The 144,179-nt window shown below is 42.9% G+C and overlaps 3 protein-coding genes across 8 annotated transcripts; 2 read left to right on the top strand and 1 right to left on the bottom strand.

Moving 5' to 3' along the window:
• The first annotated feature begins 6,765 nt into the window (after positions 1–6,765).
• LOC128843460 (A-kinase anchor protein 17B-like) lies at positions 6,766–36,411 on the top strand. 2 transcript variants are annotated; one of them, XM_054040319.1, is made up of 5 exons: positions 6,766–7,607; positions 15,388–16,168; positions 19,952–20,082; positions 21,757–21,994; positions 25,582–36,411. In XM_054040319.1, exons 2-5 carry the CDS (start codon positions 15,401–15,403, stop codon positions 27,109–27,111), a joined length of 2,667 nt encoding a protein of 888 aa, XP_053896294.1. In that variant the 5' UTR covers positions 6,766–7,607; positions 15,388–15,400; the 3' UTR covers positions 27,112–36,411. The 2 variants fall into 2 exon arrangements, with proteins under 2 accessions (XP_053896294.1, XP_053896295.1); XM_054040320.1 differs by lacking the exon at positions 6,766–7,607 and adding an exon at positions 14,377–14,738.
• On the bottom strand, positions 36,124–46,034 carry PGRMC1 (progesterone receptor membrane component 1). The gene is made up of 3 exons (XM_054040321.1): positions 45,661–46,034; positions 42,622–42,777; positions 36,124–39,093 (listed from the first exon to the last, which is right to left on the bottom strand). The coding sequence occupies exons 1-3, from the start codon at positions 45,962–45,964 to the stop codon at positions 38,990–38,992; spliced, it is 564 nt and encodes a 187-aa protein (XP_053896296.1). The 5' UTR covers positions 45,965–46,034; the 3' UTR covers positions 36,124–38,989.
• Positions 46,035–54,904: 8,870 nt separating this feature from the next.
• On the top strand, positions 54,905–143,973 carry KIAA1210 (KIAA1210 ortholog). Of its 5 annotated transcripts, none has more exons than XM_054040235.1 (12): positions 54,905–55,046; positions 105,531–105,607; positions 113,140–113,308; positions 118,926–119,055; positions 122,911–123,069; positions 126,398–126,463; positions 131,760–131,969; positions 133,796–133,892; positions 135,057–136,634; positions 137,338–137,489; positions 138,385–138,490; positions 141,743–143,973. In XM_054040235.1, the coding sequence occupies exons 2-12, from the start codon at positions 105,541–105,543 to the stop codon at positions 141,916–141,918; spliced, it is 2,910 nt and encodes a 969-aa protein (XP_053896210.1). In that variant the 5' UTR covers positions 54,905–55,046; positions 105,531–105,540; the 3' UTR covers positions 141,919–143,973. The 5 variants fall into 5 exon arrangements, with proteins under 5 accessions (XP_053896210.1, XP_053896211.1, XP_053896209.1 ...); XM_054040236.1 differs by lacking the exon at positions 54,905–55,046 and adding an exon at positions 79,424–79,538; XM_054040234.1 differs by lacking the exon at positions 54,905–55,046 and adding an exon at positions 79,424–79,609 and having other exon boundaries at positions 141,746–143,973.
• Positions 143,974–144,179: the final 206 nt, after the last annotated feature.

Below are 144,179 nucleotides of genomic sequence, written 5' to 3'. Positions count from 1 at the left end.
CTGGAGTCTGTGATGTTGTGATTTCATTAGGTGACAGTGAAAACAGACGCAATCTTTGAAAACAAAAATTCTTTCTATTTAGGAGTCGCTTTCCACAGGAGGTGCTCAAGAGACCTACATGTGAAGTTTCACAAGATGCCTGTGAGTGGGCAGAGGCAGGGCCGACAGGAAACCCAAATCTCTGTCTGGCCCTATCTCTAGGTGCAGGATAGAATAGCTCTAAACTTACAGCAGCCCTAAACTTTTCAGTGGGCTGTGATCCCCTCGGAGTCATACATTAGCTGAGGATAGCTGGAATGCATCACGCTTCCTACCCCTACATCAGAGGCTGTGAAGTGGGAGGCATCACAGCTGGCTCAGGGTACCCACATGGCTCCTGAATATTCCCACTCCCCTGACATCTTGGCTCACTATTATTATTCCTACTGAGGTATAGAAGAGTTTAACGACTTTCCTATGCTCATGCAAGAGATCTATCACTGGGCAGGAAACAGAACCCCAGTCTCCGAATGCCTTTTTCTATGCCTTATTTACCAAGCTACCTTTCCTCAGGCTGGGTCTACACTACCCGCCTGAATCGGCGGGTAGAAATCGACCTCTCGGGGATCGATTTATCGCGTCCCATCGGGACACGACAATCGATCCCCGAATCGACACTCTTACTCCACCAGCGAAGGTGGGAGTAAGCGCTGTCGACGGGAAGCCGCAGAGGTCGATTTTGCCGCCGTCCTCACAGCGGGGTAAGTCAGCTGTGATACGTCGAATTCAGCTACGCTATTCACGTAGCTGAATTTGCGTATCTTAAATCGACCCCCCCCCCCCCCCCGTAGTGTAGATGTAGCCTCAGTAAGAGCTATTAACAGAGCCTGCTGGCACTGTCATTTGCAAAAGAGACTTTAAAAAAAACAAGAATCTTCTTAGACAAGTGTCTCTAATAACAACACCTCATGTTAGAATTTACATTACTGATACAAATTCTCAGTTTAGCTCAGGAATTATGTTGTTATCAAGAAGAATAAGAATGATTGTAGCATTCTGGAGTTTAAATGCAAATAATCATGTTTCTTTGTGTTAGACAGATTAGATTTGTAAAGACTAATCTTTCTACAGCCACTTCCTTTCTACTTTCTATGTTTAATATAGAGCTGGATCAAGAGAGAAGGATTTTCCCATAGCAAAACTCACCTACCTTTATACCAAAATAATTCTGAGGGTGATCTTGTTGTAGATTCAATCTGAATCCTTTGTGGTACAATCAGCATAGAAAGCCCGCCCAAGTGAATATTTCAATCACTAAAATTCAGTATCTGATTCCTGATTCCCTCACGGAGTATTTTTAATTGCACTAATAGTTTGTCTGAAACTCTATCAGTGCATCTAACCAGACGGTGGCAGTATTCATTTCAAAATTCAATTGCTTCTGGAAATAAAACTATTTGTTATAGGTGTCCTGCTTCCCACTCATAATCACTAAAATCAATATCTATTTGGCAAGGAAGTTTAAGCCAATCCAGAAGTCAGTAGAATGTAAAGTGCTAGAGTCAAATTGACAGTCAGGATCACCTCAAATAAGCAAGGTCTCCAATGCCATTATTTATAGGCCATCCTTAACTAGGCCATTGATTTTTGCTGAGTGGCCAGGTAGTACAAGTTTCACTGTGCTTTCAAAATTTAACAAAATTGTTGGGAAACACAGAAGAAAGAGGCATTCTGACATCAAAAACCAGGAGGCTGGAGCTTGGGTGCTTTGTGTAGTGTGCACAACATCAAGATGGGAGGATAGTACCATAATTCAGAATGATCATTTTAAATTTAATGATAGTAATTCTTAGCATATATACAGCGCATTACAACTTCAGAGCATGTAGATCTGTGTCCCAGATTCATGGCCTCTCAGAATTGAAGCCTTTCTCACCCACAACCTTGTCCTTCCTCCAAGCTCCTACTATAGGCTTCAGCCCAGATTTTTAAAGGCATTTAGGCACCTAAAGATGCAGATAGGTACCTCATGGGATTTTCAAAAGCTCCCCGGGGCTGAACTCACTGAAATCAAGAGGAGTTATGTGCTTAGGTGCTTTTGAAAATTCTACTAGTCGCCTATCTACATTTTTAGGCACCTAAATGCTTTTAAAAATCTGGTCCCTCTGCTTCTTCATCTTTCTCTGCTGCCTTTCCCCTAACCTTCTACAGAAGGTGTAGGCCTTGTGTACATGCACAAGTTGCATCTCTTCAACTTACATTGATTTTAAACCAATTTAGTTAAACTGGTGCAAACCCCTGTGTAGACACTCTTATTTTCATTTAACAGTGGTTTATTGGGTTTTAAACTGTTCCTAATTAATTTAAGCTAAACTAAAAGAAGACTGGACCTAAACTGAAGTAGGTGTGTCTACAAGGGCTTCTGCACTAGTTTAACTAAATTGATTTAAAATCACACCTTAAATTAAACTGGTGTGATTTTCTCATGTAGAATCTCATCTTTTACATTTTTAGGAGCATAGGAATTATCAAACTGGAACAGCTCTGAGGTCCATCTAGTCTAGTGCCCTGTCTCTAACAGTGCCCAATATTATACACTTAAGAGGAAAGTGTAAGAACCCTGAAATAGGCAGATATAAAATAATCTGACCCCCATATTAGGTCTCATCCTGATCTCTAGTAGTCAGATATTGGCTTAAACCAGAGGTAATCAATTATTTTTTGTCAAGGTCCAAATTTCTTGATCAAAGTCCAGACTCCAGAGAAAATAATAAAATAATAAGTAAATAAAAAGATGTCAGGGTCTGTTCAAAAGCGTAGGGCGGTTGAGATTTGGCCCACAGACCACCCATTGACTACATGGATTAAACCCTGAAGTTAAATATCCCTTTCAAAATTATAGGCAATGATTATATGGGGATAACAAGAATATTGAGTTATATGTTCAATCCCTTTCTGAATCCTACTAAATTCTCAACCTCAACAATTTCCTGTGGCAGTGAGTTTTGCACTCTTATTATGCATTGTGTGAAAAAGTATTTTCTTTTATCAGTGTTGAATTTGCCACTTTTAAATTTCATTGATTGGCCCCTTGTTCTCATGAGACTGCTGCCAGAGTACCTCCCTCTGCCATTCCAGTAGGTCCATGTCTACCTTTGCCAGAGTAGCTATGTCTTCCAATTATGGTAGTTCATTCACCATCATCAGAATAACTTTGCCATCCTGCTTCCGCAATATGACTGGCCCTGGGAGGAAGTACATCCTGCAACTGCAAGGAGACTGCAATTCCCAGTAGCCTACTCAGTGGAACATGTGGCTTAAAATTGATGTAGTTTTCATGAAATTACATGTGTGAGAGCCTGTTCTGATGTTTGCAGGGGGCTCTGTGTGAACGTGCCCAGCCCTGTCAAGCTCTGGGAGAGGTGATCTTTAATATCACTTTTTTTTGGCATGGATTTCTTTGTGCTAAACGAGTCTGAACTTTTATGTCAAGCACCACTCTAGAAAAATATATTCTCAGCCACAGTATGCTCCTATAATAGTGGACCCATTGATCTGTAGACAAGAAAAGTACAGGTATTAGTGGCAAAGAGTTCAGTTGTGTTAAAGGCAAAATAATCGGGATTTAAACCTCTATTTACTATTGGTTGATTAATTATTACAGAATCATTGCTGTAGCAGTGAGAGAAAAAGTAAAACTGTTACACCCTACACGAAACCACCAGAGTCTGAAAGGCTAATCTTAGCATCATTTTCTTATCTCTTTATCTCCTTCTCACACTGTAGTCTCTGGATTTGTAAACAATATTTTTGCAGAGTGGCAAAAACCATTTTCTTTCTTCATTGGTCAAAACATCAGAACTTCTTGGATTGTTGCACTGTGTCCAGAGAAGCAGCAGGTTCTGAACCAATTTATTTAAATGAAAAAAAACCCATACATCTGCAACGTATTATCAAGTTCCAGCCTTCCAATGTTTTTGGAATACTATAAAATATGAAGGAAAAATTCTGAACATGAAGCTTGGAAATTCTGGCCTTGAAATTTAACTTGTTTTAACATCAAAATGTAAATAATTATTTTTTTGCACTTTTCATTGCACAATACATTCCCCTAAGAAGTCTTGCATATAATAGCGAGACCTGTGACTACAGAGAAATAGTATCTCCCATTAGGGGTGGGAGGAAAACAAGAATGTTTGCAACTATTAACTATCCATATCATATATTTTAATGATTGGGTTTTGAAGGGCAGAAGAAATATAGAAGAAAACAGTCTTCAGCATCCATTCAAAGGCTCTACTAAACTTACTTGGCTCATTGACTTTTAAAAGATAAACAAAACAGTACTGGAAAATTTGGGGAATACTTTAAACTGTTCATTTAAGTCTAGAAGGAGGCATCTATTAGAGGTGGTCCTTTGTGCAGGTTTCACTGTATAGTACTTTCTGTATGAGTACAGAGAGGTAGCATGTTTTACCTGAGTATATCTGTAACTTGCATTCACTAGTGCCTAAAAAATAAGTGAGATAAAGAAAGCATATATTAATCCTTGCATATACATTGTTTAGACTAAACCACTGTATTCTTTGGAGAGGGATGTGATTAAATGTCTTTGTCACAAGGAAAAAGATTATTGATTTCACAGTGAAACCCTGTAATCCTGTAACTGAGCATTCACAAAGAACATATTTTTTTTGTCCTTTACAAGAAATGTACTTGATATTCATAGAGTGAAGAACAAATGAAAGAAGATCACCTGAGCAGGAATGGGACAGGAACAGAGGAGGTGGTGGGTAGCGTTTAACTGCAAAGTACATTGCAGGAGAAGAGCAACAAACTAAGAATGGGTAGATGTGATCGGACCTGAAAAATCAATTATTTCCTTTTATTTTTACAACAGGGTAAGCCTGTGAACAATTTAACACTGGTAAGAACGATTATACTGCTCCTTTTCACTTCTACAGCACCTTCTGGTTGAAGAGCTCAACACATTTGAAAAAAACATAAAGGAAATTAGCCTCCCGAGGTAGGAAATGATTATCTTTTAGAGATGAGGAAATCAAGGCACACAGCTCCAACTTCGACCCTAACTTGCATCCCTCTGGGATACACAAACCAGGCCAGAATGGGACCCATGGGCAATGACGGACATCACTGGAGAGATGAATCGGGCCTTCCCTCACTTGCCCAAGGCCCCCCACGAAACCTAGGGCACAGTCACAGGCCAGAAAGGCCATTAGCTCAGGCCAGGGAATTTGTTCCATCTCACTACGGGGGCTGCGCAAAGCCCGACCCCGGCGGGTCTCCATGGTTCCCGCTGCTTCTCGCGCCTGACCACCCTGGGCCCCTTGTTTCCCTGGCGGCAGCCCGGCCCGGCCCGGCGCGGGGCTCCTTCTCCCCCCCTTTCCTGGGGACACCGGAGCCCCCCGGTTAGTGGCGGACGGGGGGGGCAGGAGCGAGCTCCCCGCTCCGGCCCGCGGCCCCGCTCGGCGGCTGGCTCCGGCGTGCGCCGCGCTCCGCCCCGAGCGGGGGGCGAACCCGGAAGTGCAGGTGGCCGATGGGGGCAGGCGGAGCGGCGGCCTGAGGGGTAAGAGCGACCGCTCCGGGGGCACCGGGCCGCCGCTTCCCGCCCGACCCGACCCGACCCGAGCGCGGCGCGGCTGGGCCCGGTGGGGCGGGGCCGCTAATTGTGGCAAGCGCTGGGCTGGGAGCTACTGGGGGCTGGGGGCGGGCTGGGGGCGAAAGGGGGGCAGGGAGCTGGCTGGGGGCGGGGTGGGGTTAAGGTGGGCTGGGGGACAGGGAGCTGGCTGGGGGTGGGTTGGAGTGAAGGGGGGCTGGGGGCAGTGGGCGGGCTGGGGGCGAAAGGGGGTCAGGGAGCGGGCTGGGGGCGGGGTGGGGTTAAGGGGGGCTGCGGGACAGGGAGCTGGCTGGGGGCGGGTTGGAGTGAAGGGGGGCTGGGGGCAGTGGGCGGGCTGGAGGTGAAAGGGGGTCAGGGAGCGGGCTGGGGGCGGGGTGGGGTTAAGGGGGGCTGCGGGACAGGGAGCTGGCTGGGGGCAGGTTGGAGTGAAGGGGGGCTGGGGGCAGTGGGCGGGCTGGGGGTGAAAGGGGGGCAGGGAGCTGGCTGGGGGTGGGGTGGGGTTAAGGGGGGCTGGGGGACAGGGAGCTGGCTGGGGGTGGGTTGGAGTGAAGGGGGGCTGGGGGCAGTGGGCGGGCTGGGGGCGAAAGGGGGGCAGGGAGCTGGCTGGGGGCGGGGTGGGGTTAAGGTGGGCTGGGGGACAGGGAGCTGGCTGGGGGCGGGTTGGAGTGAAGGGGGGCTGGGGGCAGTGGGCGGGCTGGGGGCGAAAGGGGGTCAAGGAGTGGGCTGGGGGCGGGGTGGGGTTAAGGTGGGCTGGGGGACAGGGAGCGGGCTGGGGGCGGGTTGGAGTGAAGGGGGGCTGGGGGCAGTGGGCGGGCTGGGGGCGAAAGGGGGTCAGGGAGCTGGCTGGGGGCGGGGTGGGGTTAAGGGGGGCTGGGGGACAGGGAGCTGGCTGGGGGCAGGTTGGAGTGAAGGGGGGCTGGGGGCAGTGGGCGGGCTGGAGGTGAAAGGGGGTCAGGGAGCTGGCTGGGGGCGGGGTGGGGTTAAGGGGGGCTGGGGGACAGGGAGCTGGCTGGGGGCGGGTTGGAGTGAAGGGGGGCTGGGGGCAGTGGGCGGGCTGGGGGTCAAAGGGGGGCAGGGAGCTGGCTGGGGTGAGGGCCAGGTGCTGTCAGAAGAAGGGTGGGTGGTTGGGGGATGCACCCATCAGGCATTAATGGAGAAAAGGGACTAACTCTGGGAGGGTTAAGGACAGAAACTGCTGAGTCAAAGGTGTGCTTTGAGCTGTGTGGAGCAGGACACATTTCCCAGCCTGGTTAAGTGAACTGGCTGGGGAGCCTTCCTGTGGACAGGCCCCTGGCTGCAGACACCGTTTTCAACTCCATGTGGTGCAGGCATGCTTGGTTAGATCAGCAGCCTTTGAGGACGTGGTGCGGAAATCAATCTCTGTCGCAAGCAGCCCATAGCTACTACCCTGTTTCCCCGAAAATAAGACATCCTCCGAAAATAAGGCCTACTTACAGTTTTGCCTCTCGTTGTAATATAAGGCATCCCCCCGATAATAAGACCTCCCCGATAATAAGGCATCCACCGATAATAAGGCATTTTTCATTTCTGAAAAATAAGACATCCCCTGAAAATAAGACCTAGCGCATCTTTGGGAGCAAAAATTAATATAAGACACTGTCTTATTTTCGGGGAAACAGGGTAACACTTCCAGTGCTGCTAGCACCAGTTCATTCAAAACAGAGCTAGCAGTGGTGGGAAATAGGCCAACAATGTCCCTTGTTTAGACAAGATTTAAAGTAAAAACTCCAAGGAATATAGGGCTGGATCCTGCTCCCACTGACTCAGTGAGAATCCTGCCCATGGCTTCAGGTGGAGTAATAACAGACCCATAAATGGCTGGAAAATGATCCCCTATGCTACTTAACTTTCAATGGTAGTTTGACTCTAGCAGATAATCTCCCTCCTCTGCCCCTTGGCCACTAGCTCAGTGTCTGCTCTGGTGATGATCTCTCAATATGCGTTTGCCTTCAGAAACTGAAAGATGAGGGTAGGTGTCTAGTGGTGAAAGCAGAGGTAGTTCCTATATTCTGTGAGCTATCCTTATGAGTAACCTTTTATTCTTGTTTGCCTAATATCTTTTTTTTTTAATTGAATTGAATTTTCGTGCTTGTGAAATGTTCTGGTGTGATGGCACTAGATTGTGAAACCCACAATTCCTCACAGGCCACGTAGAGCAAGCTGCTTACCAATCTCCCTGTCCAGGAGGGACCACCTATGGGACAAGAAGGGACTTAAGTCTCCATGACCCATTCTATCCCTGATGTCTCTGCTGAGCTTGCTTCTAGGGTGCCGTTTATGGTATTTGTTGTGACACTTGTCTAATAGCTCGTAACTGTGACGATTTAATTAATTTCATATATTACCAACAGTCAGGAGTCTGACTTCTATTCCCTGCTAACCTGAGCTGGATTTGAACAAGTGTCCTGTTGGATCAAAGTATTGTTGTTATCTTGTGACAATTCCAGATAATGGGATCTATTTTTTCTAGGTGATTAAAAAAAATTAATTGCGATTAATTGCTCTGTTAAACAATAATAGAATACCATTTATTTTAATTTTTTAAAATTTTGTTCTACATTTTCAAATATATTGATTTCAATTACAACACAGAATACAAAGTGTACAGTGCTCACTTCATATTTATTTTTGATTTGCACTGTAAAAAAAAAAGTATTTTCAATTCACCTAATACAAGTACTGCAGTGCAGTCTCTTTATCATGAAAGTTGAACTTATAAATGTAGAATTATACACAAAAAACTGCATTCAAAAATAAAACAATGTAAAACTTTAGAGCCTGCAAGTCTACTCAGTCCTACTTCTTGTTCAGCCAATCGCTCAGACAAACAAGTTTGTTTACCTTTGCAGGAGATAATGCTGCCTGCTTCTTGTTTACTGTGTCACCTGAAAGTGAGAACAGGCGTTCGCATGGCACTGTTGTAGTCAGCGTCACAAGATATTTATATGCCAAATGCGCTACAGATTCATATGTCTCTTCATGTTTCAACCACCATTCCAGAGGACATGCGTCCATGCTGAAGACAGGTTCTGCTCAAGAAGAATCCAAAGCAGTTCAGATTGATGCATGTTCATTTTCATTATCTGAGTTACATGCCACCAGCAGAAGGTTGATTGTTCTTTTTTGGTGGTTTGGGTTCTGTAGTTTCTGCATCAGAGTGCTGCTCTTTTAAGACTTCTGAACGCATGCTCCACACCTTGTCCCTCTCAGATTTTGGAAGGTACTTCAGATTCTTAAACCTTGGGCCGAGTGCTGTAGCTATCTTTAGAAATCTCACATTGGTATCTTCTTTGTGTTTTGTCAAATATGCAGTGAAAGTGTTCTTAAAATGAACAACATGTGCTGGGTCATCATCTGAGGCTGCTAAACATGAAATATATGGTAGAATGTGGATAAAACAGAGCAGGGGACATACAATTCTCCCTCAAGGAGTTCAGTCACAAATTTAATTAACGCATTATTTATTAACGAGTGTCATCAGCATGGAACCATGTCCTCTGGAATGGTGGCTGAAGCATGAAGTGGCATACAAATGTTTAGCATATCTGGCATGTAAATACCTTGCAATGCCGGCTACAAAAGTGCCATGTAAATGCCTCTTCTCACTTTCTGGTGACATTGTAAATAAGAAGAGGGCGGCATTATCTCCTGTAAATGTAAACACACTTGTTTGTCTTAGTGATTGGACTTGTAGCCGCTGAAGTTTTACATTTTTTTTTGAGTGCAGTTATGTAACAACAACAAATATAGCTTTTTAAGTTGCACTTTCATGACAAAGACAAATTGCACCACAGTAGTTTTATGAGGTGAATTGAAAAATACTATTTCTTTTGTTTATCATTTTTACACTGCAAATATTTGTAATATTTGATTTCAATTACAACACAGAATATAACATACACCTCTACCCCGATATAACGCTGTCCTTGGGAGCCAAAATATCTTATCGCGTTATAGGTGAAACTGTGTTATATCGAACTTGCTTTCATCTGCCGGAGCATGCAGCCCCGCCCCTCCGGAGCGCTGCTTTACCGTGTTATATCTGAATTTGTGTTATATCGGGTCGCATTATATCGGGGTAGAGGTGTATATGAAAATGTAGAGAAACATCAAAAATATTTAGTGTCAATTGATATTCTATTGTTTAACAGTGCAATTAAAACTGCAATTAGTCACGATTAATTTTTTAATTGGAATTAATTTTTGAGTTAATCGCGTGAGATAACTGTGATTAATCGACAGCCCTCCTTTTTTCCCTATCCAATAATGTCCAACATTAAGTGCCTTTAGTGGAATACTCATCAGTCATGTGGACAGAAGTAATTTTAGCCACTGGTACTGTTTACAGTTATCTAACTTTTCTTAGAGCTACTTGTATGGACTGTCCCTGTTTCTTGAAATTCTGTCATCATTGAGACCTCTTGTCTAAAACAGTTCATCAAATGAATGCTCCTGGCAACTCCAGTGCCCTAGATGAACTCCTTGTGCTGTTGGAGGAGGGAATTATTTTGACTTGTGCCATGACTGCCACTTACTAAATGTAGTTTTCTTGTAGTACCCATCTCCATAGAATCTAAACCATATCTAAAAACATGACTTACTATTAAAAACAACCCCATCAGCTGGGAATCTATATGCACTAGCAACAACCTGGAACGCTTTAGGTATATACTAAAAAAACACATTGAAAGTTGAAGTCATAATCTTTGAGACCCTATTTTTGCCACTCCTTGTGGTCGACTGGCTTTTCCCATTCCTCTTCAGGATTGCACTTTTTAGCAGCTTTCTCAATGGCGTGCTCCAGAATAGGTATTGATTTCTCCCCAGTCATCTCTCAAAAGAGGTCAGAAGGCTCTTTCCTGAATGGACACAAAACAATGACCTTGCTTCACAACAATCTGAAATTCAAACAGTCTCATTAAGAATACAGAGATAAATCAAACTAAAACCAAGGAGACAGCACATGTAACACATCTAGCCCTGTACAAAGCAAGAATTAAGCTCACTAGGTACAATTTGTGCTGCTACAGTGAAATATGTAAGGACTTATATTTCTAGGCTGTGCATCCTTCCGCTCCTTATTGCAAGGGCAGCCTGCGGGTGAGGCAGTTTCTCCCCCTCTCAAGGGCTGCCTTCTTCCTCTTGTCCTTTAAGATTCACGAAGAGACTTAGGTGTTTAAGAATCAGGTATAGGCACCTAAATCCCTGTTTTGGCTCCAGCGTGACCCACAAAATTCCTGCCAAACCCTGTAGGCGCCTAAACTCACTCAGCGCTGAAATTGTCAAGGTAAAAGTTCCCTAGGCACCAAGTTTCTGCTTCTGGGTATCCACTCTGCTGCTTCCTCCTAGGCAGCCAGACTCCTGTCTTCTGCCTAAACCCCACAGTGATTCACAAACCAGAGGAAGATAGGTGACCAAATGCTTAAATCACACTGATTCAGTCGGTGTACTCGGAGGCCTCCTACTGAATCAGATCCTCTTCAGTGGAGGTGGTGCTGCTGCTACCCACCTTATTACTTTGAGCCTAGTGGTTAGAGCACTCACTGGTGATGTGGGAGACTGAGGTTCAATTCCCTCCTCTCTACCGGAGGGGGGGAAAGAACTTGAACAGGGTCTCCCACCTCTCAGAAGAATGCTTGATTCACTGGTCTATGGGATATGCTGATGTGGGCGTTCTCCTGTTGAAGCTATTCCACTGTGGTTAAATAATGAAAGCATGGCTAGGCCAGGGGAAATGGATCTTGCGTCTCCCACCTCCGAGATGGATGCCCTAACCACCAAACTGCAAATTCATTTTCACTCTGTGCCAATGACTGTTTAAGTCAAATAAGCATCAGAATATTCCATAGCTCAGTGGTTAGACCACTCAGAGGTGGGAGCCAGATATATAAAAACCTTATTTTGTGTAGTGTCAGAAAGGGCAACATAACACCACTTAGGTCTTGCTTAGCACTTTTCATCAAAGTACTTTACAAAGGTGAGTAAGTATCATTATTCCCCCCCCCCCATGGATGAAGCAACTTACCCTGCAGCAAAACTAGGAGTAGAACCCAGGTCAACTGAGGTTCAGTGTAGTGCTCTAGCCTCTGGCCCACACTATCTTCCTGCAGCAGTATTTTATAGTTGGTATTGGTGCAGGCTAGGACCCTGATGGAAGAGCCAGGCTTGTTTGTCCATTGGTATATTTGGATGATTATCCAAAAGCGATATAGTTTTTCTATACTACCTAAAAGAAATAGTATTAGACCTGATTTACAGAGGTACTGAGAACTCAACTGCCAGTAAAATAGGCCAATTAGGCCTATTCTAAACTTAAAAGTTTTGCTTGTATAGTTCTATCAGTACACGCTTCTAGTGAAAATGCAGCTTACACCATCAAAAAAGTTTTGATAGCATGGCTTATAGCAGGGGTGGCCAACCTGCGGCTGAGAAGGAGCCAGAATTTACCAATGTACTTTGCCAAAGAGCCACAGTAATACGTCACCAGCCTCCACCCCCATCTGCCGGCAGCTCTCACCAATCAGCGCCTGCTCCCCCCACCCACCGCAATTAGCTGTTTCACGTGCGCAGGAGGCTGGGGGGGGGGAGGGGGGGAGTGGGGGCATGCAAGGCTTGGGGGAAGGGGTGGAATGGGGGCAGGGCCTGGGACAGAGCAGGGGGTTGAGCAGTGAACACCCCCCCACCACATTGGAAAGTTAACATCTATAGCTACAGCCCCCGGAACCAGTGCCTAGGTAAGGAGCCGCATATTAACCTCTGAAGAGCCACATTCAGCTCCGGAGACACAGGTTGGCCACTCCTGGCTCATAGCAATTTAGTGAACAAAATAAGGTGTACTTGCAAAAGCACTTTTATGCCGGTATAGAAATGTCATGGAACACCTCTAATTGACATTGCTGTGCTGTCAGAAGATTCTAGTGTAGACATGGCCTTACTTTTCTAAGGTTTTATTGACCATATTGTTGCAATTTGTGGAAAAACGGCTCATGGTTATGCACTGGACTGTTCTAGATTAGATGGCCAGCTGCACTCCACACCTTAGTCTTGTGGAAATTTACATTTTGTGCCAAGGTGAGATGTAGCAAGACGACAGAAAATAGTAGTTTATCTCAAAGAACATTGGACCAATATAACTGTGAACAGCATCAACAGTGTTTGCTTTTTGAGGTAGTTGTGGTTTACGCAATAAATACCTTGGCTCTTCTAACAAGAATGGGATTCACCCTTACCCGTATAATGTACCAAAACTATATATATTTTTAATTTCAGAGATGAATTCCAATACAGTCAGTTTTGCGTGACAAAGCTTTGGTCACCTCAATAGCAGCAACGCAGTGCTCCAGCCTCTGTTCTAGCGGCTGCTCCATGAGAATACTGATCTTTTTACCTGCAAGATCAGGCCCTCATGCTAACGTTTTCTCTAAGAGAGCACGCAAGACCTGTTTCTTGTTGGTACTCTGATTCACTAGGCCGTTTCTTGCACCGAAGTCCACATCATCTTCAAAATACACACACACTGACTGGAGGCAAAGGGGCATTCCAAGAATAGTGGCTGTATAGAAGTGCTCTGCTCTTTTTTGGGTGTTTTGAATATTGTTTAAACTGGTCAGTCTCTTGAGCCCCTCTGTGTGTATATCTTTCTCTTGGTTTGAGCTGTATCTCTGATAAGATAATAGCTGAGAAAAAAAATGTTTTCCAATTGCAGCAAGACCTATGGACCTGTATATGTGATCAGGTGCTGGCATTTGTTGTAAGGCAGTGTTTCCCAAACTTGGGACGCCGCTTGTGTAGGAAAAGCCCCCTGGCGGGCTGGGCCGGTTTGTTTACCTGCCACATCCACAGGTCCGGCCGATTGTGGCTCCCACTGGCTGCGGTTCGCTGCTCCAGGCCAATGGAAGCTGCTGGAAGCAGTGGCCAGTACGTCCCTTGGTATTGATGCATGATTTCTTCACATTTGCTACATTTACGGACGTCTTAAAATATTGTTCCTCAGAGTCCAATCCAACCTTTCCTGTTTGTATTAACCTCATTCTGAGATCCAAGGTTAATTTTTTATTAACAGTGGCCCCAGTCTTGAGCCCACTGTATTAATGATTTCTACACCAATCCCTTCACTCCAGGCAGTGTTTTGTTGTTAAAGGGTGCTTTTGCATTGTTTCAAGCCTAATCTTCCCAACTGGCTAAGATTGTGTGGTTTATCTGGTAAATTTGGTTGGGTTAAGATTTAGAGCTTGACTAACAGCATTTCTTTCTTGTCATAGATAGGTTCTATCAATATTACATTTCCTAATTTAGGAATATTCTATAAAAATCCATCTGTATATAAATGTCTGGTCTCCGGAATACTCTCATGAATTCAATTAGGATAACATATTTTGTGCTGTTAATATTGATTTCTGGATTCATCCACATGGATGATTTTATATATTTATACAAGCTAAATTGCAAGCATTTAGACAATATGAGATCAATTTTCCCTGTGTGAATAGATTGTATTACAGTGTATTGAGCTGAGAGCTACCTCTAATGGTACAGGTTTTAGACATTTCTTCTCAGTCCTTAACCAGGCATACATTTCACTGGTATTATTTCTTAGCCAATATAAGGTTTGTGTGTTAGTACAAGCATTGTGATATAAGTCATTAGGCAAACAATATCTTTTCCTCATTTCTTGCTTCAGGATATAGTTGTAAAGAGATAATTAGCATTTCCAGTTTTATTTTTAAGATAAATTATAGATTAAAAAAAAGTTTTAGGCTGATTTAGCGGTTGGTTTAACCAGCAGTAAATTAACCTATTTTTTCCCCTTTGTGAGAAGAGAAGATCCAGTTAGATAAGGAAAGAACTAAAGACAAACTAGTTTGTACAAACATGTCAGAACCCTGGCCTTGATGGCATCTCAGTGGAATTCCACAAAGGTTACAAGAACAGTTAACAACCAGTTATTATACATTTATGAATCAGCAGTGAAGGATAATTTATTAGCACGGAGTGTAAGAACTCATCTTATCTCACTGATTCCGATGTTTGAAAAGGCTGCTGAATGATGGATGAACGATCACCTGACTTCCCTAATAAAGATTGCAAAATCCTAGCTGAGGTACTTGCTAAGATATTTCAGTCAAATCTGGTAAAACTTGTCCATTGGAAACAAGGCCATTTCAGAACAGGCTATCCAGCAATTGCATCAGATTGCTCTTAGATTGATTAATTTATACATGGCCATAATACATAGAGCAAATTATTATTTAGTAATTTATCTAACCTAGTACAAGTAATGACTGCATTTTTCTTTTAACTGGAAAAGAATATTGGTGTTAGGAATGTATTTAACTTCATTTTTGTTTGGTTACTGTTTTTAATCCTTCCTGTGCCGTTGGTACACAGATGTGGGAGAATGTGTTCCAGGGGTTTTGTCTTGACTTACTGATCTCTCTTGAGGCTATGACAGCCATGTTGCTGTAGAATGTTGACTCTTGTTTTTATATTAGTTTGATGATAGAAAATCTGGAGTTAGCATCTTTTGATGATACATCTTACTAGGTATATTTATTCAAACACAATTTATTTGCATTATAATTTAAATTATAGACTAGTATAAATGTACAGTATAATTTTTCTTAATTTAATCTGAATGTTAAATGAAATTATATCCCAAGATAGTCACTTAAATTTTGCACTAGAGGATATTTTTACCCTTTTTACTCCATGTCTTTTAGCTTAACATGGTTTTAATTGTTTTTCTAAAGGGTATTGGACACAATGACAATCACTGTAGTGTATGATAACTCTGAAGCTATGGAGCTCTGTGCTTCTCAGCATCTGTATCTTAAACCAGTAGCAAAACTGACAATCAATGTGGTGTTTCCAGAACACACAGAATCTACCCGATCTTTCTCTAAGTGGGAAGTGATGGACAAGCTGAAGAACATGATTTGTCCAGACCAATTCACTACTGTTAGGGTTTCAAAGAGCACTAAGGATTTCATTCGATTTGAGGGAGAGGCAGAAAATAAAAAGTTGATCCTCACCCTTAAGGAAAAACTGCATGGAAAGGTAATAAAACTGAATGGTTTTAAAGATGACTTGAAGGTGATGGCCACCGAGGCACAAGCTGACTTTCCAACTGCACAAGAGTGGGCATCTTACCTGAATAAAAGAGAGATTACGAATGAAGATCTTACTGAGCAAACTGCTGATATTCCTGATTGCATCTATTTTGAAGGTTTGCCATGTAAATGGTTTGCACTAAAGGGCTCAAATAGTGAAAAGCCGAGTGAAGATGTTTTAAGAGTGGTGTTCGAAAGCTTTGGAAAGATTAAGAACATAGATATCCCTATGCTTGATCCTTATAGAGAAGAAATGGTGGGAGGAAATTTAAATAACTTCCTTTTTGGAGGTCTACAGACATTTGAAGCTTTTGTCCAGTATCAAGAGTACACGGCTTTTGTGAAAGCTATGGAGTCACTTAGGGGAATGAAGCTGATGTTTAAAGGGGATGATGGAAAAGCTCTGGCATGTAACATGAAGGTAAGCATCACTGGCTGTATCTTTTGATACTGCCAATGCTATATTTGCCCAAATACACTACCATAAAGACTTCTATAGTAGTCAAATATTAGAAATGGTACAGCAGAAAAGTATAAAATTCCTTGGCCCAACCAAGACTTATCTGCTGAGACTGCCATGAAGATCATTACTGCTATTTGAAATCCTAATTAAAAAAAAAAAGACAAATTGGGAACTTTTTGCTCGCCAGTGTAAACATTTAAGTGATGGATACTTGAGGTGGGAATTTAGACCTGGAGCACTGCTGTTTGGGAGAGGGAATAGATGGATGGTTCTCGCAGCTATTCATCCTCATAGTTCCCCACCTAGCAAATAAAGCTGTGGCTTTTTTGGTGGGCCGTTCTCACTGAGTTAAGGCTCACAGATGAGCCAGCCACAAGGCTGTCTCTTCAGAAGCAGCATTCACTCTGGTTTGTTTGCATCAAGATTTTGGTTTGTATGGATTTGCTGCTTGGTTGACTATTGTTGACCTCTCAATCCAGATTTTAGTGAAGATTTTAATCCTTCAGTATGACTGACCTGGAAAAAGTATTTGCTTGTTGATTTCCTGAAACATTTTTCTCCACTGGTAAAATAAAAGTGAAAAGTTATTAAGTTTATGAATCAATTGAATGAACACTGGAGCTGAGAGGGATGCAGTCAAGGCCTGGAAGAGCTGTTCTGAAGACATTGTTTTCTACATTGGTAAACCCCAAGCAGTGTCAGCAATAGCCTTCCTTTCTGCCTTTTTTACAAAAAATGTTCATAGTTACTTTGAACCTATACTAGCAGGATGTATCCTTGCTTCTCGTGGCACTTTGCTTTGATTAAGGTGGATATAGTGAACAGTTTTGGAGGATGGATTTGTTTGGGGCATACCCTGTGTTATGCTGTGAAAGGAAATTGGAGATCTGCATGCGTACAAAAGTTCATAGCTGCTTAGCAGCGTTCATCTAAAAGTCGGATTTAGTCATTGAGATAAGCCTGGTTCCAAGTATTGTGCTCAGCACAAAGCATGTAAATTATCTATGATTCTTGAATATGTAGCAGTCATTACACAATGGTTTAGAAATCATGCTCCAAATGACTTGGTTTCCCAGCTTGGATCAAGTGCTGTTTGCCTGGATGTTTTCTTTTAATGTGCCCACATTGAGTTAAACAGTTCTCAGCAGACAGCCTCCCCTGCTGTACCAACCAGCCAACTGTAATCCACTGATTGCCTGTAGTTGTGGCTCATACAGTGCACTGAAAATAAGTAAACTCTGGCAATCTGTCAGAGAGAGGGAATTCTACAGCTAGGAACTCTCCACTGAAAATGCCCCAAACTGAACATCTACAAGCTATTAAAGGTGTATTATCACAGTTTATGAGCCTCTAATGGCACAGGGTAAGGTGACATTTGGAGTAATGCTCATAGTAACGTTTGAGAATAGGAGATAGCTATTAGTGTGAATTCTGCAGGTCATATTCCAGTCTGCTCAACTAAAAAGCAGCAGAAAGAAATACTCATGTTTCAAATATAATTGTGCAGAAATAGATTAGAGACTTTCTAAGTTGTATAGGCTGTTTGTATTTTATTTGTATAAATAAGGTGACCCAGTAGATTGACAAGTTTGTGGTCTTTTTTAGGGCTGTTGATTAATTGCAGTTAACTCACATGATTAACTCAAAAAATTAATCATGATTAATTGCAATTTTAATCGCACTGTTAAACAATAGAATACCAATTGACATTTATTAAATATTTTGGATGTTTTTCTATATTTTCATATATTTTGTATTCTGTGTTGTAATTGAAATCAGTGTATATTATTTTTATTCCAAATATTTGCACTGTAAAAATGATAAAAGAAATAGTATTTTTTAATTCACCTCATACAAGTACTGTAGTGCAATCTCTTTGTTGTGAAAGTGCAGTTTACAAATGCACACTTTTTTTGTTACATAACTGCACTCAAAAACAAAACAATGTAAAACTTTAGCGCCTACAAGTCCACTCAGTCCTACTTCTTGTTCGACCAATCGCTTAGACAAGCAAGTTTGTTTACATTTACAGGCGATAATGCTGCACTCTTCTTATTTACATCACCAGAAAATGAGAATAGGCATTTGCATGGCACTTTAGTAGCTGGCATTGCAAGGTATTTATGTGCCACATATGCTAAACATTCGTATGCCACTTCATGCTTCGGCCACCATTCCAGAGGATGTGCATCCATGCTGATGACGCTAGTTAATAAAATAATGCGTTAATTAAATTTGTGACTGAACTCCTTGGGGGAGAATTGTATGTCCCCTGCTCTGTTTTACCCACATTCTGCCATATATTTCATGTTCTAGCAGTCTCGCATGATGACCCAGCACATGTTGTTCATTTTAAGCTCACACTCACTGCAGATTTGATAAAACGCAAAGATGATACCAATGTGAGATTTTTAAAGATAGCTACAGCACTTGATGCAAGGTTTAAGGATCTAAAGTGCCTTCCAAAATCTGAGAGGGACGAGGTGTGGAGCATGCTTTCAGAAGTCTTAAATGAGCAACACTCTGATGCGGAAACTACAGAACCTGAACCACCAAAAAAGAAAATCAACCTTCTGCGTCTGACTCAGATAATGAAAATGAACATGCGTCGGTTGCACTGCTTTGGATTGTTATCGAGCAGAACCAGCAGTGCGAGTAGGCCGGCAACCTATTTATAGTCAGTACAGCGTACCCAAAAAAACACAGCAGCAGGAGAGGGCTGGGGGGCGGGGCTGGAGGTTCTGCTCCTTTCCCCGCTGGGAGGGGCAGCAGCGGGGAAAGGAGCAGAATGCCGGCAGCTCCTCTGGTGGCTCTACTGCTGGCCCCCACCTTCGCTCCCCCCCAGCCCTGTCTCCGGCGCAGCAGGAGGAGGACAGACCCCCCCCCCCCCGCTCCAGGTAACATGGGATGGATGTGGGGAGGGGACAAGGAGAGCGTGGGGGCCCCGGGCAGAGAGGAGTCACATGGAGGGTCACATGGAGAGGTCACGTGCCCCCCTTAGCTGGTGCGTCTCCCCCCTCTCCTCCCCGTACCAGTAAGACATGGATTTTACTTGCACCACTGAGCAGAACACATCATCAGCATGGACGCATGTCCCCTGGAATGGTGGTTGAAGCATGAAGAGACATATGAATCTTTAGTGCATCTGGCATATAAATATCTTGTGATGCCGGCTACAACAGTGCCATGAGAACGCCTGATCTCACTTTCAGATGACAACATAAACAAGAAGTGGGCAGCATTATCTCCTGGACATGTAAACAAACTTGTTTGTCTGAGCGATTGACTGAACAAAAAGTAGGACTGAGTGGACGTGCAGGGTCTAAAATTTTACATTGTTTTAATTTTGAATGCAGTTTTTTTTTTACATAATTCCACATTTGTAAGTTTAAGTTCATGATAAAGAGATTGCACTGAAGTACTTGTATTAGGTGAATTGAAACATACTATTTCTTTTGTTGTTTTACAGTGCCAATACTTGTAATCAAATATAAAGTGAGCACTGTACGCTTTGTATTCTGTGTTGTAATTGAAATCAATATATTTGAAAAGACAGAAAACCAAAACTATTTAAATAAATGGTATTCTATTATTGTTTAACAGTGCAATTAATCACACGATTAATCACAATTTTTTTAATCACACAATTAATTATAATTAATTTTTTAATGACTTGACAGCCCTAGTCTCTTTATAATTCATGAACAATCCTGCCTTCTGATTCGGTTTCTTCTGGAACAGGTGACTTTTGATACAACCAAACATTTCAGCAAAGGAGCTATCAAAAAGAGAAGGCTGGAAAGACAAAAGCTGCAAGAGCTAGAGCAAGAAAGAAAAAGGGAAAAAAAGAGAGAGGAAGAGGAGGCTGCAAGGTGAGAAACTTGTTTTGAATGAGTGTTCTACTTTTTTAAAATTTACTCTCGTGTCTTGCTCCCAACAAAATCTCAAGAGAGGAGCACCCAATACAATACCCCCGAACCTAGATAATGTTAAGGGTTAGATAATGTTAAACTGAAAGCTGAATATTGTCTAATTCATATGGTGTAACAAACAAACAAACAAAAAAAAGCACAATATCGTCAATTGTGTAGATGTCACATAAAGGGAACTAGATTAAGAGAGGAGCAGTAGACCTACGCAGTGTATAGAAAAAGGGGATTGTGATTGGAGAAGTGGTCTGGAGCTGTCTAGACATCTGCTGGATCCTCTCAATTAAAAACACTATGTGCCCTCGTTGCTCCCTCCCTTGTATCTCTCCTCTTACAGATCCAGGATTTGTTTTTCTTTCAATCACTCTAGTAATCTATCAAACTCCATTGAAAAGTTTGTTTTAAACTGCGTGAAGGCCTAAGGAGTCTTTTCTGCAGTGGAACTGTAGCTCAGTAAATAGCTGAGACAAGATCAGCCCAGGAAGATGACAAACCATCCTTCTGGCCATGTTTCCAGTGGCTGAACATAGGGTTACAGAAATGTATTGACTGCTCAAAGATTAAAGGTAAATCTTAGATCAGTTGTATCACTCAAAGTGGTCCTCACCAGATCACTGATGATGTGTGCTGTAGTTGGAAAGGGCAGCAAAACAGCATGTTTTAACAGAGAGGGTAGCTTATGGTCAGTTTGGATATGTGCTTAATCATAGAATCCTAGATATGTAGGGCTGGAAGGGACCTGAGGAAATCTAGGAAGCCTGGTGGCTTGAGATCTTGTTTGTAGTATTATTTCATAATTGCTGTAACAGCACAAAGTAATAATATGCAGCCTAGCTGTGTCCTGAAGTAAAATTAATATACAGTATAGAACACGTGACAAGATTCCACATGCCTCAGTGTTGACTGGAGAGTCCCAGTGCATGAGCGATCCCCCATCATTGCTATCATCTTGAAGGCAGTGTTGTCAGATGTATCGGAACAACTATCACACTGTATTAAGTTCCTACTTCTATAGGGAGCGTTTAGGATCCACCCTATCTGCCACTGGACATTATTCTATGAATATATCCATTGATGTAGGAATGAGAGTCGAAATGCTAAATCTAGCAACATCTCTAAATCTGTCACCAAATTTAATACCCGTATTATTTGAATTTTTCTTTAAAATATTTAATGGTTATACATTGACCTCTAGGAGAGTTTTGCCTGCATACGGAATGCAGGATTAGGTCCAAAAGTTTGTGAACCTTAGTTATTGGTGTTAACTGAAAATGAAGGAGAAGGGGGCAAATCATTCTCTAGCAGTGACCTGGAAGAGACTATAATATGAACAACCTGTATATTCTTTAGCGAGAGAGAGATTATTATTAGAAGAGTCTTAAGAGTACAAGCGAAACTCAAACTGTCCTAAATCTTTGCATCTATTGGATGTATGTTGGTTGTATGCCATTGACTTAAAACCTACCTCGGCACTATGATGTCTTGATTGTAACAGCAAATCGATTCCTAGCATCGAGTCACTTGCTGTTAGCACACTAAAATCCTACTTTTCACCCTCCAGGGGTTAACATGTAAAATGAGTGTCATCTAAATTGTCCCATATTAATAATTACCTAGAAAAAGACGTGATGATGAAAAAATTGCTCGAGAAAGAAAAAGGAAGGCTAAGCTCAAGAGGAGAGAACCCAGGCAGATAGATCGGGATGAGAAACGCCCAAGAAAGCAGCAGAAGGTAACAGCTGAAGAAGAGCAGAGGCCAGAGAATATGCCTGAATGGGAAGAGAGGAAATATCTACTAGCTCAGAGAAGAGTGGAGTCTATAAGGCTGCTTACAGTGCTGTTAAGCCGAGTAAAAGTAAGAATATTTTTTAAAAATATTCTGTTTTAAAGGATGTTTAGTAGAGCTTGAAACATTTACCAGATAGCTGATGGCCAGAGGCTGATGAGAAGAATGACTTGGAGTTGGGGAAATGCTAGCAAGGCCTAATAGCAAACCCCTAGTGTTAATCTATCCCTTCTTCATAGAGTCATAGACTTTAAGGTTAGAAGGTACCATTATGATTGTCTAGTCTGACCTCCTGCACAACACAGGCCACAGAATCTCACTCACCCACTCCCGCAACAAACCCATTGAAGTCCTCAAATCATGGTTTAAAGACTTCAAGGTGCAGAGAATCCTCCAGCAAGTGACCCGTGCCCCACGCTGCAGAGGAAGGTGAAAAAACCCCAGGGCCTCTGCCAATCTGCCCTGGAGGAAAATTCCTTCCCAACCCCAAATATGGCGATCAGCTAAACCCTGAGCATGTGGGCAAGACTCACCAGCCAGACACCCAGGAAAGAATTCTCTGTAGTAACTCAGATCCCACCCCATCCAACATCCCATCACAGGCCATTGGGCATATTTACCTGCTAATAATCAAAGATCAATTTATTGCCAAAATTAGGCTATCCCATTATACCATCCACTCCATAAACTTATCAAGTTTAGTCTTGAAGCCAGATATGTCTTTTGCTCCCACTGCTCCCCTTGGAAAGCTGTTCCAGAACTTCACTCCTCTGATGGTTAGAAACCTTCGTCTAATTTCAAGTCTAAACTTCCTGCTGGCCAGTTTATATCCATTTGTTCTTGTGTCCACATTGGTATTGAGCTTAAATAATTCCTCTCCCTCCCTGGTATTTATCCCTTTGATATATTTATAAAGAGCAATCATATCTCTCCTCAGCCTTCTTTTGGTTAGGCTAAACAAGCCAAGCTCTTTGAGTCTCCTTTCATAAGACAGGTTTTCCAGTCCTCAGATCATCCTAGTAGCCCTTCTCTGTACCTGTTCCAGTTTGAATTCATCCTTCTTAAACATGGGAGACCAGAACTGCACACAGTATTCCAAATGAAGTCTCACCAGTGCCTTGTATAACGGTACTAACACCACCTTATCTCTACTGGAAATACCTCGCCTGATGCATCCCAAGACCGCATTAGCTTTTTTCACGGCCATATCACATTGGCGGCTCATAGTCATCCTGTGATCAACCAATACTCCGAGGTCCTTCTGCTCCTCTGTTACTTCCAACTGATGAGTCCCCAGCTTATAACAAAAATTCTTGTTAGTAATCCCTAAGTGCATGACCTTTCACTTTTCACTATTACATTTCATCCTATTATTATTACTCCAGTTTACAAGGTCATCCAGATCTTCCTGTATGATATCCCAGTCCTTCTCTGTATTGGCAATATGTCCCAGCTTTGTATCATCCACAAACTTTATTAGCACACTCCCACTTTTTGTGCCAAGGTCAGTAATAAAAAGATTAAATAAGATTTGTCCCAAAACCGATCCCTGAGGAACTCCACTCCCTCCAGCCTGACAGTTCACCTTTCATTATGACCCGTTGTAAGCTCCCCTTTAACCAGTTCCTTATCCACCTTTCAATTTTCATATTGATCCCCATCTTTTCCAATTTAACTAATAATTCCTTGTGTGGAACTGTATCAAATGTATTACTGAAATCGAGGTAAATTAGATCCACTGTGTTTCCTTTGTCTAAAAAATCTGTTACCTTCTCAAAGAAGGAGATTAGGTTGGTTTGGCACGATCTACTTTTTGTAAAACCTTGTTGTATTTTGTCCCAATTACCATTGACCTCAATGTCCTTAACTACTTTCTCCTTCACATTTTTTTCCAAGACCTTGCATACTACAGATGTCAAACTGACAGGCCTGTAGTTACCCGGGTCCGTTTTTTTCCCTTTCTTAAAAATAGGAACTATGTTAGCAGTTCTCCAGTCATACGGTATAACCCCGGAGTTTACAGATTCATTTGCATATGAACATAAGGGAAAAGGTGTTGAGATTCTGTCCCTGCTTGAGACTTCATCTTTTGTATCAGTCTCTGTCCAGTAGGTGTCTGGTAAATTGAATCAGTTCCCTGGTTCTCATTACCATGCTGAAAAGAAGAAGGGCTATTTCTATTATAATCCTGCCCCAGCATCCTGTGACATAGTCTCTGCTATTTTTGGGCCCTCTTGTCCCATAAATAGCTCCAGTTATTGCCTCTGCTGCTCAGAGCTCCCCAATAGCAGAGTAAAATTGATATGCATCCTGTAAGTTTCACTGCTGCTGAGGGAATACAGCATATCCAAAGTGAGGCTAACACACCTTTTGTCAGTTTCACTCTGCTGATGCTTTGGGAAAATCAGAGCAGGAGAGGCAGTACTGGAAGTGTTTGTCTACATGCTCACTACGTTGATTTGCATTTGAAGAATTATCTTCTTAGCTACATGGACTAGAAACTTTTAAAAATTAAAGCTTAACTACTGCAGTAATTAAGATAGGCGCCATCACTTGCCAGGGAAAGCTTACTACTGGCCACTGGCAAGTGGATTTTTTCAACCCCTGATGTTTAATATTTCTTACAGTACTTAGGAATCCCCATCACAAGCACTAGCCAGAGACCACACCAGCCAATCTGTGTGAGTTAGTGCTCTTTAAAACTAACTGGCAGCAGAACATTTTACATTTTGCAGAAGGTGGGGGTGTCTTAAACAAACCTTTTTTAAAGGGTGAGGAACTAGACAGAAAAGATTTGGAGAGAGATGTAGGGCCTTTTAATCCCTGGGTGTCATCACCTGTAAAGTTTAATATTAGTTATCATATTTGTAGCTGTTACAAAATAGAGTAATTTAAAGCAGTTTCTCTAATAATTCTTAGATAAGATATTCAGTTTACAAAAGTGCAGCACTTTACTTTAACAGAATTAGTGAAGTTAGTGCAGTGCTATAGTCCAGGGTAGGCAACCTATGGCACATGTGCCGAAGGCGGCACGCGAGCTGATTTTCAGTGGCACTCACATTGCCTGGGTCCTGGCCACCGGTCCGGAGGGCTCTGCATTTTAATTTAATTTTAAATGAAGCTTCTTAAACATTTTACAAACCTTATTTACTTTACATAACAATAGTTTAGTTATATATTATAGACTTATAGCAAGAGACCTTCTAAAAACATTAAAATGTATTACTGGCACTCGAAACCTTAAATTAGAGTGAATAAATTAAGACTTGGCACACCACTTCTGAAAGGTTGCCGGCCTCTGCTATAGTGTAAGTGGGTGACTAAAATGATTTTTGTGGTGGATGCAAATCAGGTAAAAGCAGCAAGGTTAGCTCAATATAGCCAATGACTTTTATTGAAAGGGCAAATATTCTAGCTAATTAAGGACCCAATCCTGTGACACAGTGAATACCCTCAACTTTCACAGGAGAGCTGCAGAACCTTGTATGATCATGGCCTGAATTAGATACAGTAGGTAAATTCGGCCCTCATTTATACCTGACTTGAGCAAAGTTGCATTGCCTGTATGTTAGTTCACAATTTAGTTCGGTATAGTTTCTCTGTACAAATTTTGTCTGTTACATTCACACTGTAATTTTCTCTGATTTTATTTGAAGGATTTTGCACAGTTGACCAGCCAAAAAGTGGAGCCCTTGCTGTACCCTGAAGAGATAAGAAAGGATTGCTTTCCTGAGACGGAGTTCCAAAATGCACAGACAGAGCAGAGAGAATCCCGTTATCTTCTACACAAAGAACTGAAGGATAAGAAAAAATTTAGCTGTCAGTTCTTCCAAACGGATAACACCTCTTTTAGTGAGGAAGAGGTGCCAAGTAATCTACCTGCCTCACCTTGTCATCTTGTGAGAACGATCTTAAATGATCCAACTGCAGCAGCAAGCACTGGTAAATTAACTGGCAGGGATGAGTACAGCTCCCTTGGCTGTGGGTCTTTACAGATTACAGTTACTCAAGACTGCAAGGTTATAGAATCCCTTGAGAGAGAAGACTGTCCTCCTTTGAAGACAGTACACTCTGGAAAAGGGTACTGCAAAAAGCAAAAGATTTATGAAACTGACGAGTTTATACATTATTTATTAAACTATTATCAAACTCCAAGCTACGCACGTGTCTGCCTAGAGCCAAAAAGCACCGTTAGCAAGTCTTGGTGGCAGAGGATAGTGTCTGATAATGGGAATGGCTTTCAGATCCACTTGAAGAACAAATATGGGGGACGCTTTACAGAAGTGAGTTTTGTACAAAACCCCGACAAGGGAAATTGTAGCGGGGATGATAATTATAGATGGGAGATCACGATTCGGAAATCTGAGCCTACAGAGAGTGTGTCAAAAAACAACGCCTATGCTGGAGGGTTTACAACAAAGTTCCAAGTACAGTGGAATGACTCACTTGATATTGCTAATTTACCATATGCTGAATTTAATAATTCTTCTTTTGGAGGCATTAATACTAGTCAGGATAAAAAATCCAAAGACGACAATAACAGAAGAGAAGTTGCCCCAGCATACACACCCTCAGGCTCTGCATACAAATTCAGGGATTTAATGGAAGAGATCAGTAGTGATTCTGAGTATTTTAGTGAGGCAAAGAGAACAGAAAGAAGATATAAAGATGTTTACAGTGATGGCAATAAAACATGGTCCCTCCCAAGAGAGATGGAGAGAAAATTCCTTGTCTGTGTTAAAAACGTAGGTCAAAATTGTCCAGAAAATGAATCCAGCAAATGTAGCTTCTGTTCAAATTCTGCCCCTGGTGGCTTGACAAAGCAGTGTAGACATAAGCTTAAAAAATCACACAAGAGATGCAGTAGTAAATTGAGTCACGAAGGGCGAAAAAGTGAGTGGAAATCCAATGAAGAGGCGATAAATACCCCCAAAAAGAAGAAAAAGAGAAAAAAGCCCTCCCCTGACATTTTACCTGATGAACATGGCTTCTCTGAAATGGAGAGTTGGAGACAGTTGGAATCTCTAAAAAAGATACAGAGAAAATGTAGCAAAATGTTTCACCATAAGATGAAATTCAAAACCCTTCATGTGATGGCAGCAGCATCAAAAGAGGCCATCCATGCTGATGCCTCTCTGCTTCAAAGATCTCACCAAAGGGCCGGTGAGGTGGGGGAAGTGAAATAGAACCAAGACGACACTCCTCAGTTTGACAGGTTTAAGGATTCTGTGCAGAATTATGGTTACTGACACAATCACTCTGGCAGTCAAGCTCACCTAACGGTTGAAAGTAGTTTAGAAGGCGGAGACGCTGATTCCTCTGACCCCTAAAGAGCTTGACAGTCGTTTAGTGCAGCAGCACTCTTTGGGGTGGGAGACTGGACCACAGCACCACGCCTGGTCCCTGGAGGATGCCTGTTTGCATTTGGGTGGCTGTGAGAGTATGCTGTAGCTACACCCCTACGCAGCCAGGTTAGAAACGGTCTGGAGATATCACCTTTGTCTAGGTGCTGCTTCTCCTGGTGGCAGAAGCCACCGTCATTCTTATTTATCCTGACCTGGGAACCTAAGAAATCCTGCCACTGAAGTGGAGCAAGAAGAGGCTCCCAAGGACCTGGGCTAAGGTTTAAATTAATAAAAGGGGAGAGCAAGGGGAGACCAATCAGCTCCCCTCCTTCTCTGGTTGGCCAATGGATGAGAGCCTCTGGAGGAGGGGTCATCCTGCATTCCTCCAGCATCTGCTCCCCACTGCCTTCTGGGGCTGTCCCAATCACAGCCATCAAGTTTCCACCTGTTGAGCTAGGTGAGTTGCAGTCTTCTCATGGCAGTGAAAGATTTGCAAAGAACGATGTAAAAGCTGAAAAGTAGAATCTTTGACCACCTAACTGGATGGCAATGTATCTATCTCGAATACATGCACACTAGCAAATCTATGCCTATCCTGTTATGCTTGTTAAGATTTATTGGGGATAAGCAGTGCACACTCACCAGCTCATCACATTTTGGAAGGAGAATATGTGCAATTCTGAAGATCAGTAAAATAATGTGGTGGCTAAAACTACAGTTCTAGAGACACATTACTGTGGGAAAATTAACTGAGAAAGAACACAGTGTACAGCACAGATGGGGATGAACATACTGTTCAAACTGACTGAGGCACTGTACATTTGGCCTTCTGATCTCCCAACAGGAATGAAATAATTCTCCCTTTTGGCTTTCCCCTTTGAATCTTGATTCAGTCTATTATGCTTTAGCTACATGGCTGCATCACTCCAGCATCTTTTTCTGGGAAAATCTCCTTCAAATAACTTGTTTTTCCGCCTTATCTACAGGAGATGAGAGGAAATTAACACTGAGGAAAGAGATGGATGCAGATGTTGGAGGATGTCCTGTTGAGTTAATTTAGACAAATCCATGCTCTGATGCTGCCTGTGGAGCAGAACCCAAAAGAGAATGCTGAATAGTTGCTAGCTAATGGCAATGGGGTCTTGAAGCTGCTCACAAAAGTCCCCCCACCCCCAAAAGGCCTTTTATATGGGTCTAAGAAGTGAACTGTAAGGTCAGGTCTTTAGTGCAGTGGTTCCCAAACTTGTTCCGCCACTTGTGCAGGGAAAGGCCCTGGCGGTCCAGGCCGGTTTGTGTACCTGCCGCGTCCACAGGTTTGGCCGATTGTGGCTCCCAGTGGCCGCGGTTCGCTGCTCCGGGCCAATGGGAGCTGCTGGAAGCGGTGCGGGCCGAGCCGCCGCTTCCAGCAGCTCCCATTGGCCCGGAGCAGCGAACCGCGGCCAGCCGAACCTGCGGATGCAGCAGATACACAAACTGGCCCGGACTGCCAGGAGCTTTCCCAGCCCAAGCGTCGGAACAAGTTTGGGAACCACTGCTTTAGTGATTATAGGCAGTCTAAAATAGTCTGTTTTGTTTAGACTCCTTTAATGCATGCTGGAGTGGTAGGACAGTGAAACAATCTAGTTAGTACAAGCTACAAAAATAGAATCTGTATGGATTTGGCATTGATATGAAAAAAGACCAAAAAGTTACCCAAGTGCATGACACAAGCTATTGTGAACCAATTGCTGAGAGTTTTGAAGCTTAATGGGTTGAAACCTCTGAGTGACCACCCAGCTAAGTCCAGGGGAGCCATAAAACATTTGCATTCTGTTATCTAGTAATTATTATACAGTTGAATTGATTGTGCATAAAACCACTTATACATAGATGGGATAAATCTTTAAGTAACCATATATTCAGAGTGGCTCCTCAGTCATATTGTTAATATGATGGGATGGCAAGAGGGTGGGGTATGGCAACCTTGCAATTCAGTTGTCAGAAAAAAATAGAAAAAGGAAAAAAAGGTGAAAACTTGCAGTGAGTTTCTAAATTAGAGAAAACACACCCTAGTACATGTTAACCTTCTCCGAGCAGCTACACTGGGAAAGTTCCTCAGCATTCTGTTAAAATTCTAGGAATGAGCCAGAAAACTTGACATTTTCTTGGGCTGATCTAAATCATTACACTGCCACTAGATTTAGCATTCCTGAGATGGTGAGTGAGGATATTCCAAACAAAGCTCTAAATGCTGAACAATGAAAGGGGATTATTTCAGCATGTTGACCATCAGCATGAAAGGTTACCTTCAATACAGGGTGAAAATTGTTTTCAGGATTTCTAAAACGGGCCTTTCTGGAGGCACAAGCACTGAGACAGCTACTTAGTTCAAGGTAGTTTACAGATAATTCCCAGAGAAGACTTCATTTTCAAAATGTTGCTAACTTTTATAAATCTCTGCTGCATGGAGACATAATGTGAAAATGCATACTAGAAGCTTGGACTAATATCTACATATATTCAGTTCTCTCTATTTAGAAGATAGCCACAGCTGCTCTTGGACAAAGTCCCTCATGAAGATGTAGATGGAAATGGAACAGATTCTGGTCTGAATTTAGACCAACATACTTACTGTTTCAAGTTTCATTTTAGTATGTTTTATTTATTACATGTCAAGATACTAAATGTGATGTAGCTCCCTTCATTACATAGCATATCATTCATGTTTGTAACCTCTGCTCTAATAAAGTAGTAGTAAAAATGTTTGCAGTTATCATTCATGTTATGTTGTGTTTCCCACCGCATCGTTCAATAATGGTGACTTCTACAGCCTTCTAAGCCAGGTTTTACCCCCGTCTATTCTTATTGTTAAAAACACGTTCATATGTTGAGTGCCTTTTTCAGGTTCCCAGTAATCAATGACAAATGGTTGCTACTCAAAGTACTGTTATGTATGACACCTTTTTGTTTGAAGACAGCTTCTTGCTGAGAATATTGTCTATATACTTTGGAAAACTTATGCCCCCTGTCTGTCTTGCTTTTTATATAGTTGTAATGAAGACCAACTATTGCAATTGTTTACCATGTAAATATCTCTGTTCCACTATGGTGACATAAGTGTTTTTCCTTGATGCAATATTTACAGCCACAAAAAGCAAACTTTTCTCCCACTGATCCCGAAATGGCTATTTATGTGCATAGGCTTATGCACATTGCATTATATAATTCACACACTTACAGGTAAGGAAGTGACTTTATCTAGAACTGGAACTAAATATTTCTGTAATTTTCTGATGGTTTTGCACCAGGCTGTCATCCCACTTAAAAGCAAATAAATATACTGATTCTTTACTTGCTTCTTGCACCACCTTGATTCATTTACAAACAAGCAAATCCTGAATTTGAAATTTTCAGTTTAGATAATAAAACACAAATAAAGTGAATAAAATGTAATATGTGCACTTTAAAATGAAAAATGCCAATCTGATTGGTTTTACTTCATCATATTAAGATATGAAATAACTTGATATGATTTCAGCAAACTCTTTCCTTAGTAGTTTATAGATTGCATTCTTTAGATCCTACCCCCCCCCCCTTTTTTTTTTTTTAATTAATTTCCTTACCTTTCTTCCCAGACACACACACTACCTGAGCCCCTGTAGTTCCATATTTTGGACTGTTCCGCATGATTTGTGTTTCAGAGGTCAATAGTCATTTACATGGCTTTTGTAAAATAACTACAGAATTTTTTAAGAATTTGCTTGTAAACTTTAAAAAAAAAGTTTGTTGATGTTTTCTGGTTAAACTTGTATATTGATGTTGCTCAGGAATAAGATGTAATGTCTTAATTATGAAAGTTAAAGAATAAAATGTATTTTTATTTGATGTAAATCTCTTAAATGTTAATGTATAATATATTAAACTATGAAAAGTAACTTTCAGGTGGCTAATGATCAGGCATGCACTACAGTTGCTTACATAATTCCATGTAATTCCGTTAGTTATTTGTATTGCATTGGCACCTATCTATGCTAGGACCCCAATCTGTTAGGCGCTGTATAAACACAGAACAAAAAGATGGTCCCTGTCCCCAAAGAGCTTACAACCTCAGTAAGATACTTGCATGAAATGGTTAGAATACTTGAACTTCTGTTATAAAACGGGCATTAAGGACTAGATGCTGAGGGGTTGCCACTCACCATTGGAGTCAGGTGGAGTTTCCGCTATTCAGCACTTCCCTAAGCTGCCTAAAATGTGTTAGCTAGGTCATAACCCAGTTTTAGGCTAATACACCATGTTACACAGTAACTGGCTAGTGGGTTGTGCCTCAGGTGTGCTTAAGGTCAGATCCTGAAGGGTAAATTCAGTGGATATTGTAGATGATCAGGCCCTTTTTAGAAGTGGAAATGAACCAAGTCCATTACATACTTGCCCAACTTGCTTTGAAATAAAGCTAGTCACGTACCAAAACAACCAAATGTGTTTGGTACATAAATAATGTGATCTGGGATAGGGAGTACAATAAACCCGAAGGACAAAAATGCTTAGTGTGATTCTGCCACACACCTGCAAAGCTGTGACTGGAGCACTCAGGGACCAAGCAGACAGCTGCTCTCTACCTGTATTGTAACCTCTTTGCAACAAGGAGCACTCAACTCCTCAGCTGGAGAGCTTCTGTTCAGCTACAGGATAGGTGAGGAGGAGTGAGAGAACCTGTCTTCTGCAAACCCACTCTTGGACAGCTCTACTTGAATTATCAGTTTAAATTTCCAGCAGTTGCTGCATGTTATGGTACAGCAAGGCAGCAGGTGAAATAAACGAGACAATTAAAATTGGTTTTTAAAATGCATTTGGGTGGGTGAGGTAATATTTTTTATTGGATCAACTTTTGTTGGAGAGAGAGACAAGCTTTTGAGCTTACACAGAGCTCTTCTTCATGTCTGGGAAACTAGTGCAGAGTGTCACTGCTAAATCTGTTCCACCTTGTATTTACCTGGAGACAGTTAGTTTCCTAGCCCTGAAGAAGAGCTCTGTGGAAACTCAAAAGCTTGTCACTCTCACCAACAGAAGTTGATCCAGCAGAAGATGTTCTCTCACCTAGTTTGTCTGTCTACTGTCCTAGGACTGACAAAGCTACAACACACCACTGTGTATTTTAAAACCAAGAAATATGATCTAAGAATAGTGTTATTTTTTACTGCATTTCTGCTCTGCTTGAGGAGACATTTCCTTTTAACTTTTGTACTAGCTCTGATATGATGTAACCTGGCTCAAAGATAAGTGAATTTAATCTTTACCTTCATTTTTCCAGGTAAAGTGATCATGTCCCCCTTGTGAGGCGTAGCCTAGGTATTGAACAAAAATGCAAAAGAAAGGAGGACTAGAGGTGTGAAAAAGCACCAAGGCTCCACTTGTTTGAAAAAGGGAAAACTTAGTCATATCTAGGAAGTAAGGTTAACAATGGCTGTGGCATTTGTTCTCATTTAGCACCCCTTTACAAGCCAAAACTTTACATAAATTTCCCCACTTGTATCTAAATGACTAATGTAAGAATGACTGGCAAGATTTCTTTATCAATGATTTAACAGCCACTCTCTGGGTTGGCTCAGGCAGTAGAAAAGAGGGAAGAAATAATCCAGGTCCTTTCCACATAACTGAGTACCATTTGACAAACATTTGCCTTGCATTCAGACTCTGCCACTTTATGTTGATTTAACAAACAAACTGGTATCAAATTGTGCACACAGAGTACAAGAGCATGTGGGGCAAAATGCTGAAGGGTAGCAGGTTACAAATGGAATTCGTAGCACACAGTGTACTGGAAGATCTAGTAAATATAAGGATTCAGATGTAAATCCCCTTTCATTGTATAGATTTTTTTTTAAAATCCAAACAACGCATAAACATGAAGCCTTTCAGCCCCACCTCAGTCTTGTGTGACTGCTTACATAACTTTTCCTGTGACCATTCATTCCTGAAGCATACTTTCTTACATAATTAGAGAACTTAAGGTAATGCCTACTTACAGATAATTAGTTAAGGGGTAGATTCAAAGCCTTTGGAGGTTTATGGCCCTTACAGAGCAGCTGCTAGTGAACCAAGGCTGCTTGGAGAGGAGAGTAGGTAGGTTTTTCTTTTTCCAGAATTCTACACCTCTCTCTATATTATACATGCCCACAGCAATTCTGTCCCTATTCCCCAACAGTTCAGACTAGGGTGATTATTTGGAAAGACTCAACAACTGCTAATCTGCATGATGCTCTGTTAATCTGAAATTTGTTCAATTACCTGGTGTGCTTCTTAGCACTTAGTCACAGTAGCTGGTGATAGTTGGAAAAGGAGATTACGCCACAGCAAATGCAGATATCGTTTGTTTGTCCACTTCCCCTAGCCGTGTTTATCAAGAGAAAACATCAGCCATTTTATGAAGCAATTCTCCCTTCCCTTGCCAAAAATTTAGAACATCACACATTGGCTTTACTAGAAGTGGTACCTGACCCCTACCACATTGTACACTTTCTTCCTTCTGTTGAATTGCCATCATAGTGCATTAGACAGATCAATTCTTACTTAAGCCTGGTCTACACTGGGTGGGGGGGAAGAGGGAGGAGGAAATCGATCTAAGATACGCAACTTCAGCTACGAGAATAGCGTAGCTGAAGTCAACGCATCTTAGATCGACTTACCTCCCGTCCTCACAGTGCGGGATCGACGGCCGTGGCTCCCCTGTCGACTCTGCTTCCGCCTCTCGCCCTGGTGGAGTTCCGAAGTTGACAGGGAGTGCGTTCAGGGAGCGATTTATTGCGTCTAAACAAGACACGATAAATCGATCCCCAATAGATCGATCGTTACCTGCCGATCCCGCGGGTAATGTGGATGTACCCTTAAATAAGTGCTTACTTCCTCAAAGCAATTTACAGAGTGAGGGTAAGTATCATCTCCATTTTATAGACATGACAACTGAAGCACAAGTGTTACATGACTTGTGTAAGGATCTAAAGAGAGTCAATAAGTCAGGTCTCTGGATCCAGTCCTAGACCAAACTACTGTTCACAGACAGTACATTATACTCCTAGGATGCTAGTCACAAAGCTTGTTCTCGTGTAGATCACCATTCAGAAGGTTTTATAATTTTGTTGCAGATCCCCCCCATGCTGGAATTGTGTCCTCAATTCACATGTGCCACATGTAGAATATTTTTCTATATAACATACACAATTTAGGAATATTACTCAAAAGTGTCTTACATGCAGCTACGGGTGGAACTCAAAAGTTCTCCCACCCAAGAAATAATGGAGCAAAGATGGGGAGTTAATTTTGGAAGCGCAACATATTAAAGCCAAAATAATGTTTTTTGCATTTGAACTCTAAAACGGGTGAAGTTCAAATCAAGGAAATCAATAGGCCCAGGGCAGCTTCTGAGCTGGGCAAGCACACACCAATCCTGTCAGCTCTGCCTCAAGTTTATATTAACCAGACAGGCTACAACTGGAAACTCATCTTTACCGGGGAGCCAGGCTGAGATGTTGGCACAGCTGTGAAGAGGCTTGTTAACAGCTGCTGAAAGCCCAGGTCAGGGGAAGATCATTGGTTTGGGGGGTAGGGGATGTACATGTACATTGTGTTTGCAAAGTTCATTCTGATTTTTGGTGGTTTCGTTAAATTATTGCTATTTTCCTTGAGTTTCATATAAAACCTGCCCACCCCTCACTTCTGGGGAAGAGCCCCCCGTGACCATGAAGGTTTTTTAGGGGCTGTCAGGCAATTTTTTAACATTCCAAAACCCACGTTGGGGCAGTGGCCACTGTATTGTATTTGAAAATAGGTTTTTAGTTTTGCTTTAACCTATACACAAGTCAAGTGTATAACCTGCTCTACACTACAGTTAAGTCTACAGAAGCTGCCTTATGTTGACCTAAGTCAGTGTACACACCTACAGCCTTGCTTCCGCCGCTGTAAGTGCCCTACACCAACGCAACTCCACTAGAGGCATAAGTGGAGCCGTGAAATTGACAAGAAAGCCTGGCTCCCCAGCTGGGCTGACCCCCAGGCTCGCCGCTGGGAGCTCTGCTTCCCCCGGGGTCCCGGCTCCCCCGAGGCTCCCAGCTTGGAGCCCGGCTCCCCCTGCAGGCTCTCGATTCCTGCTGGAAGCATGGCAGCCAACTGGACTGTGGGCGCAGATCTCCCTCCTAGAAGTGAGAAACCCCAGCTGGGAGCAGGAAGGCTCCCGGCAGGGATCTGCGTGGAGCTGAGAGCACTGGCTCTCAGCCCCCTACACTGCCCCTCTTCCATTGATGAAAGTGCTCCTGATGAGTGCACGTACCACTGACAGAAGGAGGGTAGGGTGGACATCAGCCACTGCCGTTATTACTAACTTAGGTTGACTAAAGATTGTAGCGTGGACATGCCCTTGGTTTATTAAAATCTTAGCAATGGCATAAGAAGCACATTAGATCACTTGGAAGCAGACTGTTGATCTCATTAAGCTCACTTGAAGGCATCCAAACCTTCAACTTCTATGTTTTTCTTGCTATACACCGTTAATGCTTACTTGAGCCTTTTTGTTGCACAGCTGTAGATCTGCAACAACAAAGCAGGTTTTATAGCCATGCTGGAGTACAATCTTGTCAACTGCACATTCATTAATCAAATGTTCAGATAAAATTAGTATGTTTCAAACCCCATCCAGAGGCATTCAGCTCACACTGGCTAAGGTTGAATATGGAGTGTCCAAAGTGGAGATTGTACCTATTAAGCATTGTCCCTGTTCACATGACAGACTGGAAACAATATATAAATACATACCTGAAATTCAGAATGCTAGGGACTAGAAATTTTCATTTGGTCCCTTTAGATAAAATAAAGAAATACCACCACTATGTAAGAATTTTATTGTCTGCCTGTAACAAGTAAAAGCACTTTTCTGATTTGAGATAAAACCATTAGAAGTAGTCTACAAGGAGTATAAATGGCTTTAAAAAGCAACACAAAGCCCATAACTAGTTTTACATTAGCCTAGCCCCTCCCTACATGGTTCATAGAATAATATTTTAGCAAGCTACCTGTGCAAACAACTGCCCTCTTTGTTTTAAGGCCTAGTGTTACAAAAAGACAAATGCCATCAAAGTGGTTCCCCGAGTATGGATTGAGAACAGTCATTCTGAACAAACAAGGTCTCAGGTATTTTTACACAGTGCACTAGGTAGTGTTTACAAAAGCTGCGGCACCTCATGGAACACTTTCTATTTAAGAACAATTTTGCCTAGTTTAGGGAGTTTCCCTTTTTGTTTGGTGTAAGCAGCTACGCTCTGTCTGCTCCTCTGCCTAAAGTGTCCTGTCTAAGTTTTATAGAACATTGGGCTGTTCTGGCAAACAGGGTCATTAGCAACGAAGGATTTTGCAAGAAGTTTGAGCTCCCACGGAGCCGGTTTTCATTCAAAAATACACTGTAGCAGCAACACACATCAGGCTGCTCGTGATAAAAAAAAAAAACACACAACACACATGGGCACCATGAAAAAAACAGCTAAAAAACCCTACATAATACTTTGCCTTTCTATAGCACTTTCCACCACAGGATTTCTAAGAACTTTGCATGAAAGAACCGAGGCTCAATCCCCTGTGAAGTAGGTATCATCCTCCTTTTACCAATGGAGAAACTGGAGCACATAAAGTTAAAGTGACTTGGCTAAGCCTACAGAGCAAGTCTGACTCTAGATCTGTGCTTAAGCCACCAGACCACTATTAACCTTTCAGTGCAGGAATGTGCCTATTGTAGATTTGCAATGTTGTCTTGAAAGTTTACTGGCCTGTATAAAACCCACTTAACGACCCTTTACCATGGTATTAATGAAGAGTTAAAACATTACTTTTGCTTAAAATATATATATTACATACATACTGCAGGCAAGTGGGCAGGAGTTCTGCAAGGTCGGCCTATTGCAAACTCACATTCAATCTGGTTTAAAACCAACCAAGGTAAAAAAAACATTTAACAAAAGTCAACAACAAAAAAAAAGTGCCTCTCTTGTAGCAGAGGCTTAAGTGAATAGGTAACTTGAAACATGTCCTGAAGGCCAATGAACTCAGATCTGTTGGACTCAGAAGGGAAACAAGCTAAAAAAAAATCAAGGACCTATGCTGACTTGCTTAATTGAATCCAACAGCAGGATCTGACAGAGAGGGAACCATGGAGAACTACAGAGCACGCACAACATTCAAGCAAAAGTGTTTCGATAAGGAATGCATTCCATGAGGGATCAGTGGGTCATTAACTCCTTGAAATTTCCACTAACAATCTGAAATAGTTCTTCAGTGTCCTAACAGTATGTGGACCCTCCTCACTGGGCAAAGACATTCTCAATTCCCGTTTTTGGTATGCGACTTGGTTACTCAGTAAGGAAGAACCTGCTAAAAAACAAGCCTGGACGTGAATTATGAGACAAAGTAACACGCTAAAAAACAATTCTAGAGCCAGCTCTACCCTAGAAACTTGCTGGTACAGTAATGTCAGTTAGGGGTGCCGTGTTTTTTCAAATGACATTTCTATACCAGCAAAAGCATTAGTGTAGATGCAGTTGTACTGGCAATAAAGTGCTTTTGCTGGTATAACTTATTTTGTTCTGGGAACTGGGATGAACTGTACCAGCTTTAGCACTCTTTTGCTGGCATAAGCTGTGTCTACATTAGGAGGTTTGCCAATAAAAAAAAAAAAATTTCATCTAGATTAAATTTTGGGATCAGTCCCTAGAATAGTTTTGCTAAGAGGAAACGGGAATGAACAGTAGTCATAGCTGAGTCATGCCCCTCTCTAGGTGGGAGGTCCAACTTATAATCAATACCAAAACGTTTGTAACATTTCAGATATGCTTTAGAGGTAAACACAACAAAAATCATTAATCCAGTTACGTGGCTGTCAATAAACATGGGGTGTGTCTTCGCTGCCACTGGGTGTATTTCTGTGCCAGGTAGACATATACATGGTAGCTTTGATCAAGCTCGCATGCTAAAATAGCTTGACTGCCATGGCACGGACAGTGATTGAGGCTAGCTACTCAAATACGTACCTAGGATCTTGGATGGGGTTGTACTCGGATGGCAAGCCTGAGCCACTGTGGCCACACTACCTCTCTGAACAAAAAAGAGGATTTTTTTATAAAAGCATTCATGTTCAGTGATTCCCCTATAGGCTTGTGGTAAATCTTTTTAAAATGTCAGTTTTATCTGCCATTAAAATTATTATTTATATAGCACCATAGATAGGTATGCTGCTTTATGGACATGGTCCCTGCCCCATAGAAATTAGAATCTAAAGCCCAGATCCTGCAAGCTCTTCCATTGAGTTCAGTGTAGAATAACTACTCATATATGTAAAGTTACTCTTATGCTTAAGTGTTTGCAGGATTGGGGCCTTAGCCATTAAATAAAAGATTTTTTGATTTCAACCTACTCTGATGGAAGAAAAACAGAAATAACTTCTTAGGACAAAGTTGCAGTTCACTTTTGCACTGTTCTGGTGCTTTTTGTCCTACAGAATGTTAGGTCATGCAGTTTTTATGGAAGAAATTTAATCTTGTTTATGTTACTGGTAAATTTAGATTAAGAATGGTTTTAAAAGCAATCCAATGCACAGCAAGTCTGTACCTTTTCTAACTACTGTTGATGTTACAACTTGTAAAACAGAACTGGAATGTTACAAAGGTCCCTTAAGATACAAAAATATTGTTCCTCACTGCATTCTCTAGTCTCTCTTTTGATCTTTAGCATCTTCTTTTTCTTCTTCATCTGAGTATACGGTGGGTTCCTCTCCTTCCTTCAGCAGTTTGCCAACGTAGTGATACTTAACTGTAAATTGAGAAAAAAAGCACAGAATACAGATCATTCCTTTACCTCGTGCAACCTAATGTTTTCACTAAAGCAGAGACAGTGGTTAACATAGCGTTAACATTAACACCAAGAATCAACAATTCTACATTTGTTTTGCCCATCGACAAAAGTGACTGACTTGCCCAACGATTACTACTGTCGTAACAGGTGGTATTTATGTGAGAAATGGGCAAAATAAATGCAAACCATACAATTCTCCTTTTGCAAAAACCAGGAGTGACAATGTAAAGGCATTCGTGGATACTTTTGTTACCCATGACGTTCTCAATTTCAAGGTCTCACGTTCAAAGGGAGCCAACTATAACAGTGAAGAAATGAAATCCCCACTTTGGGGGTGAGTGGGAAAGAACAACACTCTCCCCCAGTTACACTTGCCTATGCCAGTTCTGAAAGCTAGAATCCTGAGAATGTCAGGAGAACCTTGAAGGGTTTATATTTTCAGAGATTCATGGTGTGAACAGGCACTGGGAAACAGGAAAAATGTTCTTCCCGCCTGCATTAAAGATGGCACTATAGGAATTCTCCCACTGTGCACCCAGACAAGCCTTATTCCTGTTAGATATTTCCTTGTGAATCATTTTAAGTACTGTAGTAAGACATATGCATAAGGAGGAAGGTTATGAAGCACAGCTCTCCAGATCAGCAAAGCCTTTTGGCAAGCGAAGGGAAATCTCTTACTATGCTTCCTTCTATATTATAGTTTAAAATTATGTGAATTTAAAGGCAAATATTTGCATAATCTGCTAGAAGTTTGAGAACTACATTTCAGTTGTTAAAGTACTAACACTTCACTCCTGGACAGACTGATTTAAATGCTGTTTTTTGGTCACACATATGGTAGTGTAATACTGGTGTCTAGGACACACTTATCATAAAACCACCATTCAACCTGACATGATTAATAGCTTTGTTCAAGACAGGATGAGAGTCAAAATAGCAGCTGCGTCTACATGAGGAGGTTTTCCAAAATAGCAAATTAGGAGCGAAAAACTAAGAGCATTATCTGGGGAAATCTTGGCTCTTCATGTTGGGCAACAAATTAAAAAAAAACAAAAAAACACACAACTTTTAATTCCCATTGCACAAAAAATAAATTTCTGTAACTGTTTCTAAAATATTGATTATTTATGACTAGGGGAAGTGATACTGTGGAAAAAGATCCTTGTCTACATTTGCTCCTACATTTTTTTTTTTTTTTTTTTTTTTTTTTTTACTCCAATTAAAGGTTTTTACCCTAAGAGGATTATTTTCTTTTCAACCATTTCTTTTAAAAGGACTTAATTACATTTAGGCACACTGAATAGATTATTTTCACATGTACTCTTTAGAAAGCTCCTTGACAGAAACACAATATACACAACATACAACAGGAACATATGAAAGTTACAGACTTCTTCACAAGTTGATCATGATGAAAATGTCTTGTCTACGTCTGACCCCAGACTGACTGCTTAATGTAAAGTTTGTATAGTTTTCTGGTGTGAAGACCATGCTAACAATGAGCATGTCAGAAACCACAGCTGTGAAAGGACAAGTCGCACTTAAAGTTGTCTGAATGTAGGTATCTTAAGACTTAAGGGTTATATGCCACATTCATTTGTAAGTACCGTTGTTATACCAGTGTAATAGTGGGAACACTGAATCAGTTGAAGTTCTAGACTAAAATTAAGTCTGACGTTCTTGTTTTAACACTGACCACCATGCAGCCAGACTGCTAGTAAACTGTAATGGTCATATTATCTAGACTAAGTGTATATGGAATTTCCATTACATGTTTCTTACTGAAATGCTTGTTATATAAATAACATTTACAGTCTGTTTTATGTAAATGGAGGGAAAAAAAAAAACCACACTTAGAGCTTTTCTGGTCTAGAAACCCAGGTTAAGTGTTGGTGCAGTTAATATTCATCACCAGGAAGGTATTACTGTAGAGGATCGTTACAGAATAATCAAACTCCTGGGTATAAGAAGCTACCTGAGCAGTTTCCAACCTACAAAGTTTCAATTTTTTTTGTTTAAACAAAAACCTGGCTCACAGAGCAGCTATAGCTGGTATATTTACACTGGAAGCCTTTAAAACAAAGAGCTGCAAAACAAAACATAAGAATGGCCATACTGGATCAGACCAAAGGTCCATCTCGCCCAGTATCCTGTCTTCTGACAGTGGCCAGTGCCAGGTGCCCCAGAGGGAATGAACAGAACAGATAATAATCAAGTGACCCATTCCCTGTCACACATTCCCAGCTTCTGGCAAACAGAGGCTAGGGACACCATCCCTGCCCATCCTGGCCTATAGCCATTGATGGACTTATCCTCCATGAACTTCTCTAGTTCTTTTTTGAACCCTGTTATAGTCTCGACCTTCACATCATCATCATCTGGCAAAGGTGGACTGTGAATTGTATATAGAAATACCTCCTTTTGTTTTAAACCTGCTGCCAATTAATTTCATTTGGTGACCCCTAGTTCAAAACAGAAGAGAGAGTATTGCCCAGATTTTTTAGATTATTGTATATTTATATCTAAGCCTGAATAGACAAGAAAAGTGATAGCTGCTTTAAACTTATTTTGTTGGCAAAGTCCCCAGATGTGAGCAAATGGCAGCCTGTCTCCCCTAATTCTGGGACTGCCGTTCCTGAATAATGCTGCATAGTTAATTTGACATATACAGAATTGATTAATTTCACTCAGTATTCAAAGGCGCTTAAATGATTTTTGAAAATGCAACATAGGCTTCTGAAAGTCTCTTAGAAGCTCCTGAAAATTTTACTTCTCCGAATCTTGTTTTGTAAATGCTCAAATAAGAATAGGAGAAACAAGGAGTACCAAGTGGAAAACATCCAGTTTTCCAGAAGTAAGCTTCCTTAATTCTTCAGGATGTTAGAAAAACAGAATGCTCCCATACAATGCCAACTAAATTTACAGGAACACTCTCTATGTGCAACCAGGTTAATTAAGAAGTTAAAAGCAGTTTCATTCCCTGCCAATTTCCCCCCCCCCCCCCCCTAGTTTTATAGTCACATTTTACTATTTGAAAAAGTGGTTTAATCTCTTCTCTTTCTCTGTAAAAAAACAAATCCAAACAAAAAGCTACCACCCAAATGGGGGAAAACTGACATTTTTTCCTCTAATCTTTCAGTATTAGAAAACTTAACACAACAAGGGGTACAATATTTTCAAACAGAAGTTTGTTTGTAGCGTTGGTTCCAGGACATTAGACAGACAAGACGGATGAGGTAGTATCTTCTATTGGATCAACTTCTGTTAGTGAGAGATCTTTTGAGCTTCTTCTTCAGGTGTGGGCCAGACCTTAAGAAGAAGGCCTCTTTGTAAGTTTTTGTCTTTCCCCATCAGAAGTTGGTGTAATAAACTATATTAACCTCACCCACCTTGTCTCTTAGACATTTGATATAGGCTATTGAATGTCATCCACCATTATACACAGAAACTAGCTACTTCACTGTGAGTTCATTAGAAATTGCTTACAAGTGAACTGTGATTCCCAGTCTCTCAGGGTCTCTTGCTGTGTAGCGTTGAGATCAGACAGGTCATCATATTCATCCTTCAGAGCCTCCTTATCCAGACAGAATGTGGCAAGACCTCTGGATGCATCCCGTCCAGCAAAAATTCCATATGGGCCCTCTTTAAAATAAAAATGTAGGGGTAATTATTACGTTGTTGTTTCTTTGAGGACCACGTACCAAGAACCAAATGACATGCTGTTCCCCTGACTTGAACCTTATGTAGAAATCCCCAAATAAGATTTGTATTGTAAAATTTGTCCTATTTTGTAATATTGAGCCAGATATTTTCCAGTACATACACACCCCAAAATAAGAAACACTACAAGAAAACAGAATCACTAAAGAAGATACTGAGCATGCTGGTACATCAGGAAGAGGAGACAAGTGCTGGTGTGCGGAGGGCATGGCAAAAGGGAGCGATGCACAAGGAGATGACAAGAAGCAAATGGCTTTCCTGGAGCAAGCCTAAGACATATGGGTGGCACCTGTAAAGACAGCTAACAGGAGTCAGTTATGTGGGAAGAGGAAAGGAGAAAGGATTCAGAAGTCTGAGGAGATGGAGTGCCAGGCAAGGGTATGGCTTTCTGACAAATCCTTCTGGCTTAGAGAGTTGACCCATGAAAGAAGAAGGACCTGAAAGGTGATTAGTTGGCTTGAGATATGGAGGAGAATCTTGACTGATACTACTCCAAGGATAGCGATCAGGCTGGACTTGGGTGCCTATAAAGATAAAATTTACACAAAATGCATGTAATGCACATTTTATAATAATCCCAAGGGACTGATGTGTAGATGTCACAGTGGGTCAGAAGTATCTTATCAAGAGGGAGTGCTGGTAAACTTCATCAATCATTAACTTATTTGCAATAGTAAGCAGAATGTTTTATCTGTACAAAAGTAACAGAAAATTTGGGATAGCACATGTTCCAATGATACATTAATGCCTCTTAAGAGAGCTGAAACACCAAAATCTGTTACTTGAGAGGCTGTGCCCACCTGAACTTAGGAGAAAAAGCCTTTTCAGAGTTTCAATAAATGGAATCACTTTCCTTTTCATACAGAGACCCAATTTCATGACTACATTAATAAATTAGACATGATATATAGCCTCATGTTCTGAGATGTAACTCAAGAGTAGGTTTTTTTAAAGCTCTATGCTGATAGAGAACCACACACCCAAATCAATCATGTATATTACCTGACTGTTCTAGAACTTAAAACCTTACTCATCTTTACGCACACACATGCACCTATGGGGCATGGATTATCTTTGCATGGGTCTGAACAGCACAAGTGGGGCTGTAATTTTGACTGGGAACAACTATTATAAAAATAACTGTGTTACTATATTATAAATATTAAATAATGTAACGGTTTCCATTAAAAGTGAATGTAATGATGAAATCAACAAAAGATTTCATGAGCTTCCATTTATGGCTTTACAAAGAAATCTTGTGCCAGGTGAACAAAACTGCCTGCCCCATCAGTATCATCATTTAAAGAGTTCTGTAAATGTGCATGGAGCTTGACAAAAAAAGATCAAAATGAAGTGAAAGGGGCAGATATACGCTGAGTGTACACAATTAAAAGGCTTGGTTCTGTACTCTGATGATACAAGTAAACCTATAGGAGGAGCCCTGAGTATGGCAATTAGTTTAGGTGAGTAGGAGTTACAGGACTGGCTCCCAACTTTATGATCTCATTATTATTACTTAGTTGTAGTGGTATCACCTCCCATTAGGCATAAGTTCACCAATTTTAAAGACAACCCAAACCCAGAGCCGCTCAGAAGCAAAAGTGTTTTTCAAATAGGAAACTAGAGAGATTAAGCATTAATAAAGAATATTTCCCCCCCATGTGTTGTGCAGGGAATACAGTTCTAAATTGATAGCTGCCCAAATTCCAGCGGACAGCATATATTGCAAAGCCCTGTGGTGGGGTACTTTCCCCCTTAGAGACCACTGCCTCTGTGGGCCCCCATATTGGTAGTTTTGCCTTGTTATCTAGGAGTCTCCTGTGCTCTGGAAAGAGGCACTGATTGTTGTGTAACCTACTACACCCACGGAGATTGCGAGATTGCAGAGCAAGGCAGTGATTTGGGTTGTGTTCAGTCAGGCCTTGGGAGTTGGGTGAGGAGCTGGGCTTCTAAACTGCAGACAGAGCACAGATGGGCCTCTCTCCCCCCCCAATTCAGTGCCCCCAGTATAAATCCTCTCCACAGACCAGATCTGCCAGTTACACAGGGAAACAACAAACAAGCAGCAGAGGGAGGGAGGGAGGGAGGAAGGGTTGGGGAGCTCTGCTAGGGAGATGGGAACATACTGTGAGAGACAGAGCCCAACACTGCAACCAGATCCAAGGCCTCTCCCCCACACTGCTCCCCAGAGCCTCTCCTCACCCCCACTGCACCTCCACTGCACCCCTCTCCCCCACACTACACACGAGCACCTCCCCTGGTCCCCACTGCACTCCAGCTCATCCCCACTGCACCCCAGCTCGTCCCCCTCATCCCCACTGCACCCCGGCTCATCCCCTGGTCCCCACTACACCCTCCCCCTCACACTACACCCCAGCACCTTCCCAGTCTCCACTGCACCCCAGCACCTCCTCTGGTCCCCACTGCACCCCAGCTCATCCCCCCCACACTCCACCCCAGCTCATCCCCCTCATCCCCACTGCACCCTCCCCCTCACACTGCACCCCAGCACCTCCTCTGGTCCCCACTGCACTCCAGCTCATCCCCCCACACTACACCCCAGCTCGTCCCCCTTGTCCCCACTGCACCCCAGCTCGTCCCCCCCACAGCACACCCCAGCACCTGCCCTGATCCCCACACCCCCACACCACCTCCCCCTCATCCCCGCTACACCCAGCACCTCCCCCCACAGCTCCCCACATCCTCTCCTCCTCCCCCACAGCTCCCAAGAGCCAGCCTCCCCCCACTGTCCCCTGGGCACCCCCCGCACCCAGCGCCTCCCCGCGCTGCCCCCCAGCCACGCACCGGGCCCGTAGAACTTCCTGGCGCGGCTCACGTCGAAGACTTTGCCGTTGATGGCCATGAGGATGCGCGGGTCCTGCACCCCGTCGTAGGGCCGCAGCTGCGCCAGGGTGAAGTCGCGGCGCTTGAGCTCGGGCGGCGGCGGCGGCTCGGCGTCGGGCTGGCGCGGGGGCCGCTCGCCGCGCAGGATCTGGTAGAGCAGGAAGAGGCAGAGGCCCAGCAGGCTCAGGTTGAGCGGCGAGCTCAGGATCTCCAGCAGGAGCCCGCCGCTCTCCGCCTCCGCCGCCGCCTCATCCTCCTGGGCCATGGGCTCGGCTGGTTCCGCGGCGCGCCGGGCTGCCTCTGCGCGGCCAGCGGGGACGGGGACGGGGACGGGGAGGAGCAGCCAGCAGGGCCCGCCCAGCCCCGCCAGGGAGGAGGGACCTGGGGCTTCACGCCCAGGCGGCCCGCCGGGGCTTCAGCGAGCTCGCCCGGGGCCCCCGAGCCCAGCCAGGCCCGAGGGAGCCCCTGCTCCCGGTGTGCGCCGAGCCTGGGCTCGAGTCATAACAGCCGGGCTGTGGCGCGCTCCTCTCGGCCACCCAGCCAGAGCAGATGGCCTGATGTTACAGGGACAGGCCTGATAGTGGGGCTTTGTCTTATATAGGCGCCTATTCCCCCTCCCGCCCCCGCCAGCTGCTCACCCTATGGCCAACCACAGCTAGGGTAACCATACGTCCTCTTTTTCCCCGGACATGTCTGGCTTTTCGGCACTCAAACCCCCGTCCGGGGGGAATGGCCAAAAAGCCAAACATGTCCGGGAAAATGGCGGCTCTGCTCCTCCCCTGACTCTTCGGCTCTGTTTAAGAGCTGAGCTGCCCGAGTGCTATGGGCTTCAGGCAGCGCCCTTGCCTCCGGACCCCAGCTGCCAGTCGGGCACTTCCCCTCCCGGGCTCCGGCAGCGCAGGGTCCGGAGGCATGGGGGCTGCCCGAAGCCGGTAGCGCTCTGCTCCTCCCCTGACTCTTTGGCTCTGTTTAAGAGCCGAGCACTACGGGCTTCAGGCAGCCCCCATGCCTCTGGACTCTGCGCCGCCGGAGCCCGGGAGGGGAAGTGCCCGGCTGGGGGCGCAGGGTCCGGAGGCAAGGGGACTGCCCGAAGCCCAAGCGCTACCGGCTTCACGGTTTGCCAGGCAGCCTCCAGACCCTGCGCCCCCGGCTGGGCGCTTCCCCTCCCGGGCTCCAGGTGCGCTGGGGAAGCGCCGGCCGGGGGCGCAGGGTCTGGGGGCTGCCCGGCAAACCGTGAAGCCAGTAGTGCTCGGGCAGCCCTTTCCATGTGGCTGGGAGTGGGAGAGAGGAGGGGGCGGAGTTAGGGCAGGGAAGGGGCGGAGTTGGGGCGGGGCTGGGGTGGGGAAATGGGCGGGGCCAGGGCCCGTGGAGGGTCCTCTTTTTTTATTTGTTAGATATGGTAACCCTAACAGGGCCAAATGCCACCCTGGGTGGCTGAGCAATGCGGGCTCCTGATTTCTTTGTGCCCCTTCCCCCCGCAGTGGGCTGCTCTGTGGTAGGGTGACCAGATTTCCCGATTTTATAGGGACAGTCCTGATATTTGGGGCTATTTCTTAAAAGGCACCTATTACACACACACACAGGGCCGTCTGTAGACAGTATGGTGCCCTACTCAGCCCCAGGCCTCCGTGGGGCGGTGGGGCTGTGCCCAAGATCTGTGGAGGGAAGGAGCAGGCTTGGGGGGCAGAGGGGAACCAGCACTAGCCGGCAGAGTGGGTTGGGGCCAGGTCACTCCACTTCCCGGCACCCGGTGAGTGCAGGGCAAGCCTGACCCCTGCTGCAGTCCCCCAAGTTGTAGCTCATGGGAAGGGGTGGAGCAGGGGTGGGAAGAGGTGGGGCAGGGCAGATCAGGGCCAGGGGCTATGGGGAAGGGGTGGAGTGGGCACAGGGCAGGAGTGGGGACAGCTTTCCTGGCTGGATTGGGCTGGCTGCTGGAGCAGCACTAGGGTGACCAGATGTCCTGATTTTATAGGGATGGTCCGATTTTTGGGTCTTTTTCTTATATAGTCTCCTATTACCCCCCACCCCCTGCCCCGATTTTTCACATTTGCTGTCTGGTTATCCTAAGCAGCACGGAGCTGCATAGGGCACCAGGAAATTTGGTGCCCCAAATTTCCTGGTGCCCTACGCAGCTGCGTACTTTGCATATGGGTAAAGACGGCCCTGCACGCACACACGCACCCTCTGTCCTGATTTTTCACACTTGCTATCTGGTCATCCTACTCTGTAGTCACCTGTTTCTCTCATCTTGTTCTGGGCTTGTCAAGTTTTGGGACAGGGACTGTCCTTTTATCTGGTGTACTGCACAATGGGGTCCTCCTCGGCCAGGACTGCGGGTCTAGGTGCTACTGCAATGTAAGTAATTACACACACAAAACTATCTTAAGGTTACAAAGCCAAGCCCTCAGAGAATGCCAGACTTAAGGTTGTCATTGGGCTACTCAGTAGTAAAGTTAAGCATACATGTGTTTGCAGGATCAGAGTTTACAATCTTTGCTACAAGATGATTTTTATTCATTTTATCTTTTTTCATGTTACTGTCCTTAGTCAACCGATCCATTATTTTTCTTGCTAGTTTCTTCAGTCCTCCCCCTCCTCCCTGTTTTTTCCACAATATTCTTGCAGAGGACAACAATCCCTTCAACACATTCAAAACTTGGGATGTGCCTCTTATATTTTATTGGCGGATACTAAAATAATGTGGCCCCATATTATTTTAGTATCCGCCAATAAAACATTAGAGGCACATCCCAAATTGTATATATAGTTAATTAGGACATTTGCAATCAAAGGAACTTTCATGTGTGAGGGTAGTTCAAAACATTGTGTTGCACTTTGCCATACACTAAAGTGTAATTATCTCCAATAACTGCACCATACTTTTTAAAAGATGTGTTATAATTGCCCCACCACAATGCTATTCATGTCATATCATCTCTTAGAAAGGGATCACTTCACATGTTGAGGGTTATTTTGCTCTTAGCAATGATGGGAAAGAGAAGCAGGAAGAGGGCTGAGACTGGGCCTGGACTAGAGGCATTTTCTAGCTACACTGCCAAAAATGAACACTAGATGGTGCTGTGAGCACACGAATGTTTTCTGCATAGCTCATGCTGTATTTTAGAACATCATCTTAGTCTCTAACCATAATGAATAAATTAGATTTCATAGATGCTCACAATGAGGGTTTCATCAGAGAGCCCTGTAATATGATTTAGCAGCCAGCAAATTGCAATTACCTTACAAAACAATACAAAATATCTGCTCATTCTTTTCAAATTGATTTGGTGAAGTGGAAAGGCACTTTGAATGTCTGCTGTTGTGCACACTGAAATACAGAAATGTGACCTTACATACAGAATAACCACAAGTGGAGCATGGCTTGTTTTATTACAACCCATCATAAAGCTCAATAGCTAGTCTATTAGTAAGACTCAGACATTCTTTCTATACATTTCCTAGCATTTATCTGATAGAAGAGCTTTTTTCCACTGGCTTAAGCTTGGGCATGTGCATTTTTGATCATCTGCTTGAAAAATTAATGATCTGAATAGTATTTACTAAAGAGAATCCAAATACACCTGCATACCTGCTTCTATGTGGGGTTGGTCCCATGTGTTCACTCTTTGGCTATATGAGGGAACAATGCACAAGTGATAGTTCTGAGAGTGCATTTTACAAGATGTTTAGCAACAGAGAACTAGCGTCATACTAGGGGGTCTAATCTTGGAATTCCTTATTCAGTTTTGATTGCAATAGGACTTTGGACTAAGTAAGGACTTCAAGATGGGGCCCAGTGAGGCTAACACAGAAAGGCTACTGATGTTACCAGTTCTGATTATTTAAAATGGTGTGCTCTTTCCTTCTGTGGTATTCCATCTATTTCTACTTATGACAGTGTTCTTAAGAAGGAAGTAATGGAGTCTAGACAGTGATTGTGCACTACTAACTACCTATGTCACCAGAGAACTGAGGGAGGGGGGAAAAAAAGTACCTACCAAGGGGCTTGAATTTTCATCTCCTAACACCTGGTGGTGTATTTTAATACCTATGCTAAATAGGTGTAAAATGCTACCAGATCAGGGTGGTAACATTACATTCTCTCTTTGCACAGCTGAGTAGCACCACACAAGGTGCAAAGAAGTGAAAAATCAGGCTGGCTGAAGTATGAAACTTGGTCATATACTCTACAGAGGAACTTGGTTTGAGTTAATAGTGATCAGACAGTTGTATGCATCAAATCTTACCATACTTTCCAAAAGCCAATTACCATTGGTGACAATGTATTTGCTTTTCCTTATGCTGATTGCTTCGGCATTTAGTTAAAAGTTGGGATGGGAAGTAGTTGGTTTGATTTTCTTTATAATTTTCAATGGTAGGAAAGAACAAGCGTGCCCCTAGAAATTTTTCACAGGGTATGCACAACTTAACTACAAAAGGATCTCTCAAAACTGGGTGACTGGGCAACAAAATGGCAGATGAAATTCAATGTTGATAAATGCAAAGTAGTGCACATTGGAAAACATAATCCCAACTATACATATAAAATGATGGGGTCTAAATTGGCTGATACCATGCAAGAAAGAGATCTTGGAGTCATTGTGGATAGTTCGCTGGAAACATCCACTCAATGTGCAGCGGCAGTCAAAAAAGCACACAGAATGTTGGGAATCATTAAGATAGGGATAGATAATAAGACAACATATCATATTGCCGCTATATAAATCCATGGTACGCCCACATCTTGAATACTGCGTGCAGGTGTGGTCGCCCCATCTCAAAAAAAGATATATTGGAATTGGAAAAGGTTCTGAAAAGAGCAACAAAAATGAGTGGGTGAAACTAAGGTCAGGGCAAACTAAGGAGGCCTGAGTAAGATTCCCAACTCTGCCACTGGTCTGCTGGATGACTTTGGGCAAGTCTCCTGGTACCTCAGTTTCCCCCCCGGTGTAGAAAACCTGCAGCACTTAAGTCCCATTTAAACACTATTTCAAAGTCTTAAGTGGTGGATTATCTCTGTGTTGGCCCACTGCAGAGGGATCAGTGTCATCCCATATTCTTGGACCCCTCCCAATTGTTTATTGTGCAGCAACGTCCTCTGTCTTTCTCTCTCTATTGAGCTACTAATTCAAATGAACTCGATGGTGAACTATGTGCCTCAGTGTTCACCAGGGAGAAGGGAATGTGATGGTGATTGGTGCCAGAAAGAGCGATCTCTCCCAAAGTGAAGAATACGATATACCGCTGGCTATCAGGATGTCGTCAGTACTGGAGACTGATTAATCAGAACATCTGCAGCCTAAGAAAGCTCCAGATGGAACTCATTACAGAATTCTGGAAAACGTGTCAGAGATAGGGGGCAGACCGGTTAGCTGGAGCAGCTTGACAATGTGCTATTGAATTTCCTTTCAAAGGAACATATTGGTGGAAGCTTGCTACTCAAACAGTTTCCTTACTGCAGTTATCAGTCATGCTGCCAGATCTGCTGCTTCTGAATTGGTCCTGCCAAATAGGTCCCTTTGTCCATCACTGTGACAGGAAAGCTGCCGAGCTGGTACCAACTACAATAAGGAATTTTTTAGGACCAGGTCAGTGACTTTTAGGTAAGCACTGGAGATCCAGATATGAATTTCAGATATGAGTTCTTTCCTTTGGAGGCAGCAGATGCCAGAAGCATTTTGCAGGAGATACTTCTGGAAGGCTTAGCATGAGGCCGGGACGGGGGAAAAGGAATACGTACAATCTATGTCTGCTTCCTAGCCCCAACATCCCCAGTATTCCATGAGAACATTCACAGTGATGTTAGGGGAGTAAATAAAATCCCTGCTCTTCCTATGAAGTAACTCCTGGGATTTGATTGGATTTGAGATGCACCAGGAAGGTTTTCCTGAAAGTGGAAAGTAATTGGAAAACTCTACATGAAAGAGACCGAACTAATGCACACACCGAAATAAGATACTGTTGCAGATGGTGTGAAATGCTAACAATTCAATTCCATTAGTGCTGTGTTGGGGGGCAGGGAAGAGACTACACAATGCATTTAAATGTGTTATGGGCTGTACTCTTCAGAAGGACCAATTCCTACTGATGTGAAAGTTACTTACCTGGTCCTAAAATCTCATAATGCAGTTGCTGTCTGTACTAGTGCCATTATGCCTCCCCCCCTAAAGGAGGCATTATATCGGAACCCTCAATTTTGTATGCATCCCTACCATTATATTAATCTGCCCCAGGAGTGAAAGAGGATAAAGGGAAGAAAAAGAAAGTAGGATAGAGGAGTTGTCTTTACACAAACTTGAACCAGTTTAGTTGAACTGATGTAACGGTGTAGAGACTCCTATTTCAGATAGGAGTGACTTGTTTCTGTTTAGCTAACATCTGTTCCTAATCTATTTAAGATAAAGCAAAATAAGCCACTCTTAACCAAATAAGTGTGCCTTTTGCATTGGTTTAACCAGCTCAGTTTAAAATAACTTCTAGTTAACTGAGTAGCTCTGTGTGTAGACAAGTCCAGATATCACCATAGAGAAGACAGAACGATGGCCAGGTTGAAAGCCAAAATGAGAAGGCGGCAGTGGCAGCCGGAGGGGGAAAGCAAGAGCAGAAAGAGACATGTGGAAGGCATATCTTTCACTCTCGTCTCCTAAATCATCTCAATGTCTAGTTCAATGAAATAAAACCCAGTTTTGATTTGACACTTTTCTAGGTGCAAGCCAAATTCTTGTCTCATTCCACAAGTGGTTCTTTTTATCATCAGCTTTCTGATTTTATCCATCATTTTAAGGCAGTTAGCTCATGTTTGGTTTTGACACAAGGTTAAACTGCTAAGTAGTGGTCTGGGAGTTAGTTTTCAATGCACATCAAGAGAAGAATCCGGTACTCTCCCATTCCTATTCACTTACAGCTGCTCTAGTTATGGCACATCCTTTATAAATATGTAGTAGAAGCCTTCCTCCATGCCCCAAATCCTCAGTACTTCAAAATATACAAAGCTTATAATTAAAAAAGGCAGCCAAGCTTAATAGTTACCAGAGGAGTCTGGAGGTTGGGGGAGGTGGTGGACAGGGGAAGAATGAGACCAAAGAAATCAAAAAGAAGCTACCATCAGCTAACCACAAACATAACATCATAACTTTGTCAGGTGAGAAAAAACTTTTGTTCCTACTGAATACTTACTGGCCAGGTTTTCTTCTGAAGCCAGCAGGGGAGCTCTCAAGGAACCAATATTGGAACCCGAGGGCTGTTCTAAATTGCCAGCTGGGAATAGCCATAGTGAGTATGTTCTAGCTGCTCCCCACCTGCATTGCCATGAGAAGGAGGCATAGAAGCAGCTATGTTAGTACTACACCTGCTGGGGAATCCACTCCTTTTGTGCTGCCTGAGAGGGGCTGATGGAGCAGAGACTTGGCAATATTCAGATGTATTAATTATAGTTTAAAATGTTTTTGGAGCAACGTATTTTCTTTTCCAATGCTTTGGTTTTGCTTTATGTTAGGGGCACTGTATCTTGGGAAATCCTTGCTCCACTGATGTACTCAAATATGTACTCCTAACTCTACCCTGAACCCCAACAAAGCACAGCAATTCTAAACACAATCAGAGAGCCTATCTTCATGTACAGTGCTACCATGGTGCAGCTGTAGCACATTAGTGAAGACGATACTATGCTGATGGAAGATCTTCTCCCATCAGGTGGGCATAGTTAATCCATCTCCCTGAGAGGTAGTAGCTATGTCGAGGGGAGAGCATTTCCCCTCGACACAGCACTATCTACATGGGGGGGTTAGGTCAATATAACTATGTAGCTTGGGGGGCTGGATTTTTGTTATACCAGTATAGGTCTGTAGTGTTGGATTTTAAAGCACTTAGAAAAACCATCTGTTAAAAAGTAAGCTCTTCTCAAACTTACCTCTAATAGTGCTACTACAGTAACAGATTAAACCAAATTAAAACAAATCAACTCTCTGGAAAGTCTAGCCTGAAAAAGAGAGAAAATGAGCTCACATCACACTAAAATACCAAGCCATCAACATTTACAACAGGGCCCAAAGAGCACAGATGCAGTTGATGTGGCCAAGTTATTCCATATAAAAGCACTTGTGGGTTCAGGCCTTTAATTTCAAGTTCCTTGCTAGAGTTCTTCTAAATACTGTAGTTATTGTACCACATGGTGAAACAGTACATATAAGAATCAAGATCTCAAGTTTATATTATCCCAAGGACACACATGCTCTAGGGGAGGCGACAAACACAGGAAAAGTTATTAAAAGAGGGAGGTTACTGTACATTTGCAAAGTGAAGAATTCAGAAAGAACCACTACCCAGGACCTTTGCTTAAGATCCCAAGCAACACTGACTTCCATGGAGAGTGTAGGGCTTTTGGACAGATGTTTAAAATCAAGTTTCTGGGTAAAGGTGAAAGATCCCATGGCACTGTTGGTCAGAGGGCTTTTCCTTGTATACTTAGCCAAAATTGCAACCCCTCCCCCCCGCTGTTGTACATTGTTTTTGGGCTCCAGTTGTCCACCAGTTTCCTAACTGCCACCCCAGAAGTGGATGCATTTCAATTGCAGGTATCTATATATCAAAATTCATGGGAGACATTCTGGATGACATGCACTATAGACATGAAATTATTGCATACTTCCAAGGAGCTCACAGCTTATTGCTTGAGAGGACTTTCCCCACCACTTCTTAAGATGTGTTCTTTCAAGACTAATCAACACCCATCTGGCTGCAAGTCCCACTCAAAGCAAGCAAACCCGTATAACCCAGGTCTCAGAGGTACCTGGGGTGGGATTCCTGTTCGCTTTTCTCACCTCACTGGCAGTTTTGCAGGAGAGTCAGGTTCTAGTGGTCAGATCAGTGGCCTGGGAATCAGGACTCCTGGATTTTAGCTCCTCCAGCCTCCCATCACTCACGGTGCCCCTGCAACAGTCATTCACCTCTCTGTGCTCCAGTGTTACCCCATTGGTAAAAGGGGGGAAATAATAAATACCCCAGGGGCTGCTGCTGGGGAGAAGGGAGGATTCCGAGCCAGGGGCTGGAGCCATCAGGGAGCGGAAGCAAGGCTGGGGTGGAGCGCAGGGCTGCAGGCAATGGGGGGGATGGACGGAATCGGGCCTCTCAGAACTTGACTCCATCCGGAGCTGGGAGCCACCTTGGGGAAGCGCCCGGCTCTGCACATGGGCCTGTGCGGGGATCTTCCCAGCAGCAGTCCGCTCTCCAGACGCTGCCCCGCCCGCTAGGCTGGGGAGGCCACTGGGCGGCGACTGGCCGCTCCGGCGGCGCGGAGCGCACGGAGCCCCGGCAGAGGGAAGCGCAGGACGCGCCTGGGGTCCCCGCCTGTGAGTAGGGGCTGCGGGTCCCAGCGGGCGGCGGGGGGCTGCCCGGGCTGCCAAGCCCCCTGCGGGGCGCTCACCTGCTGCGGTACGGGCTGAGCGCAGGAGCCCCGCGGAGGGACCGTGCCCAGCCTGCACTCTGCCCCCGGCTTCGGGGTGCGGCGTTGGGGGGAGCCGGGCGCCTCTGAGCCTGTGCCGGCTTCAGGTCGGATCTTGGGGGGCCCCTCGCCAGGCCAGAGATGAGGAGCCCGGCGTGTGTGCAGCCCCCAGGTGGGGGCTTGGGAACCGGGGAGGCACTGGGAGTCGGGGGTCCCCCAGCCCGGGGGAAGGAGGCAGGCGCTGGGGTGAGCCTGTGAGGGGCACGATGGACCCTCCGTTGCCAGCTGGGTCGCTGGTTCTTTCCTCACCCCGGTGCCTTTTGTATTGAATCTCTGGCTGCCAGGGTTAATGCAGCCGGTGCTGCCAGTGCTCAGGATGTCAAAAGGCTCTGTAGGTCTATTTTAAGTGTCTAGGGAGGCGGAGAGATTAGAGCTGGAGGCCACTGACACCGAAGGACTCGGTACCATCCGCCCTCTGATTTCCTAGTAGAGCTGAGTGTCTGTCACTCAGCATCTGAAGAAGTGAGGTTCTTACCCACGAAAGCTTATGCTCCCAGTACTTCTGTTAGTCTCAAAGGTGCCACAGGACCCTCTGTTGCTTTTTACAGATTCAGACTAACACGGCTACCCCTCTGATACTTGAGTGTCTGTGAGTGCATCCCACTGCGCCTCTCCGCGGAATACTCCTAATTTTGAAGCACTCTTTGTTTGAGCCAAGAAACATCTTTAGCCATCTGAAACCCATGGTACAGGCTCAGCAAATCTATTCAGTAACAAGCTGCTCCCAGAGGACAACAAACCTAAATACTCAAACCAAAGGAGCAGAGAACAATGGAGAAAAAAGTTCCTAATATTAGAATCATAGAATCATAAAATATCAGAGTTGGAAGGGACCTCAAGAGGCCATCTAGTCCAACCCCCTGCTCAAAGCAGGTCCAATTCCCAACTAAATCATCCCAGCCAGGGCTTTGTCAAGCCGGGCCTTAAAAACCTCCAAGGAAGGAGACTCCACCACCTCCCTAGGTAATGCATTCCAGTGTTTCACCACCCTCATATTCTAGCTGAATAGCTCTCATTTCCCTCTCTAGCCCTCCTGGTGCAATGTATTTCGGAAGAGCTAAATGGCTATGCCTTTATTATCTCCCCCCACCTCCTTCTTTAGCTCTCTGTTTAGTGCTTGAGTTTCCCAGTCTCCCAACAAGCTCTGTGCAGACAGGATCTAGGCCTTAGAGTTTTCAAATGTGGATGTATAGGTGCAGTGTGTGTGTCAGATGATATAACATTATATCAAGAAGTTATTCCCTACCCCACTCCAAACCCCTGTACTATGTGGATGTAAACGTCTCATATTAATTTTCAGCCCCCAGGTGTCTATGCACTAGTTCTATGTAGTCAGTATTAAGTTGTCTATAGGCCACATCCCGGCATGCACTTATGCATGTGCTTAATTTTACATAGAGTAGTCAATTGAAGTCAATGGAATTACTCACATGTGTCAAGTTACTTTCAGACAGTTGTGTCTGCAGAATTGGGGGAAGAGTTTGGATCTAAAGTTGGCATATCCATAGTATTTAGGAAAAAAAATAGCATTTTACTAATTTTGAATGAAAAAATGTTAAAGAAATATTAAAAAGTGTTGATGAGTGAAATTGGGCAAGTTGCATGTATGCATATCACACTTAACTTGCATGTGTGGGCTACTCTCCTTACTGATTCAGAGCCCAATTCTGCAGCATGTACAGAATGGCTGCAATATCAGGCCCGTAAGTAAACACCAAAATGGGTTCACTGATGCACATCTTATAATACCCACATGAAATCAGACAGTCTTACAACTCACACAAGGAAATTGGTGAGCTCACTGTACCCACTTCTTAGCAAAGATTTAACAGTAGGTCACTGTAGTGAGGCTTCTGTTAAGCCTGGTCTACTAAAATTTTACTTTGTTAATTTATACCACAGAGCACTAATGTTTAAATGCAACGAAGTAAAATAAATAATTAAAACTAAATTATATTTTGTCAAATCAATAAACAAAGTATATCTTGTGAAGCATAATCCTTGGTTATATTGCTCATGTACCGTATTTGTTAGGGTCTTCCTGTCATTCGTGTGAATTACCGAGATTCTATCATATGTAAAACTGGTACCATCTTTCTCAGAATATTGTTTCATGTGTCTTTGAGTCAGCCCTTTGTACTTTATGCCCTAAACCAGTGTTTAATTTATGTTAGCCCAGCAGGGCCAACATGCTTATGGGTGAATGATCTGGATTTTATTCTGCCTCATGCATCAATAATATTGTCCATTAAATCCCAGGTGTGTAATCTTTAATACTGTGCTATAGTACACTGAAGGAACCCAACTTGACTTGCAGATGGGTTTGCCTCACAGACATTAAGAAAAATCATATCATCTTGTAAACTGAACAAATGATCTGTAATCACAAGTGCTATGGAACCACATCTACTGTGTCATTCACTTAACCCATCACTTTTCTGGGGAGATCCCCAGTTTAAGAGCTTGCTCCTTGCTAACCACCCATCCTGTGAGTTAGTCCTTATTCACGTAAATAGTTTTATTGATTTCAATTGGGAATGCTTGTGTGAATAAGAATTACTCATGTAAGACAGATTTCTTAGGAGTATGCCCTAATTGTGCACCATGTGCATGTACCTGGGTAGCAAAGTGCACACAGAGCTTCCTCAGTATGGCCCTACTTCACCCAACAAATCATTCCCTCTACGTAATCCTGTGCAGTCACACCATTTTCCTTAAAGATAGGCCTTGAAGGAGTCCAACAGCCCTGACAGCCATTCTGATGAGCCCCAATGTTGCTTAGGTCCTGATCCTGTAAAGACCTGCATGTGGGTGAACCCCTATATACTCCCATGGAGTGCCATGAAGACAATGGAGCTCTGCATTAGCTAATTGCAGAACTGGGGCCTTATTAGTTTTGAAGGTGGTACACAGCTTTGGAGTGTGGGAGGGAGGAAACTCATTTACATAAACTGCTCTCCCTGGGCACTTCCCAGGGAGTTCCCTGCAGTTCCCTGCCCTGGCTTTTGTTGCTTTCTTTTTGATCTTTGATATCTGCCTGCTAAGGCCTTGGCATGTGAAGCTTCTATAGTTTGCATGTCTCAGGGCAGGTCTTCACTACGGGGGGCGGGTCAATTTAAGATACGCAAATTCAGCTATCGGAGCCAATTTACCCCGCTGTGAGGACGGCGGCAAAATCGACCTCCGTGGCTCCCCGTCAACGGCGCTTACTCCCACCTCTGCTGGTGGAGTAAGAGTGTCAATTCGGGGATCGATTGTTGCGTCCCGACGAGACGCAATAATTCGATCCCAGAGAGATTGATTTCTACCCGCCAATTCAGGCGGGTAGTGTAGACCTAGCCTCAGAAGCAGCAGGTTCTGCTAGATGGGGGCTTTTAAATAATGCTATTGAAATTGCTTTTCTGATATTTGTATTGTCAGCTTCAGATACTCCTGATTTCCACTTTCTCCACTGCAGCAGCCCCCCAGAAAAGCATGTTGTAATACCTTTGTATGCTTGCAAGTGACGTGTTTACATTATAGGAAATGTGAATATATAGGTGCTATATTGCTGCAAAATGAATACAATGAAAAGCAAATGGTCATACATGACTGAAAACACTTTCTATGAGCGGGTGTTTCTGTCAGCAAGATGATGTTTGATTTTTTTTTTTTTTTTTTTTTTTGCATAACACTATACAATGTGCACTGTAGGGACTATTGTTGAACCAAATACCTTATTTTGAGCTTGATCCTGAAAGGTGTTGAGTACATGAGTAGTTCCATTGACTTCAATGAAATTGCTCACATGCCTAAAGTTACATACATTTTTAATGCTGTGCACCATCAGCTCAGAGTCCTCAGCTCTTTGGTCCTCAAAAAGACCACATCCTCACAGACTGGGTATGAAGTTAAATCCTGGTGTAGGATTTGAACCCATAACTCTTTAGCCTAACAGTGAGAAGAGCCCAAATCTATGAAATCCTGAGTGCCCTTAATTCTTATTTACTTAGGTGGGAGGTGCTCAGCACCTCCTTAACTTGGGCTTTATATATGCATAACGTAAATGTATGTACAATACAGATATATTAACAGTGTAGTGCAGATCGCACTCTGATTTTCACTATGTAACTAAACTTTAATCAGATGCTCCAGGAGCAGAGACTAAATATCTTCATGTGTTTATCACTATACCGGTTGAAAATGAGATGTTTTTCTCCACTGTTGTTTGCTTGAGTTTTCATTCTAATGCTCTAAATTCCTAGATGCCCAATGCAGATTTGATTACGCAAACATTACTTGTAATTTGGGACCTATAATACAGTCTTTTCAGCCATTTCCACATACTGTGCAATCAATATCCACTCTTCCCAGTCTCTCTGGGATCCAGTAGTCATGATAAATTAATTTTGCTGTCTTAATATAAGCCTCAGGACTTCGGAAGATTTGCTAGTGCTAGTGCAAATATTACTACAGACTTCAGTTTCAAAATTAATGTTTGTCTGTTCTCCAAATTTGTCTTAATTTATCAGTTGGTGTATTCGCTGCAGACAAAATATAACTACAGAAAGGCTGTTTAGCCTTTTCACTTACCAAGAAGAGGGTGGGGAGATGGGGAGAAAAGAAATGAAGAATGCTTCTGCATTCAGAACCCCTGATTGATTGATACAAGAAAAGTCTGCTTATTTGGAATGTTTTGCAGTTAGATGATGCTGACAAATGAAGATGTCAAGATCATGAATAACTGTGGGGAAAGGTTTAGAATGTTACTTAATTCTGAACAATTGAGAAAATGAAGATGCACTGAACATTATTTGTCTGGTTCTCATTACATGATTACTCTGGATGGTTTCTATGGGAGAAAGTCTAATATGTTTGGTGCTAACAAATAAACATTCTTGCATCTTTAATCAATACTGCCTAATCTTTGCTGTAATTCCACTAAGCCTTCCGGTCAGGATTTTTCATCTGTATTGCTGAATCATTTTAAAATGGTTTTAAAATTAAACTAAAGAAAATGAACAGTGGCCCAGCAAGCCCACTAGAGCGTTTTTCTGAGGATTTTCATTAATCTTTGGCTTTATACTACAGCCTGTGTTTATCATGTGGTTGGTTTCAAAATCTTTAGTTATATAATGTGAACATCAGGCTGTGTAATGACAAATCAAACATAGAACACATAGCAGTGTGACTAGAGTCCACGTTATACGCCCTATTGTGCACACTGGGCCACCAGTGTTCTCCTGAATCATGCGTGCTTACACTCGTTAAATCTGAAATAATTTTCAAAAGCAATGCCAATGACACAAGCATAGACCTCTTTTGAAACTGATCAGTGACTTCAAAAGTAATTAGAACGATTTGCATAAGGGTTTGTTACTTACCATCTGTTTTAATTGGAAAGCAGTTTTTTTCCAATAAGACTAACAAGTGACTGTATCTTACTTAAGATCAATCTACAGTGCAATTTAAACAGAGAGACAGATAAGTTTGTCTTGATCTGGGAAGGTTTATCACCACACCTTTTGCTGATAACGTCTACATGCAATAGAATGAGTGCTACAGGTTACAACTGGAAAATACCTCCTCACATAGCTGCAGATGAGATCTGTAATTAACTCCAATCACAGGAACCGTTTAAAACAATATTACTCAGTGTTGCCAATCCCTACAATGTTATCACATGTCTCATGATAATTGGTGTTTTTCTTAAAGCCTCAGCTCTTGGAGTCAAGGGATTATGTAAAAAGAAGAACAGGAGTACTTGTGGCACCTTAGAGACTAACAAATTTATTAGAGCATAAGCTTTCGTGGACTACAGCCCACTTCTTCGGATGTAGTCCACGAAAGCTTATGCTCTAATAAATTTGTTAGTCTCTAAGGTGCCACAAGTACTCCTGTTCTTCTTTTTGCGGATACAGACTAACACGGCTGTTACTCTGAAACAAGGGATTATGTGACAATTAGAGCTTTCACTAAAACCAAAAATATCTAAATTTCTACTTTTGTGGAGAAAGACTTGAAAATGTGAACAGAATGTACCCTCCCAAAGGCTCAGAAACTAGAAGATAAATACCACCCCCATATTATTTTTTGGTTTAAAAATCATGTTTTTTTTTTTAATCTCATAACTTTGTTGAAGCCTGATTCATGATTTTTAAAGGTTTAGAGTTGGCAGTAGTGCTCCCTAGTGCTTTGGGAGTTTACAGTAATGTGGAGCTAATTTCACAGCCTCTTTATAAGAAGCTCCTTAACCCTTCAGAAGCAAAATGGAAGCTAATGCAGGTGGGTTTATTTTTCTGATGGCTTTGATCCCAGCCCCAAATCTGACCTCATCTGGGCTATTTACTATTGAGTTATACAACCAGCAGTGCTCTCACAAAGCCATTTTCTGTAACTACCAGATTTGCATATCTGGCTCTGTTCATTATTTCTCTTTACTGCAATATATATCTCATTTCAGTTTAATTAAAAATTACTAATAAATAGAGGCTACTATAATTCATAGGAGTTGGTTGGATATTTTTGCCTATGTTTGCTGGAAAAGTTGACATAGCGTTGGTTGGAAGTAGACTATGTCTATAACATCAGTTTTACCACTGTAGTTGGCCTTTATAGGAATGTCCTGATGTTCCATTGATTTAAATGATACCTGCTAGCAGTGAAGGGGTTAATCCTGTTGACTAACTCTGCTGTCATGTCTTTTACCAGTTTGTGCTCTATTGAATGACTACGCTGCTTTTAAAAGATATTCAGCTTCCCTAAGAGATGCAGCCCCTTCTGTGTAAGTAGGGAGCTTTGTCCGGTGTTACACCATGGGGCTAGGAGTCAAGCAATCTGGCCTCTTTTCCCAGCCCTGCTGCTGACTTGCTGTGTGACTTTAAGCAAATCACACAGGGCCTGTTACTTTTCCCAATGACGTCTGTCAGGTACTGATTGTACCCGGTAGGTTGCAGGTCAGGCTCTTTCCCAGATGTGGACTCCCCACAGAGCTTCCATTCCAGAGAGATTCATGAGATGTTCACTCTAAGATCCTTTAATGCGCTGCCCAGGTATGGCAGATCTAGTCTCAGATAAGGTAAATTACACACAGCACCAGGTAGCGGCTGGTTTAGCATTTAATCACAAAGTCAGTGGGAGTTTTACCTCTGTGATTTAGGATTAGAGCTGAGTGAAGAATGATTTTTCAATTTGGTAGCCAAACTAAACCGGGGGAAAAATTAGTTGTAGGTGTACCAGAAATGGAATATTTTTGGCTTTTCTCACGGAAATAAAAAAACAGGAAAAGAAAACTGGTTCCATCCCAAACAAAATTTTTACTTCTACCCAAAATGAAAACGTTTTGTTTGGCTGAAAAGCTATTTTGAGTTTAGTTTAGTTTCCAGTGTTTTTTTCTTTTGTTGTTGTTTTTAAAGAAATCTAGGCAATTTTCTAACGTAACCCTGCAATTTGAAAAGAAAGTTGAAATGTTTCATTTAGAAAAGGCTGAATTAAAGTGTTTTGACTTCTTAAAAATAATTCATTGTTTTTCAGCGAATAAACTATCATTTTGCAAAGCGTTGCCCAGCTCCCCCTAGAATACCCATCTGTAAGCCCAGAGACACTACCAGTGCCTGAGAGGCTTGAAGGGGACATATTTTCCCACCCCTGTTTTCACTAAGCACTTTGACCTTCTCAAAGTAGAGGCAGGTGTTAGGTATTCCCAAGTCGGATCCTACCCTATGCCCACATCTTGTCTTTTTTGGGGGGGATGTAGGGTCCCCTACCTCATGGGGAGGAGGGGTTCAGTGTTGTGATTGTAGCTATGTTGGTCCCAGGATATTAGAGGGACAAAGTGGGTAAGGTAATATCTTTTACTGGCCCCATGTCTGTTGGTAAAAAAGACAAGCTTTCAAACTACATAGAGCTCTTCTTCTGAGTGGTTGTGTGGCTTCCTTAGTGTTTGTGAAGTGCTCTGAGAGCCTCCTTTTAACGGAGCTCTAGTAGTGCAAAATGATGAATATAATCCTGGTATATAATCCAGGAACATATACCAAACTGGGGAGTGAACGGTGCTTTCTTGATTTCATTTTTGGTTCTCTAACTATATGTTATATTCAAGTCTGGCATGAAATGATTTAATAGGTTAGGGCACCACATTGGAAGCTGTGGATTTGTCTAGCTCAGTGGTTCCTAAACTTGTTCCGTTGCTTGTGCAGGGAAAGCCCCTGGCGGGCTGGGCCGGTTTGGCCGAACCTGCGGACGCGGCAGGTAAAACAATCGCGGCTCCCAGTGGCCGTGGTTCACTGCTCCAGGCCAATGGGAGCTGCTGGAAGCAGTGCAGGCCGAGGGACATACTGGCCGCCACTTCCCGCAGCCCCCATTGGCCTGGAGCGGTGAACCGCAGCCACTGGGAGCCGCGATCTGCTGAACCTGCGGACACGGCAGGTAAACAAACTGGCCCGGCCCGCCAGGGGCTTTCCCTGCACAAGTGGCGGAACAAGTTTGGGAACCACTGGTCTAGCTTTTCCTTCAAATCTCAGTTTAAAAAAAAAAAAGATGGAACCATGATATACAGAGAGTGGGATATGAAAAACCTCCTGTTCATTAGGTCAGTGGTTCTCAATGTGTACCCATGGGGGGTATGCTAAGGTCTTCCAGCGGGTACATCAACTCATCTAGCTATTTACCTAATTTACCACAGGCTACATAAAATGCACTAGAAAAGTCAGTACAAACTAAAATTTCATACAGTCAATGACTTGTTTATACTGCTCTATATACTATACACTGAAAGTACAATATGTACATTCCAATTGATTTATAAATATATGGTAAAAATGAGAAAGTGAGCAATTTTTCAGTAATAGCCTGCTGTGACACTTTTGTATTTTTATGTCTGAATTTGTAAGTAAGTAATTTCTAAGTTAAGTGAAACTTGGGGTACAGAAGACAAATCAGACTCCTGAAAGGGGTACAGGAGGCTGGAAAGGTTGAGAGCCACTGCATTAGGTAAGCAGAAGGTTGATAAGATAAACAGAAGATACCACATAATAACTGCCTTATGACAGCATGTACGAAAGCCCTTTTTAAACATCCTCCAGCCTTTCACTTCAAAAGAGTTAAGAAAGACCTTGTCTACAGACTTCCCCTCTGCACCTGGGCTTTAAAGTCTGCCCCCTATAACTGCCCCCAGTGTCTGGTCCTTCTTTTTGAAAATGACATAGCAACTCAACATTAGAGACTGGAATTCAAAATCTCAGCATAACACATTGGCCAACTGCACCGTGTTCCTCCTCCTCCTCTGTGTTTCTTCAGTATAGGAACAATAATTATACAAGAAGTAGAGGAATGTTAAACCATTTATACATGTATTACTAACTGCCAGCATATGTTTCTTTAAGGGTTTATGTTTCAGTACCAATTTCCTTCATTGGAATTCATCTTTTGTGGGTTTTCTTACCTTACCATTGTGATGACTGAAGAGTGGATTTAATGAATGTTAGACCCCTAAGGCTGCTGGCTAGTGGATTCTTCAATAATTAAAAATGATAGCTTATTAGAGAAGAAAATACATTAAAAATGTTAAGGTTCTCATTGTAAATCAGCTTAAAGCAAAGGAAATCTGAGTTTTATCTCAGAAATTCTTGCTTTAGCTGATTTGTCAAGTCTGTAGAATTAAGTTAATCTAATTAAAAAGATAATATAAAAATATAAGCAATGTAACAGCCATCTTAGTTAGAGAGATGATGAGAGAGAAAAAGAGCAAGCCTGCCATTGCTATAGTAATGGGTCTAAAGAATCTTCATTAGAAGTTATACCACCCCTACTTTTTTGCATGTGAGTGGGGTTAGAAAAGTGACTAATGAAAAACAGCATACACAGAGGGGGGAGATCTGGTGAGAGAGTATTAGATTCTTATCTGCTGACTTTTTACTTCTGCTATCAGAAAAATCTCAGTTTGACTTTCAGTTAACAGGGCTAGCAGATAGGCGGGAAAGCATTTTTACATATAGAGAGAGTAAATTAGAAAGACAATAAATTGCAACTTTTGACACTTTAGCAGGGTCGCTTTTTCAGAGTGGAATCAAACTCTAGCTTTGTAATAACTCAGACCATGTTGTCATTTTACGTGGTATGCAGCATTGTTAGTCTGTAACACTCTTCTATTGTATTTCCCTGGGGCGATTGTAATGTTTTCTGTTATATTTGGCAATAATATATCATCAATTCATAGTGACAACACTATGCACAGTCCCGGGAAAAGGCTGGTATTGTTGCTGCACCGAAAGACTCATTAATTTTAATACTTTGTTACATTTGTCTCAGTGAAACCTTGAACCTTACCCATTATGTGCAAATAGTACAATATGGAATATTGTGATACCAAATGTAACAAACAGTAAAAGTCCTTCCATAATTTAACTCAGCAGTTGTATTTTTTGGTTGCTTTAAAATACTAGAAGGGCCTGGAATTCAAATGATATGTTAAAGACCTTTAAAACTTAAGGACTGTCTAAGAATTTTCCTGGTGGGGGGGAACTCTCAGCTGGGGCAGAGCCAGTACATCAGGTTCTTGCACCACTCCCCACACCTGGCCTCCAAGTAGTGGTATCAGTACTTTGCTCTGGCTTATCCCCAGGTGGTACATAGTTCCTCAAGGACCATTGCCAGCTGGCACAAATTACAGCAGCTCCCAGGCTACTCTAACCAATGCAGCAAAGATTTGCCTTGAGAATATGATCCCCTCTCTCAGCTGCACCAAATGGAAACTTCTTGAGAGAGAATCTGGGCCTACTTGCTTTAATGGAAGCTAATAACCTGAAGGAGACAGAGGAAGACTCTCTAGCTAAATATGAGGACACTAAAAACTCCTCTTATTCTAACTTTCCTGTTACTCTAAGTTTATGGTTGACTGGTATCTCTCTGTATGGAACTTACTTTATTAAATCTAGTAGCAGAAAAGAATCTGCAGCTAAAATCAGTGTATCTGCATCAAAAGTTAATCATATTATGAGGACTAACAAAGACAAGCTGATTCCTGTGCATGCAGGGTGAAATTCACTCCAAGAGAGCTTGAGCAAGGCTCTAAGCATCAATTAAGCGCCACATTAAGACACTGAGAGTATGTCTACACTACCCGCCAGATTGGCGGCCAGCGATCGATCCAGCGGGGGTCAGTTTATCAAATCTAGTCTAGACGTGATAAATCGATCCCCGAGTGCTCTCCCATACTCCACCTCTGCGAGAGGCGCAGGCGGAGTCGACGGGGGAGCAGCAGCAGTCGACTCACCACAGTGAAGACACCACAATAAGTCGATCTAAGTACATCAACTTCCGCTGTGTTATTCACGTAGCTGAAGTTGCATAACTTGGATTGATCCCCCCCGGTGTAGACCAGGCCTAATATACTAAAGGAATGGGCACCTAATTAGAGTGATTTTGATTGCAATCCTCTACATGCAATACAACTTCTCTGGTCAATAGCTAGGATCTCTTTTTAGCAAGGTATTTAACCACATGCCTAGCTCCAACATTTGTAGCCCTATTGAAATCAGGGGTACTGCCCACATGTGTAACTTTAGGCATGTGCTTCACCCTTGCTAAATGGGTGCCCAAATTTGCTAAACAGTTCTAGGCTTTAAAATACTCCTGAAGTTTGAATCTTTCCTGCAACTGGAAATGTAGTAGATTATTTTGTCTTCCCTTTACTGTGGGAACAATGCCAACATATTTAAGAGATGGTTGGGAACAAACTGCTGATCTTTTAGGATTCCCAGAAATGGAATCTGACTAGTCCAGTGTGCTGCTGTACCTGCATGAAGTTGTTTCTGTACAAGGTATGTTTTATTATATGATGACTTCAGAACTCTGGACTCAAGGGGATACATGCTCAGATGAAGTAAATTGGTGCAGCCTCATTGACTGTAATTTAACTCAGCAGTTTGGTTGACTTCATTGGCATTATTACACTTCTTCTTCTTTCATATGGCTGGTGTAGAGCAGCAACTGCAGTTTCACCTGAAGTTGATCGAGCCAAATGGCTACATCAGGAGTAGCAGAATTTATTGCAGTAAATGCCTCCTCCATACTTATAAATTGGGCAGTAGGTAGTGATATGTTCAATGGTCTGTTGTGGGGAACCACACTTGCACACCGGGGAGTCTTTGATTTTCCATTTGTGCATTAGATATCCGCATCTACCAGGGTTGGTTTGAATTCGGTTCCGAGTTGACCAGGATGACCATGGAAGGTCAAACCCAGAAACCTTCTGCGTGAGATCTGGCACAAGGTGCTTATTTTTTAAGTCTTGTTTAGCCCAATCTGCTTTCCAAGCCTCCTCCTGATCATAGCTTGATTGCATGAAGCTAAAGGAATGTTCCCAGAAAGGCTTGCAGGACTTACGATGTTGGGTGTGTGTGGGGGGGCATCGTCAAGGTCTTGGTGAATAGGAAGACATCTGTTTTCACAGGTTGGCTGAGCTTCGTGGAATGTGGCAGCAGTTTGGCGTATTGTTGGGGGAGCGATGTTAGATAGGACAGGTAGCCATGGTGTTGGAGTCGACTTAAGGGTTCCCGTGATGCACCGCATCACTGTATTCAGCTGGGTATCCACAAGTTGTGTGTGGCTGCATCTGCTCCATACCGGTGCACAATATTCAGCTACTGAATATACAAGTGCTATTGCAGATGTTCGCAACGCTGATGCACCCCAGGTTGTACCTGATAGTTTCTGGATTATGTTGGCTCTCTTTTTTTTTTAATCTTTCCAGCTACCTTCTCAAGATGATCGTGGAAGGAGAGGGTGTGGTCGAGTTTCACTCTGAGATATGTTGGAGTGTAATCGTGTTGCACATTTTTACCACAGCTACTTTCAGTGTGGTTTTGGCACTCTTATTATCAAGATGAAATGTGCTTACTATTGTTTTTCCAGGGTTTGGTTTGAGCCTCCATTTCTGGAAATATTGTTCCATCTTTTGGAGGTCCTCAGTTAATGCTTTCTCAGTGTCATGGAGGTTTGATGCTTGGATTGTCATGGCACGTTCATTTGCATATCCAAATTTTCATGATTTAGTTGGAGACATGTCAGTTATGTAAATATTAAAAAGGGTTGGTGCAAGTACAGAGCCTTGTGGTAGCTTGTTGTTTATGATACGGGCTACCACATCGCATATCGCTCAGTGATCTCCCGGTCATCAGAGCAGCAACTCAACAAATTATCACATTTTCACCAGCTGAAGATCTGGCCCATGGACATAAATCTTTCTACCTTAGGTATTTGTAGAGTGCTCATTTTTATAGCATCTCAGTGGTACATAGACCTTTCTGACTGATTGTTTTTATAGATGTAGGCATAACAGAAGCGGAGGGTGAGAGACAGCTGTGGTCTGAGCACAGAGCTGGAAATCAGGAATTCCTTACCAATCCCTTTCTGAAACAGATGTTGGGAAAGTCACTGAATTACTTTTCCTCAGTTTTCCCATCTGTAACAGTGGTAAGGAGTAACCATATATACCATATGGTGGTTGTGGAAATTAAATGCTTGTAAAACACTTTGAAGGTATAAAATGCTGCATCAGTGCTAGGTACTATTATTACCCTGTGCACTTTATTTATTTTGCAATTTATAATATGGGCCAAATGTTACATCTCTGAGCATGTCCAGAAGGAGTGAAATAAAGAAAACAAGATATTGACCAACATCAACTAATTTGATTTCCATTTCAACTAGATGCAAAGGTTTGATTTTTATTTCTCTGTTTGCTTCCTTTTCTCAGAGCAATAAAGCCTGACAGAGGAGACTTTCTGGGAGTTTATTGCTCTTCTGAGGAGGTCAATGCTCACTTTATATTCAGTCTTGTGTTTGCGGGCACTAGAATTAGACAGCCTTTCCCCAGAACTGCACGTCCCTGCCTTCCTGTATTATGGCTTAAATCAATGGCCAGCGAGGCGTTACTTGAGACATGACCTTCACCTTTGAATTTGTTTTTTCTTCAGTCCAGTTAATATCCAGGGTGTTGATGGTTATAAGGAAATTCCAGACACATGAGCGGTGAGGGGGATTCTCCTCTTACTCAGACTGGTGCAAATCAAGAGTAATTCCATTGAAGTCAAAGGGGCTATATTGGTCAGAAACTATTGTGAGAGGAGAAGCATGCCCATTAAACTTCAGATGGCCTTTTATAGTATTCCTAAAACTTGCACAAGCATTAGCAGCATTAGGGGCCTCATCCAACTCCCAGTGGGCATTGGATCTGCCCCTAGAAGTGGAATGGAGAAGAAAGTGGTACATAGAAAACTTACCTTATTCACACCCTTACCAACAGAGTAGAGCCAGGTTAACCCTCAGTGTAGACAGTTGTAGGTCAACGGAAGAATTCTTCCATTGATGTAGCTACCACCTCTCAGAGAGGTGAATTACCTATGATGACAGGAGAACCCTTCCCGTTGCTGTAGTAAACATCTACACTAAAGCACTCGGGTAGAGGCATTTGGACCATGCCACCGACCTATTGCGTTCTCACATTTTCTTGCAGATGGGCTTAAATTGTGTTTGACTGAACACCAAGGAGAGTGAGTCATGTTGTTACAACTAAGGGTATGTCTACGCTACCTGCCGGGTCGGCGGGCAGCGATCGATCCCCGAGTGCTCTCCCATCGACTCCTGTACTCCAATGCTGCGAGAAGCACAGGCAGAGTTGACGGGGGAGCGGCAGCAGTCGACTCACCATGGTGAAGACACTACCATAAGTCGATCTAGGTACGTCGACTTCAGCTACGTGAATAACGTAGCTGAAGTTGCGTAACTTGGATCGATTCCCCCCCATCCCCCCCAGTGTAGACCAGGGCTTAGTGGTTTTTTAACATATTTTCTTAAGTGAGTGTTATAGGTGTAGAAATAAAGCTGCTTTGTTCAGATTCTGCCTTATGTATCTTTAAAAAAAAGAACCATAGTTTCCTAATGTATAAAATAGTGACTGTGCTAGTATTTTTACAGGAAATACCAGTCTCTTGTACTGTCTCAAAAAGTAATCCACTTTTCATCAAGACCCATTAAAATCTTGCATTTTTGGATTTACAATCTTGTGTGAAAAAACACATTTCAGAAATGTAGCGTTTCCTCATACAAGGACCTTGGTATTTTCCCCAGAAATAAACAACATTTTTATATATGAATGGATATTACATACTTTATCCTTGTAAATTAATAAAATCCTAATGAATCTACTATATATAGTGCGCACTCACACACACACACACACACACACATATATTGTATGGAGATTAATGCAGTGTGACACCGAGGTCCAAAGCTATGTCTCTGATCTGGTTAAAAGAACAGGAGTACTTGTGGCACCTTAGAGACTAACAAATTTATTAGAGCATAAGCTTTCGTGGACTACAGCTTTCGTGGACTACAGCCCACTTCTTCGGATGCATCCGAAGAAGTGGGCTGTAGTCCACGAAAGCTGTAGTCCACGAAAGCTTATGCCCTAATAAATTTGTTAGTCTCTAAGGTGCCACAAGTACTCCTGTTCTTTTTGCGGATACAGACTAACACGGCTGCTACTCTGAAATCTGATCTGGTTGCAAATCTAAGGGAAATTACCTATTGAATGACACGTGGCATGACCTTTAACTCCGAATGCTCCAGGAAGAGTTCGTGTCTGACTGCTCATGCATTGAGGAGACCCAGAATACACAGGATAGATTCAGTATGTTCTCTAATATATTTTAACAACCCATGATAACCTGGATAGGACATACTGAACTTTATCTCAAATTCCTTGGTGGAAGTAGTGTGTTCTATGGTATGTTCTGTAGCTAGCCATAGGACATGACTCATGCTTGGAAATATCAACTCCTGGCATCAAATAATATTTTCCCTTTTTCTTTTCTTTTTTTTTAAATATCCTTGGTATTGAAGGAGCTTGTCTTACACAGACTCCTGCAATAGGGGAGTCACTGAAAAGACATCTTGCACAGAGAGTAAAAAGGAATGCAATTAGATCAACAGACTCCAAAGTAAGTAGCCTAAAAAATCCCCCAGGCTCATATACATGAATCAAGAGCTGATACAGATACACAGTCTAAGAGACTCAGTTCTGTATTTTCAGGGACAGGATTTGATCCTAGTTTTTTTCTAAAATTAAGCACAGATGGATGTCTTAGTGTGTAAACTATGAAAGGCAGAAATCCTCTTATCTCCACTTGTTTGTTCTTGTTTATTTTCCCCAGAACATTGTACCTTATTCCAACCCTGTTTCTTTAACGCTCTGATGCTGCAGCCTGTAAAAGTGATGCCTACTCAGCCGTCTCTGTAGCAATGAAGGGCTTTCACTGAACATTCCTAAGCTAAGCTCATTTGGCAGCAAGGGAATCTCATTGTTGGATCTGTTCCTACTTCAAGAAGATGTTTCCTGAGTCCTGTTTATGTGAGCATACAGCTAAACAATCCGGGCTGCAAATGCAACGAGAATAGTGGCATGATTTATGGAGAAAGCGATTTCCAAGGTTAGATTTCGGTTTCTGCACAAGTTTTATTACATTATATTGGAAAGGATATTCCATATGCAACTCAACTGGAAAGTCACATTTTAATAAATATTTTGGTAAGACCAAGATCATGGTGAAATCCTGCCTGAGTGTAAGGAGGATTTCCCTTCTGCGAGTAGAAGATATGATAATGCTCAATTAATGGAGGCTGGATTGCCTTGCGGTTAAGGTACAGGATGAGAAGTTAGGAGACTTGGATTCAAGAAAGACCTTGCTCTTCCATAAATGCCGCAGTGGCAAGTCACTTGTGATTTTTCAGAGCTGTTGAAGTTGATGGAAACAGCAGATGTTCAACACCTTTGAAAACCAAGCCATAAACTTTTTTGTGCCTCATTTTGCAGCTCTCTAAAAAGTGATGGTGTAGAGCTAAATTATCTGAAGTTTATAAAGCACTTTGAGATCTTAGCTGGAAGGTGCTATAGAAGTGTGAAATGTTATTTGGTGCTCAGATATCATGGTGATGCAGACATTAGAAATGCATATAGTTTTCATATATGTTGCTGCTAATATTTTTGCTGCTGTATTCTCACAACAGCAAAACTTAACAAAGGAAAAAAAGTCACGATATGATTTATTTTTCTTGATGGGGGGGGGGGAAGCGGAATGCAAGGGGGGAGAGAGAACTAGGTAGTAAAGAATGTTCACCCCAAGGACTGTATAGGTCCCTATGGCAATCACATGGGTAAATCCTGCACAGATCTTTGCAGAAGAGAGGTTAAGGCTAAAAATGAGAGAGACCAAAAGTCTGCCCTTTTAATGAGAAGCCATTCCAGAGATCCTAAAATATACTTAAAAGCAGAAACGTTAAGCCCCAAGGATGAATGCCGGTTTGTTATAAGATTTCTATTCCGCCCCCAGAATTGCTCAATGTAAAATTCACATGACATTTTGGTCCTCTGAACCAGGAAGCCTGCTCCCTCCCTCCCTCCCCCCCCCAAAAACCCAATGTTTAAAATGGTTGTGAAACATGGTTGTGGCCCAGCTGTGTGTGGAATATGGTATCTTCTTGTGGATTTTTTTTTTTTAAAGTTCTAACTATGTGAAGGATTCTTTTTTTTTTTTTTTTTTAAATCCTGGTTCAATAGAGACTTGGTTGCCAGGGGCTGCTAAAACTGCAGTACTTAAGTTGGATATGAAACATATTTCTGCTTCTTGGCTGTATTTGCAGCTTCTGACACCTCTGCTGTAGAGCTTAAAGCGGATGCACTGGGTGGGAGGTGACTGTGGAACTATGCCAGCGTGTCTAGCTCTTTTTGGGTTCCCCTGTTGCATTTCCTATTGCTGTATGATCTCTGACTTTGAAGAGGCTTCTGCTGTGTGTACGCTGATGTGTACAGATGTCTGGAAAAAATCTCTGATTTCAGATGTTACTTTTTAATACAAAACATTTCTCTATAATCCCAGATGAGAAAGATGGGCTGGTGAGTAACTGGGCTCTGCCTGGACATGCCTGCCTCATTCCCTGTGGGTTTGTGCAGAAGTTAAGAAATTCCTGAGTAAACTTTACCTTTGATTCCCCAATGATGCTCCTCCATGCTGAGGCAACACCTTTCTTTAAATGAGCTATGACTCAGCAACTTGCCACTTGGAATCCTTGCTCTGCTTTCACATGCAGGGAAACAATGCGCTGATCGATTTGGGTGCCCAGTGACTGTCTCAGCTCAACACTGGCTCAGAGTGATGCTTGGGTGTCAAGCCAGAGAGGAGGAGCAGCAGCAGCGAATGTGAGCCATGTCAGTTGTTACTTTAATTAAACACAGTGCATGCAAACTACCTTGAGATAGGGTGACCAGATGTCCCGATTTTATAGGGACAGTCCCAATTTTGGGGGCTTTTTTTTATATAGGCTCCTATTACCCCCCACCCCCGTCCCGATTTTTCACACTTGCTGTCTGGTCACCCTACCTTGAGATGATGGGAGGGGAAGGGTTATACTTGAGTCAGCAAAGCCAAGGTAGTTCAGAGTCGAGTGGAGTTAAAAATGAACCTGGGCTGGAACACTGCAGCTAAACCCAACCCACAAACCTTGGGGAAATGCAGATTTGAGTCTTAACCCTAAAACTGAGCACCCCGCATCCCCATCAGCTTTCATAGACCCTGTCAGCACTGCAGAGATCTGCACACTGCTGTCGTTTGGCTAGTACAGTGCTCCCATGTGGCCAAGTGCTGAGATTTTGTGTGTCCCCCAGATGTGTATTAAGACTTGTTTAACTATTGGAGGGTGAGTGATCCACTGGTAGGGTACCCGACAATGAGTCAAGTGGTTTAACATCAGGTCTGCCACTGCCTTGCCATGCGGCCTTCGGCAAGTAACTGTAACCTCTCTGTGTCTCAGTTTCCCCATTTTAGAATAGGAATGATGATGTTTACCAGCATTTGTAAAGTGCTTTCATATCTACAGCTGAAAAAGTTAATACGGGGGTCTCTAGGTGCTACTCAGTACAACTGATAAAGAATAATAGCAGTAAGTAGTGAGTACTGTTTAAAAAGAAAAGGGTTTTACAGACATTGATCCATATATGTGCATAAAATGTCACCTTTTGGAAACTGGACTATATTTTGCCTAAATAAAAACCAGCAAATGCAGATTTCTGTATTAAAATAAGTAACTTCAAGGCAACAACAAAAGTAAAGAAACATATTTTCCTGGGGGAAAAGCTCACATCTTGGGAGGAAAGATGAGAGGGAATCTACTTCATATTAACGAAGAGTCTGATCCACTGAGGATTATCGGCCCAATTCAGTACCTACTAAATGAATGGGCTTTTGCTGTTGAGATCACTGCGAGCAGAGTTGGGCCCTGCCGCTGGATTTTGTCCCTTTTTTTGAGCTGCAATTCAAATTTCTGATGGGGTTTCCTTCTTTTCTTCTTATAAATATTGCAGTTGGCAGCCTCTCCAGAATTGAATGCCAGACAGATTTCGGACCAGATCCTACTTCCAAGGTTTCATAGGGTAAACGAGTCATAAAGTTTCATAGTAATCTCTGGGAGTTCCTTTTTGGGTAGTTGCTACTCCATAGCCAGAGTTTTGATTTCAGCATTCTTTCAGTTGACTTTCTATGCTGGGTGGAGACTCTCTGTCTCTAGCCAACTCTTGTTTGTTTGAACTAGGAGTTCAACATGGAGTCATCTTGACAAATTCTAATTCAGTACAACAATGGAACTCATTAGGTTACAAATGTAAGTGGTATTGTGTGTGTGTGTGTGTGTGTGTACATTCTGCTTCTTAGCATCCTCCCAACGACTGGAAGCTTCCACTTGCTGAGCTTGGGTTTGATTTTCAATTCTGTTATGAATAATACTGAATTCTGCTGTAGGTAGCATCTTTCCCTGTTCTCGTAAATGGATTTTATGTGTGTGATTTTATGATTCGGTTCCTATAGTAATGTTTGTTCATTTATTATTATTATTATTTAACATCTGTATACAGTGCCTTTGTCCCGGAGAAGAGATGGGCACTGCCAGGAAACTAGGCCCCTATGATTGAGTTGGTCATGGGATACATGCATAAATACCCTTTACTTGGTGCATGCTGCTTTACAGAGAATGAAGATATGGGGTTTGATTCCTAAATCCATTCAATGGAGTTGCACCATCATTAAACTGGTGTAACAGAGTGGGATATTGGGCTCATGGTCCCTATCCCAATGGACTTCCAACCTGGGTATATTTGTCAGCTCTCTTAAATTTGAGGGTGTGTTTCCCCCCCCCCCCCAAGTGTCAAAATAAATGTTGCTTCTCTCCACTTCAGTGTTTACCCTTCCAAAGAGACTGGTCCATCATAGATCTATTCTTGCCTGGCAGTATTCTCAAGGGAAATGCTTATGGGAATCCTGTCTTACAGCACTGCTACCCCCAAGCAAACACCACAAATCAATCCTCTAAAAGTCACAAGTGAGGAAAAAAATAAATGTGCCATTCTTTATTTGCTTTCTGGCTTTTGACCCTTTAGTCGTATTTTAAATCTTTTCTGTGCAACCATGAGGGCTACTAATTTATTGTAATAAATTAAAAATACAAAACAAAGATTATCTCCTAATCCTATGACTCCAGGACCTGGGTCTTTAGGAAAAACATCAACTATCATGAAATTTGTGATAAAATTGCAAGAGTCAGCAACATTGCTCTTCTGATAAAAATATGCACCATGCAAAGGTTGTCGTATATGTTACCCAGTTCTGCCCTCAGAAACACTCCTGTTAACTTCAGTGGCATTGGGCAAGTATAACTGAGGGTGGAATTTATCCCACACGTGGTTGTTTGTGACAAGTCACCACAATAACATCACCCTTTATGTCCATTCTTTTGAGATTGAAGTCCTAGCTCTGCTGAAATTAATGGCAAAACTCCCATTGACTTTAACCGATCCAGGGTTTCTCCTTTGTTCTGTGGCTGGCTGCTGAGATTCCCCAAGCATGGGAATGTTAGGAGGTGATATGCTTAGGCAATACTTGCCCTTTGATCTCTCTTCACCTGCTCTTTCATCAACATCTGGGTGCACCTAACCAATGGCTTAAAAGAAGAGAAGACAAAGATGCTATAGGTGAGTTGAGACATGAAGGCAAGACCAGAAGAGTTCTGGGAACAGTATGCATCAAAAATGAAAGGGACAAAGGGCTGGGAATTGTTTGAGATTGTAAATGAACTCTGTGAAAAGGGCATTGAATTGTTACCAGTGACTGACAAGAACATAAGATGTAACGTGTGAGAAGAAGATATCCTATATGTCTGGCAGCCTGGGCAGCCGAAATTCAGACAAAAAGACAGCATCTGATGCTTCTCCGTTTGCGATTGCATTAAGTCAAGAACGGAGCAGAGGAGAGAGGAATGGAAAGCTGGTGAAATGAGAGAGGCAGACACAAGTGACATTGAAGAAAATGGAACAAAGTGGTTAGGGAGATTTCAGGAAAGAAAACCTGCGGAAGTGTGAAATAGTTGCCAAAGTACTCTCGACGGGTCCTGAAGCAGGGGACTGGTAAGAGTTCTTAGAAGGAGGGATAGCTTGGTGTTTTGAGCATTGGCCTGCTAAACCCAGGGTTCTGAGTTCAATCCTTGAGGGGGCCATTTAGGGATCTGGGGCAAAAATCGGTCTGGGGATTGGTCCTGCTTTGAGCAGGGGGTTGGACTAGATGACCTCCTGAGGTCCCTTCCAACCCTGACATTCAATGAGTCTATGAAATGGAGGGAATATTAGCAACTCTTCAAGACTCTGAGAGACCTGCCTAATTTGCAAATAAATCTAAATACTATTTAATGTTGGAAATAGGGTAGCTGTATGCATTTATCTGCTTGAACCTGTATCATCCCTGATGGATGAAACTGCTTGTTGTTTGAGTTCTCTGGCAATAAAAGGCAGTCATTATTAAACTTTGTCCTCCTCCTACAGTGACAGGGGAGGATGACCCTTGGCTATGTTTTAGGACTTGGTAAGTTGCAATTTGTTTATTTATGTCTTCAGATTTCTAACATGGACACTCTGGGGCCTTTCCTTTGGTCAGGGTATCTATCCCAGAAATTAAAATCATAACATAAATAAAGGACTGCTCATAAATATATCTACCTCAGCCCGCTCCTCCTCAGAAGCACGGGAGAAGAGAGGAAAAAAAGACAGGCTTTGAGTTGTGCCTGAAAAGTTAACAAATGTGGGGAAGTGATGGAGGGAACGTGTTCCAAAACTGAGGACCAATCAGAGAGAAGGCCGTCATTTAAACGGATAGTGCTCCAGCTTGAACAGTCCTGCTGATCTCCACTGCATCAGTATGGAAGCTGGCGGAGAAGTGTCTCTCAAGCATCCAGGTCTCGGACAGTTTAGAGCTTTATAGCTAAAAACCAACTATCTGAATTCCAACTGGAAGCTTATTGGGAGCCAGTGCAGATCATGTAGCACTGGCCTAATGTGTTTCCAATACACAACTCCACTTATTAAGCAGGCTGCTGCATTCTGCACCGACTGCAGCTTCTGAGTGGTCCCAAGGTATACTTCTGTACAGATCACGGTACACCAGTCTATATGGGAGGCGACAAAGGTATGGGTAATCAAGGCAAGGCCCACATTGGAAGAGATAGTCGCACTTGTTTTGCCCTGGCACAGCTGGGGGGAAAGTGCTGGTTGCCACAACCACCACCTGGACTCCATGACAAGCCCAAGACCCATCGGCACGCTCCAGCTGTGCCCCGTCTTACTAATGATGGACACACTCCTTTAATGAGGGATGGGGATATAACTTCTGCCCACTCTTCCACTTGATTCTCATTGCCCAACAACATCTGAGTCTTGCCAGGACTGAATCACAGCCAGCCAGCTCTCATCCACATCCCAAATTAATTCAAGCACTGGATAGTTACATTAATTGCTCTGGCTGGGTCAGGTATGATGGAGACCTCGAACTGAATGTTGTCCGCATGCTGCAGCCTATGTAACCACCCTAGCAACCATGTGGAGCAAAAGAGCTGGCAGTATGGGTCCCTGTGGGCCCCAGAGCAGAGGAGCAATTGTCCACAGCTACCCTTTGGGTTCTCTCAGAAAGACAGGAATAGAGCCACTCAAGAGCAGCTTAATTCACCCTGCTAGTGTCTGCAATTGAATCTCATGGTCAGCAGTACCTAAGGCTGCTGACAGATCTAAAAGAATCCATGTAGACTGCTTTGGGCAATACTGTCCTACAGTTAGCCTTGCAGAAAGATAGACACTTGGAACCCAATAAAATAGGTATCTCTAATATAATGCAGATGGGACAGAAAGCGAGACATCTTTCTGGATCACAGGATCACAGTTAGTACTGCATTTTGCATCTGTACAGTGACTTTCATAATCAAAAAACTTCTGAATGTTTTAGAGACAGGGAGATTTAGTCTGAGCACAGGATCGGGAATGGTGCACTCTGGAGTTCTATATTCCAGCTGTGTCACTGACACGCCTACTGTGTCTGCGTTTGGGCAAGTCGCTTAACCTCTGCACTTCAGCTTCCCAGTTTGAATACTGGGGAAAATGAGAATAGTAATACTTAGGTACCTCTCTTTGTAGTGTCAGTTGATTAGTGAGCCCGCAAAAGCCCCATATTAGTGGTGATAAGTATAAATGGTACCTTTCTTTTTAGCATAATGGTAAATGGTAGCATGGTAGTAGAGAGATCCAGTACAAATACGACTGTCTTAAAAGGACATTGTCAGGTAATCCTTTTCTAACGGGTTGGTCAGATATTTTAACTCCAAGCAAATTCTGTTAATATGCAAAAGTAAACTTTTGGGGTGAGTTTACAGTATTGCATGGGATTTCATCATCATGGTAGTGTACAAAGCAGCTTGTTGGAATAGAGATGTTTTATACTGAGGCAGTATAATGCCTGTTTTTGCAGTATAGATGGCGTGTCTGAAAGGGTCCCCTGCTTCTTAACTGCTGGAAAGTGGCTTTCTTTTTTTAAAAATATTATTGCTGTTTCAAAGCTCTTGACACTGTTTTCTGTCTGCCTTTCTCTGATAAAAACCACGGTTATCTCCTCAGGGCTTCTTCACATCCTAATTACAACCGAGTCCCTTATTAGCCCTGTAGGGAGACAGAGTCAAACAACATATGGTATTTTTCACTTAGGATGCTGTGGTTACCAAAAGTTGGAGAGAGACAGGAAAAGGGGGAGTTAACATTTCATAACCATTTATGGAGCAAGCACAGCCCTCCTTGGACCCAGTTCAGCAGAGACTGTGGGCCTCAGATCAGGAACTTTATCTGGCTAGTAATTGCATCGGCATGCTGGCTTTCTTGTGTATGTGTGTGGGCATTTGGGGAGCAGAATTCTAAGCTGCAGAACCTTTGTGCTGGCATCCACACGTGAGTATGAATTAAACATATCTCACTTGAAGGACTATGGCTGGATTCTACAATTGCCTGAAAAGTAAAAAGTAAGTGACGTTCTAACCCTTCCCCCTCTACCTTTTCTAAAGTTAGTTGATTCTAGTGGATACTTTAAAATTCTGTCTCTGATATACTGCATAAGAACTACAGCACCGAATAAAATATCCATGCTGTCAACCTGAAGTGCCATTCTTAATAACAAAGTGCAGAATAGCTGTTATGACTGCAATATTAGACTAATGAGAATTGGAAATATTTTTTCTTTAGTGGACTAAATGTAGCTGTAAACACGTACTATCCCAAAAAAGATTTTTATCCAATTACACTGAAAGAAGAAAAAAATCTTTCTTCCAGATTATCTAAATTAGTTGTACAATCATGAATAAAAATAAGAAACACAGAAAAATGCACACTAGTTTCAAAGAGCTGCATTAATTCAGCTCGAGTCATAGCATTAGATGCTACGTAAGAAATTCATGTGCACAGCTTTTGAACGTAAAGGCTGAAAGTGTTTTTCATTTTTGCTCTCCACTGTCCAATTGTCCTTTGATTTTATTTAAAATACGTAATTTTGGTTTCCACACTGTCATGGTTTGTGGGGCCAGCTGTGAAGGGAGAATAAAACCGAACACTGCATGCTTATGTCGGTGCTTTAGATAATGATGAAGACACCTTGGTTTTTCCATTGATACTCTCCCTGCTAAGGAATGGAACAAAATATTCTGTTGTAAAAGCTGAGCAGTGGTTTTGAGATGATATTTTAAGTGAGCAGACTGTAGAGGGCTCTTTGCTTGTAATACAGTACAAGATATACTGGAAGGAAAATAGCAGTAAAAGGCTAACAGAGTTACATCTTGAAGCTTAAGATATGCACTCATGATCCTTCTGTCATGCAGCACTGTTAAATATGTGAGTGAAATCCTGCTAATGGGTAAACTCCCATTGACTTAATGAGGCCAGGATTTCACCCTCTGTTCCCCCCAGATTATAGACTTCAGTCCAGGAGCCTGTTGCACTTATTCCTTTGATGGAGACTCAGAAATTCAAAGGGCACCCAACTCCATTGTATTTCAGCTAGGGTTTCCATTGGATTTGAACTCCCTTAGGAACCTCTGAATATCTCAGCCACAGTCTATAAAAAGGTTTTAAATATTTAGAAGAGAAAGTAATACCCACACAAAGAGAGAGAATGTGCCCATAGCTAACAAAATAAGCTAAGAGGCAGACTTGGTGAGGAGATAGATGTTTCCACTTGCATATGTGAGAAAGCCACCTCATGTTGTCTTAAATTAGGAACCCAAGAATATCTGATTTTTCCAGGCTAATATAATTAAAACACCACTCCCCATACTTAGGCTAGCCAGTGATTTTTGTTTAATTTTTGCTCAAACATTTTTCTTAGGAATCGTTCAGCATCCGGTGTGGCTGAGGCAAAAATGGATCCTGTAGCTTGGGAGAACATTTGTAAAAAAGAATTGCCAGATGAGGCTTCAGTGAAATAGGTTTTGATTATGTCTGTACGTTTCCCATTGAATCTCTATCTTTGTAATGTGGAGTAACAGACTGTTTGCATTTGTTTCCTTAAAGAATCCTGACTTTCTTTATTTTGAGTGCTGCATTGAGTTTATGTTTCGACTCCATTTCATAAGCTGTCATCTTAGTCTTGTGATCAGTTCCTGGGTGGATTAGTGCCATTATTAGCACTTTGCAACCTTCACTTTTGATGTTCATATTCTACTTTGATCTTAGCTATTGCCAATTAAAACTAGTATTTACAAAACCCCATTGTGATACAGTTTGGAGCACAAGATTAAGTTTTTATGTGGTTTGTTAGGAATTTGACCTTAAGGGCTTGTCTACATGGGGCAATTGAGCAGAATAGCTGTTGTTGTTAGGAACAATATATATAGCTCCCCATGTGTCCCCCGTGCAGACACTCTACTCCAGAATAAAAGTCACTATGTTCTGCAACAGAATGTCTACACTGGGAGTTATGCTGGAATAGCAATTGTGGAATAGTTTATCCCTGTGTAGATTAAGACTGGAATAGTCTTTACTGCTCTTCCTCCTTATTTACATCTATCCCAATGCAGTGACTGGCACAATTACTGCACTTCCTTCCCCAGTAGTTAGACTGAATGCACTAGTACATGTGTGTGTATTTCTATTGGGATTGGTAAAATGCTGTCAGAGTATCTATGATGAAGAATGACCATTATGTATTCAGAATTCTACTATCTTGTTACCTCCAGCTGAGAGAAGTGCTAATTAAAGGTAACTTTCTGGAACCACTCTAAAGCTATGTTGCTTGTGTGGCCTAGTTGGAACCAGATGAACCAAAATCTTATCTTCTCCAGGTCTCTTTATCATCATAAGAGGATTTTTGAATCATGCTGACGGAGACAAATTCATAAAAAAACTACAATTGGAGATATCAGGGTGTCTCATTAGCGGTGGAATGATATATTGAGATGATTCTTGTTTAATTCCATTGGAGCGGACCATTCCTCTCCACATTCTTTACAGCACAGTAGCCCCCTGGAATCTGATAGTGTGAGGTGCTGTACAAACACAGAGAGATACAGACAGTTCCCGCCCTGAAGAGTTTACAAGCTAAATAGGCTAGACGAAGAGTGGATGCAGAAATAGAGACAGAGGTAAGTGTCTTGTCTAAGAGCACAGAGCAGGGCACTAGCAGAACTGGGGGTCTCATGGGACCCAGAGCATTGCCCTGTTCACTGAATCATACTAGAATTGCTGATGTGTTGCCCTGATTATAAAGACTCCTGGAGCCATGACAATTCCTGAATGCATTCTGTTAGACTAGCTTTGTTATCATCTTATTGAGTGCATATAATACCGTAATGAGGTTGCACAGCGAGAGAGGAAGAAAATGATGGCAAGTTAAAATCTTTTATTGCTGAGTGCTATATATGAGAAGCCAGTGCAAAGACTATAGTCATGAGCGTGACAATGAGTCAGAAGCCTCTTACGTTTTTGAGGCCAAACCCAAGGACACACAGTGCTTGTATGACGGGACTCTTAGGAACTTTTTTCCCAACATTTGAGTTCACGTGACGTGTCAGTCCTGGACATTTGTAAATGTACGTGAAATAGAGCTCTGCAGTTTTGTCAATGTACATGATAAGAGGAATTTGCTTTGAGTAAAGCAAGCCCATGAACAAGATGTATGGAACTTTAATATTTGTTATCATGCAAGTAACTCCTGAGCCATGGCAAACAGCTTCCCTAAAGGTAAACCTTCACATTGATACTGCTGCAGTAATCAAGCCATGCACTGTGGAAGGCAATGGGCCAGATTCATTCCTGGCGTCACTCCATTTACTTCACTGGAATTAAGCCATGGATAGATCTAAAGTATCAATTTTGTTTGGGGTCCTGCTCCTGATCTTACAAACTCCACGTGGAATCCTCACTCCTGTTCTGACACCTTCATGTTGGGGAAAAGGGCCAGAGCAGCATAAAGGGGCCCTGAAAGGCTTGGATCTGGATCTGGATCTGGAAGGATTCTCCTAGGGCAGGTGTGGTGGTAGAGAGCAATAAGGCTGCCTCTTGAGGATCCCCTTGCAAGTGCTGGAGTACATGGTGTGGAGGGGCAGGGGGGAGAGGAATGACTCACTCGGCGCTGCAGTACACAGCACTGCAGATATTCAAAGCAGGACTGTAGCCCCGAGAGCATCCCCAAGAGCCCAGGTCTACACTCTGAGTTACTGAGCAGCAAACCAGGGTGCAAACCTGCTGTGCAGTAATGTCCCATGTTGACACTCCCACAGCCCTGCAGCAGTGTCTACACAGAATGTTGCTGCACGTGAGCTGGTGCGCTGCAGATTCACACCCTGGCTTGCCGAGCCGTAACTCGCCATGCGGAGAAGCCCTTAGACAATGGGAATTTTGACACTTGACTTCAGCAGGGTTAGGATTTCCCCCAGTTTTCCTCCTGAATATCCATATGATACGGCAGTTTTCAGCTGCAACCAGAGGAAATGTCAGGTAATTAGCTTTATCTGGATGGGGATTTACTGCTGAACAATGCCCAGCATTACTAATTACTAATGTTTGCAAAGAAAGCTAAGAGTGTGCACCCCTCCCAGAGTCACTATGGTTTACTACACACTCACATGATACTGTGACTGGCCGGATGCCACATAATCTAAGCAGATTTTAGTAATCTAAGAGACCTACTTGGTAAAAATCAATTGCTCGCAGCAGTTCTAACAATGAAGTATTAGGTCAGCTAATACATTATGGCTCAAAAGAGTTTGTAAAAGAATACTCTTGCTGCCAAAGTCTGTCTCACTCTTAAAAGTCTTGATGTAACTCAAGTAGCTTCATTCTCCCTGCAGAGCTGGCCAGCAAGAATTAGAGCTTGCAGGGAAAACACCCGTTCTGCTGAGTTCAGCAGTCTGAAGAGTTCAAAAGGTAAAAATGTGCAGCTTCCCACCAGAAATAAACTGTGAAACTGGTTCAAAAAAGTGTGATTGCAGCTGGCAATTAAGCCCAACAGCCGGCACCTTGCTGGAAAGCAGCATGGCTGGGGCCCAAGGTCAGGGGATGGAAACTCTTGACAATCGGGGAAGGGGAGACAGCAGCCATTTATTGCAAATATTCACCATAATATATTTTAAGCAGTGAGGGTCTTTTTACACCGCAGAACAGAGAACTTTTTTTAAAATAAAGACAATCCTGAATAGTTGGCTCCCATTATTCCTGTGTGAAACCCAGATGCCTGGGTTCACCAGGCTCCATGAAAACTTTGTGCCTGGACACATTTTCCATGGCCCTGAGTTCCTTGTTAGTGTAACCCACACACCTGCTGGGTGTGGTGCTCTGTCCCATTGAGTGGCACCGAGACCACTAAGAGAAAGATTAATGAGTTTTCTCCACACCCTTAGCTAACAGCCATATTTAGCTCATGCAGTAGAGGCTCATGCACTAAGCTCCAGAAGTCCCAGGTTCAATCCCGCCTGCCGATGACCGGGGTCTGTCGGCGTTATATTAGCATGAACTTCAACAACAAAGGATAAAATCCCTGCCCCGTGGAAGTCAATGGTGGCTTAGCCACTGACTTCAGTGGGGCCAGGATTTCACCCATAGTGTGTTTTTATTATGCTGTTGGTTTATGCCTGAGGAGCACTGTTAGAATCTCATGCTTTCAAGCACCAAAGAAGTGCCTTGTCATCAGTAGCTGAGAAGTGCAGTGACTTATTGCTGTCATTAGAATCTGGGCTCATTAATTTTATTCATTATTTTAAAAATATACTTTAAAAATCATTTTTGCAGTTATTTATGTAGTGTCTTCGTCTACTACAAAAAGTAGCTCCTAGTAACAGAATGCCACAGTCCACTCCCGAGGAACATTTTGAGGAAGTGTTTCCTCAAAAGCAGGTGTTGATGTGGATGGGAAATGGATAAGTGGGTTGGGCTGGCTGGTGGGTTTGGACTCCGTGCAGATGTAAGGGAGGGAGGAGGGGTTCCCTATGGAGAGAGGATCTAGGGTGTGGCCTGAGCAAGTCCTGTTCTTTACACAGGAAATGTAATATGAAGGAACCACATTGACACAGTGGGGTCCAAATAACTGTTCACTAGCTATACGCAACATGCAAGGCTTAGTTTTTTACACACACACACACACACACACACACACACACACACACACACACACACACTTCACCCCCTTCCCACTAGGGTGCCTTACTGAGGTAATGCTCCCCCATCAACTTTTCCACATACACTGAACATAAAAGCCCTAAGAATTGGTTGTATATGTCTCACTGAGGAGACCCCAGCTGTGCACAGCTGTGGCAACCTCAGAAAGGCCCAGCTGACTGAACAGAATGGGGCTTTCGCAATCAATGTTCCCAGCAATACTCTTTACTGGAATTAAACTACGTATGCTGATGAACTTTGCATGGTCTTTCTGACATTCGTTTGAATGGGTAACGAGATGCAGTAACATGCCACAACCCCTAGCACAGATTGGAAACAAATTTTACCAAATGTCATAGAGCCTTATGGTTTTTGCAAATCTGAAATAACACAAAATAAAACGAAAAACTTCACTCAGCAGCAGTGGCTAATGCTGCTCCTGTTCCAGAGAGCTGGGCTCTGTTCCCCACACGGGGCATTGCAACCTGGAGTACAAGGGTGCAGCGCCCCTGACTCAAATTTGGCCATCAGGATGGAGGGGCAGGTAGGCCAGACCTGAGCAGCACTGCAACTGCATACTCCAGGTCGCAACACACGGAGCAGAGAGCCTGGCCCAGGCCTGCAGACAGGACCTGCCACCGCAAGGTGAGTGCAGGACAAGCTTGTTCTGCAATCCCCTGCTCCCGCCAGTGGCAGGACCTGATCCCACCACAAGCCCCTGGATAAAATAGATAAAATGAAAGAACATGAAATTCCCCCAAAATAAAAAAGATATATATATATATAAAAAGAATTTCACTGGCTCTCATCCTGGTTGTATTATCTTATAATGCTTTTCCTCCAAAGCACTTTAAAAACCATTCTGAGCAATCTCTTAATCCAATTCTCTGCTGTCTTCTGCAAAGGCAGCATCCAGGTAACAATACAAACACCCCTCGCAACAGTTTTGGACCCTGAGAGTAATGCAGTAGCCCACTGAAAGTGCAGGAGAATTGAGGAAGGCAGAATATACTTGCCCAAACTGGGTTTTGGGCCAGGACATGGGGGTTAACACCCACACGCTTGTACTCTTGGAAGCCACCATGAAATCTTTAGTGACCACATTAAATGTGGACCCGTTAAGTGCGCTTAATTGTAGTATATTATAGAAATACTTTCTGAGCTGGCGTGCGGCACTTTCAGCCAAGTATTTCAAGTCACTTCTAACGCACTATATTTGTCTTTGAAAATTAGCAGTTTGCACTGAGCATCAGGGAACGTTACTATTCAAGTAACTAAATTATAGCATGTTTAGCATTACAAACTATATGTTTAGTAGTACTGAAAACCCAAAGGCCAGAGCTATGAACCAATACCCAACCCAGGATTTACAGAACATGGTCCCATTTGGCCCAGGGCTGGGATTCCTTATGGCACCAGGCTCAGGCCTGCTACAATGAGACTCCGCTAAATGAGGATGATTAGTGAGAAGCCTTTTAGGAAGAGGAACTGTATAAAGAAATTCAGGCTGCATATACTCACCCCACTAAAAAGAAACGTTGTTACTGAGATGAAACAGAATTGTTGACCGTACAAATCATGACCCTGACTGTGGGCATTGCACATTGGAGCTATTCACAATAATGAGCACTATGCTTGGTAAATAAGTGTTTACAGGACCAGGCCCTGTTGTCTTACGTAAGTATTAAAAGAGAGTGCATGGGATAAGAAGGAAGGTCCTTTCCTGGATCAGTAACTGGGTAAATGTTAGGAAATAAAGGGTAGGAGTAAATGGTCAGTTTTCAGAATAAGATGGGTAAATAGCAGTGTCACCCAAGGATCCATACTGGGACCAGTGCTGTTCAACATATTCATAAATGATCTGGAAAAAGGGGGTAAATGGTGAAGTGGCAACATTTGCAGATGATACAAAACTACTCAAGATAGTTAAATCCAAAGCTGACTGCAAAGAATTACAAAAGGCTCTCACAAAACTGTGTGACTGGGAAAAGAAATGGCAGATGAAATTCAATGTTAATAAGTGCAAAGTAATGCACATTGGACACCATAATCCCAACTATACATATAGAATGATGGGGTCTAAATTAGCTGTTACCACTTAAAAAAGAGATCTTGGAGTCATCGTGGATAGTTCTCTGAAAACATCCACTCAATGTGCAGTGGCAGTCCAAAAAAGCTAACAAAATGTCAGGAACCATTAGGAAAGGGGTAGATAATAAGAAAGTAAATATCATAATACCACTATATAAATCCCTGGCATGCCCACATCTTAAATACTGCATGCAGTTCTAGTTCCCCCATTTCAAAAATGGTGTATTAGATTTGGAAAAAGTACAGAGAAGGGCAACAAAATTCTTAGGGGTATGGAACACCTTCCATGTGAGGAGAGATTAAAAAGACTGGGTCTGGCCATCTTACAAAAAAGATGACTAAGGGGGGGATATGATAGAGGTCTAAAAAATCATGACTGGTGTGGAGAAAGTAAATAAGGAAGTGTTATTTACCCCCTTCACATTGCACAAGAACCAGGGGTCACCCAATGACATTAATAGGCATCAGGTTTAAAACAAACATAAGGAAGTATTTCTTCACACAATGCAGTCAATCGGTGGAATCATTACCAGGGGATGTTGTGAAGGCCAAAAGTATAACTGGATTAAAAAAAGAGTTAGGCAAGTTCATGGAGGCAAGATGGTCAGGGGACGCATCTTGGGTGTTCCTAAAGTCTGACTGCCAGAAGCTGGAACTGGGCAACCAGGAGGGATCACTTGATAATTTCCCCGTTCTGTTCACTCCCTCTGAATCGGTGCACTGGCCACTGTAAGAAGACAGGATACTGGGCTAGATGGACCATTGGTCTGACCTGATATTGTCATTCTTATGTTCTTATTTTAGCAAATGTAGCTCGTAAGGGAAATGGCAGAATTGTGGCAGTGTAGACGATTAGCTGCAGTTGGTACAAGACATACCATTTAAAAAAAATTAGATCATTGATCTACTTTTAGTCATTTCATCCCTTTTGGATCATCCTACCATAGAAAGTTCAGTTGTTAATCTAATGCAGGTAATGAGTCACTCCATATCTCCTAATTTTTATTCTGTTCCCCCTCATTTCTGTGGATGGTATTTGTTTTTGCAGATATATTTATTGGCTACAGTCACAAACCTTCTAAATGGGTATTTGTCGTTGTTCAATTTCAGCAAGTAAGGACATTTTCCTAATAGCAAATTTGGGGGACACACAACTGAAATAATTCTTTCCCCATTTTTTTTTTAAATCAAACAGAACCCTTTCAGGTAGACACAACCCCAAAAGATGTGAAGGTGATTCCCTGTACCGTGGCATCCTTTCTAGCATTTTACTGTGAATTCTGTGTTTATCTTATTTTAGAAGACTGAGATGTGAAAATATTTAATCATAGTTTTCCATTATGTCATCTTCGCAGAGGGGAACTTGTATTGCTCAAAGGATGTATCTACACTACAATCGGAGGTGTGCTTACATCTTGAGTAGGGGGGTACACCTAGCTTTAATCTATCTAGCACAGCTAAAAATAGCAGTTAAGATGTGGCATGGATTAGCAATGTGAGTACATATCCAGGGCTCCAAGTGGGCTTGTCCAGCCTGTGCCAGGGTCCGTACCGCCACATCTTCACTGCTATTTTTAGCAGTGTGAGCTAGATTAAAGCTATCATGGGTACACCTTCCCGAGCTGCAATCACACCTCCAGTTGCAGGGTAGACAAAACTAAAGTATCTGGCTTTGTATCCTTTCAACCATCAGGAGAGATTCGCCGGTCATTTCCTTGTCATACATAGAGCCCCCAAGAGTTTAAAATCTCCAGTATGATGAGCTAGACTTGGCTTTAAAAGTTGAAACCTTGCTACAGCTGCTTACAGCAAAACGTTTATTAGGTCCGATTTGCACGTCAAATGCAGGACTTAATTGAAGTGGTGTCGTGAGACCTAGAGCCAATTGCCACCCAGCTTTCTCTGAGACCAGAGTGAATCTATCACTGGGGAAAAGGAAAAACAGTCCCCCTAGCATAATGTGGGGGAAGCTGCAATTCTGAAAGTTGGTGCTCAAAGGAGTATTGTAAGGAAATAGTTAAGCAGAAGACGCACAAAGCTCTATCTGATATTAGACAACCTTTCAGTCCTGAATCAAATCACTTCCAGGTCACATTTCAAGGCTGGCTAAAACAATAATCAAGGAGTTTTACTAAATAAAATATTAGAAACAAATTAACAAATTAATTGCAGGCCTGTTGGCTCTTCCCAGCTCTTATCTTATTATTTTATTTTCATTAATGATTGTTATTGGGGTAACACCTAGTCATGGACCAGGGCCTTACTGTGCTAAGCAGCGTACGAACACACAAAAATACAGTCACTTACAGATTTATCTGATTTTGCCTTCACTGTTTACAAACTTTAAGCAGTGATTGTTGATTTATTATCTTTGCAACCAAGACAGTACTAGCACTTCAGCTTTTCCAGAATGATATAGATTAGAAAACAGAGGCATGAGCTACACAGAACTTTTATGCTAGTTAGGAGGTTTTTTTTAACGTAATAGTTATACTGATACAACCCCTAGTGTGGAGGGCCAGTATAGTTTAAGCCAGTGGCTCTCTAACTTTTTTACTGGTGACCCCTTTCACATAGCAAGTCTCTGAGTCCTCCCCCCCTTATAAATTAAAAACACTTTTTTTATATATTTAACACCATTATAAATGCTGGAGGCAAAGCGAGGTTTGGGGTGGAGGTTGACAGCTCGCGACCCCCCATGTAATAACCTTGCGACCCCCTGAAGGGTCCCAACCCCCAGTTTGAGAACCCCTGGTTTAAGCAGTATAATGTTTGTGTGTAGACAAGCCATGAGTTAGCCTTGGCATGAATGGTTAAAGAACAAAGAGGGTGCTCCAACTTCCAGTTTTTGTTGGGGCTGTTTCTCTTGGCCTTGTAACTCCAGAAGTCTGGTGCTAATTAAGTGAATCATGCTCTTTGACTCTTATTCATAAAGAATTCACTAATGCTTATTCATTCTGAGAAATATGCAGCTATGTGTTTGCCAGACAACACATGTATAACTCTTGTCCAACTGTGGAGTTGTTGAGTCACACAGTCACTCAGATTCAAGTGGGATGTATTTTGAGAAATATGTAGCTCTAAGGAAAATGCTCATGCTGCCTTTGGTATAATTCTGTTTACCATCAAATATGTAACTGGAGCAACGTGTCAGTGGCTAGAAACCTGATTGGGATGTGGAGTTATTTTGCTGATTCACTTTGGCAACTAGACAAAGTTGCTTCTGGTTGTTACAAAAGGGGTGAAATATCTTCCTTTGAGCTAGAGAGAAACTGAGAGTGGTGGGTGGGTGTCCTGGTTGGTTCTTATGCTGTTGCTTGTATAGCATAGAAGTGGGTATCCTGGAGGAAAAAATCCTAGAAACAGCCACGCTCGGGGGAAAAAAGTCTGAGGTTTATGATTTGTTGTTATGTTTGTTAACAAGGTGAAATTCAGAAAGTGGGTAAGTCTTTGCATCACACTCAAGATATCCGTGAACAGGGGATGCTGTCATTCCACCCACAGGTCCTATCTTCCCTCACTGGAGTCCCCTGAGTTGCTTGATAGATGAATAGAGATGTCTTGTGAGCTATTGCATCCTTCCAGCTAGTGGCCTGGTTATTGTCATAAAGCGGTATCACTATGGGTTTCAGCAAACACCATTGCTGCCTTCAGCTTTGGGCTTTTGCCAGAAGGATTCGTGATTGGCTACTCCTCTCCAGCGTAATAGCATTGGGTGTAGCTGTGTAAATACAGGGAAGATGTTACAATTCTCTTTTCTGAGTACTGCACCTTTAAATGACTTTCTAAAAGATGTGCTCTTCTTGAGCCGCAAGTTACTGGGCTCGATACAGAAATTACTTGGTGCATTTCTATGGCCTGAGTTATGCAGGAGCTCAGATGAGATGGTTCTAGTAGTCCATTCTGCCTTTATAATCTAGGTAAGGTGTTTGCCTGCCTATCTGCTGGGTGGCAGTCCTCTGAGTTGAGTCAGTATGAGTACCACAGAGAGAGAGAGTCTATCTATCTATCTATCTATCTATCTATCTATCTATCTATCTATCTATCTATCTATATCTGGTGATAAGGGCCATATAGGTACCTAGACAGACATCTATATAGACTGACTTTCTTTCATTGGTAGGAAACAAATCTCCCGGGATGAAAGTACATGGTTGTCTTTTTTGCTTATAAGCAAAAAACACAACGGAAATTTTATGCAGCCTTATTCCTTGTTTTGTTTCAGACTGGTTGGTTTTGAGTTAGTGAATAAGACTAAAAGGATGGCTGACATGACTGATCAGTCACTAGACCATTTGACTAGGTTGACCTTAAAACTAACTTCCACCCACTTGCAGGGGATGACAGGCTATGTGCCATCATTTTAGCGAAATTTAGTCCGTATCGCCACTACGTGACCTGAGTGTTTGACGTCATATGGATGTGTGTGACTTCAGACACTTGTTTAAATCCAGTTGGAGCTAATTCCATAAGGCTTACATTGGCCAGGCTCTGGGGACTTGTTCACACTAGCAAGGGTATGAAAGGCAAACAGCAGGAAAACGTAGCCAGAGCTCCTTGAGTAATCACCATGATTAAAAATACCTGGCTCCATTCACATCGGCAGTTTGGATTAAATCTTGTGCGCACCGCCAGTAGATCAAAAAGGGGAAACTAATTTATGGTAAAAAGCTGGCTTTCTGTTTCTGACTCTTACTGGGATGAACAAAGTTGGACAACTTTCTCCTGTTTCCCTACAGATAAGAGTTGGTCTGTTTTTGTGGTTTGGGTTTTACGTTTTAGAGTATGTATGATCAAAGAAAGGGCTGTGATAAGAAACAGCTCTCTGCTCTTTTAGTAATTCTAAAAATACCCCATAGATCAAGTGCATGTCCTCCTTCCCTAGGCTGAGATCTAGTGTTTGTTTAACAACGGGAATTTACTAGATTTGTAATTAAATAAGGCCCTAATTAATGGTACAAAAAGCCCTATCGTCACAAGAATAACCCGCCAGGTGGAATCCCTCTTGTTTTTTTAAAAAAATACAAATTGTATCGGTGCTCCCCTCCTCCTTAATTCCTTCTGTACAGCTCATGGCCTGGCCCCAAAGACCCTAAATAATTCTGCCCCCACCTAACCCTTCTTTTTCTAATGCTATTTATTTTCAGTGCTTATTTCCTCCAACTCCCCCTTCCCTATGCTGGTCCCTCCAACCCCTTCTCCCAATATTTGCTTTGCATTTTCTTTGATGCACCATCTACAGACTCTTGTTTTCTTCCAGTGTGTCATGTGCTCCTCCACCTTCAAAAGACAAAGGGCTGGATTCTCGGCTGGTGTAAATCAGCAATGGTTCTATTGATTTACTCCTGCTGAGATTCTGGTCCCATTGTGGGCATGAAGTGTGGCCTTCCTGCTTTAACTTCCTCACTGGCCATCATCCCATTGCCATTTACAGGGCAAGGTGATTTTTGGGATCCCACAGAAGGAGCTCAATTCCTCCCCATCACCAAATTGTTCCTGTTCCCATACCCAGCCCCCATCCTATTAATTCTGACCCCCCTCTGCCCCTCCAGGGGTTATCCACTCTCCCAGGCCTGGGGGCAATGCAATGAGGTTCCTTCTCTCCCTTCCAGGCTGGGAGGCCAGCTCCAGGAGCTCTTCACCCCCCCCACCCCGCTCCTTCCCAGGCTGGGTACTGAGAGGGAGGAGAAGCTGGGGCCCCCTAGTGCCTGTTGCCCTCAGGAGGGGATGGGGAAGGAGAGCCACCCTGAGCCGCTGGGCTCTTTAACTCTCTCTTGTGAGACTGGCTTTAGGCTGCTGAGGTGAAGGGGTGTGGGACAGAGCTTTTTCAATAGCAGCTCTGATTGGTTGCTCAGCCCCAAGAGGAAGGCAGTTGGGGTAAGCAGCCAATCCGAGGGGGATTCTCTCCCCAGGAAGGGCTTAAATTCATTAGAGGGCTGGAGATTCTCTGTCCTCTTGAGGCTGGTCTATGGCCCCTGCCAAAATCCTGTCATGGTGAAAATGTCACGAAAATGGGCCACACTGAGAACTTGCATTAGATGTTACCACCAGCTGGATTGTGGGAGGCAGATGAAGAGAGATTTCCCGAGTTTACTGCCAAGAGCAGCATCTGAGACAATCAAGCCTGCATTTTATTTGCACTCTCACAACCTAAAGAGGACTGACTGTTTTTACTAGAGCGAATTCTTATGGCACAGCTAAACTTCTGAAAGTTTCTGCCAGCTTCTATTTTCCTCCGTGCACTTTGAATTCCTGGGCCACTAAATATCTGTATTAAATCCTCTTGAATTCCAGTTGGCCAAGGGAAATTCAATCTATGTGAACTGTTTTCCCCTGACCCCAGCTACTTTGTAACCTACCAATTGAGGGATAACTGGCTGTTTTGGAGAGGATCTAAAAAAAGGTTTAGAAACACTCTTAATATCACGTCTTAAAATTGGCATTCAGTTCATTGTTGTTTTAGTCTATTTTCCTCACCATTGTTAGTGTTTATGAAGTATAATTGATTATTAAAAATACTCCAGAATCTCTCTTTTTTGAGCCTTTCGATTTTGTTACCTACAATAAGATGGTGCCTTTCGATGAGATAAATGTGAGACTCAGACATGTAGATGCGGCAAGGGTGTAGACCAGCAATGTTATTGTTATTGCTATTCATAACTTGTATTGTGGTAAAATGTAAGAGGCCCCAGTCAGGGGCTGGAAGACCATTGTATTAGGCACTGTAATTATAGCAACAATACCTAGCTCCTACATAGTACTTTTCAGCCATTGATCTCAAAGTGCTTGTGGTATCATTATCCCCATTTTACAGATGGGGAAACTGAGACATAGGGTGATGAAGCTCACCCAGTATCCAGCGGCAGAGATGGGAATAGCACCCATGTCTTCTGAGTCGCGGTCCAGTGCTCTATCCACTAGGCTATCATATAAAAGATAATCTGTGGCCGAAAGAGTTTAAGGCCTAAACATAGGATGAGATGCAAGATGTGGAGCTAAACAGTTTGGGGGTGGGGAGGACCAGGTAACAGTGGAAGAATTGCATTTAGGACAGTAAACAGCAGTTCCAGCATGCCCGTTGCCTAACTATTTGAATCGTTTTTGTTTTGTTTTTAAGCATGTGGAGTGACTGAGAGAGTCACAGTGTTGGTTTCATCCTGATACCAGAGTCTCTGGCATTTTGACGCTATCAGCATGAGGATTGTCTGCTGTTTAGCAATAGTGGCTTGACATTTCCTGTTGCTGACCTCTTGCAACATCTCTATGGGCAGCAAGGCTTTCTGGATGTGTCCACTCTCCAACTGGTGAAGTCTGCGTTCTGCAGCATCCTTGAGGATCTTAAATGTATGTTTTCCAAACGACCCCCAAATTTCTCAGGGTCATGAAGCTTTGAAAAGGTCTCATAAGGCCAACAATGCACTTGAGTCTCCCAGTGCAGTTGCTTGATAACGCTGCTGATTCCCATCCTAAAATAATGGATGTTCAGTGTGGAAGGACAAGACATCTGGGAGTGGGCAGCCTCATTCCACCTGTCTCCTAAAAGTTTCCTGGTGGCAGTTTAAAGAGGATGAATTGCTGTGTGGGGAAAAAGTTTTGACCGATTTCTAATAAGGTGCAAATCGGTACAGTATAGCTCTATTGAGGTCAATGAATCTATGCTGGTTTACAACAGCAAAGGATCTGTCTGGCCTATAATGGCTAAAATCCTGTCCACGCTGAGGTCCTAACTGTATGTGCTTCAGTCCTTTAAAACATGGTTCCGCCATACTTTTCCTGACTTATGTGGACAGGATATTTTTTCCTGCAAAATGTTTTGGAAAAAACATGCTGTAGATCATTATGCAGGGGGTTTGGCTAACCCGGTTGCAACTAGCACAATCTTAGTGTGGAAAGGCTAGCATTGAAATCAATGGAAGTTAGGTGCCTCAATACTTTTGAGGACCTGGGCCTGAGTCTCGTGACTGTAGAGAGGGGAATGAACTGATGGAGATATTGCACCATACGACATAAAGAGGCGTTAGTGTTCCTCGTTCCAGTGTTGTTAACACCGGTTTGTATTTCCAAATACAGTTTGGAAGGGTAGCTTCTGAATGTTTTTTGTTTCATTTTGCCCTTCCCCCTTCTTATCCCTTTGGCTTTTCACACAATTACAGACTGAGTCTGTGTGGCTGTATGAAAGGCATTTCCTCCCTGTTACATTAAAAAAAAAAAAAATCCTAGAATTCAGCACACCAGCTGCTTTCCATTAGTGCTACATACACGCACGCTAGGAGGGCAGAGTGTGATGCTTCGGACACTGTTGGGTAGCAGAAATCCTTCAGAAACTCTGTCAGGAAAAGCCTCTGGAATGCAAACTGTGGGGGTAAAGAACGCAGCGGCTTCGGGCCCTGCTCTTTACTCAGGCAAACCTCCTCATTGAGGTCAAGAGGGGGTTTGCCTGAATCAAGAATAAGAAAGTGATGAATACGGCCTTTTCTATGGACTGTTCTATGCTCTGGAGATCTCTGTAGGACATGGAGTTGAGCGCTGTCTGAGGTGTCAGGGAATTTTGACCCCTCGTTGATCCTCAGAGGGAATTTTTATTGATATTAAATATCATCTTGCTGCTTATCTAGCCTTCCTGGTGGCAATTAATACTTTATTATTTGTGCTCCTTGGGAAAAGGCCTTTAACCTTTCTCAAGTTTCTGGATGAAAACTCTCTCTGCATGCAAATTAGTCTTTATTAAGATCCTATTACTCATCAGCTTCCCTGTCACTAGAGGGTTTTTTCCTTTCTTAAACTTCTCACTCTCACTCTGACCAGTGCTGATCACAATGGGAGTGTTTTAACTACCACGCTGTTATGCCTGCTTAGAGCAGCCAGTGGCCTGTCTCCAGTAGCGCTCTCACTGGTGATGGTAGCAACAGCTGGAAATTTTTAACAAGACCAATCTAGTGCAGAAGAGGTTGTAGATCTTTTTTTGATATCCGGTAACTCAGGGTCAGGTTCAGATCCCCTGACTTGTACTAGCAGCTGCCTTCAGTAGGACTATTTGTGGAGTAAGATACTACTCAACATGAGTAAGGGGATCAGAATCTGGCCCGCAAAGTGCGCTTTTGCTGTGCTCGTCATACCCAGAGCACGGTGAGGTTCCACATTTGTAGTGTTTCAATAGCTTCCAGGTCTAATTTTCTCAGGGGATCTGAAAGTTGAGCAGTACTCTTACTGGGTTCGCTATGATCAGCTAAGTGCTCTGCTAGGGTTACCATATTTAAAAAAATAAAAAAAGAGGACACTCCACGGGCCCTGGCCCCGCCCCTGTCCCAACCCGGCCCCGCCCCAACTCTGCCCCTTCCCCGCCCCTTCCCCAAAGTCCCCGCCCTAACTCCCCCTCCTCCCTCCCAGCCACGCGAAAAGGGCTGCCCGAGCGCTACCGGCTTCATGGTTTGCCGGGAAGCCTCCAGACCCTGTGCCCCCAGCCGGCGCTTCCCCAGCGCAGCTGGAGCCCGGGAGGGGAAGTGCCCAGCCGGGGGCGCAGGGTCTGGAGGCTGCACGGCAAACCGTGAAGCCGGTAGCGCTCAGGCTTCAGGCAGCCCCCATGCCTCCGGACCCTGCGTCCCCGGCTGGGCACTTCCCCTCCCGGGCTCCAGCTGCTCTGCTCCTCCCCTGACTCTTTGGCTCTGTTTAAGAGCCAAGCTGCCCGAGCGCTACCGGCTTCGGGCAGCCCCCTTGCCTCCGGACCCCAGCTGCCGGAGCAGAGCAGCTGGAGCCCGGGAAGGGAAGTGCCCGGCCGGCGGCTGGGGTCCGGAGGCAAGGGGGCTGCCCGAAGCTGGAGCGCTCGGGCAGCTCGGCTCTTAAACAGAGCCGAAGAGTCAGGGGAGGAGCAGAACAGCTGGAGCCCGGGAGGGGAAGTGCCTGGCCGGTATTTTTCCTGGACATGTTCGGCATTTTGGCAATTCCCCCTGGACGGGGGTTTGATTACCAAAAAGCCGGACATGTCTGGGAAAAACCGGACGTATGGTAACCCTATGCTCTGCTCTCAACCAGACCCATTTGTAAGATGGGGCTAGTGATCCTTGCATTTCCCCTCATGTTGGGAGGCCTCATTCAGAGGTGCTGGAACAATTTTTATAGTGGGGGTGCTGAGATCCACTTCAAGCCAGGGGGTGTGGCAGCACCCCTAGCTCCAGCAACTATGGCCTCATTAGTTCTTGCACATGAAAAGCTCTGTGTAAGTGCTGTTGCTATGAAAAATGTTGCCGTTATTAATGGAAGCTGCATATTGAAGGAGTGTGGAGAGCAGCAGATATAAGCCTGTAGGCCTGTGTTGACTCAATAAACTTACTACAAAAAAAGATGAATGCCATGTTGATTTCTAGGCAGTCCTATTGAGAGCTTTAAAAATAAAAACTCTGCATCTCAGCAGATTTATTGGTTTAAACTATGCCCCTGCGATCTGAACGCCAGCTGCAAATTGGATCCAGTAAAGTCAGTTTTGTTCTGATATGTACAACTATACAGGAAACTATTTTGTTAGTTGTGCTTAATGCAAGTAATTCATTAATGTGTCGGTTCCGTACTGATTGTGCATGGCCAGGAGGGAAGAGCGCAGTGTTCTCCAAAATCCTTGCTGCTATGGTTAAGCTTTAAATCCTTTCCATTCCCTCCTCCCCGGCCCATGGGAGAAGAGGGGCCAGGACATAGAGAAACCAATATGCTGTCTCTGTGTAGGTTGTGGCTGGCTTCTGAGAGACCTAGCAAGGAGTCAGCATCATCTTTGCACTATGGATCGCTGCACTGCAGGGGCTCCCACCAGACCTATGCAATGGGGGAAGGATTGTGGGGGCAAGTTGAAAGAGGATCAAAGACGGGGCTGGTAGGTCTGTAACTATGCATCAACCATTTAACAGCGTTTAAAAGAGAACTGGATAAATTCATGGAGGTTAAGTCCATTAATGGCTATTAGCCAGGATGGGTAAGGAATGGTGTCCCTAGACTCTGTCAGAGGGTGGAGATGGATGGCAGGAGAGAGATCACTTGATCATTACCTGTTAGGTTCACTCCCTCTGGGGCACCTGGCATTGGCCACTGTCAGCAGACAGGATACTGGGCTAGATGGACCTTTGGTCTGACCCAGTATGGCCGTTCTTATGTTCTTATGTTATTCCATTCCTATAGGGAGATAATACAGCAGCCGTTGGGACTCTGGCAATCCTGTGTCCCCAGTAGCATCTGTGGAGTGGCTCTGCTGCTGCTCTGTCATAGGAGAGGGGAATTCCTTACCTCTGGTCTCTATCAGTTTGTCCCACAGTGGGGTTACTTAGGGTGTGCAGTGGGCCCAGGACTCTCCCTTTAGTCCCGTTTGCCAGGTGAGAAATTTGGCACAGCTCCAGAGAGAATCTGTCTCATCCCTCTGGGAATTCCTTCACCCTCCCTGCCCTCCAGTGTCTCATGACCCAAAGAGTATTGAAAATGTTGCTGCAAATGGCCATGCCTTTATTTAACCTGATATTTTTATCAGCAGAAATCAATATACATATTGCATTTTTGAAAAACCCTTGCCTAATGGGTTAGCGCCATGGGAAAGCTCGCATGTTGCACATGGTTAGTACAGCTGATTGAAAGACTGGCGAGGATACATCCGCTGTATTGATACACCAGCCACAGCACTGTGTCTGTCAGCTCTCATTACACTTTAGAAATGGTGAAGTTCCAAGGATTCAATCAATTAATGCCTCACATGCATTTCTATTGATAGTTTGTCATTTTCTCTCTCTACATTACCATGACAGACACCCATAGTCCAGGGCATATTATCCATAACCTTTGACGACTGTTCTTTCTGAAGTACGAGTAATTTACAACATAGCCAATGGACTACAACCCTGCTTGACTTAGGTTCTTAAATTCTGAGTCTGTTTAAAATATTTCAACAAATATTTTTCTGGTAGAGCTCATTGTTTTTTAATTTGAATATTTGTTCATTGAAAGCTTGGAAAAACTCTGTTATGCTTCCTCTCCCTCCCAAATCACTGTTTCATACTTAAGACAATAATAGCGATGTGATCTAGTGCTAGATGTAGATTCTTTGTGTGCCCTTAAATAAGTCACTTGACCTTCATATGCCTCAGTCAGTCCAGCTGTAAAATTGGGTAAATGCAGGGGCTGATTTGACTGCAGATGCTGCCTGTCAGCTGAATCATCACTGAACATTAAAAAAAAAAAAAAAAAAACCAAATAGAAAAAAATGGTTACATTTAGAAGCATGACTGTCAAAATTTAACCGAGTTCTAGCAGGACTCTTGGTGAGCAGATGAGATTATAAAGTGATTATATAAATGTATAACAGATGAAAACTAAGGAGGAAAAGCTAGCCAGCGTGAAATCAACATTGCACCAAATTCTGATCTCATTTGGAGTGGAGTAAATTACTCGGAATCTGGCCCATTCTGTAAAAATGAGTAGAGATCTGGGGATCTGCAAATTTGTCAGTTTTAGTTTATTGAACACTTTCACGACACTTCATTTCAAATAGATTTTCCCCTACCTGAAAGAAAATCTAATGCAATAAACATTTACAATATATAAGGAGCAGTGAAAAAAACAAGACAAAACTTCCGTGTGAAATCCTATTGATCACCACTTTAACCAGAATACATGGGAAAGACAGACATTACAGAAGAAAGAACATGACAAAACATTAGGAGAAAGAAAGAGAAGAGATGATCTGAAAGGTATAATGCCTCTCCATAATTGCAAAGAAAGAATCATGGCAGCCAGACTTTCCTTGCAGAAGAGAAGAACGAGGGGGGATTTGATAGCTGCTTTCAACTACCTGAAAGGGGGTTCCAAAGAAGATGGATCTAGACTGTTCTCAGTGGATTGTAGAGCTGTCTTGCTAAAACTGTCATATTTCCATTGTTGCTTGACATTTGAACTATCACTTTTGTGGTCTGCTGCTTTAATTCTTTTGTATCTGAAGGAGCACTGGAAAATACAAACTGGAGCCACTTAACTTTGTATGATCTTAAAAACTAGATTTAACTTTTATTTTAGTCAAGGGGGGAAATGATGCTCTCCGCTAACTTGATTGATCAATAGACCTATTTGTGATAGGGTTTTGAAGCTTGTGGCCAAAAGCTGATTGCACTAAATCCAAAATAGATTTGACCTAACAGCTGAACTCAGCTTCCACATGTGTAGCATAGCCCAGGATGCTGGTTCAATGCAAATACTTAATTCCCTTTTTATAATACTGGCAGGGTAGCACAATGACTGCTGTAGGGAGACACCATAGGACAGAACATGTGAATTCTCAGCAGGTCGTCTCTCTTACTCAAGTTGTGTTTGGACTTAAAAAGAAAGAAAAAAAAAAAAAGCCAAATTGGTTCTTTTTGCATGATTTTGACAGGATTTTACAGTAGCATGGATGGAGCTGTGTCTGTTAGTAAATAGCGATTGTAAAGATTCAGTATTCTGAGGCTGGGACATGTTACTCTTAGTTGAGCATATTTAATGGCTTCTTTCCTTTAATGTAAACTTTGATCCTGACTTCCTGAAAAGACGCCTGTGCTGTGGAGAAGCAATGCTGCTTTGTTAGTTTTGGGTGGGGGGGGGCAGAGGGGGAGAGAAGAGGGTTGTTATTGAAAAGTGAAGAAAAGACTTGTGGTTGGAGTCAGTGGTGGATTTAGAGTTAGTGGGGTGCTGTGCGCAGCTTCATTTTCACACCCCCACCTCAGGACCCAGCCAAGAAAAAGAACATTCTCTCTTATCTCCCCTCCCCGCCCCCCCGTTTTTCATTCTTTTTTTCTTCGTCCTCCTCCTATATTATAAGTAATAGGAAGTTAATGAAAATAAAGTGAGGTACCTTGATTGTTTTTGTAGTCAAACATTTTTTTCCACAGACCACTTGAAAATTGCTGAGGGTCTCGGCGGACCACTTAATGATCTTTCCAAATGTTGTTTGTACCATTTACTGACTATTGTAAAGTGCTTTGGATAAGAGCGTTTTATTAAAAAAAAAACAACTTAATAACCTTTCCTCGGTCCACCTGAATGGAGTTCTCAGACCACAGTTGGAGAATTTCTGGCCTAGATGAAAGCTCGTATTTGCATTACGCTAACGTGAAAAATGTGTGAAAATAAAAAGTATAGATGACGCATGAATGGAAAATAAAAGTTAACTTCATCTGAAGAAACATAGTGAATTTGAAAAAAATATATATGTATTCAGATAGCTTTTTTTTTTAAACACTTTTTCTTTACAAAATCGACCTCATCGTTTTTGATAAAATGAATGAAATGTTTCACTTCATCTTCAAAAAGATTTGTGGCTATGTCCTCTCGGTAGAATTCACTTACTTTCTTACTGTAGTGGCTTTTAGCATTTTCGTCCATACTTCTGTCAAAAAACACGCAAAATAAATCAACAGTTTTCTTTAGAGATTCACCTCTACCCTGCAATTGCACTATTATTGTGTTACAAATAACATTAACGGTCTTAACGACGATCTTCTCTTTCCCTTTTAAATGGATGACATTGTCTCTAGTTTCATCGAAAAATAACTTCCTGCTTTGTTTATGCTTCTCATCAGATATATCAGAGGAACCTATATTGTCTGTTAATGTTAGTGCCTGCCTCTGTTTCCACGGAGCTATAGTCATTTCAAACTTCCATGACAAAACTTTTAACTGAGGCTAACAATTGTGCAGCATTCAAAAAATTTGTATCGACCTTTTGCAGCAATTTGCTGACAGCATTAATTCTTTGAAGTAAATGGTCTCACAAAAGAATAAAAACAGCAATATCGTACACCTCTATCCCGATATAACGTGACACAATATAACACAAATTCGGATATAACACGGTAAAGCAGTGCCCTGGGAGGGTGGGGTTGCGCACTTGCGGATTAAAGCAAGTTCGATACAACACGGTTTCACTTATAATGCGGTAAGATTTTTTGGCTCCTGAGGACAGCGTTATATCGGGGTAGAGGTGTACTTTTCAAACTTTTCTGCTAATGATTTTGCTTCAGTTTTCGCACAGGTGGTTTTTCAGAATTTGATGTGGCTATGTCTAATAAGGTTTTCTTTATATCATCATAGCTCATTTTCAAAGCCAAAACAGCATCTGCATGAGCAGATCACGTGGTGTCACAAATTCTTTTGACTGTCAAATGTTTTTCATTTGCCTGCTCCAAGTGTGATTGTAGCATACTCCACCAATTCGTGGAAACCGAAGAAAGGCATACACATTTTGAACAAAGTCAAAAAAATGTGTAGCTCCCTCACAAGATTCGGCTGCAGCTTAAATTTAAGGAATGGCTGGAACATGGTATGACTAAAGCAGAGGGGCTTGCATTGTTCAGTCTTGCCTGTAGACCTGAATATTTTCCTGCCATATTTGTGGCGTTATCAAAACTCTGCCCACGACAATTTTTGATGTCCAAACCTAAATTTGCAATGATTTCCAAAACAGTTGTCTCTAGACATTCAGAAGTGTGGGATTTTAGCGGGACAAAACAAAGAAATCGCTCTATAACTTCACCATTGCCGGTCACATATCTTAAAATTAATGTTAATTGGTCTACATGACTCACATCTGGTGTTGAATAGACTATTATGGAATAGCATCCTTTACTTCATCAGTGAATTGGTTTCTGAGCCGCTTTGCCATTATAGTGATGAATTCATTATACGTTTGGAGGGTTAAAAAGTTGGTCTTCCCTGAGCCATAATACTGATAATTTTTCAAATGTTCTTTGAGAAAATTGTCAAATTCACTAAGATATTCAAAGCAGGTTAAAGAATTACCTTTTTGATTTGACATTGAGGACTCCTCATGCCCTCTTAGAGCCAGGGTGGGCAAACTATGGCTCACGGGCTGGATCCGGCCCCTCAGGGCTTTGGATACGGCCTGCGGGATTGCCCCCCATGGTGCTGTGGGCCCCACGCCGCTCTCAGAAGCGGCTGGCACCACTTCCCTGTGGCCCCTGGGCAGGGGGGTGGGGCAGAGGGCTCCGTGCGTTGCCCATGCCTCCAGGCACCGCCTCTCGCAGCTCCCATTGGTCGGGAACGGGGACCCGCGGCCAATGGGAGCTTCGGGGGAGGTACCTGGAGGTGCGGCAAGGGCAGCGTGCACGGAGCCCTCCGCCTCCCCTCCCCCAGGGGCCACAGCACTTCCTGGAGCGGCGCGGGGCCGGGGACAGGGCAGGCATGCAGGGAGCCTGCCCTGGCCCTGGTACACGCCACTGCCACCCCGGAGCCACTTTAGGTAAGCGGCGCCAGGCCAAAACCCGAACCTCGCCTGCACCCCACCCCCCAACTCCCTGCCCTAAGCCCCCTACCTGCACCTCGCACTGCTCGTGCACCCCAACTCCCTGCCCTGAGCCCCCTCGTACACCCGCACCCCTCCTGCACCCCAACCCCCTGCCCTGAGCCCCCTACTGCACCCTGCACCCCTCCTGCACCCCAACTCCCTGCCCTGAGCCCTCTTGTACACCTTGCACCCCTCCTGCACCCCAACGCCCTGCCCTGAGCCCCCTCCTGCACTCTGCACACCTCCTGCACCCCAACCCTCTTCCCTGAGCCCCCTCATATGCCCTGCACCCCTCCTTTGCCCCAATCCCTTGCCCTGAGCCCCTACTGCACACCGCACCCCCTCCCACACCCCAACCCCCTGCCCCGGCCCTGCATACAATTTCCCCACTCAGATGTGGCCCTCGGCCCAAAAAGTTTGCCCACTCCTGTCTTAGACGCAGTCCCAAAGAAGACACCAGTTTAATCGAGGCAACAACACGTCTCAGCACTTTCCTCCAATAAGAACGCTCCTTTTCAAACTGAGCTGATAAGTCAGAATCAATTCTTCCAGATAATTTACACCGTTGAATGAACTTACACATAGCATTAATATAAGCTTTAGAAGTTTCATGATCAACAATATGTCTTGCAAAGTTTCTCCAATTAGAGTTCTCATCGACGAATGTTTGTTTTCCTTTACTATGGTCAGGGAATAATTTGCAAACATAACAGTAGACTGCCTTAGTGGTTTCCGAAAAAATCAACCAAATTCTCATTTCTGTCATCCCGTTTTTCTTCGTCCTCAGAAAACGGGACTCATGAAGACCTCTAAATTGCTTTAGTCCTGCAACCTCATACTCTTTTCTCAAATTTTGCATATTACCTATGTTTTTCGGTTTATTTACTAAGAAATATTATGTCATATCCAATGAAACAGATTTTGACCATAATGCAATGTCTTCAGAGTAGGTTTCTTCCCTTACCAATATTTTGTAGTTCCATTGTCACTTCTGAGTCCACTTGTTCAACTTTTGCAGTTGTTGTGGTATCCCCACAACTCAGCAAGTGATCAGATAATTCCGATGTTTCCTCGCCCATACTTTTTGATGAATGTCGACTATTCAATACTTCAAGCTTTTTAAAATAAGATGACAAATTGTCTTTTTGCTTAGCTTCGTTTTCTTGCCTCACCTTCCCTTTTTTTGCGTTTTTGACTGCCAGACTCATAGTGTCACTTCATTATTGTTAAAAAAACTGATCTTGATTTTAGGCAGATTAAAAATGTCTGAAAGAGCAGGGGCGTAGCCATAGGTGGGCCTGGATGGGCCGTGGACCACCCAATTAGGTTTAACGCAGTTAATCCTGCATTTTTAATCAGACTCTGTAAAAATGGGATTTTGAACCATTACATACTTGTGGCAAATCACAGGCATTGATGCAAAGTGCGGGGGAGGGTGCTTTTGTTCAGTTGGATAATTGATCAAGCAGACAGACTTTGATTGGCAAATGACGATTTCCTTAGTTGTTGTGATACTATTGCCAAGACAGCGAAAAAATGGCAAAGCAAAATTCTTTGCTAGACGACAAAAAAACACGTTTAGAGCACAGTTCTCAGAATAAGTTTGCAGAATGCAGAAAGCCTGGACTGCTTCGCGACTTGCAACGGGTATTAAATTCAGTCATTTGTCAGATTTGTCCTGCATTTGGGGCCCCCTGTTGTTGGGGGCCCCATGCCACCGCATGGTTTGTTTCACGGTAAATCTAGCACTGGTTGGAGTGCAAAATATCTGTGCAAGCCCTTTTTGGTGACTAGTATCTGGGAACATTCAGCAATGTTCGGTTTCCTTGCTGAGTAGAAAGATTCTGTCTCTCTAACGTTGTTGAGTGCATTGACTAAAAATTAACATGCTGTTTTATCTTTTATTTCAGTGACTACATCATGGCTACAGGGCCAACAGATGTCATACAGCCACCAGAGGCCGGGGAGACAACTGAGGAATGTGCAGGTAAACAGCTGCTCTTCACATGTATAGTTAATTTGGCAAGCTGTTGGAAAGCAGGATTAATTTCTTTAAAAGGGAGCCATGACTGAACTGTTCTTTGGAGTCTTGTGAGTTTTTGTAATGGAAAGAAAGAGCCATGCCTTGTAAGCAAGGGAATCTTGTTGGGAAAGCAATGTGAAGTCCTGGAGAGTCATAAATTTGTGCAGGATATTTATCTCAAATTCTAATGTTGGATGCCTATCAAACAGGGCTGCGTAGTCTGCAGAACTGGCTGTCGTGCGTACTTTGCCGGGATCTTATCTTAGAATCCGGCCCTGAATGTATGTTGCAATGATAACTCCTGCGTAGGGAAGAGGTGATGGACCATGTCACCACGGTAGCACTTCCTCATGGTTGATGAGCATCCGTGTTTGCTACAGATGTCCACCCATTTGCTTACCTTTCAGTCTGGTGGCCTGCATTGGCACTCTGTCAGCCCCACGAATGAGAGCGACAGTCTAGGGAGAAAAGAAAATGTCTTGTCCAGTCAGAAGATCTGTCTGTCTTCAAAACAAAAAGCCTTTTGCCACTATTCAAGCTGTTCCTCAGGAGACACGTATGAGCAGCAGTAGGGTGGTCTGAGATAGTTCAGGAGCAGTTGTAATATCATCTATTGATGGAGCGGTTCAGTACTTCATAGATAACGATCATCTTGCTTATCATGTGTAAATGCATCTACACCCATCAGTATAGACCAAACCATGTGCTGCTGCATGCTGTCAGAGACCTGTATGCACATAGGCCATTCCCCTGCTAGCTGTCAGAGTAAGGGGTGGCAATGTAGCACTGTGAAGGCTGCAGATAGGCACAGCTAAGCACAGCAGTTATGCTGGGAGTCTAGAGAGCCTGGAAATGGGACTACATAAAGAAGCAAATTTTAGAATAGAAGAAGTCTGTTAATTGAACTATGAATGGGTGGTGGGAATAGGATAAAGGAATGAGGGTGGAGAATAAGAATGGATGCTTAACCAATAACATACTTTTTAGTATATAAATCTAGTTTGTGGAAACCATCCCAGGTTCCTCATAGTACACAATGTGCAAGCTAGTGAACTTTATCATCTGTGTGACACCTACTGCATGGACGGACTAAGTTCCTTTCAGCTAGTTTTGGTCATAAATACACATCTCATGAGTGAAAGCCTGGACCCAGTGAAGCCCGTGAGAATTTTGTCATTGATTGCAATGAGGTTAGGATTTGGCCCAGCATCTGCAGCTGAATTGAGCCTACATATATATTTGGGTCTGAAAAAACATAGGAATGTTTTTGTTTCTAACTTAATCCAGCTCTAAAAAGGTTCGGGGTTGCAGTAGCTAATATTGAATTGTTTAATGAGACTGGCACTGAACAGAGCTATCCCAGTCCTTCCTTTCTTAGCTCCCTACAAAGTGTAGCATTACATCAAATCCTCCTCTTTATAGCTTTAATTGGGGTGGATTTCAAAAACCTTGGAGACTGAGATTCCCAGCGTTTATGCTCCAGTCAATTGGATTACTCCACAGATTTTGGATTTTTTCCTATAGGTAGCAGAGCGTTTTCAGTATGTGCTGTTCCCTGTTGATGGCAGTGATCACAGAGAGAAACCAGACAAGCTTGACTCTCTGACCACCTTCAAGTCACAATCTTAGCATTGCCTACTCTTGCAAGTCTGGCAATATTTGGCATTTTTCATCAAGTCTCAGCTCCTGGAGTCATGGTATTTCATGAGACTCTTGGCTTAATATTTTTAATATGAAGTTTCTAACCCTCATGGCTGGAGAGAAAAGCTTGCAAATATGACCTTAGTGCACTTTAAAGGCCCCAAACCCAGAAGGTAAATAAAAAGCACCTAAAATTTATGATGATTGGTTTACATTTCATGATTGTTTTTAAGCCAGTCTCAAGATTTTGGGGCACCTGACTCATAATTTTTTAAACATTTGAGGTTGGCGATACTGATAATTTCAGGTGTTATCCCTACCCCTGTATCTTCCTAGCAATTTTTGTCATTTTACAATCACATTTTCTTATTTTAAAAAATGTTTTTCTTTCCCCTGTTGCTGTGTAAAAGAATCACACAAACAACAAGGGGACACTGTTTAACGAACTGACCAGGGGGAAAAATAACTGAGAGGGAAAAATAAAAGTGACCGAGAGGGAAAAATAACGCAACTGGCTCCATGCAAAGTGCTGCGAAATGCACAAAGTAAACAAACTTGAAAAAACAGAACAAAATGTTTGTTTTCTTGTCTTTCAGTTACAGTAGTTACTTGCAATTTTAACAGCCCATACATTTTCAGATAGCAGTGTGATTTTTTTTTTTTTAAGTTGACAATAGCCCTTTAAATTTTATCTGGAAAACATACATCTTAAATTGCAGTATTGCCAATCCCAAGCATTCAAATCGTGAGTCATCATTCCTAAACTGTTTGATGAATGGTTTTATACACAGTTGCGTTAACTTGGGATTCCTCTCTCTCTCTTTGCTGGATTTTTAATTCGTTATCTGATTAAGTTTTCCTTTTTTATGTATTATTATTTGTATTATTGCAGTTCTTAGAAGCCCTAGTCATGGGCCAGGACCCCATTGCGCTGGGCACTGTATATACACAGATTATCTTGCCCATAGATAGCTCAAGTATTGTATCACAAAACCTAGTGAAATATTTGGTTACTTCACCTAGTACTGAAATGCCCCGTAGGTGAAACTTGGTAACTTTTGAACAGCATACAAAAACGATGCCCAACAGTTCACAACATGAAGCTAAAGTGAATACCATTATTGTGAATTATGTCTTAAGTGCCAAATGCTCTCCGAACTCAATACAAGAACACAGACATGGCGCCCCAGAGGGCTCATGGTCTAAATACACAGATCATACAGGAAAGGGCTATCTTGAAGTGGTTTTTTGATATAATGGTTGGGACTGTAGGTTCTGTGAGCTTCAGGGAAGAGCCTTCTTTTTCTCATTTAGTTTAAACAGCTGGAGGAATTCAATTAGGTCAGAACATAACTGGGTTAGTATTGCTATTTGAGATGATGTGCAAGGCACTGTCAACATTAAAATGATGGTTAAGGAACAGATTGCGGTTTCCGAGTTTTAAACTGTATTAGAGTAGTATGTATCGCTCATGTAACGACTGAGGTTTACCCATTGTCTGATGCTGACAAACTACTTCCATGGCCTCCATCCTGAAATTCGTTACCATACTGATTTTAAAAAAAAAAATCAGGGAAGAAATTGCCTGGTTTTATCCTTTGCAGTAATAATCACAACAACTTTCTTTGTTTGCTTTGTTTCACTCCTGTTTTTATAATTTACTGTATGAACAACTAGCTCGGGGAACTGTGACCCTCCCCCAATCCCTTCGCTTCTGATTTATTCTAGTGCAAATGCCATTGGTGAGCCTAAACTAACTAGGTGACCCTCCCTGTTCATATCACCATTGGTGTCTGATATGTATGATAGTGATGTAATTGTAATGCCTTTGTTTTCTGCATATGATGCCTTTAAATTTCTAAAAATTTTCCTGCAGCGGTCTGACATTTTGTTCTTTGAGCAGCTGAAGCCTGTTAGAGGATGAACTGATGGGGATAGATGGATGTACGCGTACACACTAACACTCTCTCTCTCTACTCTCTTCAGAGACTTTACTTTTATCTTTTCATGCTCTTTACCTTACCTAGAATAAGTAATTTTAGACCGATGGTATATAGTTGCTTTTTGGAATATTATATAGAGACCTAACAGGCTGTATAGATATGTACAGGATTGTTGGGAGACACACATCTAGAACGTTAATTACTCATATGAGCACTAGTGGTGGTGTGAAGATAGTATAAGAACCACCTGACTTCTCTATTGTTTGAGAGGTAATGGGGTCTAATGGCTAGCGCATGACCTGTCTTCTGTTACCAACTCTGCCACTGGCTGTTTATGGGCCTGGTTCAAAGCCAATTTGAGTCAACAGGAATCTCTACTGACTTCAGTGGGCTTTGGCTTGGGCTTCGTGTGATCTTGCACAAGTCACTTACTCCCTTTTTTAGATACCTGATTTGTAAAATGAGAATAATATAACTTACTCATCTCTTACAGTGCTTTGAGGTCTTCAGCTGAAAGCCACGGCAGGAAAGTGTTGTGTATCATTATTATTGTTATGGTGAGAGTCGCTAGGTGGTGCTGTTACACACAGTCTTACAAGCTCTTTCTCTTTGTTGTTGGGCGGTGTACAGCCTCTGAAGAAACGCTTGTGTTTCGTGATGTAGTTTCTTTTGGGGGGAGCTGTAGCAAGCGGCAAGAGAGACTCTCTAACTAGAGTCAATTCCTGGGACACAGTTGCTCTCTGGAAACCAGGCATTAGTATTTTGATTGAGATTCCTGAAAAGGGGGTTGCCTGTATGCTATTGATGACCACCTCTATTCTGGAACTGGTGTATGGAGGAAGGTACCATCCCATGGCAACCCTTTGGGGTCTAGGATGGCCCACAGTTTCCCTCTGAATTCCCAGAATAATCCAGTCACAGCCAAGGTCTTTGAAACAATATTCCACCTCTCCTCGTGTCTAAATTATTAAATATTATTCAGCTCCCAAAAGACCCCTTTCCACTCAGCCCTCAAATGTAGGGTCTCATAGTTGTCCTTCTTGGGACTGTTTCCAGTCCTGGTCTCCCTGGCCTGTAGATTATCCCCTCAGGTTCAGGGCTTTCGCCTCCCTCCTTCCTGGGGCTGTGTCCTGGCTGAGTTTTCCCCCTCTCCAGCGCCTCTCTCCCTGACAGGCCTTGGAGCCTCCTTTTGAATTGCCTGCCCCATGAACTAATGAGTTTCTTGAGCCTCCCCAGGGGAGTCTAATAACCCCAACACCTGTTTGTTCAGGCTGAGAGGGAGGGAAGCCTTGTCGCGCCCACTGTGGCAGGCTCCTGGTCCCAGGCCCTTAAAGCAGCAGTGGTCTGAGATGCCGTGTGCCCGTGTATTTAAATACATTTGTACCCAAGTAGGTACTTAGGTATTTTGAAGCACTCTCCATACTTGTATGCAAGTGCTTTAAATAGTCTGTATTTATGTGCAGTTAAAAGGTGTTTAAAGCTTAAAGCCTTTTTTTTTATCTGCAAGTAGTTTTTCAAAGCAGTTTTTTGAAACAATCAGATCCCTCCTAACTGTCCCAGATGCTGGTTGGCCCCCAGAGCTCACTGTCCCAGCTTGGAAGATCCAGACCATGAGGTCCGGCTGCCAGGTCATTTTTCTATTGGCTCTGCTGTTGTACCAGCCAAGGAAGATGGCGGCCCAGCCCCCTTTGCTTTTGGTTGGTCACTAAACCGGCCATGAGGAGACTCGCTGTCCAGCCCAGCGGAGGAGTGCATCGGTGGGGGTTGGGCAGAACAGGCAGACAAATGTCTGTGTCCTGCATTGAGAGAACCAGCCCAGTAGCTGCATCCCCTGTGGGGTGGGGTGGAAAATGCCTACTAGCCACTGGGCACAGTCCAGTGCTGAAGGGGCTGTTGGGAATATGGGAGTTGAAAGTACTGGCACTTGTACTTTTCCTTATAAATGTATAGATACTATTTCCGCAGCGTACTCGTACTTATAAATACTCATGTAATGGTGCACTTGGCACTTAAGTCCTTTCTATCAGTACTTATAGTAATTTTGGCCTATATCTTCCCTGTCCCAGACACTAATTACACCCCGGGGCTGTATTCCTCCCTCCCAATGACTGCTTCCTTTGCTTCCCTGGACGCATGGAATGGGGTAACAACCGCCTCTGTCCTTAAAGGGCTAGTACCCTCAGAGGCAGATTAGGGGTTTGTGGAGCCCTGAGCCAGAGCAAGTGGGGACCCCTCCCCACCCCTTCTGCCTGCAGTCCCCCCCCAGCACTGCCCAGCAGTCCTGCCAGGGAGCTGGGTTGGAGTGTGGGAGCTTTCCCCGCCCGCCCGGCACTCCGGCCAGGGAGCGGGGTTGGGACACGGGGGCTTCCCCTGCTTCCCGTCAGAAGCGCTGGATGGGCAGAGCGAGGCAAGCTCCCATGCCCCGACCCCATTCCCCAGGAGGGTGGGTGAAGCAGGTCAGGGTGTGGGGGGTGCCCATTTTTCTGGGGGGCCCCCAATTGGCTGAGGGACCCGGGCACAGGACCCGTTGGCCCAGTGGCTAATCCACCACTAAGTATCCTGTTTCAGTGTAAGTAAATCAAGTTACACTAGCAGAATACCCAGACTCCCAAGTCACTGATTTCTCCTCCAAGAGAAACCAACCTGCAAGCCCCCAACATCTGCTACAACTCAACAGGGAGTGACAATATTATTATTTGCCACTGTATAGCGTAGAGCCTGGAGTCATTGTGTATTTCTCAAAATGACTATTGTCTGATGCAAGATGCAGCTGGATGGTGGCATTGCCTCAGCTCCAATAATGCCTCTGGCATAAATTGCTGTACGTGCAGGGCACACGCTGAGACAAAGCATTGCTGACTAACTTATTCCTGGGAGAAGACAAATAATTGTATTGAAATAATGCCTTGTTTATGAAGAAATCCTCCAGCTGCGTATTACCCCAGCTACCCTGGAATATGAATTGAACAATGGTTTGTGCTCCAGTACCTTGCACTGTTTTTGCAGTCTAACTGCGTCAGAGTCAAGTCTGAGGGTACTTAGTACAATGGGTTTTGACCAAAGAACCCCAAAGTGTCATTAAAGGGACCCTGTCAATTTAAAAGTCAATAATAAAGAAATAATAGCTAAACAAACAAAACTATATCACCCTAAAATATTTTGGATTAGTATCAGTGAAGGAATTAGAAAAAAATCTACTATGCTTCTTACTACTTATGCTTTTTGATACGTTGTGTATTTCTGAGTTTGGACAATAAAACCCAGTGAAGTCTTTTGTTTGTAGCCAGTTTCACTGTTGGATATTTGGTGCACCAATGTTTTGGGGTGTCAGATGCTGCAGGAGAGTGTTATATGTTTAAAAGCAACTGTCTTCATTGAAATATAGATATATTTTAATTTGAGAGACTTTTTCTTTTGATTTTAGGATTTATAAAAGCTTTTTTTTTGGCCAAATTTAGTCTGTGTCCCTTTAAATGCTGTCTTTTTTTACAAAACTGACTGAAAAATCCAGGGCTAAATTAAGCTAATTGAAGACTTTAAGAGTTAAGTAAAGACATTAGACCATTTAAAATGTACTTTATCCTTCATGGTAAACCAAACTCGATTTACAGAGCCAATGTGCGGATCTGTGGTGTGTGTTCTATATAAGCTGTGTTCCTAAATGGAAACCTAAAGAAGTATTGGAACCATCTGCTTATTGTAGTGATATTTCATAGGCAGCCCAACTAAGAATTACAGCTTTGCATTTCACAGGACTCCGCCACTGAATTATTTACAAAGTTGTTCAGTTAAATGAATGGGTTGCTGTGGCTTGCAGCTCTCCAAAGGATCCCTCTGCAGTTTCGGATGGAACGTTGTCCATAGTAACCTCCACCTGCACCCTTTGTAAAGTTTTGTTCTCTTACATTGCAGGAAAGAAAAAATCCAAATTTCAGACTTTCAAGAACTTTTTTGCTAAGAAGAAAAGGAAAGAATCTCCAGCTCCCAGGGGGGAGAGTAATTTAAAACCAAGCCAGTCCAGCAGCAATGTCAGCATCCCTGCGCTCGATACTATTGCTCTTCATTCACCAACTGAGCCGGGGTAAGCTTGCAGCGAAACACAAAAATTACCAGGTTGTGCAGACATTTTGCAGCAATCGCATGAAAGCATGAGCTGGCCCCTAAGGAGAAACCTCTGTCCAAGTTTGTGCAAAACAAGTCCTAACGCTGCTGATGGAATTTCAGGAATTTCCTTTTTCCTTTGAAACGGGCTCCAAAAATCAGCATAGGAGGGAAAATATATCCAACTGTTTAGCCTGTAAAACTGCAGATAGACCAGAATTTATTGTTTGGTGTTTGAAATCCACCCTGGCAAGTCTTACCAGCAACGATGTTAGAGTAAGTGGTGATCTGAGTACTGCTGATACAGAGAATGTACATGAAATCAGATGGCTGTTTCTTAGCATCAATGGAGTCTGTGTGGATTAACCTGCCTCATGACTGGGGCAAAGGAAAAGAATTTAGAAGCAGAATCTCTGCCTTAGAGATCCACTTAGTTAATTTTCTTATGGCAAAGCTGACAATTAGGGCTAAATTTTTTTTTAAAGGCCTCTAATTTTGCACCTGCAACCACATGCACGTAGTGTGGCAAGGGAGACATTACACATCTGTGCTGGGTACCCCTTGCTTTGAATTTGATTCTGAATATTGTTATGTCCCTTCCCAAAGGAGTTGTTGTTATTTCTTAGTTAAGGAGACATGCACAAACCTATTACAGATACCACTGTCCTCAGGGGCACGTATTGCCACAACATCAGCAAGTCATACAGTAGAACCTAACCATTAACAACCAGCAAGACATTTGAAAATTCTTTTAAAAAACAAACAAACCTGCAAAAATATTAAAATCAATGTGCCCCCTCCCCCTTGTTTCAATGTAAGTATTTGATCAGTTCTCTGTTGAAACAATCCATGTAACTGTTTACTTTCAAACCCAGCCTGGAACAAATTAGTTAAACACGTCTGTTTAGGAGGACCGATGAGTTATGTGGGTGCGCGCTGCATACTGGGCAGTAGGCAGGAATTTGGGGATCTGACAGGCCTTGGCTTGTTAGCATAGCAATGACAGAGGGAGTGATTATACATAGGGTACGAGGAATTATACCCACACAACTAACCTATCAATCCTTGTTAGCTGATGCACAGAGTGGAAATGGTGCAGATTCATAAGAATGTTACTGTCTATTCCAAGTGCAAAAACGAAGAAGAGATTTCTCTCTTGCAGTTAATCCAGCACACCATACCCAAGGGCTCTTTATCCCAGCATTATCATTCACGGATTATAAACTGAAGTTAATATTGTGCAAAACTAGAGTTTAGGAAGTGGGTAAAACTCTATTGTTATAAGAAATAAAATTGAGTTGATTATTAAAAAAAATCCATTTTTTGTGTTGTTCAAAAACCTGTTCATACCAGATATCACACTGAGTTGGGTGCTTTATAAATACCTAGAGAAACTAAACAAGCTAATTCTTTAATGGGTCTGTTCTTGAACATGCAAGGGACTCTATTGAAGCCAACAGGAATTTTGCATGTGGAAGGCTTGCAGAACTGGGCACCGAGCTTTGTAATTCCTGGTATGTAGAATACCAAAACAATCCTGGAGCTGTGGTTTTGGTGTTGGTGGGTGTGGCAGATTTACCATGTCATCTTTTTTTATAGTTTAATTAAAAATATTAACGATGGCCAGACCCTCAGAGGTATTGAGCGCCTCCCATACAAGCCAGTGCAATGGTAAGGAGAGTTCTGTCAGCAGAGCTTCCATAGAAACCCAACTGTCCCTGAGTTGGTGGGAATTAGGGAGGCAGGCTGGCAGTGGGGGCCAAGGGCAGGGGGGCTGGAACAGTTTTTATAGTGGGGAAGCTGAGAGCCTTTGAACCAAACTGTAAACCCTGGATATAATGGAAACTACTTCAAGCCAGGAGGTATGGCAGCACCCCTGGTTCGAGTACCTATGGCCAAGGGGCCTCTGTGTGGTTGCCCCTTGAACTCTGAGGTCCATGGGATGAAGATATGGGATGGGAACTCCTCCTTGATGACTAGAGCTGCCAATTTTGGTTGGATGAAGGTTTCATCACATGATATAATCTTTAATTCCAAATTAATCTTTAATTCCTGGAGATTCCAGGACAACCTTAGAGGCTTGTCAACCCTAGACAGTCCCAGCTCTAAACCTGTCACCCCTCCCATGTATCCCCTTGGTATCACCCCCTTTTTGTTTTGTGCCGCCTTCTACCCCTTCCTTTTGCAACTCCACCCCTCTTTCTTGTGCGCCACTCTCTCCTCATTCCAACCACTGCTCAAACATGCTGCTTTCATAAAAGCATCCATCAATCACCCACCCGAGAGTATGCATTATACACACACACCCCATGCTGAGATTAAACCACCAGCTCATACTTAGAAGCCCCTCCTGCTCAATGGATTTTATTTGGAGCAGGATTATTTAGGACCAAGTTCTCCCCTCGGTTGGTTTTACCCACTTAGTGGAGCAGAAATTAAGCAAACTCCAACTCATGGAGTTTCCTTTTAAATTCTGTCTTCATGTTCATGCTGCTTTAAGTAACAGCATCTTGGTGGGAATGCATGTGGCTGACTCATATATTTATATAGGGAAACTGGGGTAGAAGTATAATGGCTAAAACATCTGTTTTCTCTTTTTATTGGCTAACAATGCAGCTTTAGATTTGGATGCAAATATAAATACACTGCATGGGATTACACTGTGAATATGCTGTATGTAGGAAAGCGTGTCCTACACTCATCTCTCCTAGACCAGCAATTCATTCTAAAGTTACTTTTATGCTCCTATTGTCAGTGCCAAAAGAAAATGTAGAAAGTCTTCTGCAAGTACATATATATGTGTGTATATATGTATTTTTTAAACATCTATGGTGCTGGCAGCAGCGCAGTCTCCAGAACACGCAAACATCTGCCGCTCTTTCTAAAGGACTCCAAATAAGTACAGTAAGAACATCACTGTTTTAAAAAGAGATTAATACATGGCCAGACCCAGGATCAGTTCTAAATAAATCAATAAAGAACAACGAGCATCGGTATTAATTTATATTCATTAAAAACCTAATTGACACCATCTTTCTAGCCACAGCATAATAGCTTCAGTAATTATCTTGCCTGGGTATAGTCCTTTCATTCAGAAGGTGCTTGTATAAAAATTGATATACACAGTGTAAAAACTTAGGGATTACCTAGAGGATGAAGGCAGGCAAGGGTTTATCAGTGCACTGCAACGCTACACAACTCATAGACTCATAGACTTTAAGGTCAGAAGGGACCATTATGATCATCTGGTCTGACCCCCTGCATGCTGCAGGCCATAAAACCGTCCCTACCCCTTCCCTGGACCCTGCTGTTGAAGTCCCCAATCAACAACTCAAGATAAACATTAGCAAGCTGATAATGCTAAAGGAAAGGGGAAGAACATGAACTCTGGTCCTGGCTTTTAGTGTAAGAGCACAGATTAGTTCTGGATAGGACAGTAACGTGCAGCAAGATTGCTGCACATGCCCTGGGGGAATGCTTTCAGACTCAGCCTAAGCATATGGTTGGCTACATCTCAAATGGCAAAGTGAAGTTAGCCAAGCAGGCACTGCAGGTGTCATTCCCCAGTGCTGTGAGAAGAAGATGGTTTTGCTGTAGGGCAGGAGGAGAAAGGTGTTTTTTTTTTTTTTTTGTATTGTGTATTCCTTTATGAAAAGTCCCCTCTCTCTGTCCCAGAGTTTGTTTTGGAGGTAAAGAGAGAATTTTAGGTTATGAGACTAATGGAAAGCCATACCCCCTCCCCATTCTATCTGGAATCCCCATATAAAGCAAATGTTGGATAGCGTAGGAGATTTTCCCAGACAGTTTTGTGGTAAGGGATTGTCCCTCGTCACTTCCATTTACCCTGAGTCAATCTGCTAAATGCAATTTACGTTGCCTGAAAGGCAGCTGGGCCAAGAGGTTTAGACCTGGGTTACAGGTCTGGCCGCAGGAGAGAGCTCTTTGTGTCTAGCTAGGTGCTGGTGTGAAATTTTGATGCAACCCATGTTTGTTGCCTTTTAGACAGGGAATGTACAACTACAACCTGTCTATACAGCATCTATAACTGAACAGGCCTGGTTACAACTCAGTTAATAGCTGTAGCACAGACAGGAGCTAATCATCTCCCTTAGCCAAGCTAAACCTCTGGAGAGCGTAGAGCTGGACTCAGGAGGAGACCTAGGTGAAATTTTTTGTCAGAAACCTTTTTTTGTTGTTATTGCAAAAAATGCAGATTTGGCAACACGGAAATGCTTCACTAAATTGAATCAATTTTACCCAAATTGTTCATGTTGGGGGAAAAAATTCTGTAAAAATCGAAAAGTTTGTTTTTCATCTTGAAATGACTTTTTGTTTAGAAATCTCCGTCAATTTTACTAAAGACCAATTACAAACATTTTAAAAAAAGCTCAAAATGAAATGATTTGTTTGACTTGATATTATTATTTTTTATTTGCCACCTACCTAAAAAATCCGTTCTTCATCCAACTGTACTTGGGAGGTGTAACTGGGTCCCCTGCCGTGGCTCTAGTTGTATTGTAGATGGGCCTTGGACATATTTAAAATGTAGATTGGAACTATATTTGTGGTCCAATCATGTTATAACAGTTTCTCTTTGCTTATGTGGACAGAAAAAAACCCTGTTAGGGAACCATATTTTAACCTTGATGCGTGCCAAGGTTTGAACTCAATTTGTGTGTGTGCTTCCATCTCCCCAGAAACTGGGGCTGATCTGACCCACACCCAGCAATGAAGGGCCAAAGGGGCTGTTCGAGCAGCCAAGTACAGCTGGACAGAGGGATGCCCCCAGTCTCCTGCAAAGGCATGGTATGGAGCTGCTACAATGGCTGCATGCCATTCAGAGATTCCTCCAGCACTGGAGGAGTTTCCCAGTGACTGTATTAGCCCTCTGCATGGGTGATGTGGCACAAAGGAGCCTTATTGGAATGGAGAATTGGGCTCAGATCCTGCTGTTCTGATGGATTATAGGCCATGTAACCCTGGACTCTGGGGGGAAGCCTTGCATTAAAGGACAGGGGTTTTCTCTAACAACAGTGTAAAATGTAACTTTCCCTCAAGCTAGAGGAGCAGGGCCATACGTGGAGTTGCCATGGAGAAAACAAAAAAGCAAACCGGCAGTAAGAAGGGAGGGAAGATTGCAAAGGGGACTTATCCCTGTGACATGCTTGTCTTTGAAGCCTTGCTGGCAAGGCCCAAAGTGTGAGTGAGTCAAGGAGTTTATTAATTATTAATTATTATTATTATTATTAATTACTTGTATTATGGTAGCACCTAGAGGCCAGGTGAATAAAGCTGAGACCAGGGCTTTATTTGTGGTAGGAACTGCACAAACACATAGTGATACAATCCCTGCCCCTAAGAGCTTACAGTCTAACTAGACAAGACCCACAAAAGGTGGGAGGGAAAACAGACGCACAGAGAATGACTTGCCCAATGTCACCCAACAGGTCAGTGGCAAAGGTAGGAATAGAACCCACCTCTCCGGATTCCTAGTTAAACGTCCTGACCGCTCTGCCCCTTAAGGTGGCTGAATACAGGAATGATACGAAATTTTGGAGATGGAGATAATGGGCTCAAAGATCTTCCCTCCCTTTCAGATCCAAAGGAAGCATGGGAAACAAAGCCTTGTCACATGACAGTGTCTTTATTTTTGAATCTGCGCCAGAAAACACAGCTGGTGACATGTCCTCTCAGGAAAACATACCTGGGAAAGTGAAAACGTTACAGGTAAGAGCACGTTCCATGTTCACAGGGCTGGATAATTTACTGCTTGTTAGCTGCCATGCTGAACACTTGCTTGGATCCGCTCTCCAGCTGATTCCTCAAGGCGTATGGCAGAGAGTTGGAAAATAGATGTACTGTTGTTTGAATCTGTTCTGCTGCTTAGAAATACATATATATATATATATATATATATATATATAAGCGGCACCAGTGTGTTCAGCCTTGTGCTGGTTACTCCGGTGACAACCCCTGCCCCCAAGACTTCATAACCTATATTCTTTCCGAGGTGAGTAGTTCCTCTTCGCAAGGACCTTCCATTCTTTATTTCATAGCTTCCGCCTTTTGGTTAAGGCTATTTGTTTATATTGAAATGTATCCCTTACACTGAAGCTGGGAATGGGTGACGGGATGGATCACTTGATGATTACCTGTTCTGTTCATTCCTTCTGGGGCACCTGGCATTGGCCACTGTCGGAAGACAGGATACTGGGCAAGATGGACCATTGGTCTGACCTAGTATCGCTGTTCTTATATTCACTGGTATTATTTTAAAGGCATCCCGCTGCTCCAGTTCTGCCCTGAGATGTTTTTTAAATGTTTTTTATTGTATTGTCCAGCACCACTCTGTGTGTGCATGAATGTGTTGTGGAATGACAGATGTGTCAGGGCATTCTTAATAACAGCTTTATTTATATCATTATTCTTCCTATCGCTGTCAGCTGAGGACACTCTGTTCTCCTAGGTCATTTCCTTCTTCCAAAGCACATGCTGAACCCTCCTTGGCAACCTCCTTATCAATTTTTGGGTATTGCACTCTGAGAGCTGCCCGACGTAAACCACAAAGATAAAAGTTTAAGGTTTTCCCGGGGATTGAAGCAAACTGTTGATAATGCAGTCCAAGGCCGCCTACAGGCCTTCATTGGTCAGCATGAACCACGGTTGCAAAACAAGGTTGCATCACATGTTAAATAGCAGGAGATACGCAGAGGGACCTCTTCACGAAAATACAGATGAGGCTAAGTTTCAGTTCAAGATATTACTTGCAAAACAATGGGGTCAGGGGCGGGGGAGAATAATAATTTCATAAGGCAGGACCTTTGGGGGCAAAAGCTCCTTTCCATTTGTTTAATCTGATTCTGTTATCTCCATCCCCTTGATTCCTCTTCCCTCAACTATCCATGACACTGCATAGTAACAGAGTGCTGCCAGGGATATTTTTATAGTCAAAAGGGAGAGTCTGTTTCCTTTAAGTTAACTCTCATTTGCGTGAAAAAGCTGCGCACCAATAAAACCAGATAGTTCTTAGTAACAGTAGATTGACTTTTGCCAGCACAAGAGGGATCGTACATTTGCATTTCTCCTGTAATGTCTTGCCCTCTGCATTTAATAAATAATGGTGGGCAGGGTTTGTAAAATATTAGGGAAGCAGATTTTACTCCCACTTAGGGAGTAGATGTGCAGATGTGTCGTGGGTCTCATTTGCTTGCTGCATTCATTGCATTCTTTGAGCAGCTTGTCATTTGTCTAGCATTTGCAGATTGTCTTGCTTCTATTTCTCTGATTGGTTTGGGGTAAATCTGTGGGGTGCTTGGGCAGATGTGGGAGAATCTGAATAAGAAGATTGTAGAACAGAGGCTTGACGAGGAGCAGATTTACCATTAAACACACCGTGCGATGACAGGGGGCCCCCCAAAATGCGACAAGCGCAGCAGGGCTCAGGCAGGCTGCCCGCGCTGCTCCCAGAAGCGGTTGGCTGCTGGCACGTCTCTGCACGCCCCTGGTGGGGGGAGGTGGCTCCGTGCACTGCCCCCACCCCAGGCAGCGCATGGAGACCCGCTGTCCCCCAAGGGGCGCACAGAGACTAAGCAGAGCTAAGATGGCTCCCTGCCCGCTCTACCTCCCTCCCTCCCTCCACGCCGCACTGCTCCTGGAAACGGCCGGCATGTCCCTGTGTCACCGCGTATTGCCCCTGCTCCAAGTGCCGACTCCGCAGCTCCCATTGGCTGGGAATTGCGGCCAATGGGAGCTGCGGGGGCGGTGCCTGCGGGCAGCGGCACATGGAGAGTCCTGTCGCCCCCCCACCTAGGAGCTGCTGCCAGAGGGGTGTGCCGGTCGCTTTGGGAGCCACGCCGTCTGAGGTAAGTGCTGCCCCCCTCCCGCACCCCAGCCCAGAACCCACACCCCGCACCCAAACTTCCTTCCAGAGCCAACATCCCTCACCCCCTCCTACACTCCGACCCCCTGCCCCAGCCCAGAGCCCACACCCAGCACCCAAACTCCCTCCCAGAGCCCACACCCCTCACCCCCTCCTGCACCCCAACCCTCTGCCCCAATCAAGGTACCTCATTTTATTTTCATTTACTTCCTATTACTTACAATATAGGAAGGGATGAAGAAAAAAAAGAATGAAAAATGGGGGGAGATAAGAGAATGTTCTTTTTCTTGGCTGGGTCTGGAGGGGGGGCCCCCAAAAAATGAAGTGCACACAGGGCCCCACTCACTCTAAATCCACCACTGGGCTTGACTCCCTGTTGCTCTTTAGTCGTTCACACCCATACATTTGAGAGCAATGCAGGTGTAAAATGCTACCACATCAGAATAGTAGCATTTTACATCCATTTTGCAGAGGTGTAAATGACCGTATAGCGTGAGGGGCAACAGAGAATCAGCCCCTAGATCTTTGTAAACTCCCCAGCCCGTGGTTTGATAAGCAAATGACCATGATCCTGGTCTCTGTCAGGAGTCCTTAGATGAGCCATTTTTAGTTGAAGGACAAAAGTTCTCTTCAGACCTTGTCTGTGTTCCAGCCCTGACATAGCTGACTCCAAGAGCTTTAGGACCGGTGTTTCCTGAGATTTGTTTTTTTGTTGTGTTTTTTAAGAGGGAACATCTGTCCGCTTGTGAGGTTGCAGACTTTCGGTTTATTTTTGTTCTCTGCCGCGCCCCTCACCCCCCCCGGATCAGACTGGTCCTAGCATTTTTCTGGCAGCCTTGCAAAATAATTCACACCCTCTCTGACAAACATCAGTGATTCCTGTCAGCCACGATCACTCCCCATGTCCTGAGGTTTTGGGGAAGAGTTAGTGAGATGATCCCACAAATTTTAAAGAACTCCCTTTGTATAAAATGTCTGTGTGAGAGCAATTCTTCCTGTCAACACCTTCCTTCTTGGTGCAGAAGTGGGGCCCAGCTGCTTGTCGGGGGTTGGGGCATAGCTGTCATTTTTTTGCAAAGGAATTTTTTGAAAAGGACAATTGTCCAGATAAAGCCAGGGTTCTAGGAGCTACCAGCCCTCCAAACTCTGGAGGATTCTGTGTGCATTCTGGTAAATGCCATCACTTGTAATTCTTTACCAACACTAGCTAATTAACCGTCACCTCGGTAAAATGGGAAAGTGTTACTTTTAGTGATGAAGAAAGATTAAGTTACTTGACCAAACGCACAGAGTTAGGTCTGGGTGTGGGCAGATGGTGGAAGTTGACTAGGGGTTAAGGTATAAACTGAGAATTCAAAATAGGGGGGGATGTGCGCATGAACACCATGTGTTGTAATAAACTGGCTGTGGTTCTGCTGGGGATGGTGAGATGTCAGTCTGTAATAATCTGCTGAATTAAATTGTTTTTTCAATATTTTGTGTAGCAGCCAGTGTTCATGGAAGGTCCTGGAAGAATGTAACTAAATATAACTTCACTCTTTACTAAGCTTTCTGGATGGCCCTTTCCTTTGTATACTCCTCTTCACTAAAAACTTCTGTCTGGTAACTGACGTATCTTGGGTAGAATTATACATAATGAAGGTTTCTTCCGTATAGTTAAAGCTATTTTAAGATTGTGTATTATGTTTCCCTTCGCCCCACAGCTCCAGTTACAACAGAACATCAGACTTGGGTCTTCTCCTCTTGTTATAACTGGCAGGAAATTGGAAGATACAGGTGCTGTTTCAGAAGATGATGGATTACCTAAAAGCCCTCCAGAAATCTCCACTCTTCATGAAGTTCTAACATGTTCACCAAGCAAGGTATGTTCATCATGTCACCTCAGTATTAGAGGAATAAATGGAATTGCCTGTGTAGAATAATGAAGTCTGCAGTCAAAAAATGCTTTACTATAAATCATTATTCTTATTTCAATGCCATCTTTTATGTGGGTTCATTTGTACAAAACCTGTGGTTCTCTGATTTATCATGCATGGTGGTTTCCCTCTTTCAAATTCAATACCAGAATCAGAAACCAACAAAAAACTTTTTTTTACGTTTGCAAGTCAGTGGAAGAGGAGGTTATTAAAAAATGGTTTACAGAAGTTGAGTTATTTCCGGAAGTATAAAACACACACACAAACGTATATAGATATATTTAAAAAAAAAAGATCAAATCTGCTGTAGATTAAATCCAAAGTGGGTAGAGTTGGTGCAAGGAAACTTTTTTTTTTTAAACTGACAGTCCTACAATTCTAGGTCAACAATGGCCCCTTATATATATATCTCATTGAAGATCCATCACTAAGTTAGAGACAGGAATGCTCAAGGTCCAGTGGTGGGAAAGAGGTTTGGGCAGTCACCGAGTGTTTAAAGGCTATTTTGTATTTACATGTAATTAAAACAAATCCAATTGTCAAACATACCTAAAGAAAAGCAGGCATTCTGGGGTACTTGTGAATGTGTACCTGCACCATACTTAAATCCTGGTTCATCTCTGTATATTACTATAAAAGATATTAGTAACTGAGAGGATGTTCCTGATTCAATTTAAAATTCAGGCTTTAAAAATCCGTCCTTTCCACAAAATATTATTATAATAACAATCATCTACATCTCCAAATGCGCAGGGATAGACAAACAGTCTTCAGAAAATACCAACCATGTAATAGCAGTCCCTGAAATACACAAAAAGTTAGAGTGTTCTGTGCTTATCTCTTAAAGAATTATACAAAATTGTTAAGGATCAAGTTAGAACAAACTGTGCTTTTAACAGTCTTGAAAACTAGTAGAAACATTGAAAGGTGAAACACTGCTGGGAAAGATTAAGGTAGTTGGAAGATTTATATAAAAGTCATAAAGACAACAAAAAAGTAAATTCATACTTCAACTCTGAGTTTAATTAGGGCAGAAGGGAAGAACCAAGCAAAGGAATTTATGCAGCTGATGAAAACAGAATCATAGCCTTTAATAACGGAAGACTCCTAGCTGGCTTGAAAACTTATCTAACAAAAGATGGCACTATTTGAAACCCCCTGATTTGGTTGCTGCAATACACGAGGGGCCAAATTCAGATCAGTTATAACACAGTTGAAACAAATGGAGTTCTATCTGCTTATGTCCAGTCTGAACTTGGCCAGAGATCCCTAAATGCTCCAAGATTCTGGAGCAAAGATGTGTCTCTCAGTGGAAAGCAAGGGCAATATTCATCTTTGAAAAGCCTCAGTAGAGGCTACTCAGAACATAGATGTGCCATCCCATGGGCTAACAGGCCAAATCTGGAATTCTCTGGCAGTGGCCTACAATGTATCTGCTGCATCAGAGGAAGGTGAAAAAAATCCAGAATATTCCTGTACAGTTGTGCAGTGCTCAATGTAAGCATGGTAACTTCAACAAAAAGGCAGAGCAAGGAGAAAGCGTGTCTGGATTTGCATAGAGAGAGAAAGCAAACGAAGAGGATTTAAAAATGTTTTAAGGTACTCGAGTAACAATGGATAGATCAAGATGCAAAACAGATGGAAATACCAGACATGTGGAAGAGGACTTGGTCCCAGTGGCAGTTGTGAGTAGCAAGGACCATTGACCGCAAAGAGTTGTTGTTGCAGAACATTTGTATGTATCCAAGCGAGAAGCTTGGGAGCATCATGGTGAACTGTTTATACAGCAGTAGAGAGAATGGTTTGAAGATGTGGGGGAAACATGCCAGTATTTTGTTTCAGCACTGGGACTACGATAAGTGGATGCCTAAGTAAGACCTGGAACTCACGTGTTTAAAGATGGAGAAAAGCACATTAGCATGAAGCAGAGTTCAATTTGAAAAGGACAGGTTGAAAAGGGGGCTGTTGTAGTAAAGTCTTGGTAGTAAATAACTTCCTTTGTGGTGGGGGGGGAGGAAAGCATGCATTTATCTAGGTGTTCTGCAAATAATAAAATACTTCGGAGCACTTTTAAAGAGTGAAACTGATCTGTTAATAAGGTTTCTAGAGCAGTCTGCCTAGTTCCACGAAAAGTTGAACAATACATTTATATCTGGACTGTGGTTTTTTTTTTTTAAGTATTTTATAGAATGCTCTAGCAGCAGAATGTTAGCATATGATGATTATCCACTGATCAGAGAAGTACATTTAAGTCAAATCTCTTTGCACACTTTGGACAGAATGATTGATCTGCTGTTGTAGGAGAAATAAACATCATTCTTACTTTGGTTCATTATAGTCTTATTGTTTCCACAAGTGAAAATGTCTTAAGGTTTAAAACTGTTGCCTTCTAGAAGTTTGTCAGTTGTGTTGAATTGTGCAGTGGTTGTTCTTATGTCAGGTCATATAGGGAGAGGAAGAATGATCCAGTGGTTAGGGCTCTAATCTGGGATTTGGGAGACCTATGTTCAATTTCTTGATCCTACAGCCTTCCTGTGTGACCATGAAATAGTCACTTAGCCTCTCTGTGCCTCTTCCTTTGTAAAATGTGAATAATAGAACTTCCGTACCAGATGGGTGTGTCGTGAGGATAAATATATTCAAGATTGTGAGATTCTCAGCTGCTTCTGTAATGGAGGCCATAATAATAACTCAGATTGAAACAGCACAGGAATGAGGGACATTGGCAATTTGACTAAACCCATATGTGAAGCAGACAGTGCTATGAGACACCTTCTCATCCGAATCAATCTGATTCAAAGGAGCGAGATCTTTTCCAAGAACTTTCTTCCTACTTTAAAAAAGTTTCAACAATATTTTAGTGGGAGGAGGCATTTGAGTGAATCTAATCATAGTTGTAAATCTGAATATCTAACAGTGGCAGAAGGTCAAAATAACTTTTAAAACACTATAGGCTCAATTCTCCACTAAGGTGTGTGTCCCCTTACTGCATATATATCTAGGCACTGTGCTTCTGTACGCTGTCCCGTCTACACAATATGAATCTGATAGCGGGATACAGGTATAAATGTATGTAAGGTCCTGCCCCTTGTGTCTGATCACTGATGAGGAATGAACAAATGACCGAGAGGCTATGCTATGAATTAGGAATCCTGTAACGACCCCTCCTAAGTTTTCCTTTTGTATTTTCTCATAATTATGCTTTTGTATCAGTCCCAGATATCTGTGTGTAATGCTTCCCTTGACTTACCCTTTTCCTTATTTTATCCCACAGTCCTCCAACCCTGTTCAGCGCCATAGCTCTTTGAGTTTAGGTGGGACAGACAGTGAAGATGAACAGGTAAATAGTCGCTCTTCCTGTTACTAAAGTTTTCTGAGAAAGTGCATACAGGGTCTGGTATGAAGCCAAATATGCACCACATACTACTGCTATATCTCTTCTGGGTAAAAAAATGCCACAGTGAACTGTGAATGTGACAATTCATGCACGTGTGCTCAGAAAGACACGTGTCAGAATTTTGAACAAACAAGTTCATAAAAATGTGAAGTCTGTTTGCAGATAATGCACAAACAGAAAGAGGGGCTGAATTCCACTAATAAGTTGTTCATGTGAATAGCTTAGCTGTCTCTACTGACATACTACATACTCTGTTGTGTAACTTAGCAGGCATTGTTCAAATTAGCAGGCACAATCTAATATTGCAAAACAATTCACTCCCCTATATACACAATGAAGCCCTAACAGCAGCCACTGCTCAGTGAGTCCTGTCTGTCAGCAGAAGATTGTTGGGGACACTCTACTCCTCTCTGACAGATGAGAATGGCTAGAGGGTCGGCATACATAAAGCTCTTGACCCTTTCTAAAACCTGGGTATCCTGGGGAAAAGGGACTGAGCTAAGCTGCAGCCTGTGTTTAGTATATAACTGATAACTAGGAGCAGTTAAAGTTAGCCCAGCACAACCTATCCCTGACCGAAGAAGGGGAAGGCTTAAGCCAGCTCTCCTCACCAGTATATGTGCTTGAAAAACAGGCCCAGGTGACTCTCCCCCAGGCCTTCCCTGCTGATTGCAGAGCAAGAGGGCTCGTTTCCACTGACAGTAGCCTACTTTAGCCATTGAAGGCAGACCTAATGGTGCAGATTTGCGTTTTCAGCCACCCATTCTCCAGCAGCTAATAAAGTGGCTGGAAAACTATTCGACCCTCCCCAGGTGACCTCGGACCTCAAATGCCAGTTACAAGAATGGCCATCACTTATAAATAGGGCTGCAGAGGTGCTTGCCTACCCCATGAGATAGCCACTGCCTAGTTGGAGGGCTCTTCCTACTCCCTGGCTACACCCCTAGCACCAGACATCTCCATGCCAGCCTGATGGAGAAGAAAGGGAAGGGGCGTTTCGTGGGGTCACAACAAATGCTGATCTGGCTGGAGTGGCGTACTGCCCGCCCCATATGGAAAAACTGCCAAAAAGAAGAAGAATTAACTCTTCAGCTATCTAGTAGGAACTGCAAGTAAGGCCAAGGCAGCATGATGGCAGAAAATTGTGTACAGCCCCGTGCACCCTCCCGAGGGGGCTCCACTCACAGGGCCCTACTCAGGCAGAGCAGCGTCTCCAAGGCCAAACCCTCAGTCTCTAATCAAACTGCTCAGGAGGCCTTCTCTTCCCTTACACCCTCTCCTGCCACTAAGCCTCTGAGGAGGATGGGAGAGGAGGGTGTTTTCCCAAGACTGACCCTGCTCCTCTGCCTGTGGTTGAGAGCAAGTACTGCCTCGCCTGGTAGTTTCTGGATTTATCGCTTTCAGTCTCTCTCCCTGAGACTGCCTTCTCTCTTCCCCCCAATTGCTGCTCCACCCAGAAAGCTATATCTCCTAGTGGGTCACAAACTGGACTGGGCAAATAATCCTAAAGTCAAAGTGGTCCAAGTAACTTGCACTTGTTTTTTTTTTTTTTTTAAATCTCATTATGTGTATTGAATCCATGGTTCAACTAATGTTCTACCAGTTCTAGTCAAAATCAGTCCCTTTGCCCATTTATATTAGCCAGACTATCCTTTCCGTAGCCTGGCTACTGGTGGTTCCTTTTCATTTTTCCATGGAAAATATCTGCTTCCTGCTGACCATGATTTCCTTCCCTCCTATTTGCCTGTTTCATGTCCTGGTCTTCTATGCAGAAAGAGGGGAAGCAGGGAAGAAGAGAAATAACTTTCTGTGGTGCACAGAGCTCCACTACTTGTCAGCTCCTGCTTTCTTCCTCCAATTGCCGGGAAGCTGTATAGACTTTTTCTCTTTCTTCACAGTGCAGCATCTGTCCCTTCTCCCAAAGATTTTCTCAACAGCCTAGCTTGATGTTGTATTTACATTTATTTTAAATTAAAACGTCTTCCCTTAAACAATCATCAACCGTGCAGTAACATTCGTACCCTTTGCTTTTACTATCAAGCTCTGAATTAGTAGAGCATGAACCAGTAAACTGAACAGAACAGCAATTATAAATCCATAGCTAGTTGTTCCGTTTAACAGAATTCCTTTTGCTTCGTGCTAAGTAAAGAACAAGTGGCCTTGATCACAGTCCTGGCTTAAGTGGATTTCACACAGTGTAATGGTTTGATTTTAGCAGTTTTTTGCTGAAATGGATGGGTAACGTGACAACAAAGCCTCCACTGGCTTCCAGGATTCTCTGAGTGCTTCTGCTGCTGTCTTCATCTTTAGGAAGCTCTCAGGGGGCATGTGTGTGACTCCCATTAGTGGCCTAAGTATTTATAAATGTACACTTCCTGACTGTTTAAAAGATAAGGATGGGCTGTTATTCCAAAAACATCACAGCAAATCTTTTTTTTCCCCCTTTCCCTCTTCCAGAGCTTTCACCCAGGGCTAAACTCCTTTGCCAAATGGCTGTTACAGCAATCTAACTTCCCTGTTGGCTGCTTTAACTCCAATTAATTAAAGAGCAAAGCGAAGTCCAACACACAAGGAAAGTTTCCTGGCCCAAACACTTCTCAAGGAAAATCCTCTCTAGTTGCAACATTTTCCTTCTGCTTGAATTCCAGTTACAGCACAGATGTCTTCCCTAATCATCTAACCCAAACTTCCCCCTTTTACCTTAAAACAAAGCACTAAGGAGACAGTTTTCTATCTACTCTTCTTTAAACTGCCCCAGAGAAGAGGAAATCACCATCCAATCAATGTTGGGGGGTGGGGCAAAACATCCACTGAGAAAGCAATATAGCAGTTAATGTCCATTAAAGACCAGGTTTATCATCCCTAGAGGCAGATCTTCCGCTGGTGTAAACTGTCATAGCTCTGGAGTCCCTGTGAAGACCTCCTCTAGCCTCAGGTTTCAGTAAAAGTTGACAGCCTACGAAAAGAAGATGGGTCACTGTGTCTTACAGGACAAAAATAAGAAGTACTATTAATCGTTTTGTCCTCAGATAAACTAGAGTTTCAGAGTTTGTGCCTCTTGAATATGTGGCGATGCATCACATATCCTGTAAAATCAGGTACTGGTGCAGAGGTAAGCCCAGTAGCTGATTTTGCTGTATAAACCAGCGTGTCACTAGCTACAGGATCTGGCCTTTCATACATGAATTCAGAGTGCCACAGTCATTTAAAAACTGTTAGAGGAAAGAACTTGTATGAGGGAAATGAGCAACAGTTACTGTTTTCTTTTTCTAAGATTTGCTGAACCTATTATTATAATTCTACAGGACCAATAATAGTTTGCTGCTTTAGTTCTTTTAACTTCTCCTGAATTTACACATTGTGAAAAAGAGAACCTAAAACGGAATTAATCAATTCAGTGTTGATTTTGTTTTAGCTCCATGAACTTAAAAAGTCAACAGTGATTAAGAAAGTGGGAGTTGCTTTTCTTTTTCTTAAAATGAAAAGCATGTAATGTATATACCTAGACTAATACTGCAGATCAGATGGGGAAAGCCTTTTAGAGCACAGCTCCAGTTCCAATCTTGCATTTAAAAACAAAGCTGAGAGTGAGTACTTTCCTACAATCAGAGTTAAAGGATTTTTAATAAATTTTAGGCAACCAGATGCAGCCTGATGGTTTGAATTAAATCTGACAGGCCTTGGCCCAGGCCAAGATTGAGAGCAGATACTTTCTTAAAGTGACCATACTATGTACCGTTGGAGGATCTTGTAGATCATGATTCTTCTTTAATGCACAATACTGTATTTCATCATGGTAACCACTATTTTCATCTTAAGTCTGTGACTTTGAGCCCAGCAAATCTAAAATATTCACTTATTAAATACTTGCCTAGGAATCTTTACAATGGAATTTTCATGGGGGTGGGGGAGATAGCTCAGTGGTTTGAGCATTGGCCTGCTAAACCCAGGGTTGTGAGTTCAATCCTTGAGGGGGCCACTTAAGGATCTGGGGCAAAATCAGTACTTGGTCCTGCTAGTGAAGGCAGGGGGCTGGACTCAATGACCTTTCAAGGTCCCTTCCAGTTCTAGGAGATGGGATATCTCCATTATTTTAAAATTTAAATTTAAATTTCATCTAAATGAAGCTATGTAGCAGCCTTAAAAGGCAATTTCCCCATGTATTCTCACTGTCTGATGTATGCCTACCGACCCTGAGACTGAAACTGTGTAATAAGACATTATAACTTTGCCACATTATAAATAATATGGGGAACTCTGCACATTCCCTTCAAAGAGGTTTGTAGGAACATTTTATTTGATCAGCATAGATTACTCCTTCTTGACCCTGTTTCAAGTTCAAGCAAACCCAAAAAGGAGAATGCCAAACTCAGTCCAAACTGGGATGTTTCACTGGGTTTTGTGGTGGAACCATGGAAAACGGCAGATTTTTCACTCCGATAAAGCTTGCTTGAAGTGTCTGTGCAACTTTGCGAACCTTCCAGCAAACCTGGTCTGAGTTTCAAGTTTGTAACAAAACCAGACTAACTTTGCATGGTTTTGGGTTTTACTGCACACATTTCCCCCGACTCACTTTATAATAGCATCATTTCTTGCTAAAATGACAAATATTTGATTCCCAAGGATAGCAGTGTTGTGGGGCTGTCCTGTGCGTAGCATATTTATCTCAAAAATAGTACAGGACTGCTAGATGGAAAGGGACACGTGAATTCTGTTGCGAGTTTGAGGGAGAGGGAAGAGTGGAAGAACAAATTAATCGATAGAAACATTCTTAGAGTTGGTGGGGAACAGAGAGTGGGCCTTCTTTTGTGAACGTCAGCAATCACACTGCTGCAGGGTATCTGCTTGCTCTCATGAGGAAAAGCAAAAAGACCCTGTTATAAAAACGGCAGCAGTGTCTCCTGCTGGTACAAGAAGATACTACTAACTGCTCATTCAAATAAGAATTGGGAGAGGAATGTTACTATGTGTGTTTCACTTGTGTTACGATGCCATCGATCAGAAAAAACTAAGCGTAAACATTAATTCCAAGTAGAAGCCGATAGAAGAATGGACACATCCAGGAAGAGGGTGTGTTTTATGCAACAAAAACAAAAAATTCAGCTGTTTAATATTTTTATAAATCTGATTTTGAGTATATTTGCTTCTAAACCAATCTGGTGAGATAGGCAATGGAAACCAGGATCAGATGCACAGAAAATCTGAGCAAAATAAATAGCGATGTGTTGGTGTTTTGCAGGTACCCTCTGATGCTTCCTCTAGACCTGTCAGCCCTTTGTCCTCTATGGTGCTTGTGAGTCCAGCCACACAAGCCAGCAGCTTGCTTCCCGTTGACTTCAACACCCCTGCCAGTCCCGTGGGCTGCCTGGATACCTCCGCAGCTAGGCACAGGATAGCAATAAACCCACGGAAACAGAGAGTTTTTACCAGTAAGAACCAGCAAACCCCTGTAAGTCTTTTCTGGAGGAGAGTGCAAAGCAAAGGGAGACGGGTGCAAGTGTGTGCAACCTTTGCTGTGCTTCCCCGAGTCTGGGGTCCATGAATATGTTAAACAGGAGGATAAGTGATTAAAGCCAATGGGAATCTTCCTATTGGAATCTTCCCATTGGTTTTAAGAGAGACAGGAATAGACACCTAGTCCTGTTTTGGCCTTAAAACTCTGACTGAATGTCCGTGAAGGGGAGAATTTTGCTACAGTGAAAATTAAACTGTGGAAGTAGAATTTGACATCGGAATAATCAATAGAATAGAGAATTCTGTAGCTGTCTCAGAGCCAGTCAAAAATGGGAATTCTTTTCCAAGGAAATTTTTGAATGAAACTAAAATTTTGTTTGGTTTGGAATTTTTCACTGAAATGATTCACAATTGCACTTCTACCTCGATATAACTCTGTCCTCGGGAGCCAAAAAATCTTACTGCGTTATAGGTGAAGCCGCGTTATATTGAACTTGCTTTGATCCGCTGGACTGCGCAGCCCTGCCCCCCCGGAGCACTGCTTTACCACGCTATATCCGAATTCGTGTTATATCGGGTCACGTTATATCGGGGTAAAGGTGTAATTTGTTTTGTTGCCGGCATTCAAATTGAAATGAAATGTTCTCTTTTTTGTTCCCTCCCCCCATTTCTCTGTCCCACCTCCCTTTTTCCACTGGAAGGAAAAGAAAGGGGGGAACGCCAAAACAAGATTTGTTTTCAGTCCTATTTGATTGAATAAAATGAAAGGGGTTTTTAGTTTCTAATCGTTTAATTGAAAAACTTCAAATTAAACTTTTTCTTTAAAAAAAAAAAAGTTTGTATTTGAAAAGCCAATTTACTTAGAAAAAACTATTAAACAACCTCAGACCAGCCTTATCTGAAATCTTTTGCATCTCAAGGAGGCAGAGTAGTTGAGCTACTCTAAGCAGCCTTGGGCTGAATGTCAGTCCTAGCAGCTCCATAGATCTGGGAACCGATTGCTCAGACAGATGGATGCATGGAACTTGTAGTCTTCCACTTCCACTGGCAGAGAGAAGCAAAAGTGGGTGGCCCTGGGGTAGGGAGTCTGAGGGGAAGAGTAGTGTATCTCCCCCGCCTCCTGGGAATCTACAGAGCCCTGGGAAACATATTGTGGGACTGGGGCCCATAGGCTAGGAAGAGAATGATGGGGCAGAGTGTGGCAGAAATGGGGAGGAACTGCTCTATGCAAGATGCTCCCTTCTGCAGCAGGAGCATTTCCTCTTGAAAATGTGTTCTGGATTTACTGCTGCTAGGCAGAGTACAAATTCCCAAGGGTGGCTCTCTGCCCCCTTGGAGACATGAACTCCTGCCCTGCCAAGTGGCTAGGCTTCAGTGGCAGCACCGCTCTTACAGAATCTTTATTTGATGTTCTTTGCACTGCAGCAGATAAAACTACAACACTGGAGGAGAATAGCTAATTCTCCTGTGGCATTTCTAGTGACCTGAACTGATGATGACATCTCTGACTTGTTCTGTTCTATACACCCATGTAGCTTTGTGATGTCTTGAAAACACTCCCTCTCAAAATGTATCTGTCTTAGAATGTTTCTGGTACTCACCAAAAACTGAAGTACTGTATGTGTAGTTTTAAAGCTTTGATGTCTTGCTATGTAATTCATTGGAGTAGCAACATTCATTCATCGTATTGTTGAAGTTACAATACAGGGATTTTTTCTTGTGTATGTTTATATTTTTCAAAATGAAGTTACATAGAGTGTAAGTTTTGTGCAAAAGTCTTTACTTTGAACCAACCCAAGCGTCTTTTTTGAATCCCACTAGCTGGAACAACTGGAAAAGGAACAGAGTCTTCCTGTAACTGCAGAAAAGAAAAGTACAACAAAATTCCTTGATGCTGACCAGTATGAAAATTGGGCAGGTAAGGCATAATTCTGAAGGCTAAATGGTTAAGTCTGTTAACAGAATTCTATTACAGCCCTTTTAAAACTAGGCAGCTTTTACTTTTTTTTTAAATCCCAAACTCCGTCCCCTCTGCCTGAGAGCTGGCAGACTGTGCTTGAAAGTGAGAAAAGAATGATGTGCTCTGCTAAACAGAACGATGATGAACTCTGCGGAAGGTATTAAAACAGAAATCACACTAGGCGTAACATTTTTCCAAAGCACCTATATCACACGGGAGCCTAAATCTCATTGATTATGCTTCTAAGTAACCTAGGCACTATTGGAAAATTTTATCCTACATCTGTAAATACTGCCTGAGCATTATACCTTTGGAACAAACCATCTTGTGAGACAGTGTGTAGTGTGACTTTAAATAGCTTCTGTACAAGCAGGTCCTTGTTTCCTCTATTTTTTTTTTGGCTGATAATTGATTCTCACTGCAATAGTAAAATCAACTGCCATTTCTCCCAAACAGCCCCTTATTAGAATCCCTGATTTTGATCAGCGCGTTATAAATACATTGATTGATTGTAACATTGTCAGTGTTTTGTTAAACCAAACTCAAGGCCTGACCCTGCAGGATGCTAAGTGTATTGATTGAGGGTTCTTAACAGCTCACAGCTCTGCGTGGTATGTAGTTGGGCATCTCTTTGCACTATTTCTGGTGTATTTGCACTATTTCTGGTGAATTCAGCGTTTGTGAAAGGGGGCAGTTCTAAAGGTCGAGGTTCCAAAGCCAAAGAACAGGAATAGGGCAGATATCAGCAGGGTGAGCTGCCCCAGCTGCCATTTCAGATATTGCATCCCTGAGATTACTAGTAATAGTGCCAATAGTTATGGTGATTTTACTGATGTAGATACTGGCACACTAGGATCCGAACTGAAAGCAACAATGCATTTGATACATCAGCTGCTGAGCAGGCACGTGGCGACAGCAGCTTTCAAATACTACTAGCCTTGGCTATATTCCAACGGAAGCCAATGTATTTCATTACCAGACTCCTGAGCCAGCCAATCCATCCCCCATTTTTAAGTATGTTTGTCAGCCTTGGGCATCTAGTAAATTGCAGGGGGGTTGAGGAGTGCAGGAGTCTTCATTGTAACCATCAAGCATAAATTTGTTTTCTTTTGTTCAACACAGGTTCATTGGTCTGGAAGGATGGAAAAGGAAGTGGTGCTAAGGAGACACAGGCCATAACAAAGACTGACAATTCCACAAGTAACCCTCAGAATTCTGTATCCCCTGCAGACATAGTTTGTACTTTGCTAGAAGAGGATGTATGCCCTATAGAAACAGACCATCAATCTAAAGTAACAGCGTCCTTTCCAAATGAGCAGTCTTCTCTAGCAAAATCTGAGGAGGAGAACAAGGCAGAGGAAGTACTGGTACCTTACTGCTCTGATGAATCTATTGGTGAATTCAAACTACTTCTGCAAAATACTGATGAAGTAATTGAACTGTTTGACTCTCTACAGACTGAACCAGAAGCAATTGTATTTCAGGACACATTAGCATCTGACTTGTATGGCATTTCCATGGAAAAGGAGGATGCCACAAAGGTATCCTTAAAACAACCTGCAGACCAAAGTGACAAAGAGCCTGGAGACGGTGGTGTGGCACTTGTAGGAAAAGTGGAAGATCAGCCTTGTACCGATGAGAACAACTTCCTCTGGCCTGATTCAGATCCTGCAGTGTGCGTTTCCCAGGTTCCTTTAGCCACTTTGGAGACGTCCTCTGAAGTAGAGTGCATGGCTGTTTCAGTGCCTGAAAACACCCCAGCAGCAGAAGATGATAAAGAAATGTGCAAAGTTACGGAACTTCAGCCAGCCAAAGACCATGTAGATTCAACAACATCCCTACAAAAAGACTCAGTTGTGTCTGTGTCAGATATAGATCGCATGTTGCCTCAGAGTAAAGTGAACAAGGAGCTACATTTTAAATCAGAAATGCATTGTCCTGTTTCAAAGGCTCGCCAAAGCAATCAGGAGACAGGTGCATCCAACAACTTGGAAAAAAATTCCATCGGATGCCTTGCCTCCTCCAGTTTGGCCGGCTTCAAGAGTTGTATTCCTCTTAGTGGTGACAGTCAGCAGAACCAGTTAGGCGGCGTAACTTCTCAAGAGAAAACAAGGAAAGAAAGCAAATCTCCAGAGGAAAATATAAAGACTCCATTGAAATCTGCTGCTACAAAACCAGTTCGATTTACTATTGCTCCTGCCTGGCAAAGATCTCTTTCGGGGGGTTCAAATTCCAAGGAAGATTCCTGTGCTAGAAGCTCCCCATCCTCTCCCATAAGACCAGAGTTGTTTGAAGGAACAGCTCACTTAGATACCACCAGGCAAGAGTCTACAAAAAACAACCCTGAAGGGTTTGAGAGGGATAATGAGAGCAACAAGGCCAGTTTGAATTCTTCCATGGAGGGGGCTGAGCATGAAACACAGAATGCTGAAAACCCATTTGGGATCAGACTGAGAAGAACATCCTCTTTGCTAAAGTACCACAGTGAATCTCCAAAGCAGATTCCATTAGCTGTTCACACCACCTCTTCTGGTTCTGTCAAGGAGGATCAAAAATCAGTAGGCACTGGGAGGCCACCTCACAGCCTTCCAGGCAACCAGAAAGCTTTACCTAAAAAATCAGCTGTCGTGGAAGAGAAAAATGCCCCCAAAACAAAACCTGAAGAAGTCTCAAAGAAGCAACACTCTAACAAACTTTCAGGTATTTATGCTATACTTGTATCCAAAGACTGTTGAGAATAATGGCTGTGCAAGGCCATTACAAAGAGCGGCAAACCAGGGATATGAAAAGAGTAAAAATTTTCTTTAATAGCCTTGGCCCTGAAATACAGGACCCTATTCAGCCCTGGTGTAACTCAGCTGATGTCAGTTTGGACTTGTATCTTGGGTTTAGGCTATTCAAGAACATTCTTAGGTTCCACCATACAGTATGTTCAAGCTAGAATAGTAACAGGGCATCAGAAATATAAAATGGGCCATTTTTGCCCATTTTTTGTGGAATCTGTAGAATTTGTTTTCAGCTAATTGTCAGGCCAATGCAATTTAGAACTTAACCAGGTATCACATTAGTTGTAATTTTTTTCTAAAAAATTTGGGAAACGAAAAGGCAGCTTGGCTCTAACTGGATTACATAACAGAACAATGGTCATCACTCTACATTTAGCCTGTACTGTCAGAATGTTGCTTTGAGAGCTGAATCTTGCCCCGATTGACTTTAAAGACTCCAGTAGATAAAAAGGACAAACATCCTTGCTGAGGAACAAAGACAAAATCAGCAGGGAAATTAATGTTATCTTCACCCTTTTCAAAGTGTATTCGCTGAAGGATTTAAAACACAAAACTGTTTAGGTTTTGATAGACTTGCCCTAAATCCCTTTTTTACTTCCAAAATGCTTCTTTTATAGAAAAAGTCCATAGTCCGCATTTGGAAACTGTTACCTCTGAACCAGCTTGGGTCTCCATGGCAAAACTAAAGCAGAAAGGTTTCCAGGGTCATCCTCTTGCCAAAGGACATCAAAGGGAGGACAAAACTTTGACCAAAATGGATCAAGAGGAGGTATGGTACCTAGTGGCTGGTAGACTAGAACCATTGTGAATACTGTGACAGTCTGACAGGATACCTGTACACAATACTGAATTTGGTGTTCTTGGATAGCAGGTTTTTAGTAATGTGTATGACCAAATTTTCAAAACCAATTTCTAATGTTGTGCCCACAGACAGTTGCTGATGCAAATGAATAGATGTGTATTTGGCCATATCCACAGCTCAGGTACTTGGAAGTTTGGGGTCAGACTCTGCAACACACCTATCCTGCCATAGTCATCTTTGTGCCTCTCATATTCTGAACCTTGCAAGGGGTCTGCCAAATGCCCAGCACAATTTAAAGCAGCCACAAAAAGCTGCTCTATGTTACGGCAGTTTTCCACAGCCCCTGCTCTGCTGCTGAGAGCTGGTTCTGGCACAGGACTTGGAGGCAAAAGGTTTGTGGTTCATCCACAGATTTCCTGTGTGACCTTGGGCAAGTCATTTGACTGTGTCTCACTTTCTTAATCTGTAAAATGGGGATAACTGTCGTCTTTGCAGGGCTGTTGGGAAGTTTAATTCAGTAATATTTGTAAAGGACTTTGTGATCCTTGGCTAGAGGGTGCCAAGGAAGGACAAAGCAGTATTGTTATTTCAGTGATCATAAGTATATTACAGACTTAATGGTAAGTGGATACAATATCACAAGTAGTGATTGTTAAACATGCCATTGAAAAGCTGTGTAAAAAGAAAAGCACCTGGCCTGCCTTGGTATATTCCCCAGAGCACCTGTGCCCTGTTTCTATTTCTCTTCTGGTGAATTCTCAAAGTCCACCTCTGATCGAACCTTAAAGGGGAACTGCTTCCTGTGTGTAATTATTTACACTTGCTGGTTTCCTTATTTGCATTCTTTTTTTTTTCCTTAAAGCGAGTGACCTGTGCTAGTGAGAATTTATTGGGGAAGAACCTAACTCCCAGCCTGTGCGCTCAGGAGAAGAAATCACAAATGAAGACCACTATGTCTGCTACAGCAGGTATTTTTTTTAAAAGTGTGTGTGTCTGACTCACTCACTCACAGTAATGGCCAAGATTTTCACTGGTGACTTTTTGGGTGTGTCCATTTTTGGCTGCCCAGCCTGAGAAACCTTTAAATGGGCATAATCTTCAGAGGGTGACTGCTCAGCATTTTCACCCACTAGGCTGCGTCCAGACATGTCGATAATGCTACTCCCCTGCTTACTCCATCCCCAGAGCAGGTGGGTGGGGGGTGAGCGGAGAAAAGTTCCGTCCTCAGCCCGCTTGCCAAGGTTCCTGACTGAGGACGTGGAAGGGGTGGTTGGTGATGCAGTGACTCACTGCGACTAGAGACCAGTAGTAAATTACAACCAGCAGGGAGTAACCGTGGCTCAAAGAGGTGTGTGCCTCATGGTGCTTTCTGAGGAGACTGATGCAACGTATGCCCAGCCCTGGTTCAGGGCTATGCCTAAAATCAGAGTTGAGCCGGAACCGTGTGCAGATAACACGCATCAAACTTGCAGCTCAGACTATATTTTACTCAATGAAATCTATTAACTTCAAAGCTTTCTTGTAAGTAAGTGAATAGACTTTCTCGCCTTCCTCCCCATCCTGGGTCGCTGACATAGCAATGGATGACTGGCTGAGGAATCATGACCCAGAAATGCCACGTTAGCTGCCAGCTCAGTGTGTGATTCAGCTATGATTTTAAGGATTCCATTATGTGCCAGCTTCATTCCCAAACTTGGTAAACTTGGCACAAAGCTAGACAATGGTAAGCAGGTAGAAGTTTGAGACGTCTCCTTTTGGAGTACAGTCAGGGCTGGGCTGAAAATTTCTCCCATGCCTCTGCCGGAGACCCCTGGATTTTCACTTTGGCTGGAATTCATGCCACCCATGAAAGTTGCAGCCTAAACCTTTCTTTGCATTGTCTTGCTCCATGGATCATTCTGTACAATGTCTTTCCCCCACAGTGGTAGCAGCTAAGGTCACCCAATTCTTTCACCTCTTGAAAATTATGACGATCTCTGACTAATGTTGATGTTTTCAAGAAAAATCACCATTACCCAACAGTTCAGAAAAACACCACGCCCTGCTGCCAGCATTGTCCCCACATGACCAACAAAACAGGAAGACTTTCAAAACTTAGACTCCTCTTGTTTTACTCATATTAAAGGAGCCAATAATTTGACTTGGCTGAGGGGCAAGGAGTATATATAATTTCCAGAGCAAGTGGTAACCTTGGACACACTTTTTGTCTTGTAAATGGCTGTTGCAAAAGTTTTCTTTCTACACTTGATAAGTGATTGCGGCTTGTGTGTATGATACGTGTCCTGTACAGGTTGACATTTGTAGCTTGGTGCATGTATAGCGCAAGGTAGAATGGGATGATTAGGAGAGAGTTCTGAGAAACCAGATCCTGCATTGAGAGCTGCTGCATTACTCCTCTCTCGGAGCAAATCTCAGGCCAGAAAGGGGATTGCTTATTTAGACCCCCTATTAGCATGTCCTTAAGCCCCTATCTCCTCAGATGTGCCCATTCTCGGTCTACACTCCACTCCCTTTTTTAAGCCTACGCTCTTGAGACTGTCGAAGGGACTTGAGACTGACTTTCACTCAATACAGAGGAATATGGGTATAATCTTCATAAGTGTCCAAGTTCCTTTTTTCAAAAGGGACTTAGGTACTTGAGAGCCTAACTCCCTTTGAGACTTGAGGCCCAGATTTTAAAAAGGTATTTAAGCCTTGCTGGAGCCTAAATCTCATCAACTGTCAATGGGATTTTGGCTCCTAAGTGCCTACTTCCCTTTTGAAAAATGAGATGTAGGCTCCTAAATCAGTTAGGTGTGGCACTGCTGAGTGCAGCAATGCCTGAACACCTTTACAAATCTGGGCCTAAGTCCCTACGTTATGTAAGCACTGTTGAAAAAGTGATCCTATATCTGGAGCTTGACCTGCTCTTATTAGGGGAGCGTTGTCCCTTCCGCTATAGTCTGCCCCATGCAGGGCACAGCCAGGGCTATCCCTACTGAGCTGATCCCAGGGGCAGGCTTTGCCAACAAGTGTTATCAGAGTGAATGTGCATTTTTTCATTGATCTCAACACAAGCAGGATCAAGGCCCCTTGTGCTTAACTTTGCTTGTACCCATAAATAGCTTCCATTCATGCTTGCCCCCCCCCCCCCCCCGCGTGCCACGCAAAGACTTGTAGATAGTAATTAAATATGAGAAGGTTTGGCTTTTTCAGGCCCTGATTTATATTTCCAAATGAAATACAATCTGTTGGAGTGTGCCGAATGTCAAATGGCTTGTGAACTGTCCCTTGAGATATTTCAGTTGCTTATGTGTAGGCTGCATTCTGTCCTGGCCCATGCAACCCATCGGAAGACATCAGTCTTCGATATTTTCTATTAGATCGATAAATTAGGCGTTTTTTTTAAATAGTAGCTCAGAGCCTTACCAGCAACAGTATCAACATTCCTTAGTCTTTGCCGATGTCACCAGGCTTTTGAAATCTGCAGCCTATTTGAAAAGAATATCTAGTCACATTATGTTATCAGCTTCCCTCCCCTCTGGCTAACATGTCCAAGAAAATGTAGTATGGGTTTAACGCATATTTTTTTCCTAGTAGCATTTTTATAGTACAAGTATTTTTGTTGGCAGTAAAGACTGGAAGGTAAACCTCTAGACCACTCAGTGTTGAAGATGCCTATCGTTCTCTGCTAGCCCAAGGTAAACTTGGAGTGATTCTTCCCATGCAGCACATGATCATATGGTTGACTCCTAGAGCCACTTGTGCGTTACACAATGCAAAATTATCCTGTGGAATTCCCTGCCACAAGCTATACTTGTGGCCAAGAGTTTTTAGCAGGATCCAGAAAATAACTGGATATTTATATGAACAAGATAAAAATCCCTCAGGAATTTTGGAAAAATTTACTCATGCTTCAGGGCTTAAGCCTTCCTCTAAATACTGGGAGTTAGCCTGTCTTCACTGAAAGCTGTCTCTTAAGTGCCTACTACAGAGTTTCTGACACCTTCATCTGAAGCAGCCAGTACTGGCCATTGTCACAGACTGGGCACTGGTCTCTGGACCACTGGTCAGATCTAGTCTGGCAATTCCTCCTCTTATCTCTGTTGCTTTGTGAAATTGTGTCACTTTTGGTTTTGTTTCACCTCTAGGTGACGTCACTTTAAAGAGCAGGAAAAAAAGTTAGCGTAAGTTCTGTCTAACTCTCCTGTGTTCTGATGACTGACTGGCATTGTTCTCAGCAGTTACACTTGGACCTATGGCTCAGGAAGCATCTGTGGTTCCCACCACTGAAAAGGAAACAAGACAATCCTGTAATCTGCCAATGACACCGTGCAGCTCTGCTGAACCACCCTGGCTGTCCCTGGCCAAGAAAAAAGCCAAAGCTTGGAGTGAAATGCCTCAGATTGTTCAATAGCAAATGACAAGAGTGTCCTCCTCTGTACTGCCAATAACTGTATTAACTCCATATAGTAACTTCTTCGCTGGGACCATTTTTGGGGGGATGAGATAAAAGCCGTAGAACCTTCAGCACAGACTGTAGCTGTGAATATGTGAAGAAGAAATGCCATTGACGGGTTAACCTGCAGTAACCACCAGCATTAGGAAACTGAGCATTTTCCACGATAAAATACCATGAAATTCCAATTGACCAATTCATACTGACCATGTTTGACTAAAAGACAGTGGTGCTCTAAGAGGAGGCACTTCATGCCTTTGAAGCATTTCCTTTCTAAAAGGGGAGATTAAAGTACCCTGCACACAATACAGTATTCTGCATGATTTCACTTTGAGCATTGAATTTGTTTGGTGTCACAAAATGGTTTTAGAGCTCTGCACTGGAGCATCCAGACTGGCTGTCACTGATGTAGTACCATTTATGTCTCTAGAGCTTGGTCTAGGGCAGGTCTGACTGTGGTTCTGATTGTTAATGTATCTGTTTCATAAATGAAACAAGACAAAAGCAGCAATGCAGATTTAGGGGATTCTCATTTCTTAGGTGGTTAGAGTCACTCTGCCTTGGGCCTCATGCCTTCTATTATACCATCTACTGGAAAGGCCCAGAACTGCACTGCCTTTATGTTCTACTGCTAATGTATTTTAAAAAAATCAATACCTTCTAAGGACTAGATTCTGCTCAGTTACCTCTGTAAATCTGGAATAACTCCACTAACCTTAAGGTAGTTTGGAGATGCTGAATTTGGTCCTTATACCTAAGCTAAAATTTTTATATTTAATTTCTAGCATAGAGCAATTTCTCTTTGTAAGCCTCTTTAGTGAAATATCCCTGCTAATGGCAGAGGTGGGAAAGGTTTGACCCACTCTTGTTTTCTGTGTAGAAGGAGACCTGTTCGCCACAAACAGTATCCCACTGTTCATATTCACCGCAATATGATTTTTAGACTATTTCCTTTGCAGTTTAGAAAAAAAATACACGTAACATCCACCCTTAGCCATCAGTACATAACTGAAAGCTGAATCTGAACATCTATCTAAAGATACATAGCTGGCAAACAGCTGCTCTTTTAGGGTTCAATTCTGCTGTCACTGAAGTCTTGCCACTGACTTTTATGGGAGCAGAATCAGATCCTTTAAAAATAAACTTTGTAAAATGACTTAGTGACATCAGTGTCAGGACAACCAAACTGCAGCTGCCTATACATTGCACATTTGCAAAACATTTTCTGTTTACAGCCAATGAAAACATTGAAGACTGACTTGTCCGACAGATTGTCTTTTGCAAACAAGCTGGGTAGCATCTTTAAGAAAAATGGTGCGGGGCAAGAGGTCCAAATGTGAAACAACACGTTTGACCTTGGAGTAACTCATTATCTAGACTCCCACTGTTGGTTCTGGCCTGAATTTAAATATACTACTACTTCTGAAATCTGTATCCATTGCTAATGAAGACTGTGCAACTCTTATTCATGTGGCTGAACAACTTACTCGCACTAATAGTCCCACTTAAGTTAATGGGTCTGCTCTTATGAGTCAATGCTAATCAGAAAGAGAAAAGGTTCCACAGTCGGTTCACTAATACAGGCTGGTTTTACTACTTTTTAGTATCTGTTCTAAGAAGTGTATCTTCTCCTGCAATGTATTGAAGCACTTGTATTTCTCTAAAGTTTGAGAGTATTATGTAAAAGAACAAATTAAACATTGTCTACTATGGTTTTCTACAGCTGACATCACATACATGGGTTTACTGACCCTCTGTTTAAAATATGCACTTTCCTATATACTGCTATTTCTCTCCTGTTCTTTGCCAGTCTGGATTGCAACCCCACACCTAAACTACTGCAAACAAAAACAGCATTTATCTATTACCTTGTTGCTTTTGTTCTTGATATTGTGTCTCTCATTTTCTGTATGGTATGTATATACGTTTTTGTAATCCTCACCTTTGGAGGACCCCCTTTTGTATTCTATTCCCATATTTGGTTTACTATTAAACGCTATGGTCATGATGGAATTTTTCTGGGTTTGGATGGTTTGTGATTCTGGAGGGGATGGACTGGCATTAGGGAAGCAGACCTTGAAGAAGAACTGTTTGCTTGGTGGGTTGATATACTGTATAGATTCCAGGTTGGGGAAAACTCTACCTCTGGGACTTTGAACTGAGCATCACAGAGGTGAGAGACTGTATTTAGTTTTCTTTGAAGTCATGGGACAATTTGT

The sequence above is a fragment of the Malaclemys terrapin genome, chromosome 9 (assembly GCF_027887155.1).
Source record: "Malaclemys terrapin pileata isolate rMalTer1 chromosome 9, rMalTer1.hap1, whole genome shotgun sequence".
Classification (NCBI taxonomy): Eukaryota; Metazoa; Chordata; order Testudines; family Emydidae; genus Malaclemys; species Malaclemys terrapin.
This window is presented reverse-complemented; position numbering and strand designations above follow the sequence as displayed.

Excerpts from the sequence above, each read along its gene's own strand:
- LOC128843460 (XM_054040319.1), top strand. The coding sequence starts at position 15,401 with ATGACAATCACTGTAGTGTATGATAACTCTGAAGCTATGGAGCTCTGT. Across the intron at positions 16,169-19,951 it reads CTCTGGCATGTAACATGAAG|GTGACTTTTGATACAACCAA; the intron begins GTAAGCATCACT and ends CTTCTGGAACAG. Across the intron at positions 20,083-21,756 it reads GAGGAAGAGGAGGCTGCAAG|AAAAAGACGTGATGATGAAA; the intron begins GTGAGAAACTTG and ends ATAATTACCTAG.
- PGRMC1 (XM_054040321.1), bottom strand. The coding sequence starts at position 45,964 with ATGGCCCAGGAGGATGAGGCGGCGGCGGAGGCGGAGAGCGGCGGGCTC. Across the intron at positions 42,778-45,660 it reads CAGGAAGTTCTACGGGCCCG|AGGGCCCATATGGAATTTTT; the intron begins GTGCGTGGCTGG and ends TTTATTTTAAAG. Across the intron at positions 39,094-42,621 it reads CTGGGAATCACAGTTCACTT|TTAAGTATCACTACGTTGGC; the intron begins GTAAGCAATTTC and ends CTCAATTTACAG.
- KIAA1210 (XM_054040233.1), top strand. The coding sequence starts at position 79,575 with ATGGCTGGATTCTACAATTGCCTGAAAAGTAAAAA. Across the intron at positions 119,056-122,910 it reads GGAAAGTGAAAACGTTACAG|CTCCAGTTACAACAGAACAT; the intron begins GTAAGAGCACGT and ends TTCGCCCCACAG. Across the intron at positions 126,464-131,759 it reads CAGACAGTGAAGATGAACAG|GTACCCTCTGATGCTTCCTC; the intron begins GTAAATAGTCGC and ends GGTGTTTTGCAG.